The sequence below is a fragment of the Ranitomeya variabilis genome, chromosome 1 (genome assembly GCF_051348905.1).
Source record: "Ranitomeya variabilis isolate aRanVar5 chromosome 1, aRanVar5.hap1, whole genome shotgun sequence".
NCBI classification, from domain to species: domain Eukaryota; kingdom Metazoa; phylum Chordata; class Amphibia; order Anura; family Dendrobatidae; genus Ranitomeya; species Ranitomeya variabilis.
In genome coordinates, this window is record NC_135232.1 from 956545159 (window position 1) to 956689337 (window position 144179).

The 144179-nt window shown below is 43.7% G+C and overlaps 1 protein-coding gene across 2 annotated transcripts; it reads left to right on the plus strand.

Annotated features, from left to right (window-relative positions):
• Positions 1 to 60288: 60288 nt before the first annotated feature.
• On the plus strand, positions 60289 to 111227 carry LSM6 (LSM6 homolog, U6 small nuclear RNA and mRNA degradation associated). Of its 2 annotated transcripts, none has more exons than XM_077279287.1 (4): positions 60289 to 60662; positions 72684 to 72790; positions 95891 to 96004; positions 110983 to 111227. In XM_077279287.1, exons 2-4 carry the CDS (start codon positions 72697 to 72699, stop codon positions 111015 to 111017), a joined length of 243 nt encoding a protein of 80 aa, XP_077135402.1. In that variant the 5' UTR covers positions 60289 to 60662; positions 72684 to 72696; the 3' UTR covers positions 111018 to 111227. The 2 variants fall into 2 exon arrangements, with proteins under 2 accessions (XP_077135402.1, XP_077135401.1); XM_077279286.1 differs by having other exon boundaries at positions 60570 to 60700.
• Positions 111228 to 144179: the final 32952 nt, after the last annotated feature.

Genomic DNA, 144179 nt, shown 5'->3' on the forward strand with positions numbered 1-144179 from the left:
GGTAAAGGACTATTGTGCCATTCTCCTGATGACTTCTTGAGACTCACCTCAAACAAAATATTACAGAAAGTAAAGAAAAAAACAGATATAGGGGTTAGCTGTATAGTTATTACAGTAGGGAATTTTCTAAAAATGCAAATTTTAAAATTTGTTAGGGTTTAAAAATAGATATTTATACAGGGTAAGTTATGTATCACACAACCCCTACATTATAGATAGATGTTGGTATATGTAGAGACACAGCATTGTATTTTAATTAAAATTAACTAGATGACTATTTTTAGCGAAAAGAATAGGCTGTTATCTACAGCTCTGGAAAAAATGAAGACACCACTGCAAAATTTTCAGTTTGTCTGATTTTTCTCTTTATAGATATATTTTTGAGTAAGATGTCAATTGTTCTTTTATTCTATAAACTTCTGACAACATGTCACCGAATTTCCAAGCAATAAATTTTGTATTTTTTTCTGACAAAGAAAAATCGTCAAAATTACAAAAAAAGGGGCGCATGCGCGGACTCTAATGGAGCAGGAAGTGCTCGGCTGAGCTCCGCAACCTGAGGCCCGTACATACCCTGTATAAGCACCGGAATCGGGGAAATTTTATAGCGGTCAGTCCCCCCTTATCTCAGAGAGCTCCGAGGCTTACAATGCCCAAGAAGGGAGGAGCGGGTCAGCCTGTAAGCCGCCCGATCTCCGAGCTCCTGGCGGGCAGCGGTACTGGTAAAATGGACGCCGCGTCTGTCTCCACTCCCACCCCGGCACCGCAGCTCAGTGAGGGAACAGAGGAAGAGGATTTGAATAACGGAGGGGACGCTGTTGTATCCACAGCGATGCTTACCAAAACCCTCCAGGAGACCTTCCGCACGGAGCTTACGGCCGCCATGAATGCAGTTTCCACCCAGCTGCAAGACATTATCCAGCGCACAATATGCCTGGAAGAAAAAATGGAGGCCACTGCGGAGGCCCTCAGTGAAGATCAGGAGACCCTCAAGCTTCATGCGGACCACATTATGGACCTGGAGCTACGTAGTGAGGATCTGGAAAACAGGTCCCGGAGAGGTAATATTAGAGTACGTGGACTGCCAGAATCTTGTGTAACATTAAAAGAGACAGTCACTACACTATTTATTGTGCTTCTGCCAACTACTGATCCGACCACGTTGCATATCACAAGGATCCATAGGTCACAGGGTAAACCACGTTCCCCTGATTTTCCCAGGGACGTGGTCCTCAAAATGCAATATGAGGAGTCCAGAGACTTAATTCTCAATGCTGCGAGATCTCTGTCTACACTTCCAGGCCTTCCAGAATCAGTGCGATTATTTTCGGACATAGCACCAGCCACGTTGTTCCGCAGAAGAGCTCTTAAACCGGTCACTACAGCTCTACAGACAGCGCAAGTAAAATACCGATGGGGCTTTCCATTCTCTTTATCTTTTACACATGAGAACGAGCTTCATATATGTCGTACTCTGGATGAAGGCAAAAAGGCGCTAGAGCAAGCTGGAATACCACTTCCTGATACCATGCCTCCACTTCCGCAGCGACGACCCAGACCGACTAAAGAATGGCAATCAACCCCTACGACTAGGAGCCAACGTTCACGAATCACCTGACTGGTTCCTAAATTCTTTATGATAGTTCTGCCGGACGTGGCTGTTAATCTGAATCCGCCGGTCGGCTATATTGAGTTACTCTAAGTTGACTGTTCATTCCTATCAGATTAAGCTGTATTTTCCCGATTTCGAATTCATTTGAATATGCCTGCACCTGTTTATATCTTTGTATTAAGATGCCTCCCTTTTCCCCTCTCTCCCCCCCTTTTTTTTTTTCTCCTCTTTTTCCTATCCTTGGCAGGGCTTCTAATTGCAACGGGTAGGACCTCAGGTTTACCACATGTTGCCTTACTTTGGGGATTCCTGGACTACCTTCTAATATGGTACCCCGGATCACCATTTACTGTGGGCCCGGAGCTCACATTCTTGTTCTCTCAATGTTTTACGTGTTTGTCTTTCCCCGTTTTGTTCCTCCCCCTTTGTTTTCTTACAGATTAGCCCAATGCTGTCTACTTTGCAGCCCTCAACGGGAGCGGTCTGGTGGGTCTGGTTGGAGGAGCGCACGGGTTTTCGGGTCTGTAAGCAGTACTTATATATTTAACAATGTGTAGAGTGATCTCTCACAATGTAAAGGGACTAAACTCACCTATTAAACGGAAGAAAGCATTCATAGACTATCATAAATACAAACCTGATGACCTGATGTCTTGTGTTTACAAGAAACCCATTTTTCCACTACATCCTCCCCTAAATTTTTTGACTCTAGCTATACCCGCCACTTTCTTGCCTCTTGGAACCGTAAAACCAGGGGGGTTGCTATATTTCTTAAAAATTCTTTCCCTTTCCACTTAACCGATTCCTATTCGGATCCAGAGGGAAGGTTCATAATCTTACAGGGAACTTTGCAAGGTAAAAATCTCTGTATTATAAATAGTTATCTCCCTGCTACCACCCAGCTCCGGGTTTTCAAAATAATTTTAACAAAACTCTCCCAAATCTCATATCATCACCTAATCTGGTGTGGAGATTTTAACATGGTACTAGACCCGTGCCTGGATAGTAGCTCAGCCCGGAGATCCGACGTTACCAAGACTGAAATCCTACGCTTAATGAATGAGAATAGACTGGTAGATATATGGCGGGAGGTCAATGGACACGCGAAGGGCTACACATTTTTCTCGCCAGTACATAAATCGTACTCTCGCATTGACCTACAGTTAACGACGGCAAACTTACTACCATCGGTTCTATATTCACGCCACGTCCCATCGACATGGTCAGACCATGATTCCGTTCTGTCTGTCTTTAAATTTGATATTACCATGTCTGGCCTCTTCAAATGGCGTCTAAATGAATCCTTGCTCATAGATCCCTCAATTTCATCCCAACTCAAAGAAGATCTAAAACTCTTCTTCCAAACTAATGTGACCAATGATTCCTCCCCCGGGAATATCTGGATGGCCCATAAAAAATATATTACTGGCTCTATAATCAAGATAGCTTCCACCCGTAAAAAAAAACAGATCAGCCCTCCAAAATAGGCTAGAAACCAAATTATTCAAACTAGAACAGGCTAACCAACTGTCTACATCCCGCTACTTAATAAAACAAATTTCAGACGTAAAAAAACAGCTGAATGCAGTACTCACTGTTAAAACAGAAAAAGCTCTAGCCTGGACTAGGGCCACCTTCTATAAGCAGGCAAATAAACCTTCCAGAATGCTAGCACGCCAACTACGTACGAGAGAATTTCTAAATACCATTCCCTCCATCAAGGATAACACAGGACGTATTTCAGCTCACCCAGAGGTCATTTATAGAGTCTTTCATGATTATTATCAGAAACTGTACTCCTCCCCTCAGACCACCCCCATGAATCTTTTAAATTCCTTCCTACAGGACATTACCCTTCCTAAAATTGCCGAATCTGCAGTACAACAACTCCAGTCAGAAATTCTTCCTGAGGAAATCAATACAATAATTAAAAAATTAAAAACGGGGAAAGCCCCTGGACCAGATGGCCTCTTGGCCCTTTACTATAAAAAAATTTGGAAATCTCCTTGTACCTCACATAAAAAATTTTTGCAACGCCCTTCTTTCAGGCTCCCAAATGCCCCCTGAGTTCTATGTTGCTCATGTGACTGTCATTCCCAAGCCAAAACGAGATCACTTATCAGTCAAAAACTACCGTCCCATTTCTTTACTAAACGTTGACTTAAAAATTTTCACGTCACTCATCACCGATAGACTTAACAAACTACTTCCCTCGCTTATACATCGAGATCAAGTGGGTTTTATTCCGATGAGACAAGGACCTGATAACATATGTAGAAATCTCAACATTATCCACTCAGCTAACCGATCACAGAAACCATTAATGGTACTAGCTTTAGATATTGAAAAAGCTTTTGATACAGTTCTCTGGCCATACCTCTTTTCAATGCTATCCAAATTTGGCCTCCCTCAAAAGCTGATCTCCTGCCTTCAACTAATATATGATAAACCGTCAGCATATCTCAAACTCCCATCAACTAAACCGTTGCATATAGATATTCAACGAGGTACCCGTCAGGGCTGCCCGTTGTCACCAGCATTATTTGCATTAGCCATGGAACCGTTAGCCGCAGCCGTAAGAGACAATCCTAATATATTAGGACCAACAGATCTTGGCGAAAAATATAAACTGAGCCTTTTCGCAGATGATCTTCTGCTCACATTGACTAATCCCTATTCCACTCTACCTAATCTATTCTCACTTCTCCGCACATTTGAAAAAATATCGGGTCTCAAAATTAATGTGGATAAATCCGAGGTTTTATTTATCAATACTCCCAAGGCAGATCAGGACAATTTAGTTTCGCAGTTTGGCTTCACTAGGAAAGAGCATTTCCTAACGTACCTGGGAATTAATCTCACGACCCATAAATCATCTCTTTTCAAATGGAACTATTCCCCCTTAATTAAAAATTTTCAGACAGATATAGCGAAATGGTCCCGTTTGAAGATTTCGTGGCTGGGCCATTTACATACTATAAAGATGGTCTCTCTACCGAGATTCCTTTACTTATTTAGATCACTCCCTATCACGGTCCCTTTAAAATGTCTTCGAGATATCCAGTCAACTATTTCCAAATACATATGGAATGGAAAGAGACCCCGCATTAAACAAAGCATAATGTTTCTACATAGAAAGCTTGGAGGATTGTCACTACCTAACTTCCTGTTATATTTCAAATCTGCACAAATAACCCAAATGGCCAAACTTACTTCCAGCAGCAATACTCCTGGATGGGTTCAATTAGAATCCTACTTCTTACGGCCATACTCTCTTTGTGGCCTTTTGTGGTCTACAACGACACTCCCGCCAGATATCCAGGTCACAGCTCCTTTCTCGGCCCTCTCTTTGATCATATGGAGAAAGGAGAGATTTAAGTATGGGCTTCAATCTAAGTCTTCTCTCCTTACACCCTTGTTCCATAATCCTATGTTCCTGCCAGGGTTAGAACCAGCATTATTTTCTTGGTGGCATCAAAGGGGATCACCATGTTAAAGCACCTCTGTACACCATTCAATTTATTGTCCACTAAACAGGAATTTGCACAATATCATGAACCACCGATTAGAGAAGCTATGCGCATAAACCAGGTTTTCCACTTTGCCAGACAGATCTTGTCACATGGGTCTCCTTTCCGCCTCACCAGTTTTGAGCAAAGGTGCTCTGGAGACCCTATGGGTAATGGGATAATCTCATTGATATACTCTATGATGAACGTCCCGCACACATCAGGGAAACTAAAATACATGCTACAATGGGAGGATGATCTGGGGCTTGTCCTGCCTGTGGAGACTTGGCATAAATGTAGTGATGCCCTGTCTAAGGGCAGCCATCAGACGTCCTTGACTGAAACATCACTTAAAGTGCTACATAGAGCATACTACGTCCCAACAAAACTACACGCCATATATCCGAATATTTCTGAAAATTGCTTTAGGGGCTGTAGCAACCCTGGTGACATGCTCCACACTTGGTGGAAATGTCCAATTGTCGAGAATCTGTGGCAGGAGGTTAAACTAATTATTGACCAGTTATTTGGCAAACCAATACCCATGGACCCCACAGTATTTTTATTGGGCAAGAGACACCATGGGTTCTCGAAGAGTTTTCAGAGGTTGGTGAATACTTTTTGTATGGCAGGTAAAATTAACATAGCAGCTAAATGGAGATCTCTGTCGCTGTCCATTTCGATGGTTAAGGACAGAATGAACGAGATCCTACTATGTGAACGAATCCAGGCAACCAGGGGTGATGACTGGAATGCTTTTTTTCAGATTTGGAACCCATGGCTCGACCTCGACCCCGGCGCTCCTCTGGGCCAGGTCCTCATGCTGTCTCCTTAGGTTTTAAATGTATAATGGACTTTGGGTAGTCTAACTCGTTCTTGTGGAAAGGAGACTTTCCGGGATTCCTATATGTATTCATATGTCTGATAATTACTCGAATACTTCTGTATTGTGTATTGAAGTGGGCCCGTGCGTACCTAGCTATCGATTTTTAATATCGCATGACGGACTGGACTGCCCCCGTATTTATGGGGACTGTATTGGCGCTATTTCCCCTGTTGTCTTTACCCCTAGTCTGTGTTTGTCCTGACCCCCTCGTTTGGTTTGTGTGTCTGACCCTCCTCGCGGTTATCTGTTGCCTTTATATTTCTATAATGGTACTCTTCAATCATTTATGTACTTCCTTGCATGGAGGGTTGTTTATGTTATTGTTTATGTTATATTTTGTTATGAAAAATTTCAAATAAACATATTGAAACTAAAATTACAAAAAAAAACAATGCTTTCATACCTCAAATAATGCAAAGGAAACAAGTTCATAATCATTTAGAAACAACAATACTAATGTTTTAACTCAGGAAGAGTTCAGAAATCAATATTTTGTGGAATAACCATGATTTTTAATCACCGCTTTAATGCGTCTTGGCATCCTTTCCATCAGTCTTTCACACTGGTTCTGGCGCAAAAATGTAAGCAGTTCTTCTTTGTTTGATGGCTTGTGACTATCCATCATCTTCTTGATTACATTTCAGAGGTTTTCAATGGGGTTCAGGTCTGTAGATTGGGCTGCCCATGACAGGGTTTTGATGTGGTGGTCTCTTAATTTTTGACATAGATGTATATGTTGACTTTTGAATTTAGGCATTTCTTTCTGCATGGTCAAGAAAACAGACTTTTGTTTGTGTAAGCCTGTAATAATGACTTGTAAGCTGATATTTGATATAACATAGTGTGCTCTTTTCTTTGATGACTAAAGATGCATACTGATATGCTAATTATGCATTGTGTAGGCCAGATAGTTGTTGACTTCATAAACAGAGGAGGAAAAATTATGTAAATAGATTAAATAATCAATTAATGAAACTTGATCTCATCTACATTCTTACCCTAAATGAAGAACACTTATTAAGCAGAAAAATAGGTTATATACCTCTGTATAGAGACAGAGAGAGGCAGAGATTCAACCAAGACATCCAAACATCCAGGTACTCTGCAGGACTGCAGACAATAAATCATGGCTCCATCACGAGGTACACGTATCTATCATTCTACAGGAAACAACCTAGGGGACCTTGGCCCCGGTTGCAAGAATATAGATCTGCTCCATTGACTATCGCTGAACCATAGATACATTTGGAGTAAGCCATGATTGGGACCAGCTGGTCGCCTGGCTCCATAGAGATGTTCGTAGCAGACAGGTTGTGACCCTCTGGTCAACTGGCATTGTACCTCAAAGAACTGTCATCATCCTAAGCTTGTCGTTATCTCCTTTCTGTGAATGTGCCACAAGTGGGGTAGTCGACCCTGGGAGCTCCAAAGTAACAGCTGCCATTATCCCGGTAAGTCAGTGAAAGGGTGAGACTCTGTAATCTTGGGGTATGTTGCTGGGACTGTTCTATGTGTTATCTGCATGTTTTGTGGTTCAATAAATCATTGCCACACTGTTTTACCCTCACCCTGTGTTGTCTGAGTAGCGTTATGCCCACGTTAAAAGGAGAGTGGGCGTTCGGTGGGACAGCCCTGGTCCACACGGTTTTGTCAAGCGGATCAGGGCGCCCGCCGACATCCCCGTGTCTCTAAAGTATTTATATTAGAGATTTTGAAAAAACAAAAATAATACAAAGAAATCTTAATTGGTGTACTGAACAGTTGGTCAATATTCTGCTTATGGTTCGATAATGGCTAGTCACCAGATTTGGCAGATTAACTGCCTATAATCATTTGTTTTTTTACCAAACAACATGACCAATTGTTACAAAATAATAATTTGAAATTGACAAAAATGTAATGTGTTGCCAATTTGTATTTAATGATTATTGTGACCTTATGTCAAATAATTCAAATTTTCAGGTTCCAAACAAGTCATTTAATAGCACAGACACATTTGAATCTTTACTTATACATCATGCATGTTTGGGGAGAAATAGGCATTTTAAATAATTTTGCAATTATTTAAACTTGGATATAAAAATGACCTGCACATACATTTGTAAGCAAGGGTTGAACAATGAAAATAAAGAGGCAACGGTGATCTGTAAGGACCAGTTTATTCAATCACATATAAGAGGTGACAGTCAGTGAGTTAGAGAGGTCACTACTAAATTGGTAGATAAGGTCATAAGCACAATATGATGAAAATGTGCACTAGAAACCATACAGCTTAAAGGAACACTAAACATAAAAATGAATGTCACCAGGAAATAATCTTACCCCTACTGATTTTCTGCATGTCTCAACAGTGTTGTAAAAATGAGCAGAGCCGGCAGGCATCCATTTACTACTTGATTGTTGGCTTTTGGAGGGACATCGACTTAGTTATAGGTCGCGCCTTGTTAATATCTGTGTTCTACTACAGTAAGGGTGCAGGGGGTTCCTGCTGTAATCAGTTGTCTTGCAGCAAGAGATATAACAATGAAGAGGAGATGTAGCATGGCTGAGTTCTTGGTACACATATTGAGGATTTATTTATATATTTATTTATATATTATATCGTTAAATTAAAATATGAAACAAATCAGGAGTGAAATTAATGTGTCTATAACAGCTATTCATTTATATGAGAGTTACGAAAACCGCTCCACCTCCAGTGGGGCCTGGACATACAGTAGTTATTTCTCTTACAGCCAGAAATGGCTTACATGGCAATACCCCTTTAAGGCAAGAATTGTTAGGGTTTTTTGTGCATTTTCAATGTTTAGTGTTGCTTTAAATCAAGAAATATATAAGACATATATTTCCCTCCTATATCTATTATCTCATCTGAAGAATCTGCCACTTATATCAAGCACAATATTGACAACATTGGAAAAAGCTTCAACCTACAGTTTCCAGAAACTCCTCTATACAAATGCTCTTTTTCCTTCCATAACTTGTTTCTTCGTTATTATTGGTGAAAAACTTCTCAAGAAAGAGTCAAAGGATCATGGTCAGACCAAGAATAAGACGCAAGTCGAAACGTGTTGCTCTTTCCCTACAAGTGTGTTATAGAGCTGGACACAACATTTTAGCATAATTTTTACTTATTTGGAATAAAAGTTATTTTTTAGCAACCTTCGCCCCTCTTGGACTCTCCTTAAAACCTGGTTCAAAATGGACTGGAAAAAAAATAGACAAGAAAATTGACCTATGTTCAAGTTTCAAAACAGTATATACGTGGGATTCCAAAGAGACAAAATTTGGGGAGTTTCCTCCAAAAGTTGCCAGGGCAGTAGCTAAACTTATGAAAAATTCTGTATTTCTGTCTAAAGAATCCTCTCTCTTGAAGTGCCCCATGGATAAAAAGGCAGACTCTCTTGCAAAGAAAGCATACTCCACTTACGTTGCAAAGCTTTTTTGGCTGTCTTACTGGTAGCTAGAGCATCAAGGATTTGGCTAAGCCAGATTTTTAGGGAATTAGAGGAAGATTTTAATTAAAAAAACCCTTGATGAAGTCAGCTTCTGAATTGCTTTGTGATGCTCTATTGGATTCATTGAGGAAGCATTCTAGAAGCTTGGCCTTGAATAATTACACAAGAAGAACATTTGTAAAACTCTGGTTAGGGGATATTCCTTCCAAGCATAATTTCGGTTCACTTCCTTTTCAGCCAATCAGCCTATTCAGTTCTCAATGAATATCTATGTTGAAGGATTTGAATGCGGATAAAGGCAGTGCTTTTGCCTCTCTGGGAAAAAGGCCTAGCATCAGGTCCTTTTGCACCAGATCACAATTTTCCCCAAGGTTTAAAATAAATTCCAAAATTTTAGACAAAGTCTTTCAACAAACACAATCTTCCATGTTTTTGCCCTTCAATAAAAAATAAATTTTCATCTTTGGCTAAGAAATCAACAGAAAGGTGAAGCCAGGCCCTCAATCCATCAGGTCGGTGGCAGACTGGCAATTTAGGTTCAGTCTTTAAAAAACTTTTGGGTTTCTTTCACAATTCGGGGAGGTTATGCTTTGGAACTCCGAACTCCTCCCAGAAAGAAGTTGTATCTGAATCATACCGACAACCCTCATTTTCTTGGATTAATAGGAGTTTCTTCTCAAGGAAGATGTGGAAAGAGGCCCCTCTTCCTTAAAACATTCAACAAGAGGAGACTGGTGATCAACCTAACATATCTGAACCAACACATGACAAAGAAAAAAATTAAAAATGGACAATATCAGTTATATCTATTCTCCAACATGGAGATTTTCTTTCCTCCATAGATCTAACAGATGCTTACCTACACATCCCTGTATTGACTGCCCACAGGAAATTTGTCAGATTTTCAGTGAAAGTCCAAGGCTGCACCTGGCACCATCAGATGTACTATGAATAAGGACAAGTATATGCCCAAAACATGCTGGTTAATGCAGTGATTTTTTTGCATTCCACCTTATCCCAAAACTTACCATTTTGCTTATCCCAGCCCTAACCCATCTCATTAATTTATCACTGGCACTTCCTTTTTTTTCAGCATGCAACCATCACATGTATACTCAGGAATCGATCCCTCAACTCATCCTCTTTGAACAGCAAAACACCCTATCTTTCTGATCCTGTTTGCCTCGAAACTATATGGCCAACATATCCAACTTGAACAGTCCACTAAAAATCGGCTTTGAGTCAAATTTGCTGAGATTCGCAGGTCCCAACGAATTCAAACAATTGGCGATTCAATTCACGAGGATCGCAATAAAAAATGCTCCACACTATTTCACACACATTTACATTTGGCGTACATATCTGGCGGTTGCGCACACTGTGTATTAATTGCGCTTAATTAATTGGGTCAATGTTCTCCAGCGAGCACTTCATTAAAACTGGCGTGTGCTACACCAGTCTTAATAAATTGACCCTCCAGTGTAAAAAGAGCCGAGGTTGTTTTCATTTGGTTTACTGTTTTAAACATGCCGTATTATATATTGTCACAAGATCACACAATGCGTTATACCAACTACAAATACTTCCATGTGAACATCTTTATGTTTGATTTTTAAAATTATATTTCAGTCATTGTTTATTTTATGCCATGAACTCCTCAGCCAAACAAAGTCTTAAAATATTTGACGGAAATATAGTGAGCAATATCGCTTCACTTTCCAGATGATATTCACAGTGGGAGGAAGAGTATTGGAAAATGATGGTCAACATGCAATCTGGCTTTTAGCTTCTCTCTCCCAGGAGAAATTTCATTATCTTTTCTGTTTCAAGTCTTGCCTTTTAAGCTTCCAAGGTCAGCTCGGTCTAGACTCTTCAGCAGCTTCAACTTCCTGCAGCTAACACACATTCACACAATAGGTGCATGACCTCAAAATGCACCAGGCCCCCTGACTAAGCGGGGAGTCCTTTCTTTCATTATTTCTAGCAATTCACTGGGTTAAAAAATGAACTGATGTAGTGGCAAGGCACACCGTGCTGTGATGATTATACTTCTATAATCTACGCTGCTACCTTGTTAACGATGACATCATACTGTATTAACTATCTAGCTGCTGGAGACATTTCAACATTTTTTTTTATTCCATCGGGAACTGTTTCAGAAATAAAAAGAAAAAAAGATATCCTTCTGCTGTTATGAAGAAGAGTATAAAGGAAGCATTTCTTTGTCCGTGTATCTGAACTGGTTACATAAAAAATAAAGCTCACTCTACGAAAACGACAGAAAAGCACAATTCCATTTGCAGTATGGATGTTTTTTTGGTCTGTATAATTAGCTTTGACAGGCAGTACTCGGAATTAACTACACTGAAAGGTATTGTCAGTTTTCTAACACTTTGCCGGCATTGTATGGGGTGTGCAGAAGAAATACACAACACATACAAGATGAGATAGAATACTTTGAACAGCATATATCCACCCAAACAGAGATGTCGCTTATAGTGATGTTCTCAAGTTATTAACTAGTTCAGGAGCAGACCATTTTAACCCGTTCCTGAGCAATCACATTTTCAGGTTTAATCATACATGCACTTTTAACTTCTGCAATATATTTTCTTGCTTCAATAGGAACCTGTTTATGACCATAGATGTATAGGTACGTCCAAGGTTGTCTACCCCACCTTGATGCGAGCTACAGCGCTAAGCCAGCATCCTTCCCGGCACATGACAGCTGATTTGATCAGCTTTCATGTGCCTCTAACAGAAGCTGATGGAACCGTGATCCCCCTGCAACTGGTAACATGTTGAATGCCGCTGTCAATCACTGACAGCGCCATTTAACTAGAGAGCACCAGAAGCGCATCATGTTCCCACCCATCAGCACTCCTGTCACATGATCATGGGGCGCCGATGGGTTGACATGACAGCTGAAGGTCTACAGAAGACCCCCGTGCTTGTCATTGCAGATCTCCTATGAAATCATTATTTCTGCTACAGGTGGGCCAAAGCAATCGGATGATCTCAGCTTCAGATCTCCAAAGGAGACTATTGAAACAAGTAAAAAGTAAATAAAAATGTTTTACAAAAATGTAAAAAATTAAAAATTTAAAAGCTCAAATCACCCCTCTATTGCCCCATTCAAAATAAAAGAATTGGTATCGCTGCGTTCAGATATGTCCGCTGTATCATAAATTAAATTAACCTGATCAGTAAATGGCGTAAAGAGAAAAAAATTGAAATGCCAGAATTACTTTTTTGGTCGTCAACATTGCAATAAAATGCAATAACAGGCAAACTAAACATTGTATCTGTCCCAAAATGGTATCAGTAAAAATGTCAGCTCAGTGAGAAAAAAATAAGCCCTCACCCAGCTCCAAATCCCGAAAATGGAGATGCTATGGGTCTCGAAAAACGGTCCTATTTTTTTCACAAACTTTGGATTTATTTTTTCACCACTTAAATAAAAAAGAACCTATACATTCCTGGTATCTGTATACTCATAATGACCTGGAGAATCCTAATGGCAAGTCAGTTTTAGAATGTAGTGAACATGGTAAAAAACAAAAAAAACAAAACTATTTTTAATTTTTTTCACATTTATTTTTTTACGACCACAAAAAAGCGCTAAAACATTTTAAATTGCGTTCCCATTTCCATATCAATTATTTTCATATATTGGACATATTTTATATTTTTTTCTACTGCGGCAAGGCTAAAAAGCACCCCTGACACAAGCCCTTTGCAACCCTAAACTCCCCAGCATCCCTAGATGGGTTATTTCACCCCGTGCGGCAATCATGGACCTATCCCTGTCTTACACTGAGAATGACCCTCACTAGTGCATAGGGCAGAAGGAACACTAACATAAAGACACAACGGGAAACAGAAAGGGACAAAAGAAACAGCAATCACTCAACACATTTCCAGACTACAGAAAGAGGAAGGATTAGGTGATGCAAACCAAATAAGTGATAAGGTAAGAAAAAGTCACGATCCCCCTTCACCAAGCTCATACATCCAGCTCCAAACCAGGTTATAGCAAGCTATCACTGCTATCTGCGCATAAGTAAGATGTGAGCATTTATACCAGAGGGAGTGGCAAACTCAGAACAGCTGAGATAACTCAGGACGGAGAGCTCCAGGAGTCAAACAGAACTGTTTAACACTTGCAACAACAGAGCAAGGGAAATGTTCAAGGTTTAAGCCTTGCAACACCAAAACAAAGGAAATCTGCACATCTAACTGGAAAGCAAAACAGATCAATCAAGTGCAGGTGCATCTTCTCACCGCTCTCTGTTGGGGTATTTTTTTCATTTTTGTTTTATTTGTTTATGCTTTTTCTGTATTTTCTCTTTTGCTTTTTTTCAAATTTATTTTATACACTATGCCCCCTATGAGGTCGTAAAAATCTTTGGAGGGCATTTCAACATATGAATATATTATTTTTAGTACTAATTTCCCCTGTTACTAAGGCTGGTATGTTAGCCCTAGTTGTAAGGGAAATTTAGTCTCCTGGCTGCGTAGCAGAGCTGACTGTGTCCCCCGGGACACAGCAGCTCCTGCTCCCTCCTTAAACCCAATGATCACATGACTGCCGCGTCCAAAGGAGGAAGCACTCTCAGGTCATCCTAATGTGAATAAACAAGCACTGGCTCAGTGCGGTGTATACAGATATTGAAACAGCAAACATGATAATAAATTATTTTTATCTTTTTAGTGGGGAGTCTGGCTGTTTCTGACAGCCAGCTCCCCACCAACCACAAACTTGTGCAAGTTGCTTAAGGATGTTTAAGAACTTTAGTGCAAGCAAATTGTGGACTGTCCAGATGTTTATACTCTATAGGCAGTCCAGACGTAGTTAAATTGCTTTAGTTAATGAGACAGCATGAAAATAAGCAAACAATTTGGGACAAGCAGCAAATATAAACTGTATACGAAAAATAGAAAACAGTGGCATACTAGTATGTAAAATATAAATGACTAAAGTTTATTAATAAATATATACAAATATATAAACATTGGTATGGGAGAGGTCAGACTAAAAGATACACATCAAAATAATCTTGATGGCATAATTACCCAATTAGACAAAAGATAACTGTTATAAAAGGCAAAGATTAGGAAACATATATAATAAACCAATATTGACTCAAACTTTCATAAAATAAGTCTAAAAGTCAGACTAGATAACCAATAAAATGTTTAGGCTAGACACATGAGGACCTTAGATATCAACTAAAAATAAATATATTAAGGACAAGTCACATAGTAATACCTGAGTGACGCCCTATATAATAAGGGCCCAATTGTGTCTAAAACCAGACTACATGGTAACAGATTCTCAATATTTTAATTCTATGGGAATAATTTTTGCCATCCAAATAAACCATAATTTGCGGAAATACCTGATTATGACATATCCTCAACAATATGGAATTTGTTGTAAATGGTCTATTTGTTTTTTTTAAAGTGAATACTAAAACGGTAGCCCACAGTATGAACACATAAACAGCAAAAAATGGCAGAGATCAACCTCTGCCTTGCTGAATTCTTCATGTAAATCACCATAAAACACAAAAAAAAGCTATGCATTTCACCCTGGAAAGCAACTGGAAGTGATGCCGATGTGACCGTATATGAAGTCACTTCTGGTACTTACACTCTAAATCATGGAAAGGGGAAGAGGAGGGCCGGGGAGCTCCGGGAGGCCTTCAGCTCGAAGCCACTCTGCTTTATCCAGAGGCTTAGGAATAATGGCAATGTCCTGCGACCCGGAGAAGACAGAAGCAGCCTCAGAGAGGGGAAGGCATAGGCGATCGTCCTCAGCTGTCCGGACTTAAAGGGAATCTGTCAGTAGCTTTTTTCCATGTAATCTGAAGACAGAATGAGGTAGATGCTAAAACGCAGATTTCAGTGATGCCTCTCTTATCAAGATCCTTAGCACCAGTAGCTTATCATTACTGTGACTAGCTGGGCATCTGAATCCTGGTCTGACACGGCCCCTTCTGTGATAGGTAGCTCACTGTCTGTGGACTTTGTACATAAAAAGTCTGGTGTGGGCGGGATTAGCTTTTCATCTCTGCTTCATGCTAAATCTAAAAGCTCTGATTATGTCAGAACGGCGGCACCCAGTAACCTAAGTGATACATTGCTGGATTCAGCTTCTCTTTGCCTACATCAGGCAGTTCTCAGATGAGGTAGCAAAAAACCTTCTGACAGATTCCCTTTAAGGTATTGAAACAGCCTCGGTTACCAGCTACAGAGCACCGCAGGATGACCTCCTCATGCCCCATGGGGACAGAAAAAACAGTGGAGAGGAAGTGAGGTTAGGCTATTTGACCTCTTAGTGTTTCCTGTCCCTAATAGGGTTGGGAGTCAACCACCTATAGGGCTGTTGTTGAGGGTGACTTGGGAAAAAGAGTTTATTCTGCTCTGCAGCACTTATTACATTGTATGTCTAATTCAAAATGAAAAATTTGATGAAAAGGTCCTCTTTGAGCTTTGTGATCAATTAAAACGCTGCAACTGAACTATTCTTTACTGCTTGTAGTGTTTCCTGATTCTGTGGGAAAGTAGTAACCATTTCCATCTTCAAATTATATGTTAGTCATTTACCATTTCACATTAGTGTTTCTGTGGACTGTTTTAGTATGAAGCCAACAGAAAATGCAGTAAAGTGAATCAAAATGAATCCAATGCATTCGTCATGGATCCTGTAAAAATAGAAATCATTTTGTCAGTGTGAACAGAGTCTAAGAAAGCATGTTATACTGTAAAATATATTGGAATTATTGCTTCAGGCACACTATATCTGACACCACACGATCTTACTTTTTTCTAAATTCTAGGTCATTTTAAGCTATCTACAAAATGTAAAATAAGTTTGGGTAAATCCCTCTTAACTATAGTAATACTACTGTAGATTCTTAATAATCAGCTGGATCTGAGACTGCAATGCAAAGCAGAACGGTTTAATAGGGTGATTGTCAAAAAAGGAAACATAAATTATGTAAAACATAACACCGTTATACAACTTTAAAATGGTCCATCAAAAGGAAAGTATCTTGCAAATTAACTTATCTAAAATAAATCTGCAGAGTTGTAACACTAGGCCATTAACGTCTCTGGAAGTGTCTTCACTTCTATGTGATTCACGCTTGGGCTCTTAACAAAGGCTATAAATATTACCTTGGATTTTAAACTTAATCATAAAGTTTTATTTACCCATTCATTGAGGGTTTTGAATGACATTAATGTTACCGCCTGAAAAAGAAAGCAATTGCCCCTTACTTGTGCAATATTTATAAGAGATTTGACAAAGGCCATGTGTATGATCTTTAATGTTGGAGGAAAAGATATTAGCGTGGAGATTGTGTGAGTTAGAAAGAGATATGAACTCTATCATTCCACTTTATGACCTTTCATTTAAAGGCAACCGCGATTGTCTGGCATCTCAAGGCCGGGCACACAGCAGATGTGGGGAATCTGAAGGGCTCCAGACATAAACTTTTATTACTAAATTATAAATAATTTCTATTACTTAAAATGTTCACCTTGCAAGTTCATCTTGATTATAACACAAGGGCAGCTTCCTACTCATATCATTGCTGATCTATAAAGATGAAAAAGGATTATTGCACCCTGCTGTGTAAGAAGTACTTAAAGGATGCAGAGGACATTAAGGTAACAGAGTGTCTAGCACATCAACCTCTCATATGTGTCTCATACATATTTGTGCCATCTTTGTCATGTTGCAAATGAAATTGACTCCAAGTGTCATTAAAGTTAGTATGGTATGTTCCATAATATCTTAAAAATAAATATGCTGTATATATTTTACAAAGAAGAAAGTGAGAGGGATAGACAGAACTGATTAAAGACGCACTCCCATAATTTTTTTTAGCATCTTTATATATTGCAATCATCATATTATATAGCACTGTGTACTTACAATTGCTAATTTTGCCTTTCTACCCAGCTAATTCTTCTCTATTCCATTAGTTCTATGACATCACATGATTAAAAACTGACTAGCTAAATCCTTCTAAGCTCTATGTAGAAACAGGGAGTCTATTTTACCTGCATGAGTCATAGGTCACTGCAAAAGTCACGGACAGATGAGGGGGGAGGGAAGAGGGAGCAGCTGGGACAGGAGTTGAGGGGAATAATAAATGGAGGAACAAGAGATTTCCTGTTTCTACATAGAGCAGAGAAAAGAGAAGAGCTATATGGGTAGAAAAGCAAGATGAGTAATTGTAAGTACACAGTGCTTTGTTTATAATATGATGACTGCAATATATTAAGAGGACAAAAACTTTCATGGGAGGAGTAATTCTTTAAGAGAGACATATATTACATAGTTATATAGTTACATAGTTATTAAGGTTGAAGGAAGACTTTAAGTCCATCTAGTTCAACCCATAGCCTAACCTAACATGCCCTAACATGTTGATCCAGGGGAAGGCAAAAAAAACCCATGTGGCAAACAGTAAGCTCCACCATGGGGAAAAAAATTCCTTCCCGACCCCACATACGGCAATCAGACTAGTTCCCTGGATCAATGCCCTATCAAGGAATCTAGTATATATAACCTGTAACATTATACTTTTCAAGAAAGGCATCCAGTCCCCTCTTAAATTTTAGTAGGGAATTACTCATTACAACATCATACGGCAGACTTCCATAGTCTCACTGCTCTTACAGTAAAGAATCCGCGTCTGTTATTATGCTTAAACATTTTTTCCTCCAGACGTACAGGATGCCCCCTTGTCCCTGTCACCGGTCTATGATTAAAAAGATCATCAGAAAGGTCTTTGTACTGTCCCCTCATATATTTATACATTAACATAAGATCACCCCTTAGCCTTCGTTTTTCCAAACTAAATAGCCCCAAGTGTAATAACCTATCGTGGTATTGCAGACCCCCCAGTCCTCTAATAACCTTGGTCGCTCTTCTCTGCACCCGCTCCAGTTCAGCTATGTCTTTCTTATACACCGGAGACCAGAACTGTGCACAGTATTCTAAGTGTGGTCGAACTAGTGACTTGTATAGAGGTAAAATTATGTTCTCCTCATGAGCATCTATGCTTCTTTTAATGCATCCCATTATTTTATTTGCCTTAGAAGCAGCTGCCTGACACTGGCCACTGAATATGAGTTTGTCATCCACCCATACACCCAGGTCTTTTTCATTGACGGTTTTGCCCAGAGTTTTAGAATTAAGCACAGTAGAAATAGTAATGAGTGAAAGGGTTGGTGTGTAGTCGTATTGGATACTACATTAGCATGTGAATTAACGTCCGGAGAAGGTGCCCACATGTTGGGTGAGGCTTAGTAGCTGAATTCCTTCCCTCTACAAGTGGCTGATGCTATTTATTTTGCTTAGTCGGTATCTGTCTTTAACAGCTCCGAATGCAGCTATCAACCAATCTCTATAATAATAATAAGCAGTCAAAACATATATAGTTGTGCTCAAAAATGTACATACCCCGGCAGAATTGTTGCTTTCTTGGCCTTTTTTCACAGAATATGAATGATAACAACAAAATGTTTTCTCCACTCATGGATAGTGGATGGGTGAAGCCATTTATTGTCAAACTACTGTTTTACCTTTTTTAAAATCATAATGACAACCCAAAACATGCAAATGACCCTGATTCAAAGTTCACATACCCCATTTCTTAATACCGTGTATTGCCACCTCTAACATCAATGACAGCTTGAATTCTTTTGTGGTAGTTGTGCATGAGGTTCTTTATTTTCTCAGATGGTAAATCTGCCCGCTCTTCTTGGCAAAAAGAATTCCTGGGCTGTATAGCATGAACTGCGCGCTTGAGATCTCCCCAGAGTGGCTAAATGATATTGAAGTCAGGAGACTGATGGCCACTCCAGAACCTTCACTTTGTTCTGCTATAGCCAATGACATGTCGACTTGGCCTTGTGTTTTGGATTGTTGCCATGTTGGAACATCCAAGTACGTCCCATGCGCAGCTTCCAGGCTGATGAGTGCAAATTGGCCTCCACTATTTGATAACGTGCTGCATTCATCTTTGCTTCAACTATAACCAAGTTTCCTGTGCCTTTGCAGATCACACATCCCCAAAACACCAGCGATCCACCTCTGTGCCTTACAGCAGGAATGGTGTTCCTTTCATCATAAGCCTTGTTGACCTCTCTCAAAATGTAACATTTATGGTTGTGGCCAAGAAGTTCAATTTTGGTCTCATCACTTCAAATTACCTTGTTCCAGAAGTATTGAGGCTTGTCTCTGCTGTTTTGCGTATTGTAGGCAATACACTTGTGGTATTTGCACAGTAATGGCTTTCTTCTGGCGACTCGATCATGCAGCCCATTTTTCTTCAAGTGCCTCCTTATTGTGCATCTTGAAACAGCCACACCGCTAGTATTCTGAGAGTCCAGTATTTCAGCTGATGTTATTTGTGGGTTTTTCTTTGCATCCTGAACAATTTTCCTGGCAGTTGTGGACGACATTTTGTTGTTCTACCTGACCGTGGTTTTGTTTTTACAGAGCCCCTGATTTTCCATTTGTTAATCACAGTTTGAACGCTACTGACTGGCATTATCAATTCCTTGGATATCTTTTTGTATCAGTTTCCTGTTTTATACAGTTCAACTACCTTTTCCCTTAGGTCCATTGACAAATCTTTTGCTTTCCCCATGACTCACAATCCAGAAATGTCAGTGGCTGGATGAAAGATGCAAGAATCTGTCTGGATCCCAGAAACTCACTCAGCTTTTATGCACACACACTGATTACAAGCAAACAGGTCACAGGTGAGGATGTTACCTTTAGTAGCCACTCAAACTCATTTGTGTCAACTGCTGTGCATGTTATCAGGCCAAAATCACCAGGGTATGTGAACTTTTGATCAGGGTCATTTGGATGTTTTGGGTTGTCATTATGATTTAAAATGGCAGGTTACCATTAAAAAAAACAGCCCTGAATTAACATCAACAACATTCTGAATTTTAATGATCATTTAAATAGTGTAAGCTTGTTATCACTATAATCTAGGTAATTTTTACCACAATGAACTCTGGAAAAACTAAATAAATAAAAAATAATGGTGGAATTGTATTATTTTCACCATTTTTTTCATGTTTTTTAATGCATTTTATGGCAAATTGAATGGTGTAATTCAAAACTACAGCTTGCCCCACAAAAAAAAAGCCCTCATACATGTATGGCGACTAGTGTTGAGTGAATGTGCTCACCATTACTCGTTACTCGCCCGAGTATCACTTTACTCGGTGTACTCGGCGATCACCGAGCATTTCTGGGATTACTCGGCAGGAACTTGGGTCTCTACCCTGCCATTTTGGTGGTCTTTAGAGACCCAATCAACGTGCAGGGATTTTCTGCCAGGCACTGTAACACCGCAGCCATCTTTGTTGTGGTCTTGCAGTGATTGGCTGGCTGCACAGCATCATCAGGGGTATAAGAGACTGGACGCCGCCCTGCTTGGCGCATTCAGCTCCGGAATCAGACAGTGTAGGGAGAGCTGCTGCTGAGATAGGGTCAGATTTGGGGATTTCTTAGTCAGTGTGGGGTCTACCATCCTAAACTACTCAAACCCAGCGAAACCAACAGTCCTTATAAGGACTAATTCCGGCGTATATAGGTTGCAGTGTTAGGTAGGCAGGAGAGTGTATGTCGCTCTATACATATCAGTGCAAGACCTGCAGGCACTGTATGTATGTATATAGATATCATTGCACACATCAAGACCTATACCTATAACATATATTGACCGTATATACCTAGCCCCAGGTATAATTGGCTAGGAATTTTTTTTTGCCAGGTTAATAGAGATTATTTTATTGCAAATTAATCCAGAGCCCTTTTTTTTCGCCATTTGCTTTTTGACACTGCACAATACAGCCAGATCCTTTTCCTAGCACAGAGTGAAAATCCAGCAATTTCAAAGGGGTCACAAAAATCACTTATGAGTGCACAGAAAAATCTTTCATTTTCTTGTTGTACGGTAGAGTAGAATTTTTTTTGTGTCTTACACAATTTCTTGACACCATTTTGAATAAAAACTTGATTCCAGCTCACCCAGTTGCTCTATGCTCATCCACCTGAGTCTCAGACTCCGGCCTCGTCCTGGCCTCACATCAAGGAAAATAGAAAAATATTGGAGTCCGGCTCAACAGGTTATGAGTAAGACTGCCTAGTGCAGTCGAAGCGTGTCGACTGGGTCATGTCGACCATGTACATTTTTCTTTTGTATGCACTATAATTTCTTTTGGAAAATAAAAAGAAAAGGAAAATCCAGTCCTGTTGAGCCGGATTCCAATTTTTTTCACCATTTTGCTGAACAAAATGCAAAAAATACAGGCCACATATTTGGCAGTGTGGTATTTCCGTGACAGGCCTCATATATCTGCGTGCTCCAAGTTTGGGGATTTTAGGCCGTTAGTCCAGTTTTTTTCCTGTCTGTTAAGGCCCCGTCTCACATAGCGAGATCGCTAGCGAGATCGCTGCTGAGTCACAAGTTTTGTGACGCAACAGCGACCTCCATAGCGATCTCGCTATGTGTGACACGTACCAGCGATCAGGCCCCTGCTGCGAGATCGCTGGTCGTGTCGGAATGGCCTGGACCTTTTTTTGGTCGTTGAGGCCCCGCTGACATCGCTGAATCGGTGTGTGTGACACCGATCCAGCGATGTCTTCACTGGTAACCAGGGTAAACATCGGGTTACTAAGCGCAGGGCCGCGCTTAGTAACCCGATGTTTACCCTGGTTACCAGCGTAAATGTAAAAAAAACAAACAGTACATACTCGCCTTCTGATGTCCGTCAGGTCCCTTGCCGTCTGCTTCCTGCTCTCACTGACTGCCGGCCGTACAGTGAGAAGTGAGAGCACAGCAGTGACGTCACCGCTGCGCTCTGCTCTCAGTGTACGGCCGGATCTCAGTCAGAGCAGGAAGCAGACGGCAAGGGACCTGGACACCGAAAGGCGAGTATGTACTGTTTGTTTTTTTTGGTAACCAGGGTAAACATCGGGTTACTAAGCGCGGCCCTGCGCTTAGTAACCCGATGTTTACCCTGGTTACCCGGGTGCTGCAGGGGGACTTCGGCATCGTTGAAGACAGTTTCAACGATGCCGAACTCGTTCCCCTGATCGTTGGTCGCTGGGGAGAGCGGTCTGTGTGACAGCTCCCCAGCGACCACACAGCGACTTACCAACGATCACGGCCAGGTCATATCGCTGGTCGTGATCGTTGGTAAATCGCTAAGTGAGACGGGGCCTTTACTCTACTTATATACAGCACTATTTTGCATTTAAAAAAATACAGGCCACATATTTGGTAGTGTGGTATTTCCCTGACAGGCCTTGCGTGCTCCAACTTTGGGAATTTTAGGCCGTTAGTCCAGTTTTTTTTCCTGTCTGTTACTCTACTTATATACAGCACTATTTTGCATTTAAAAAAATACAGGTCACATATTTGGCAGTGTGATATTTCCCTGACAGGCCTCATATATCTGCGTGCTCCAAGTTTGGGCATTTTAGGCTGTTGGTCCATTTTTTCCTGTCTGTTACTCTACTTATATACAGCACTATTCTGCATTTAAAAAAATAAAAAAATACAGGCCACATATTTGGCAGTGTGATATCTCCGTGACAGACCTCATCTATCTGTGCTAAAAATTTGGCCATTTTAGGCCTACAAATTCTAGTGCTTTTGCTGTCTGTTACTCTACTTATTGACACCAATTTGATAACCAAAAAAACATTTTTAACTACAGTACAGATAGTTTAAAGTAAACAACCAGAGCACAAAACGCGATCAAAGAAGGGCAAGAGGGATTGTAAAAAAATTGAAAAAAACTTTATTACATATAATTTAGGCAGGAAAATAGCAGTGGGTCAAACCACAAAACAGTTGTGTTAACAAAACATGAGAAAAAACACGGGACATGGACTAATAGCGGCACATAGTTAATATTGGATATTTAACAATTGTAACCCTCCTGGCAATACGCATTGTAATAAGTCAGTGGAAGCACCAAGGACATCGCACAGGAGGCAAGTAGAAAATATAATGATGTCACCAATGCAAGATAGAGATAATGTAGACACAAATAATAAAGAGATATGGCATACCTGTGTGACTAATCAAGGACCACCGGGATATAACAAGAGGGGGCCGACAAAGGAGTCCACGTCACCCCGACGCGCGTTTCGGCGGAGCCTTCGTCTACATTCTAATGTGTCTACATTATCTCTATCTTGCATTGGTGACATCATTATATTTTCTACTTGCCTCCTGCGCGATGTCCTTGGTGCTTCCACTGACTTATTACAATGCGTATTGCCAGGAGGGTTACAATTGTTAAATATCCAATATTAACTATGTGCCGCTATTAGTCCATGTCCCGCGTTTTTTCTCATGTTTTGTTAACACAACTGTTTTGTGGTTTGACCCACTGCTATTTTCCTGCCTAAATTATATGTAATAAAGTTTTTTTCAATTTTTTTACAATCCCTCTTGCCCTTCTTTGATCGCGTTTTGTGCTCTGGTTGTTTATTTATATAAGTTGCGATTGGGCTCATAATATGTCCATCCCTTCTGCGGCTATTTAAGTGAAAATATGGATTTTTACTCTCTATGATAATATCTTTTTTGATATAATGCTGCTTAATGGTTCATTAAGATTTTCTCAGATAGTTTAAAGTGTGGTTTTCCCGCACACGTATCACATACAAGTTCGCTCCCAATTCAGCCATTTGTAGTGAACGTGTAAAATATTCTAGTCCATTTACTATGGTCAAAGCACGTGGCAAGGGATGGGAAAGTGGACGTGATGGTGCATGCCAAGGCCGAAGCCGTGGGCAAGCTGAAATTGGCCCAGAAAAAACACCCACAACCTCTAGCTGGACTTTAGTGTCTGAAGTCCTAGGGGACCGAAGCAAGACAGCACTATTGAAGCTAGAGCAGTGTGAAAAGGTTGTTGGTTGGATAGTGGATATTTCCAGTTACTTGGCCACCACCACCAGCACCCTATCTTCCACAGGTTCAAGTCTGAGTAGCCGTGAGTCTGAACCGCATATTCCTCACCCTGATCCTCCTTCCTCCCACCATGCCAAGTGTCCGGAAACAACTGATCCCACACTTGGACACTCCGAAAAGCTGTTCACTTTTCCATTTATAGATTCGGTCCATTAGCCCGGTCCACTTGAAGCGGGGCAAGATGAGATTCCATGTAGTGATGACCAAATATTTGAGCAGCAACAGTCACAAGAGGTGGACAATGATGAGACACAATTGCCAAAAAGTCAGGAGGAGGACCAAGGTGCGAAAGTGTAAGATGAGGTGGTGGATGTTATAGTAACTGACCCAACCTGGCAGGAGGACATGCAGAGCGAGGACAACAGCACACGGGGGAGGGAGGTGTAGCACCCCTTCAGGCAGGAAGAATCAGTGTGGTGGCTGCAGACAGAAGGCAGGCAACCTTTCACCTTAACACCAACATGACGGAAGTTGCCAGTCCAACTGTTAGGTCTTCCTGAGTCTGGTTATTTTTTAAAGACTCTGCCGATAACCCCAAACAGGCCATTTGCAACACCTGCACATGGCAGCAAAGCACCTGACTTCGTGGGCCCAACTTCAGGCTCCAGGAACAGTGTCTGCAGGTGACACCACTGCTTCTTCCACTGTTGTGTGTGCAAGCCAATCCCCTGTCCACGGTGCATGCAAAGATGCCTCCTACCCTGCACCTGCCGTTGCCCACACTCAAATAGCAGCATCATCAAGAACGTCCACATCCTTGCCCCAGTGCAGCCTTCAGTTGTCCATACACAGCCAACGCCCCACAGGTCACAGTACTAAATTCACACATTTCTCGTCTACTTGCACTGGAAATGTTGCCTTTTACGCTCATTGAGACAGATTCTTTGCACAACCTGATGGCGGCGGTAGTCCCAAGGTACTCGGTCCCCAGCCGCCACTATTTCTCCCGCTGTGCCGTCCCGACATTACACAAGCACGTGTCCCAAAAAATTACCCGAGCCCTCAACAATGCAGTTACTGGGAAAGTACACCTAACCACAGACACGTGGACAAGTGCTTGTGGCCAGGACGGTACATCTCGCTGACGGCACACTGGGTTAAGATATTGGAAGCCGGGACCCAGTCAGACCTTGGGATGGAACACGTCCTCCTGACGCCAAGGATTGCGGGCCCTATGTCAATCAGGGTTTCCCCCACAGTCTACAGCTCCTGCACCTCTTCCTCCTCTTCAGCCTCCATATCTGAAATGAGCACATCAGCCCAAGCTGGAAGTACTGCAGTACTGCCAAATCCAAGCGGCAACAGACTGTGCTGAAGTTAATCTGCTTAGATGACAAACCGCACAATGCTGAAGAGTTGTGGACAGCTCTGAAAGAGCAGACAGATCTGTGGCTGACACCACTGAACCTACAGCCAGACATGGTTGTGTGTGACAATGGCAGGAACCTGGTGGTGGCTCTGAGGCGAGGCGAACTGACACACGTACCATGTCTGCCCCATGTGCTTAACCTCATTGTTAAAAAAAATCTATCTGGAGCTTCCGGATCTGCTTGTGGAAGTATGCCACTTACTCAATGGGTCATAAAGCACGAGGTTACACCGTGGCCAAGAGTAAAATGATATCACCCTCCATCAAAACAGTCAAGAAAAATTTTTTTTGAGTGAGAGTACTCCCAGATAAATCACAAGCAAACACATGGAATAAACACAAAATCTCACGAATCATTCTAAGATATTTCATTTATTTAGTAAATGTTACAAGCAGGTGTATCAACAAACATAATACAATAAATACAGAAAAAATCCAAGGAACAAACTAGTGGTATACCAGGAAGTAAGTGGGAAAAGAGGTAAAATTCCTCATAGTAATAGCCTAACTTACGTGCCACTGCACAAAATAATCGAGACACAGCCCATCAAAAAGTCTATTGCACAGTTGCATGAATAAAGATACCGCCTGTGTCAGAGTGCAGTGAGATGATTAAAGAGGCTTACCCATGATCTAGAGTGAATCCCACAAACTCCCTGACGCCCCTGACGCGCGTTTCGCGGTCCAGCTTTCTCAAAGGGGAGGTACACATTAACTAGTCTCTCAGCCTTAAATAGAAGGAAATCAGAAGTGTCTGATGATATCGGCGCACCCGTCCTGGACTACATTACCCATCACCCCCATGGCCGTCACAGAGGAAGTGTGCATGTGGGCGGAACTCCAGCCTCTGACGTCATTAAGACATGTGCATTCCGCCAAGATTGATAGCCACCAAGGTGAAAGGAACTGAGAAGTCAGGGCACGCGTGTGCACCATCAGCCACCATTTTGTTGGAGACCACATACGCGGCCATTACACTGAGGATAAAAAGGATTCCATATTGTCTCTCTCATAGATGGTGAGTAAAGTGTAGTGTAGCAACATATTGTGTTGCAAGACATTAAGCATAACAATTAGTGTTATGCGCTAGTGCCCTATCTATAAGGATCATAATGAAAGTGCTGCCGTGCAGGCTATTATTCAACCCCAATAAATAAACATTTATAAATAAAGTGCAATAGTACAAAAATACCAAAGTAGCCAATCTCAGCTACAATTATAAGTGTTATTGTGCAATATATGCTTTGCGGATTTCCCATGCCTAGATTGTATGTAGGGAACAAATTTTAATGACAGTGCAAATAATCATACATCTATATATATAAGAGGCATCGTGATTACTCACTAATCCCGCCCCCTGCACAGTAGCTCCGCCCCCACCGCATTACATTACCACACATAATCCCACCCCCAACATTACCACACCCTAATCCTGCCCCCCACCACATATAATCCCGCCCCCACCACATCACCACACACAATCCCGCCCCCCAACCACATTACCACACACAATCCCGCCCCCCCACCACATTACCACACACAATCCCACCCCCCACCACATTACCACACACAATCCTGCCCCCACATTACCACACATACTCCTGCCCCCACCACAACACCACAGATAATCCTGCCCTTTGCACAGTAGCTTCGCCCCCCACCTCATCACCACACATAATCCCACCCCCCACCACATTACCACACGTTAGGAGTCGAGTTTCCTCTGCTGCACAGGGGGAATCTCGATCCGTGTCTGCTGCGGTCTCCCATTCTGCATCTGCCGCAGTGGAGCCTGCTCAGCGGAGACGTCGGTCCCAGCGTCTCACTGAGACCGATACTGTGCAAAGGGTTACTTCTGCCTCTCCAGGCTCTGCTATTGTACCCTGCACTGATCTGCGGTGAGCAGGCTTTTCTGGGACTAAGTCCTGCTTTGCACACACTGAGCATGCCCAGGGTAAGATCTCTCAGTGGAGATCAAGGGTCACATGCTCAGGTACTGCAGCCAAATCTATTGGTCCTTCTAGGAAGGTCCTGTAGGTGAGCAGGCTCTGTGGCAGCCTCTCATTGGTCCTTCTAGGAAGGTCCTGTACGTGCTGCAGCTATTTAAGGCTCGCATGGCCGCACAGCCATGCGCTAGTATCTTCCTAAGTTATGTGCTTTGCGCCAGTGTGGTCATGTGTTTGTATGTGTTCAGGGACCCGGCTGAAATAAGCCCCTAGAATGCTGGCTCCTCCGGCGAGGAGATTGTGTTTGTGTGTATTCAGGGACCTGGCTGAAATAAGCCCCTAGAATGCTGGCACCTCCGGCGAGGAGTTTTGTGTGCATGCATGACCACTGACTGCTCTCATTTGGGTAGTTAGCCTGTGCCTCTGTGAAAGTCTAACAGGGCACAGAGCTTTGCTTTCTTGGCCGCTCTGTGAAGCTAACAGAGCTGGTTCATACCGCCATATAGTGCCGCCATTTACTTAGCAGCAGGTTCTTTCCTGCACGGTGGATCCCGGGTTGCGAACGCACCAATCTCATCTAATAAATATATTCGGTGCGTTCCGCCAACCCTAACAACACATAATCCCGCCCCCCACCACATTACCACACATAATCCCACCCCCCACCACATTACCACACATAATCCCGCCCCCCACCACATTACCACAAATAATCCCACCCCCCACCACATCACCACAAATAATGCCGCCCCACCACACATAATCCCGCCCCCCCACCACATGACCACACATAATCCCGCCCCCCACCACATTACCACACATAAGAATTACCACACATACCACATTACCACACATAATCCCACCCCGCCACCACATTACCACACATAATCCCACCCCCCCACCACATTACCACACATAATCCCACCCCCCCACCACATTACCACACATAATCCCGCCCCCCCACATTACCACAAATAATCTCGCCCCCCACCACATTACCACACACAATCCCGCCCCTGCACAGTAGCTCTGCCCCACACCCCATCACCACACATAATCCCGCCCCCACCACATTACCACACACAATCCCGCCCCCCCACCACATTACCACACATAATCCCACCCCCCACCACATTACCACACATAATCCGGCCCCCTCACCACATTACCACACATAATCCCGCCTCCCACCACATTACCACACATAATCCTGCCCCCATCACGTTACAACACATAATTCCGCCCCCCACATTACCACACATAATCCCGCCCCCCACCACATTACCACACATAATCCCACTCCCCACCACATTACCACAGATAATCCTGCCCTTGCACAGTAGCTCCGCCCCCCACCCCATCACCACACATAATCCCACCCCCCCACGACATTACCACACATAATCCCGCCCCACCACATTACCACATAATCCCACTCCCCCACATTACCGCACATGTTCCTGCCCCCCACCACATTACCACACATAATCCTGCCCCTCCACCACATTACCGCACATAATCCCGCCCCCCCACCACATTACCACACTACCACACATAATCCCGCCTCCCCACCACATTGCCACACATAATCCCGCCCTCCACCACATTACCACACATAATCCCGCACTCCCACCATATTACCACACATAATCCTGCCCCCCACATTACCACACGAGGCTCTGTCCCCACACATTACCACACGAGGCTCCGTCCCCACACATTACCACATGAGGCTCCGTACCCACACATTACCACACGAGGCTCCGTCCTTACACATTACCACACGAGGCTCTGTCCCCACACATTACCATACGAGGCTCCGTCCTCACACATTACCACACGAGGCTCCGTCCCCACACATTACCACGCGAGGCTGCGTCCCCACACATCACCACACGAGGCTCTCTCCCCACACATTACCACACGAGACTCTGTCCCCACACATTACCATACGAGGCTCCATCCCTCCACATTACCACACGAGGCTCCGTCCCCACACATTACCACACGAGGTTCCGTCCTCACACATTACCACATGAATCCAGTTTGCTTTTGATTTTACACTGTGAATAAAATGTATTAGTATTATTCTGATTTTTAATTATTATTATTGTTATTAGCTTCACTTTAAGTTAAATTACCACCTGCGTAAGCGCTATTGAATGTTGTCATTATTTACTTTAGTTTAATCACTAGCAGCGTTAATTAGATAGCAATGAGCATGCCGAGCGTTAGCTGGTTGGAAACAGCTAGTAAAATGATATTAACCCCTTCACCCCCAAGGGTGGTTTGCACGTTAATGACCAGGCCAATTTTTACAATTCTGACCACTGTCCCTTTATGAGGTTATAACTCTGGAACGCTTCAACGGATCTTGGCGATTCTGACAGGTTTTCTCGTGACATATTGTACTTCATGATAGTGGTAAAATTTCTTCAATATAACTTGCATTTATTTGTGAAAAAAACGGATATTTGGCAAAAATTTTGAAAATTTCGCAATTTTCCAACTTTGAATTTTTATGCCCTTAAATCACAGACATATGTCACGCAAAATACTTAATAAGTAACATTTCCCACATGTCTACTTTACATCAGCACAATTTTGGAACCAAATTTTTTTTTGTTAGGGAGTTATAAGGGTTAAAAGTTGACCAGAAATTTCTCATTTTTACAACACCATTTTTTTTTAGGGACCACATCTCATTTGAAGTCATTTTGAGGGGTCTATATGACAGAAAATACCCAAGTGTGACACCATTCTAAAAACTGCACCCCTCAAGGTGCTCAAAACCACATTCAAGAAATTTATTAACCCTTCAGGTGTTTCACAGGAATTTTTGGAATGTTTAAATAAAAATGAACATTTAACTTTTTTTCACACAAAATTTATTTCAGCTCCAATTTGTTTTATTTTACAAAGGGTAACAGGAGAAAATGGACCCCAAAAGTTGTTGTACAATTTGTCCTGAGTACGCTGATACCCCATATGTGGGGGTAAACCACTGTTTGGGCGCATGGCAGAGCTCGGAAGGAAAGGAGCGCCATTTGACTTTTCAATGCAAAATTGACTGGAATTGACATGGGACGCCATGTTGCGTTTGGAGAGCCCCTGATGTGCCTAAACATTGAAACCCCCCCACAAGTGACACCATTTTGGAAAGTAGACCCCCTAAGGAACTTATCTAGATGTGTGGTGAGCACTTTGACCCAACAAGTGCTTCACAGAAGTTTATAATGCAGAGCCGTAAAAATAAAAAATCATATTTTTTCACAAAAATGATCTTTTCGCCCCCATTTTTTTATTTTCCCAAGGGTAAGAAAAGAAATTAGACACAAAAGTTGTTGTGCAATTTGTCCTGAGTACAAAGATACCCCATATGTGGGGGTAAACCACTGTTTGGGCGCATAGCAGAGCTCGGAAGGGAAGGAGCGCTATTTTACTTTTCAATGCAAAATTGACTGGAATTAAGATGGGACGCCATGTTTGCGTTTGGAGAGCCCCTGATGTGCCTAAACATTAAAACCCCCCACAAGTGACACCATTTTGGAAAGTAGACCCCCTAAGGAACTTATCTAGATGTGTTTTGAGAGCTTTGAACCCCCAAGTGTTTCACTACAGTTTATAACGCAGAGCTGTGAAAATAAAAATTCCTCTTTTTTTTCACAGAAATGATTTTTTAGCCCCCAGCTTTGTATTTTTACAAGGGTAACATAATAAATTGGACCCCAAAAGTTGTTGTCCAATTTGTCCTGAGTACGCTGATACCCCATATGTGGGGGGGAACCACTGTTTGGGCGCATGACAGAGCTCGGAAGGGAAGGAGCGCCATTTCGAATGCAGACTTAAATGGATTGGTCTGCAGGCGTCACGTTGCATTTGCAGAGCCCCTGATGTACCCAAACAGTAGAAACCCCCCACAAGTGACCCCATATTGGAAATTAGACCCCCCAAGGAACTTATCTAGATGCGTTGTGAAAACTTTGAACCCTAAAGTGTTTCACTACAGTTTACAACGCAGAGCCGTGAAAATAAAAAATATTTTTTTTCCCACAAAACTTATTTTTTAGCCCCCAGTTTTGTATTTTCCCAAGGGTAACAGGAGAATTTGGACCCCAAAAGATGTTGTCCAATTTGTCCTGAGTACGCCGATACCCCATATATTGGGGTAAACCCCTGTTTGGGTACACGGGAGAGCTCTGAAGGAAAGGAGCACTGTTTTACTTTTTCAACGCAGAATTGTCTGGAATTGAGATCGGATGCCATGTCCCGTTTGGAGAGCCCCTGATGTGCCTAAACAGTGGAAACCCCCCAATTATAACTGAAACCCTAATCCAAACACACCCCTTACCCTAATCCCAACGGTAACCCTAACCACACCCCTAACCCTGACACACCCCTAACCCTAATCCCAACCCTATTCCCAACCGTAAATGTAATCCAAACCCTAACCCTAACTTTAGCCCCAACCCTAACTGTAGCCTTAACCCTAGCCCCAACCCTAGCCCTAACCCTAACCCTAGCCCTAACCCTAGCCCTAACCCTAGCAATAACCATAACCCTAACCCTAGCCCCAACCCTAACCCTAGCCCTAACCCTAGCAATAACCCTAGCCCTAACCCTAGCCCTAACCCTAGCAATAACCCTAGCCCTAACCCTAACCCTAGCAATAACCCTAGCAATAACCCTAGCCCTAACCCTAGCCCTAAACCTAGCCCTAACCCTAGCAATAACCCTAGCCCTAACCCTAGCCGTAACCCTAACCCTAGCCCTAACCCTAGTCCTAACCCTAGCCCTAGCCCTAACCCTAATGGGAAAATGGAAATAAATACATTTTTTTTATTTTTTTATTTTTCCCTAACTAAGGGGGTGCTGAAGGGGGGTTTGATTTACTTTTATAGCGGGTTATTTAGCGGATTTTTATGATTGGCAGCCGTCACACACTGAAAGACGCTTTTTATTGCCAAAAATATTTTTTGCGTTACCACATTTTGAGAGCTATAATTTTTCCATATTTGAGTCCACAGAGTCATGTGAGGTCTTGTTTTTTGCGGGACGAGTTGACGTTTTTATTGGTAACATTTTCGGGCACATCACATTTTTTGATCGCTTTTTATTCCGATTTTTGTGAGGCAGAATGATCAAAAACCAGCTATTCATGAATTTCTTTTGGGGGAGGCGTTTATACCGTTCCGCGTTTGGTAAAATTGATAAAGCAGTTTTATTCTTCAGGTCAGTACGATTACAGCGATACCTCATTTATATCATTTTTTTATGTTTTGGCGCTTTTATACGATAAAAGCTATTTTATAGAAAAAATAATTATTTTGGTATCGCTTTATTCTCAGGACTATAACTTTTTTATTTTTTTGCTGATGATGCTGTATGGCGGCTCGTTTTTTGCGGGACAAGATGTCGTTTTCAGTGGTACCATGGTTATTTATATTCGTCTTTTTGATCGCATGTTATTCCACTTTTTGTTCGGCGGTATGGTAATAAAGCGTTGTTTTTTGCCTCGTTTTTTTTTTTTTCTCACGGTGTTTACTGAAGGGGTTAACAAGTGGGGCAGTTTTATAGGTTGGGTCGTTACGGACGCGGCGATACTAAATATGTGTACTTTTATTGTTTTTTTTTTTCATTTAGATAAAGAAATGTATTTATGGGAATAATATATATATTTTTTTCTCTATTTAGGAATTTATTTTTTATTTATTTTTTTACACATGTGGAAACATTTTTTTTTAACTTTTTTACTTTGTCCCAGGGGGGGACATTACAGATCAGTGATCTGACAGTGTGCACATCACTCTGTCAGATCTGCGATCTGCTGTGCAGGGCTGCAGGCTTACCAGCGCCTGCTCTGAGTAGGCACTCGGTAAGCCACCTCCCTCCCTGCAGGAACCTGATGCCCTGGCCATCTTGGATCCGGGACCTGCGGCGAGGAGGGAGGTAGGAGACCCTCGGAGCAACGTGATCACATTGCGTTGCTCCGGGGGTCTCAGGGAAGCCAGCAGGGAGCCCCCTCCCTGCGCGATGCTTTCCTATACCGCCGGCACACCGCGATCATGTTTGATCGCGGTGTGCCGGGGGTTAATGTGCCGGGGGCGGTCCGTGACCGCTCCTGGCACATAGTTACATAGTTACATAGTTACATAGTTATTGAGGTTGAAGGAAGACTTTAAGTCCATCTAGTTCAACCCATAGCCTAACCTAACATGCCCTAACATGTTGATCCAGAGGAAGGCAAAAAAAACCCATGTGGCAAAGAGTAACTCCACCATGGGGAAAAAAATTCCTTCCCGACTCCACATACGGCAATCAGACTAGTTCCCTGGATCAACGCCTTATCAAGGAATCTAGTGTATATACCCTGTAATATTATACTTTTCCAGAAAGGTATCCAGTCCCCTCTTAAATTTAATTAATGAATCACTCATTACAACATCATACGGCAGAGAGTTCCATAGTCTCACTGCTCTTACAGTAAAGAATCCGCGTCTGTTATTATGCTTAAACCTTCTTTCCTCCAGACGTAGAGGATGCCCCCTTGTCCCTGTCTCATGTCTATGATTAAAAAGATCATCAGAAAGGTCTTTGTACTGTCCCCTCATATATTTATACATTAAAATAAGATCACCCCTTAGTCTTCGTTTTTCCAAACTAAATAGCCCCAAGTGTAATAACCTATCTTGGTATTGCAGACCCCCAAGTCCTCTAATAACCTTGGTCGCTCTTCTCTGCACCCGCTCTAGTTCAGCTATGTCTTTCTTATACACCGGAGACCAGAACTGTGCACAGTATTCTAAGTGTGGTCGAACTAGTGACTTGTATAGAGGTAAAATTATGTTCTCCTCATGAGCATCAATGCCTCTTTTAATACATCCCATTATTTTATTTGCCTTTGTAGCAGCTGCCTGACACTGGCCACTGAATATGAGTCTGTCATCCACCCATACACCCAGGTCTTTTTCATTGATGGTTTTGCCCAGAGTTTTAGAATTAAGCACATAGTTATACATCTTATTACTTCTACCCAAGTGCATGACCTTACATTTATCCCCATTAAAGCTCATTTGCCATTTATCAGCCCAAGCTTCTAGTTTACATAAATCATCCTGTAATATAAAATTGTCCTCCCCTGTATTGATTACCCTACAGAGTTTAGTGTCATCTGCAAATATTGAAATTCTACTCTGAATGCCCCCTACAAGGTCATTAATAAATATGTTAAAAAGAAGAGGGCCCAATACTGACCCCTGTGGTAGCCCACTGCTAACCGCGACCCAGTCCGAATGTGCTCCATTAATAACCACCCTTTGTTTCCTATCCCTGAGCCAGCTCTCAACCCACTTACACATATTTTCCCCTATCCCCATTACTCTCATTTTATGTATCAACCTTTTGTGTGGCACCGTATCAAAAGCTTTGGAAAAGTCCATATACACTACGTCCACTGGGTTCCCTTGGTCCAGTCCGGAACTTACCTCTTCATAGAAGCTGATCAAATTAGTCTGACATGAGCGGTCCCTAGTAAACCCGTGCTGATACTGGGTCATGAGGTTATTCCTCTTCAGATACTCCAGTATAGCATCCCATAGAATGCCCTCCAGGATTTTACCCACAGTAGAGGTTAAACTTACTGGCCTATAATTACCGAGTTCAGTTTTTGCCCCTTTTTTGAATATTGGCACCACATTTGCTATACGCCAGTCCTGTGGTACAGACCCTGTTATTATGGACTCTTTAAAGATTAAAAATAATGGTCTATCAATGACTGTACTTAGTTCCTGCAGTACTCGGGGGTGTATCCCATCCGGGCCCGGAGATTTGTCAATTTTAGTGATTTTTAGACGCCGCTGTACTTCCTGCTGGGTTAAGCAGGTGACATTTAATGGGGAATTTTTATCACTAGTCATATTGGCTGCCATGGGATTTTCTTTTGTAAATACTGATGAAAAAAAGTCATTTAGCAGATTGGCTTTTTCCTCATCCTCATCCACCATTTCACCCAGACTATTTTTAAGGGGGCCAACACTGTCATTTTTTAGTTTCTTACTATTTATGTAGTTAAAGAATATTTTGGGGTTATTTTTGCTCTCTCTAGCAATGAGTCTCTCTGTCTCAATCTTTGCTGCCTTGATTTGCTTTTTACAGAATTTATTTAATTTTCTGTATTTATTTAATGCCTCATCACTACCTACTTCCTTTAATTCTCTAAATGCTTTCTTTTTGTTCCTTATTGCGCCCCTAACAGCTCTATTTAGCCATATTGGTTTCCTCCTATTTCTAGTATGTTTATTCCCATACGGTATATACTGTGCACAGGTCCTATCCAGGATGCTAATAAACGTCTCCCATTTTCTTTGTGTATTTTTGTGTCTCAGGATATCGTCCCAGTTAATTGCACCAAGATCCTCTCTCATCCGTTGGAAATTTGCCCTCCTGAAGTTTAGTGTCCTTGTCACCCCCCTACTACCCATCTTATTAAAGGTTACATGAAAACTTATTATTTTATGATCACTATTCCCCAAGTGACCCCCAACCCTTATATTTGATATGCGGTCTGGCCTGTTGGTTAATATTAGATCTAGCAGTGCCCCCCTCCTTGTTGGGTCCTGAACCATATGCGATATGCAGCTGACACCCGGCCACGATCGGCCGCGCTCCCCCCGTGAGCGCGGCCGATCGCGTATGACGTACTATCCCGTCGGTGGTCATACGGGCCCACCCCACCTCGACGGGATAGTACGTCAGATGTCAGAAAGGGGTTAATAACCATAAAAAACAAAAATAAAGAAAAAAGATAGAATAAATTATTATTATTATTATTATTATTTATTGTTATAGCGCCATTTATTCCATGGCGCTTTACATGTGAGGAGGGGTATGCATAATAAAAACAAGTACAATATTCTTAAACAATACAAGTCATAACTGGTACAGGAGGAGAGAGGACCCTGCCCGCGAAGGCTCACAATCTACAAGGGATGGGTGAGAATACAGTAAGTGAGGATAGAGCTGGTCATGCAGCGGTTTGGTTGATCGGTGGTTACTGCAGGTTGTAGGCTTGTCGGAAGAGGTGGGTCTTCAGGCTCTTTTTGAAGGTTTCGATGGTAGGCGAGAGTCTGATGTGTTGTGGTAGAGGGTTCCAGAGTAGGGGTGATACGCAAGAGAAATCTTGTATACGATTGTGGGAAGAGGAGATAAGAGGGGAGTAGAGAAGGAGATCTTGTGAGGATCGGAGGTTGCATGTAGGTAAGTACCGGGAGACGAGGTCACAGATGTATGGAGGAGACAGGTTGTGGATGGCTTTGTATGTCATGGTTAGGGTTTTGTACTGGAGTCTCTGGGCAATGGGGAGCCAGTGAAGGGATTGACAGAGGGGTGAGGTCGGGGAATAGCGGGGGGACAGGTGGATTAGTCGGGCAGCAGAGATTAGAATAGATTGGAGGGGTGCGAGAGTGTTAGAGGGGAGGCCACAGAGCAGGAGGTTGCAGTAGTCAAGGCGAGAGATGATGAATAATGAAAATAATAATAATAATAATAAAATAATAGTAATAATTGTCAATAAAAACAAAAATAAAACAAATACACAAAAAAGAGAGAAAATTTCAATAAAAGAAAAATAACAAAAATAAACAGAATAGACAGTATGCTTCCTTTTCTGCATCCATCTTCAGGAGCAGCAGTAAAAATCCCAAGGCGGCTAGACGGAACAATCCTGAGACAAATCCGATTCCCTCAATAAACAGATAACTATAAACTAAAAGAAACAATAGAAAGTAAGAATTAAAAATAATAAAAACAAACAGTGGATAAAACTCCAAGGAGGGACGAGAGACTCCTCACTTACAAATTTTCAAACCCTGGAACTCATGGGTTGTAAATAGACAACCAAACGTGACGGAACAGGGTTGCCACAGTCCACATCATAAATGTATACAAGAAGGGAAGGATCATAAGAAAGATGTGAAACTCAACTTCTCGTTCAATCCTCTTGGTGTCAAAGTGTGAAGGGTGACAATCCATCTGCACTCCCGTTGTGCTGGGAGTTGGTTCAGGTTGCCAACCCTGACACCCTCATGTATTTTCTCAATTCCTCTCACCATCAAATGACCAGGGTCGGAACCATGGTACTCCTTGAAATGTCTCGGCAATGTCTTCAACATGGAGCTATCCATTACATCTTTGGCGGCCTTGATGTCCCTCACGTGTTCGCGTGTCCTAACTTTTAATTCTCTTGACGTAAGTCCCACGTATATACGTGAGCAAGGACAGGTGGCATAGTTACCCACATGTGTGGTATTACATGAGATAAAGTCTTGAATTTTATACCCTCTATTGCCATCAGATGAAGTGAATGTTTTACATCTGAGAATGTTAGGACACGCGACACATGAACCACAAGGGAAACAACCATGTTTAGGACTACCAACATTGAAGAGTTTTTTGTTTTACCACATATTGGCTCCTAACCAGATTGTCTCTGAGATTTCTACTCCTGCGTTGTGTCATGTTGTGTCATCCTTGGTGATGGAAGTAGTAATGCTGCCAAAGTAGAATCCGTGCGTAGCACGGACCAATGTTTAGATAAGATCCCATGGATCCGATCCCAGTAACAGTTCGATGTGGAGACGAACCAAATCATGGGTTCATCCATCAGTTTACTTTTTTTGGACTGAACGAGTAGATCCTCCCTTCTTGTAACTTTAGCTCTTCTATACCCCGCTTTTATGCATCGATGGCTATATCCCCTGGCACGAAACTGATCAGACAAGGCAACAGACTGCTTCTCAAAACATTCCTCAGTGGAACAGACCCGCCTATTTCTAAGAAATTGTCCAACTGGGATGGCCTTAATTGTTGAGTAGCTGTGTGCTGAGGAGGCATGTGGAAGTACGCCGCCTGTGTGCCCATTTTAGAAAGTCAGCTACAGCTTCAGCCGCCCTTGCCGTGCTTCAGCAGTGATTACAGCTTCCGGTTCACCGACTGGTGTGTGATGTTGTTGAGGGAGGATCTAAAGTGATCCAAATTTCCAATTTAATCTACAGGGCATTGCCGGCAACTGAAAAAGACCAGACGGAGACGTGTGTCTCTGTTTGGGGGGATCAAGCAGATCTCTGGGCCCCCGTTTATTGTGTATGACTTTTCATAGTCATAGAAATTATACTTCAACCAATCAGCATAAGAACACGCTCACAGTTCTTAACCTATAAGAATGCAGGAACAGTCTGTACGTCAAAGTCTCGTAGAACAATACACCCTCAGTCTCATGTCCTGTCTAGATTGCAACAATCAAGGTCTCATAACAGCTGTAAACTTTAGCCTAGTAACAAAATTTATCTTAAAACAGCAAAATGGAGTCGAAAAGCACAAAATGGAGAATCTTTCTTAATTTGTCCCTTCACATTCCCCCCTAGATAAATTTTGTTAATTAATGTCCGGCATCAGAGGTACTATCCCAAGCTATAAGCTCGAGGGGTACTGGTCTTCACATGGCTGGTGCCTTGTTACCAGCCATGGCTGTTGCGGCGTACCCGTCCCCCCTGTATACTAGAATTTACAAATAACAATTATTGATAACAGTGGTGGGGATCTTTTGAAGATAGCCATGTGCTTGGCTTCAACATTTTCATCAGGTAACTTTGTGAAATCGGTGTAGAGAAGAGCAGGGGTAGCAACGCTTTTGGTTTCATCATTAGTTGTCTTAGTGCAGAATTTCCTAATACATACAGAAATACACCAAAGAACAAGTTTTAGTATTACATACATGACAAGGATAAAGGCAGCAATGTGTAACAAACTTTGCAAGATTCCAGCTATCCAGCCCCCAAGTCCCTCAAACCAATTGGCTGCATTAAAAAAGGAGGTGTCTGCCCACCAACTGTCCTTATTACGGTCATTGTCTTTATTATATTAATCTCTGAGTCTTTGAATATCCTCTAACTTTAACTTTAACTTCATAGTACTATTGGGATCTATATAATGACAGCAAGCGGGTCCAGTAACCTGACACATACTACCCTGTGCCCCTGTTAAGTAATTCAGTACTACAGTATATTAATTAGTGACTATGATAAGCTGGTTTTGGACAGCAACAGTAGTATTAAGTATATCCAATATATCCCAAATTTGATCATCTAGAAAATCTATGGCCCTAAGCAATTTATCCCACATTTGTGTAATCACAGGGTAAATGAAAATAGAACTGACAATTTTATTGGCTATACCCATTTGTACTACTAATCTTTCATGATATTGTACAAACTTATAATTTAAAGATATTGGGGAATTTAGGCTGTCCCATGCGGTTACCAATAATAATATGGAAAATGCGAAAAACCAAAACATTATATCCCCTTATTTGCTACTAGTCTGTTTGACCAGCTTGCAGTGCGATACCTGGATCCACGTCGGCCTTCCTTCCAGCTTTACTGACATAGGAGTGATACTGAGGACTTGGTAGAGACCGTCATACAAGGGTTCTAGTCCATATTTTCTGACATGCCTTTTCACGACCACAAAACCACCAGACTTTAAATTGTGACAAGTGTCGGTTTCTTCTGAATCTGGAAGGGAAGAAGAAACTAAAACATGGGTGTTAGCAAGATTTTTACTAAGCTGAATAAAATATTGAACAGCACGGTCAGTTTCTTCTGACAACTACTGAGACTGGAAATTTGCAACTGAGGGACTAGCACCGAACAGTATCTCATATGGGGACAGGCCATGTTTTGCCTTAGGGGTAGTGCAAATGTGGTACAGTACAATGGGTAGGAGCTCTGGCCATGGAGCCATAGTCTCCTGCATCATTTTGGTCAATTGTCCCTTCAGTGTGCCGTTCAGCCTCTCAACTTTCCCACTAGATTGTGGATGGTACGGAGTATGGAGGGCTACAGTGGATCCAAGCATTGTCAGAACCTCCTGATACACATGAGAAGAAAAGGCCGGGCCTTGGTCACTTGACGACTTCTGGAACACCATATCTGCATATGACTTCCATCACCAGATTCTTTGCTGTAGTCTTTGCAGTAATGTTGGTAACCGGGAATGCTTCAGGCCAACTGGAGAACATGATAATGTGTGCAAACTGTAAAGCGCTGCGTAATATGTTAGCGCTATATAAAAATAAAGATTATTATGTCAACAACCACCAGACAATATTCATACCTTCCAGACTTAGGCAACGTGAAATGGTCCACCTGGAGCCTTTGGAACAGATAGTCGGGCTTAGCAAGATGCTTCGGGGGTACACGTTGAAGTTGACCGGGATTGCAGGTCTGATAGATGTTACATGCACGGTTGAGTGCTGTCAGGACTGTAGAAATACCTGGAGCCCAGTAGGATTTTTGTACCAGGGCTAGGGCCTGTTTTTTTCTTGATGTGTGGGCCCATGTGCCCACATGGCAATAGCAGGGTACATCTGCTTAGGGAGACACACAAGTTGGTCCTTTTTCCAGAGACCATGTCCATACATGCTCCAGCAGCCTTCCACCGCTTCACTTCTTCCTTTGGGGACATTCTCTGCATCGTCATTAAGCGGTCTCGCGGGGTCCGGCAGAAAAGCTCAGTCTGGCGTGGATCATCAGGTTCAGTAGAGTCAGTGTTTCTTGTAACTGTTTACGCTGAGAGCGTGTTGTCACCATAGCTGGTATGGTCAGTTCAACGGGTAGGAGAACAGCAGCTTTTGCTTACATATCCACAAAGGCGTTACCAACAGTCTGTGGACTGTTCCTAGGACCGTGCGCCTTAACTTTGATAATGGCCACCTGGGTAGGTAATTTGATTGAGTCCATGAGGGTTTTAACAGCTTCAGCATTCTCCACTGGAGTCCCGGCGGTGGTAATAATCCCTCGATTGGCCCACAGGGCTCTGAAATCATGAGCAATACCAAATGCATACTGTGAGTCCGTGTATATATTAGCCCGCCTGTCTTTGGCCAGAACACGTGCAGTACACAGAGCCTGAAGTTCTGCTTCTTGTGCTGACAGTGAGGGCGGGAGCGCAGCTGCGTGCACTACAGTGTCTTCCGTAGTAACAGCGTATCCAGTGTGGAATCTGCCAAACTCATCAGCATATCTTGAACCGTCTTTCACGGCATTGTAGAGAGGTTGCATTATGCAGGATGCGTCTGGAATCCACTGACAACAATAAGTACATAGTCCAAGAAAATGCTGGAGTTCAGTCTCATCTTTTGGGAAAGGAAGGGAGCTGACGGCTATTATTCTTTCTTTTGTGAGGTGTTTGACACCCTGAAGGAGACAGTGACCCAAAAATATCACTTGACCAAGGTAGAACTGAAGTTTCGAGGCCGAAACCCGACAGTTCAGATCTGCCAGATACTTGAGGAGGCTAACAGTGGCAGTAATGGCTTCCTGCTCTGTTCACGCACACAACAAAAGATCATCCACATACTGAAGCAGCGTGACATAGGGGTGTTCTAACTTCCAGGGTAAAAGACACTGGCCCATATTTTTTGCAAACTGATTGGGACTATTTTGGGCCCCTTGTGGCATAACTGTCCACGTCAATTGTCGTCCCTGATAAGTGAATGCAAACAGAAACTTGCAATTTGGGTGTAATGGAATGCTGAAGAAGGCATTGGCAAGGTCGATGACTGTGAACCAAGCAGCATCCTGAGGTATCTGGGACAAAAGAGTATGTGGATTAGGCACCACCGGAGTTTCCAGAACAGTAGCTGAATTAACTGCCCGTAGATCTTGTACCAGCCGGTACACAGGGGGTTGGCCGGGTGGGGTCTTTTTCTTAACGGGAAACAAGGGCGTGTTACATGGGGAAACACAGGGTACGAGGCACGATTATCGAGTAACATTTATATTTGCTCCTTGAGGCCCCGCTCCTGATCATGTTTCAAAGGGTATTGATGGACTTTGGGAAAAGGGGGCTCCAGGTTTGAGAAATACTTTTACTGGTTCTACAGGCATTATTGGGGGTGGATCTGGGCCTATCAGGGCCATCATAACCGTGGGAAGGGCATGTAAGATACACATCTCATTATGTTCATCTGCATAGGAGTTATATAACGTAAGGACCATCTGACCATCATCTTGGAATTGTACTCTGGAGCGGAACTGTGGTAATAAATCTACCCCAAGTAAATTTACCGGACATATAGGAGAGTTTACGACTGAGCAGTAACTTCAGGGGGAAAGGTCCCACAGGGATGGGTTTTGTGAGAGTATATTTATTGGGTCTGCCATCTACTCTAATTAAAACAAACTCTTGGTCTGAGAATTGACATGGCAGGGCTGGGGAGTGAGATTCCCAGACATAGGGTTAAAAGGGATATTGGAGAACTGAATTTGTGTAGGGTGGGAGGGCTGGAGCTGGAATCTGTTGCATAGACCACTGATAAGGAACCAGCTGCGGTGGGGGCTAAGGTTGGAGCAGGAATCGCTGCGGCTACTGGTTTAACCTTTTGATTTCCCTGCTGATGCAGAGCGGGTTAAATTCTGAAAACCCTTTTTTTTTTCCTACTACTTTTAATGCATCATCCGGAGTGGAAGTCTCAATATCGGGTCTAACTGACATTATTGCCTTTTTCAATTCAGATTTAAGGCCGGACATTAAAGCTGCCACAAAAAGGTGTGAATGGGCTTTATGTTACAATGAGAATCCCAGATCTTTAAATACCACCACAAGACGCCCATAGAACTTCTCGGCAGTCCAGGATATATTGGTGCCTTGGGGTTAAGGGGCATAGGGCTTACAGTCGGGAGTAGAGGCTTAATTTCCTGGGGAGGGACCATATTATCTAGCAGGGAGACCCCCTGTCCCAAATTTTTGATTGTTTGCTTTCCCAACACATTAATCTCAGTCACTTTCTCAGTTCCTTCTAGTACCACAAAACATCCAGTTTTTTGTCATAATAATAGACAACTTTCCCTTTTCAACGTGACAAAACAATCAGAATTCACGTCCTCTGTTGATCCTCAATTTGCTATATATCAACCACTCAACTTGAAGCAGGTGCTTTAAACAAAACACAAATCTCCCAGCGCGTACTACACCAAGGATAGAAAATACAGAGAAACTTAGAACGCAGCTACGTGCCCCCTCCATACCAGAGACACAGCAGAGATAAGAAAATCGCAGCATTCCTCAGCACAGAAAGAAGAAAGCAATAGCACAGCTGTTTGACCCCTCCCATCAGGTATCTTAGAGATTTCACACAGAAACAGAATACAGCAGTTCTCAGACTTAATTAATTTTTACAAAACCTTCATCACACAATTCATGTGCCAGACCACCTTAGAAAAACGCATAATTGAGAATATTTTCCCCATCTTTGGGCTAACAATATCAGATTCATCACACAAATTCAAAGTCTTCTTCTTCTTCCACGGAAAATGATTCTCCTTTAGAGCTAAATATCCTTACTTTGTCGTGCACAATACCAGAGCGGCCGTATTAGTTTTGTTCTACTGGGTTTACCTGTCCCCCTCTGGGACAACCCAAAATCGCGGTACTCAGTGAAAGGAGGAGGGCGTCTCAGACTTTCCTTCCGGATACCCCTGGACATATACATATATATCTATATATTCCTGAGTTACGCATCCTACCCATCTTCGATCACCTCACCGCGCCTGATTCTAACAGTGATCAGGAATTCAGGATATTTTGACTATAAAGAGAATTACATCACTGGTCAATCCGGGGTGTCCGTCCCTTATGAGGTACGGTTCGAGCACTGGGCTCCCAACGGAACTACACCTCTATATGATTCCACCCAAAAATCATCCCAACATCGGGGACAAACCTCAGATCCTCTTTGCAGCAACAAACACAGGAAAACCACACCAAACGGTCAGTCTGGACAGTATAACTGCCAACTTACCGTGGTTGTTGTGGGGGATGATCAGTCCCAATTTTCCAGTGCCTGTGTCCGGTCCGAGGGTCCTTTGTCTTGTTGTCCTCCGGGGGGCAGAGGCGTTCCTGTTTGGGGCCCCACGTTTCGGGTGCCAACTGTTAAGGGAGGATCTAAAGTGATCCTTCACGGTTAACTCAGTGATTTCCAAATTAATCTACAGGGCGTTGCCGGCAACTGAAAATGACCAGACGGAGACGTGTGTCTCTGTTTGGGGGGATCAAGCAGATCTCTGGGCCCCCGTTTATTGTGTATGACTTTTCATAGTCATAGAAATTATACTTCAACCAATCAGCATAAGAACATGCTCACAGTTCTTAACCTATAAGAATGCAGGAACAGTCTGTACATCAAAGTCTCGTAGAACAATACACCCTCAGTCTCATGTCCTGTCTAGATTGCAACAATCAAGGTCTCATAACAGCTGTAAACTTTAGCCTAGTAACAAAATTTATCTTAAAACAGCAAAATGGAGTCGAAAAGCACAAAATGGAGAATCTTTCTTAATTTGTCCCTTCACAATGTCCCCATGCATTGGAACTCTACACGGCAGATGTTGAAAAGGATTTGTGAGCAGAAGTGGGCAGCTGTTGAATACCAGCATCAACAAGGCCGTCATTATTCAGGTCAGACTCCACACAAGACCTCAGGAGTGAACTTGGATGTCAGACATATGTAACATCCTCCAAAACTTTGAGGAGTCCACCAAGATGGTGAGCGGCGATGACGCCATAAGTAGGGTCACCATCCCACTTCTCTGCATTCTGAAAAGCTCTCTGCTCACAATGAAAGAGGCATTGCAGGCGGAGCAGGAGGACATGAAGCAAGGAACCATACATGGTGATTACACACAGCCCAGCCTCATGTCATCCCAATGTGGATAGTTTGACAATGAGGAAGAGGAGGAAGAACAGGAGCTACTTTCATGCGCTGTAGATGGTACTACAATCACAACTGTCATACTGCCTGTTCAGTGTGAATGGCCTGAGGACAGGGAGGAAGAGGAGGAGGACACCTTGGTCAGTCATCCTGTTGGTGAGGAAACTGAAGGCTTGCCTGTTACCAGTCTGATACGCATAGCTGACTTTATGTTGCGCTGCCTTTCCAGGGGCCCTCATATTACTGGGTAGTGACATTTTTAGACCCATGCTACAAGGAGAACTTTCAATCTCTTCATCCAGAGGCAGACAAGTGTACTAAAATGCTGCATTACCAGAGGGCCTTTGTTGCAGAATTAGTAAAAAAAATTCCCATCTCAAAACGCTGGTGGCACACATAACAGTTCATTGGACAACCAAGGAGTACAGGCGAGAGAGACACAACTCCAATTCAGCAGAGGCAGGGGAACACTGGCAAAGTTCTGGGAGAGTTTTCTCAGACCCAACCATCGCCCTGAGGCGTGGGGTAATGTCACAAGGAATGGAATGTTTTCTGTGTTTCTAAGATGCAGAAGGGGTACCTTGCTAACTGTACCAACATTCTCTGTGATTCCTCTGTGCCTTTTAATTATTGGGTATCCAAGCTGGACACGTGGCATGAACTGGCTCTCTACACCTTGGAGGTCCTGGCCTGCTCTGCCACTAGTGTTTTGTCAGAGCGGGTTTTTAGTGTCGCTGGTGGAATTATCACAGATAAGCGCGTTCGCCTGTCAACTGAAAAAGCAGACAGGGTGACTCTTATAAAAATGAACAAGGGCTGAATTCGGCCAGACTTCTCTACACCACCAAATGACGGCAAAACATAACCTCCAATACAGTGTCTTTTTGAGAGGTGTATTCCCATGCACCTCTTCACACCCACAGATGGATATGCGCTTCATGATTTTGGTGCACTCCTCGTCCTCATCATCCACCACCACAAGAACACCAGGCTGAATATGTTCTATGCTGCTACAGCCAGTCAATTTTTTGGCAAGGGTGTCTATGATCCCCATAAAAAAATTAAAAATAATGTACCCCCCATGGGGAAATGTTGGTCAGCCCATGCACTTAGTGTATAGGCATTCCAAGTCTAGGAGACCCGCTCCTTTAAATTGGGCCTGTTTTTTAATGAGGCCTTCCTCTATATCTCCTCATCCATTACCACTAGATCACCAGGGTTAACGTGTTCCGTGCTGCTACAGCCATTCTAGTTTTTTGCAAGGGTGTTTATGATGCCGTAATAAAAATATTTACACAGTAAGTTGATGTGCACCCCCCAGGAGAAAATGTTTGAGTATAGGCATTACGAGTCTAGGAGACACGCTCCTTTAAATTGGGCCTATTTTTTAATGAGGCCTTCCTCTACGTCTCATCATGCACCACCACTAGATCACCAGAGTTAACGTATTCCGTGCTGATACAGCCACTCTAGTTTTTTGCAATGGTGTTTATGATGCCCATAATAAAAATATTTACACAGTATGTTGATGTGTACCCACCAGGAGAAAATGTTTAAATGTTTATCAGCCCATACACTTAGTGTATGGGCATTAGGAGTCTAGGAGACACGCTCCTTTGTAATGGCACAGTTTTTTATGAGGCCCTCCTCCATGTTTCTTCCAAAGGGGAATTTGGGTGCATGCAAATTTGGGTCAAGGCGGCCCTTGAATTCAATGCGTAAGGAAACAGCATGGCAGGACCAACTGAAGAATGTGAAGTGGGTTTTCCTGTGGCCATCCAGTACTTGGGTTCAAAGGCTTCTTGGGGTGCATATGGCTTGGTAGCAGGGCAGGCCTTGCAGTCAATGCACAAGAAAACTGTTTGGGAGTACAAAATGAATAATGCTGCATTGTGGATGGATTTGAGAGTGGAAAGTCAAGTGAGGGGCAGGCCAATTAATAGAGAATTACAGTAGTCAAGGCGGATGTCACAGGTTTACCACGACAGAGAGGAGCCAGAAGACTGCAGCATCTGATTTCTTCTACTCCTGCACTGATTAGAAGCACTTCACCTTCATATTAAATGGTGCAAGTTTCTTTTAGCAGTGTAGGGGTTAATCTGCTGAATTCAGAGCTCTTGGAAGCTTTCCTGCATTAAGTCTCTCGGCTGTTAACTTTTGGCCACTCCCCTCTCCTACATAATCTGGGCCCTGGCAAGCACTTATTGCCAGAGCTAGCTCATGCTGCGTGGTTTGATGGCGGTTTGTGGTTGTTGTTTGAGAAGGTGTTTGGTGGATTTATCTGAGACTGTTGCTAGGTTTTGGGTGTGTGCTAAATCCCCTCTTTCTCCTACTTTGGTTTTAACCCATCCTCCACTCCCTGGTGTACAGCAATGCTGGCAGGACTCATATGTCATACTGTCACACGTGTGTCAGAGGCTGCCGACAGTTGCACTGCATCTAGCTGCAGATGGTCTCTGCATCTGGCTTTGCAGACACCTTCTTAACCCTTCTGATTCTTTGACCCAGTGGCAACCTTTTTCCGGCTCTAATTTCCACACCTGGACCTGGGTGAAATAGACTCCCAGCCTGCTGCTGGGAGTTGCCAATGATATTTCCATTCCCCCCCTGTTTAGGCTTAGAGCTATAGCAGTCGGCTATCTTCCTCTTTGGCGTTGTTGAATAAGGATGTTTCAGGGTTCTTCCTTCATAGGATTCTTAACCCAATTTGGAATAAGAGGGTTATATAGCCAAAGAACCAACATCTCTGATATTGAATCAGATGATATTTTATTGGCTATGTATAGTGAATACAAAATTTTATAACATACAATAAATCGTATTAAAAAAAACACGAGTTTTGGCCATGTAGGCCTTCATCAGGTGTTCATCATTGGTGTTGCTGGAAGACATCTGTGTTACATCTCTGAGTCTTCTCAAGACAAGTGTCCCCCTTGTTGGTCTACCCCAGTTGTCTTTAGTGGTAATGGGGATTGACTAGTGCTCATCCGATGCTTCCCTATGCAGAGCTTATATCTAGGGTAAGGCAGGGATTAGGTTCCTGCTCGGCAATAGGTGCAGAACCTATATAGTGATGTTTAGGGCAGACAGGGGGACGTTTGATCTGCCTAGGGGTCTCCACTCTCCACCGTCCCTACTGTTCGGTTCCCTTCCCCTTATCGCTTCGTGTTGCCACATGAGGCTCCGTCCCCACACATTACCACACAAGGCTCCGTCCCCCCACATTACCACATGAGGCTCCGTCCCCACACATTACCAAGAATACCATTGGACACTAGCGAAAATTGCGATATTCCATTTAAGTTAACAAGAAAACAATTCCCACTTCGTCTGACTTATTCCATGACAATTACAAAATCGCAAGGACAAATATTCGATAAGATTGGCGTTCTCCTACCTGATCCTGTATTCACACATGGTCAATTATACACTGCATTCTCTAGTCTAGCGTAACAAGTTGTAAAGGTCTTTCAGTTCAAATTGTACCTGGTAGAAGTCAAGGAAAGATCTTTGAAAATGACAAAAATGACTATACATTTAATTGTGTTTACAGAGAAATTTTATGTTTCGTTATGAAATTTGTTTAGATGCTGGAATGCATAAAAAACGCACATCTTACTGAATCCAGTTTGTTTTTGATTTTACACTGTGAATAAAATGTATTATTAGTATTATTCAGAATTTTAATGATTATTATTGTTATTAACTTCATTTTAAGTTAACCCCTTAGTGACAGAGCCAATTTGGTACTTAATTACCGAGCCAATTTTTACAATTCTGACCACTGTCACTTGAAGAGGTTATAACTCTGGAACGCTTTATCGGATCCCGCTGATTCTGAGATTGTTTTTTCGTGACATATTGTACTTCATGTTAGTGGTAACATTTCTTTGATATTACTTGCGATTATTTATGAAAAAAATGGAAATATGGCGAAAATTTTTAAAATTTTGCAATTTTCAAACTTTGTATTTTTATGCCCTTAAATCAGAGAGATATGTCATGAAAAATAGTTAATAAATATCATTTCCCACATGTCTACTTTACATCAGCACAATTTTGGAAACAAAATTTTTTTTTGTTAGGGAGTTATAAGGGTTAAAAGTTGACCAGCAATTTCTCATTTTTACAACACCATCTTTTTTTTAGGGACCACATCACCTTTGAAGTCATTTTGAGGGGTCTATATGATAGAAAATAACCAAGTGTGACACCATTCTAAAAACTGCACCCCTCAAGCTGCTCAAAACCACATTCAAGAAGTTTATTAAACCTTTACGTGCTTCACAGGAACTGAAACAATGTGGAAGAAAAAAATGAACATTTAACTTTTTTTTGCAAACATTTTACTTCAGAACCATTTTTTTTAATTTTCACAAGTGTAAAAACAGAAATTTAACCACAAATTTTGTTGTGCAATTTCTCCTGAGTACGCCGATACCCCATATGTGGAGGTAAACCACTGTTTGGGCGCACCGCAGAGCTTGGAAGTGAAGGAGCACCGTTTGACTTTTTCAATGCAGAATTGGCTGGAATTGAGATGGGACGCCATGTCGCGTTTGGAGAGCCCCTGATGTGCCTAAACAGTGGAAACCCCCCACAAGTGATACCATTTTGGAAACTAGACCCCTTAAGGAACTTATCTAGATGTGTGGTGAGCACTTTGAACCCCAAGTGCTTCGCAGAAGTTTATAACGTAGAGCCGTGAAAATAAAAAATCGCATTTGTTTACACAAAAATGATCTTTTCGCCCACAAATTCTTATTTTCACAAGGGTAACAGGAGAAATTAGACCACAAAAGTTGTTGTGCAATTTCTCCTGAGTCCGTCGATACCCCATATGTGGGGGTAAACCACTGTTTGGGCGCAGCAAAGAGGTTGGAAGAGAAGGAGTGCCGTTTTACTTTTTCAATGTAGAATTGGATGGAATTGAGATCGGACGTCATGTCGCGTTTGGAGAGCCCCTGATGTGCCTAAACAGTGGAAACCCCCCACAAGTGATACCATTTTGGAAACTAGACCCCTTAAGGAACTTATCTAGATGTGTGGTGAGCACTTTGAACCCCCAAGTGCTTCACAGAAGTTTATAACGTAGAGCCGTGAAAATAAAAAATCGCATTTTTTCGACAAAAATTATCTTTTTGCCCCCAAATTTTTATTTTCACAAGGGTAACAGGAGAAATTAGACCACAAAAGTTGTTGTGCAATTTCTCCTGAGTATGTCGATACCCCATATGTGGGGGTAAACCACTGTTTGGGCGCACCGCAGAGCTTGGAAGAGAAGGAGTGTCGTTTTACTTCTTCAATGTAGAATTGGCTGGAATTGAGATCGGACGCCATGTCACGTTTGGAGAGCCCCTGATGTGCCTAAACAGTGGAAACCCCCCACAAATGACACCATTTTGGAAACTAGACCCCTTAAGGAACTTATCTAGATGTGTGGTGAGCACTTTAAATCCCCAGGTGCTTCACAAAAGTTTATAACGTAGAGCCGTGAAAATAAAAAAATCACATTTTTTCTACAAAAATGATCTTTTTGCCTCCAAATTTTTATTTTACCAAGGTAACAGGAGAAAATAGACCCCAGAAGTTGTTGTACAATTTGTCCTGAGTACGCCAACACCCCATATGTGGGGGTAAACTACTGTTTGGGCGCATGGCTGAGCTCGGAAGCAAAGGAGCGCCATTTGACTTTTCAATGCAAAATTAACTGGAATTGAGATCGGACGCCATGTCGCGTTTGGAGAGCCCCTGATGTGCCTAAACAGTAGAAACCCCCCACAAGTGACCCCATTTTGGAAACTAGACCCCTTAAGGAACTTATCTAGATGTGTGGTGAGAACTTTGAATGCCCAAGTGCTTCACAGAAGTTTATAATGCAGAGTCGTGAAAATAAAAAATATTTTTTTTTCCACAAAAAAGATTTTTTAGCCCCCAAGTTTTTATTTTCACAAGGGTAACAAGGGAAATTGGACCCCAAAAGTTGTTGTCCAATTTGTTCTGAGTATGCTGGTACCCCATATGTGGGGGTAAACCACTGTTTGGGCGCATGGCTGAGCTCGGAAGGGAAGGAGCGCCGTTTTGGAATGCAGACTTTGATAGAATTGTCTGCGGGCGTTATGTTGCGTTTGCAGACCCCTAATGTACCTAAACAGTAGAAACCCCCCACAAGTGACCCCATTTTGGAAAATAGACCCCCCAAGGAACTTATCTAGATATGTGGTGAGAACTTTGAATGCCCATGTGCTTCACAGAAGTTTATAATGCAGAGTAGTGAAAATAAAAAATATATTTTTTCCCACAAAAAAGATATTTTAGCCCCCAAATTTTTATTTTCACAAGGGTAACAAGAGAAATTGGACCCCAAACGTTGTTGTCCAATTTGTCCTGAGTATGCTGGTACCCCATATGTGGGGGTAAACCACTGTTTGGGCGCACGGCAGAGCTCGGAAGGGAAAGAGCGCCATTTTGGAATGCAGGCTTTGATAGAATGGTCTGCGGGCGTTATGTTGCGTTTGCAGAGCCACTGATGTACCTAAACAGTAGAAATCCCCCACAAGTGACCTCATTTTGGAAACTAGACCCCCCAAGGAACTTATCTAGATATGTGGTGAGAACTTTGAATGCCCAAGTGCTTCACAGAAGTTTATAATGCAGAGTAGTGAAAATAGAAAATATTTTTTTTTTCCACAAAAAAGATTTTTTAGCCCCCAAGTTTTTATTTTCACAAGGGTAACAAGAGAAATTGGATGCCAATATTTGTTCTCCAATTTGTCCTGAGTATGCTGGTACCCCATATGTGGGGGTAAACCACTGTTTGGGCACACGGCAGAGCTCGGAAGAGAAGGAGCACCATATTGGAATGCAGACTTTGATAGAATTGTCTGTGGGTGTTATGTTGCGTTTGCAGAGCCCCTGATGTACATAAACAGTAGAAACCCCCCACAAGTGACCCCATTTTGGAAACTAGACCCCCTAAGGAACTTATCTAGATATGTGGTGAGAACTTTGAATGCTCAAGTGCTTCACAGAAGTTTATAATGCAGAGTAGTGAAAATAAAAAATATTTTTTTTTCCACAAAAAAGAATTTTAGCCCCCAAGTTTTTATTTTCACAAGGGTAACAGGAGAAATTGGACCACATAAGTTGTTGTCCAATTTATCCCGAGTACGTTGATGCCCCATATGTGGGGGTAAACCACTGTTTGGGTGCACGGCAGAGCTCAGAAGGGAGGGAGCACCATTTGACTTTTTTAGCGCAAAATTGGCTGTCGTGTTTGGAGACCCCCTGATGTACCTAAACAGTGGAAACCCCCCAATTCTAACTCCAACCCTAACCCCAACACACCCCTAACCCTAATCCCATCCCGATCCATAATCCTAATCACAACCCTAACCCCAAAACAGCCCTAATCTCAACCCTAACCATAACCCTAATCAAAACCCTAAATCCAACACACCCCTAATACTAATCTCAACCCTAACCTCAAACCTAACCCTAATCCCAATACACCCCTAACCCTAATCCCAACCCTAACCTTAACCCTAATCCCAACCCTAACCCTAATCCCAACCCTAATCCCAAACGTAACCCTAATCCCAACCCTAATCCCAAACGTAACCCTAATACCAACCCTAATCCAAACCCTAACCCTAATCCCAACTCTAACCCTAACTTTAGCCCCAACCCTAACTTTAGCCCCAACCCTAACCCTAACTTTAGCCCCAACCCTAACCCTAATTTTAGCCCCAACCCTAGCCCTAACCCTAACTTTAGCCCTAACCCTAACCCTAAATTTAGCCCCAACTCTAACCCTAAATTTAACCTTAACCCTAGCCCTAACTTTAGCCCCAACCCTAACCCTAAGGCTACTTTCACACTTGCGTCGTGTGGCATCCGTCGCAATCCGTTGTTTTGGACAAAAAACGGATCCAGCAAATGTGCCCACAGGGTGCCTTTTTTGCCCATAGACTTCTATTGCCGACGGATGGCCACACGTCGTGTCCATCGTTCACTGGATCCGTTGTGTTTTGGCGGACCGTCGTCACAAAAAAAGTTCAATGTAACCTTTTTTGTGTACGTCGCGTCCGCCATTTCCACGCATGCGTGGCCGTAACTCTGCCCCCTCCTTCCCAGGACATAGACTGGGCAGCGGATGCGTTGAAAAACTGCATCCGCTGCCCACGTTGTGCACAATTTTCACAACGTGCGTTGGTACGTCGGGCCGACGCATTGCGACCGCCCCGTACCGACGCAAGTGTGAAAGAAGCCTAAGGCTACTTTCACACTAGCGTCGTACTCGGCCCGTCGCAGTGTGTCGGGCTGACGTACCGACGCTAGCGTTGTTTGTAAGCGCCGCACAACGGGTGCAGCGGATGCTGTTTTTCAACACATCCGCTGCCCCATTGTGAGGTGCGGGGACGCGGGGGCGGCGTTCCGGCCGCGTATGCGTGGTCGGAAATGGCGGACACGTCGCACAAAAAAACGTTACATGTAGCGTTTTTTTGTGCCGACAGTCCGCCAAAGCACGACGCATCTGTCACACGACGGATGCGACGTGTGGCAATCCGTCGCAATGTGTCGCTAATGCAAGTCAATGGAGAAAAAACGCATCCTGCAAGCACTTTTGCAGGATGCGTTTTTTCTCCAAAACGGCGCATTGCGACAGAAGCAAAAAAACGCTAGTGTGAAAATAGACTAACCCTAGCCCTAACCCTAAATTTTGCCCCAACCCTAATCCTAAATTTAGCCCCAACCCCAACCCTAACCCTAATTTTAGCCCCAACTCGTCTCTCCTGCCGGCCGGCAGATGGCAGCAGATGGCGGGCGCACTGCGCATGCGCCCGCCATTTTCTTTCCCGAGGAAGAAGCCAGCCGGCAGGAGGGGACGCAGGAGGACCCAAGGACACCGGTAAGTATGATAGGGTCCCCGAATCCCCCTATTTCTCTGTCCTCTGATGTGCGATCACATCAGAGGACAGAGAATTACAGATCGCTTTTTTTTTTGCGGTCGCCGGTAAACAGTTAATTACCGGCGATCGCAAAACAGGGGTCGGTAAAAACCGACCCCGATCATGTTCTTTGGGGTCTCGGCTACCCCCGGCAGCCGAGACCCCAAAGATCTTCCGGAGGCCGGGCGGCGGGCGCACTGCGCCCGCCATTTTTTCCCCGGAAAAAGATGGCGGCGCCCATCGGGAGCCACGAGGAGCACCGGGGGAGATAGGTGAGTATTGGGGGGCTATCGGGGGCCATCGGGGACCCTATTTCTCTGTCCTCCGATGTGCGATCACATCGGAGGACAGAGAAATTAAATGGCAAATCACGTTTTGTTTTTTTTTTGTTGCGACCGCCGGTAAACGGTTAATTACCGGCGATCGCAACTCGGGGGTCGGTAAAAACCCCCCGAATCATGTTCTCTGGGGTCTCGGCTACCCTCGGCAACCGAGACCCCAGAGAAAATCCGACTCTGGGGGGCGCTATTCACTTTTTCCACACCGCCGTTAATTAACGGCGCTGTGGTTTAAGTACCCTTAGCGGCCGCCGTTAAAAGGCGTATCGGCGGTCGTTAAGGGGTTAATTTACCACCTGCGTAAGCGCTATTGAATGTTGTCATTATTTACTTTAGTTTAATCACCAGCAGCGTTAATTAGATAGCAATGAGCGTGCCGAGCGTTAGCTGGCTGGAAACAGCTAGTATATATATATATATATATATATATATATATATATATATATATATATATATATATATGTATACACACACAAATATGATTATGTATATACACTGCACAAAAAAGTAAAGGGAACACTAAAATCCCACATCCTAGACATCACTGAATTAAATATTCCAGCTGTAAGTCTTTATTAATTACATAGTGGAATGTGTTGAGAACAATAAAACCTAAAAATGATCAACGTAAATCACAACTAACATCCCACAGAGGTCTGGAGTTGGAATGATGCTCAAAATCACAGTGGAAAATGAAGTTACAGGCTGATCCAACTTCAGTGGAAATGCCTCAAGACAAGGAAATGATGCTCAGTAGTGTGTGTGGCCTCCACGTGCCTGTATGACCTTCTTACTATGCCTGGGCATGCGGATGGTCTCCTGAGGGATCTCCTCCCAGACCTGGACTAAAGCATCCAACTCCTGGGCAGTCTGTGGTGCAACGTGACGTTGGTGGATGGTGAGAGACATGATGTCCCAGATGTGTTGATGTGTATGATTCAGGTCTGGGGAACGGGCGGGCCAGTCCATAGCTTCAATGCCTTCATCTTGCAGGAACTGCTGACACACTCCAGCCACATGAGGTCTGGCATTGTCCTGCATTAGGAGGAACCCAGGGCCAACCGCACCAGCATATGGTCTCACAAGGAGTCTGAGGATTTCATCTCGGTACCTAATGGCAGTCAGTCTGGCGAGCATATGGAGGGCTGTGCGGCTCTCCAAAGAAATGCCACCCCACACCTTTACTGACCCACTGCCAAACCGGTCATGCTGAAGGATGTTGCAGGCAGCTGATCGCTTTCCACAGCATCTCCAGACTCTGTCATGTCTGTCACATGAGCCCAGTGTGAACCTGCTTTCATCTGTGAAGAGCACAGGGCGCCAGTGGTGAATTTGCAAATCCTGGGAATCTGCTTTCATCTGTGAAGAGCACAGGGCGCCAGTGGTGAATTTGCAAATCCTGGTGCTCTGTGGCAAATGCCAAGCATCCTGCACAGCGTTGGGCTGTGAGCACAACCCCATCTGTGGACATCGGGCACTCAGACCTTCCTCATGGAGTCGGTTTCTAACAGTTTGTGCAGACACATGCACATTTGTAAGAAAAAAGGACCGTATGCACTATCCAGTGAGGGTGCTCGGGTAGGATCCCACACCATATAACAATATAAATAAACCCGGCACTCAACTTAAGGTGAATCTCAAAGGATTTAATAAAGCAAGAAACGTTTCGGCCTATATGGCCTTCTTCAGTCAACTATGTACAAAATTGAGAAAATATAATGAGTTAACATCACTCAGAAAAAGGACAAAATAAAGTATATACACAAACATAACAAAATATAGCGGTCATATAAAGGAACTCATGGTGTAATATAACAGAGAGACACCAAATTATTACACAATGAAATGCAATCTCTGGCTCAGGGTGTACCACAAACAGTCTCAAAATTATGCTGATGTATCTGCTTCAAAAGAGCACCGAACATTAGAGACAAACTTGTCAAAGCGGACATGCCTCCCCCAAAAATAACCCCACAACAACGGTTTTTACAAAATCCTAAATTCGGCACATTCCCTTGTCTCCACTGCAACCAGTGCAGTAATGTTATCAGAGGAGATTCTTTTCACCATCCTCACTCAGGCAAACCCTTTAAGATTAAGGGCTATTACACTTGTGACACATCGTTCGTCATTTACCTCCTCAAATGTCCCTGCGGTCTGTTATATATTGGGGAGACAACACAGCCCGTCAGAGACCGAATAAGTAAACACAAGTCTACAGTTCGGTGCAAAAACCTCCTTCTCCCCGTACCCGAACATTACCTTGCACATAACCATAATGTTTCACAACTGAAATTTCAGATTATTGAGCATGTACCAGAATCATGGAGAGGTGGCAACCGAATCCAAAGATTGAAACAACGTGAGGCATACTGGATTCACACGTTGGGGACCCTCTATCCTAGGGGCCTCAACAGAGAATACGACCTGTTGTCGTTTCTATGAAACATGGGTACATACTTGCTTTCATAGTCATGTTTACGTTATTTTGCCTTATATGCCTATTTGAGTGTATTCCTGTTTCAGTTAAGCTATATTCATGTCAGTAGTTTTCTCCCAATCATTGTCACAGTTTATTAACTTACTCTAGCATGTGCAATTTTGTCTATGTCATATACCATGTATTAACTCTGTCTCTCCTTTTACAGAGTCACCAGTATTGATCCACACCATCTAGGATCCACTCTAATAACTCACGACCCTTTCCTGCACCATCGGGACCTTTTTGACTAATCTGAGCCACCGTACTCTGTGGAGCGCATAATGAGGTCACCCTGAGCCAGAGATTGCATTTCATTGTGTAATAATTTGGTGTCTCTCTGTTATATTACACCATGAGTTCCTTTATATGACCGCTATATTTTGTTATGTTTGTGTATATACTTTATTTTGTCCTTTTTCTGAGTGATGTTAACTCATTATATTTTCTCAATTTTGTACATAGTTGACTGAAGAAGGCCATATAGGCCGAAACGTTTCTTGCTTTATTAAATCCTTTGAGATTCACCTTAAGTTGAGTGCCGGGTTTATTTATATTGTTACATGCACATTTGTGGCCTGATGGAGGTCATTTTGCAGGGCTCTGGCAGTGCTCCTCCTTGCACAAAGGCTGAGGTAGCGGTCCTGCTGCTGGGTTGTTGCCCTACTACGGCCCCCTCTACGTCTCCTGGTGTACTGGTCTGTCTCCTGGTAGCACCTCCAGCCTCTGGACACTACGCTGACAGACACAGCAAACCTTCATGCCACAACTCGCATTGATGTGCCATCCTAGATGAGCTGCACTACCTGAGCCACTTGTGTGGGTTGTAGAGTCTGTCTCATGCTATCCCGAGTGTGAAAGCACAACCAACATTCAAAAGTGACTAAGGCTACGTTCACACGAACCTTTTTTTGCTGCGGATCCGCAGCGGATTTTGCACTGCGGATCCGCAGCCGTTTTCCATGCAGGGTACAGTACAATGTAACCCTATGGAAAACTCCAACTGCTGTGCCCACTATCCTTTTTTCCGCTGGAAAATCCGCGTGGATTTTCTGCGGAAAAAAAGAAGTACCATGTCAATTCTTGCTGCGGATTCCGCTCCTGTTTTCAACATGCACCAATAGGAAAGTGCTGTTGAAAACCCGCAGAGGAATCCGCAGAAGAAACAGTCGGAAAATCAGCAGTGCAGTTTTGCACTGCGGATTTTCCAAAACAGGACCTGAAAAAAAAAAGGACCAAAAAAAGGATCGTGTGAACGTAGCCTCAAGTATCAGTCAGAAAGCATTGGTACTGAGAAGTGGTCTGTGGTCCCCACCTGCAGAACCACTCCTTTACTGAGTGTGTCTTGATAATTGCCAATAATTTCCTTCTGTTGTCTATTCCGTTTCCACAACAGCATGTGTAATTGATTGTCAAACAGTGTTGCTTCCTAAGTGGACAGTTTGATTTCACAGTAGTTTGATCTACTTGGAGTTATATTCTGTTGTTTAAGTGTTCCCTTTATTTTTTTGAGCAGTGTATATATCTATCTATATCTATCTATAGCTATCTATATCCGTAGCTTTGTCACCATAAAAGGAGGGGGGCCCAGACACATTTTTTGCACAGGGGTCCCAAGCTGTGTCCGCCCCCGGTTGTGATTACAGTAAGGGCTTGGAGTAGGGTTAGGGGCGTGTTGGGATTAGGGCTGTGTTAGGGATGGCGTTAGGATTGGGGGGTTCCACTGTTTAAGTACATCAGGGGGTCTCTAAACGCGACATGGGGCCCACCATTGATTCCAGCCAATTTTGCGTTCAAAAAGTCAAACCGTGCTCCCTCCCTTCCGAGCCCTGCCATGCGCCCAAACAGTGCCTTTCCCCCACATACGGGGTATCGGTGTACTTAGGGAGAAATTGCACAACAAATTTTGTGGTTCATTTCTCCTGATACCCTTGTGAAAATAAAAAAGTTTGGGTCTAAAATACATTTTTTGTGAAAAAGTAAAATGTAATTTTTTTCCTTCCTGAACTTCTTGAATGTGGTTTTACGCACCTTGGGGGATGCAGTTTTTAGATGGTGTCACTTTTGGGTATTTTCTGCCATATAGACCCCCCAAGCTCACTTCAAATGTGAGGTGGTCTCTAAAAAAATGGTTTTGTACATTTTGGTGGAAAAATGAGAAATCTCTGGTCAACTTTTAACCCTTATAACGACCTAACTAAAAAAAATCATGTTTCCAAAAATTGTGCTGATGTAAAGTAGACATGTGGGAAATGTTTGTCTGACAGGACTCTTATTTATGTGACATGACTCTTAAGCCATATTGAAGAAATTTTACCACTTACATAAAGTACAATATGTCACGAAAAAACAGCCTCAGAATCAGTAGGATACGTTCAAGCGTTCTAGAGTTATTACCTCATAAAGTGACAGTGAAAAACATATTCCAATATGGTGAGTGCCATAAAAGAAGTGATAGAGGGTATAATTATAAAGCTGCATATTTATTTGTAATAACTGTCTCCTGCCCTTATATATATTGTCACTGGGCACTTTACTCAAATGTCGTTGTAATCATTATTTATTTCTAATTATACCAAGATTACAATATCTAGAGTTACACCATCTGCTGGATTTGTGCTGGGCAATCTCCCCCTGTATTTGGAGGTTTCTCTTTTTTTTCCCCCTTTTTTGTCTTATGTAATATTTACTATTTTAATCACTTACAAATAAATATACAGGTTTTTAATTATACCCTTTATCACGTCTCTTCTTTTATGGCACTCATCATATTGGAATGTGATTTTGATGTATTTTCGAAGTGACTTTAGCCGCTGCTAAAACAGGACTATGGGAATAATAAAGTGACAGTGGTCAGAATTGTAAAATTTGGCCCGGTCATTAAGGTCAAAATTGGCTTGGTCACTAAGGGGTTAAGGCACACCCCGCCCCCTTTTCTGAGCTGGCAATGATTTGCATGGACTGTATGACAGACTGTAACTGACGGCTGCTCAGCTGTACATCTGCCCTGTGATGGAGGCTGGCAGGAACCAGCGACAGACGCGCCAAGACGTAGATGAAGTGTATAAATATATGCCGCCCTCCACTTCCGTCCTCTGACACCGCGCACGTCACCATCTCCACAACCCACTGCTGCTTCCTGCAGGCCGAGGAGAGGTGGGAAATACCCGGCGATCACGTGACCACAGAACAGGAGAAGTAGTAGGAACAGCTCCATTGTACATCCGCCCTCTGCTAAACACCTTCGCTTCTTCTTGAAGATTGTCCTTGGCCTCGCCCCGTCGCGTGGGAGGAGACTGCGGCGCGCGCGAGGTACGTCCGAGCTTACTGGTCGGAGCGGAGGATTCCGGGTACAGTACCACTTCCTCCGTGTGTGGAGGCTCCTGTGACTAGGATTGCTGGGAATAGTTGTCCTGTGTACAGCAGTGAGCAGGCGCCTGCAGTGTGTGGCCGCTGCCTGTCACCGCTGCGGGCTCATCCGTGCTGTTTCCTCTGTTTTCACTTTTATGTGTCCGGATGTGTAAATGCAGTAATAGGCCTCATTTTATAAAACTGCTGGTGTGCCCGACAGCAACCAATCAGCGCTCCTCTCTTATCTGTCCAGAGCAGTCTTAGAAATGAAAGCTGAGCTGCGATTTGTTACCTGAGGGTCAATGTCTTACACAGTGAGACTTCCATGATTAATGGTGTATAATGTGCTCTACAGGGCATCTGGCAGCCCACAAGTCTGACAGCACCTATGGAGCAGCTCTTCCCATTCTATTTTTATTGCTGCACCATTGGCATGGCCAGGAGCTCGGCGCCCCTTTCTACCCTCAGTCAGCATGATGTGCACCTCCCCTTAGCTTCACTGACCACACTTGTTTGCCCAAAGTGAATGCTGCCAGAGATGAATCCCCCTGCACGTATGCCAGCTCTGCCGCCTACCATGAAGCTCCCAGGATGAGCAGTAATGTGACCGTATGTATAGCCAGCGGCGCACTCCATGCGTCATCCGAGAGCGCCAGCCCTGACGTGTGCGTGCAGTCACTGGCTCGGTGTGTGGCATGGTGCAGTGAGCAGATCCCATTTACATATAATAATTTTTCTAAAAAAAACTGAAGAAACTAAACCTACACTGCAGGCATGACTTTTATAGGGGCTAAGTCCCCCCCTAGGACCGTACAAGTGGTTGAAAGTTTTCAGGGGTGACACTACTTTTAAAGGGAACCTGACATCTGCTCCCTGCATGAATCAGACACTAGTGGCATTTTGGCTTACTAGCCTGTGGCAGGTTTTGATTGGCTTCCAGCCCCCCTGCTTCCCTAGACTGACAGGTTTCTCCCTATGTGTATATGTCATGGGGAAAAGTCACCGTGGCCTCATTCAAGTATAGATAAGCAGATTGTATGGATTTTCCCAGGTAATTCAATTTGCAGCAAAGTTATTTTCTGCAAATTGAACATAATTTTTTTCACTAAATGTTCTGCCCTGATAACATGATAAAGCCTATACTCACCTTCCGTGTCGTCTCCATTCCTGCAGTGTTTCCACTCTGTCTCAGTGCTGTGATACGTTGGATTTACACGTGATGCCCGGGGCCCAATCAGCACTGGCGTCACTGCCTCCACCTTCGGACAAACTCAAAATGAAGAGGAAGTCCAGGATCAGATGCAGCCTTAGCTTCCTCTTCATATTCAGTTTGTCTGAAGGCAGAGACAGTGACGCCAGCGCTGATTGGGTGCCGACGTTGTGTGTCACAGCACCGCATCACAGCCCCAGGGAGAGCAGGAATGGCGCCGACACGAAGGGCGAGTATTGGCTTTATTTTAGTTTCAATAGATTTTTTATTTATTTATTTTTTTCTCACTCAAATTTAACAGCAAATTTCCCACGCAGGGGATCATTGTTCAATTATAAATCAAGTAACATAAAAACATGAGTCGTATAAAAAAACGACTAAACTTATATAAAGTAAACATTTAAAACAGTAAGACATAGACAGAGGGAGAGAACACATAGGGAAAGAGGGGGGGGGGGTTAAATAGCCAATGAGCAATATGTAATAGGAATGATTGTAAATAGTATTAGAACCATCACAAAGATAACAACAGGGTCTGCTCCAGGTTATTATTAACATCCAAGTCCATCCAGGGACGCCAAGTCTGGTAGAAAATATCCCATGTATCATTTCTTGTGGCTTGAATACGTTCATAAAGAAGTATGGTGTTCATTTTGTCCATAACCGACATCATCGAGAGCGACGAAGTCTTCCATCTTGAAGCAATGTGTAGCCTTGCTGCCATGCTGAGTTGAGCAACCAATTTGTGAAATTTATTAGAAGAACCTGGTACCTTAGTCCCCAGAAGAAACACCGTAGGGTTTAATAGAACTCTCCTACCAAACATTCTCTCCACCACAGACCGCACCTCCCTCCACAGTGCCGAAACCACCGGGCACCCCCACCAGATATGTTCTAGGTCGCCCCACATCCCCGAAAACAACGGTCTGATACGCTAGGGTATATGGCATGTAATTTACTTGGAACTAGGTAGGTTCTGTGTAAAAGCTTAATAGATGTCTCAATTAACGAAGTTTGGCAACTTCCCTTGGTAAGTGTAAAACAGCTTCTACGCCAATCCTCTAGAGACATTGACACATTCAGGTCTGTTTCCCACTGCTCCATGAATTTTAATTTTTCGTCACCCTGAGTGTCATTTAAGGATGAGTAAATAAGTGAAATGGTTCCTCCTCCCAAGGGATCCGCCATACATTTTTGCTCATACCCAGTGGGACGCGGAGGGACCCTATGCTGCATGATCTGGTTAGCGAAATGGAATATTTGACACATACGTAATGCCTCTTTCGCTGGTGGGGTAAATTTTTGAGTGAATTCTTGTCGGGTGAATAACGTGTGGAAAGGGGTGCAAAGCTGTCGCAAGGTTAAAAAGCCATTAGAAATCCACCACGAGAAAGGGCGGGGGTGAAGTCCCGGCAGAAAGTCAGGGTTATGGAAGAGGTGTGTCAACAGGGAAGATTTAGATTGGAGATTATGCTTAAACCTCTCTTTTCGCCAAATGATTAAAGAATGGAAGGTGAATGGTGCTATTATATGTAAACCCCTTGGGAGTTTCTGTTTAGTCCAAAAAAGGCCCGGGAGGGAGAAGGGCGCCAATAAGGAGGATTCTAAACTAATCCACCTAGGTTGAGTGTCTTTATCAGCACATGATGAAGTTAACTGGGCTAGTTGGGCTGATTTGTAGTACAACATAAAATTGGGTAAAGACAATCCACCCAACCCCCCTGTGTCTAAATAGGTTCTTTTGTCTAATCCGGGGTCTTTTTCCCAGCCAAAGGAATTTTGAGATCATAGTATGGATCTCATGTAATGTCTTAGACGGTATCGGGATAGGTAGGGATCGGAAAAGGTATAAAAACTTTGGGAGGGAGACCATTTTGATGGCGTGCAATCTACCAAGCCAAGAGAGTGTCATGGAGGACCATCTGGTAAGATCTGATTGTAGACTCTTTATTAATGGGATATAGTTCCATTTATATAAGGATGACTTGTGCGGTGTCAGGTTTACTCCCAGATAGGTTAGGTAATGATCTTTTTTAGTGAATTTAAATTGGGTGACTATGTTATTCTGCATTTCTCCTGGGGTGTTGATGAACAGGGCCTCTGACTTGTCTATGTTAATTTTAAGACCTGAAATCATCTCAAAATCATGTAGGATTGCAAATAGATTTGGAAGCGTGACAGTTGGGTTGGTGAGCGTCAGAAGTAGATCATCCGCAAAAAGGCTTGTTTTATACTGCTCGCCCAGGTCTCGTGGCCCATGTATATTGGGGTTGACTCGGATTGCCTCCGCCAGGGGCTCCATAGCTAGAGCAAACAGAGCAGGAGACAGCGGGCAACCCTGCCTCGTGCCTCGCTGTATATTGATGGGAGTAGGCTTGTTAGAGGGCAATTTTAAATAGGCCGTAGGGTTATCGTATAATAACTTAAGGCTTGATATAATATTTGATGGAATGCCAAATTTTGCCAAGACTGCGAATAAGTAAGGCCAGGAGATTGAGTCGAAGGCCTTCTCTATATCAAGAGCCAGCACTAGAAGGGACTGTTTGAGATGGTTAGCAGAGTGTATGAGGTTGAGGTTTCGTCTAATATTATCTGGGCCTTGCCTTTTGGGTATAAATCCCACCTGGTCACGATGAACCAGCGCAGGTAAAATGGCGTTAAGTCTGGTAGTGATGATGGACGTGAAAATTTTAAGGTCTACATTCAATAGGGAGATGGGTCTGTAATTTTTGGGGTTCAAGTGGTCTTTTTTTGGTTTGGGAATAATTGTCACATGAGCTGTATAGAATTCAGCCGGCATTTGTTTCCCATTTAGTAGGGCATTACAGTATTGTTGGATGTGTGGCATAAGTATGTCCCCGAATTTTTTATAATAGATCGCAGTAAGTCCATCAGGCCCGGGAGCTTTATTTTTTTTGAGGTTTTTAATTGCTTGTGCAATCTCTTCTGCAGTTATAGGTGTCTGAAGGGAGGCAGTGGCCAAGGTAGATACTTTAGGGAGAGTCAATTTTTCTAGGAAAGAATGAAGACATCGCGGAGGGGGGGGGTGGGGGTTGGGGGGCAGTATATAGCGTTTGGTAATATTTGTGAAATGTATTGTAAATTACCTCTGGGTGGGCTGTAATATGGCCAGACGAATCCCTGATGGAGGGAATACTATTCAGAAGCTCCCTTTTCCTGAGCATACGGGCCAGCATGCTGCTGGGCTTGTTGGCATGCCTGTAGAAAGATGACTTAATCCATGTCAATGTTTTTTCAGTCCTATTTGTTAATAGTGCATTTAATTGTAATTTAACATCATGGATCTGTTTTATTAAGTAAAGTGACGTGTTAGTTTGGTTTGCCTGTACCAACCTAGAAAGTTTGTTTTCTAATTGTGACTGTTGTTCTGATCTTTGTTTCTTTTTAGCAGAGGCAATTTTAATTAAAGATCCGGTTATGAATTTTTTGTGTGCCATCCACACCAAGCCAGGTGAAGCCTCTCCAGTGTCATTGGTTTCAAAATAGATATTCAGGTCCTTTTTAACGTTTGTTAGGACGGTGGGGTCCGTAAGCAGTGATTCATTCAACCTCCATTTAAAAAGTCGAGAGGTTACGGTGTCAAATTTGAACATTGACAGGACAATGTCATGGTCTGACCACGATGAAGGGATATGTCGGGAAAAGAGGATAGAGGGGAGGGTTGCAGCAGAGGTTAGGTGAAGATCTATTCTTGAGTAGGACTTTTGCGCTGGTGAGTAGTAGGTGTATCCCCGTATGGGCCCATTCAATTCCCTCCAGACATCCGCAATATGGCCCTCCCTCATCAGTTGGAGAACTTTTTTCCTATCGGCTTTTGTGATGTCCACACGCTTTAAGGAACTGCTATCTAGTGATGGGTTTATAGTAAGGTTGAAATCACCACACCAAATAAGGTGTTGGTATGTGAGCGAGGAGAGTTTTGATAAGATTAGTTGAAAGGTGCGGGTCTGAGCTTCTGCAGGAGAGTAACTATTGACAATGCATATGTTGATGCCCTGGGAAGTTCCGAGGAGAATGATAAATCTGCCCTCTGGGTCGGAGTAGGTGTTAGTGCAGTGTAAAGGAAAGTTATTTCTGATAAAGATGGCCACACCTCTCCTCTTACGGTCCCAGGACGACAAATAATGTTGTGAATAGTGTGAGTCAAAGTATTTTGGGAATGAGGAGTTGGTGAAGTGAGTCTCCTGTAGACATATGACATCAGGCCTCTGTTTCTGATAATCAAGAAAGGCCTTCTTGCGCTTTATGGGTGAATTAAACCCCCGGACATTGTGAGAAAGGACTCTACACATAATTGGGCGTGTGTCTATTGCTGATGAACGTGTGACAGTAAACTAAGGTCAGAATAACCTCTATCCCAACACTGTGTTTAGTTATTTTGAAGTTAGAATGACTATTTCCAAAGGGAGACATGGGGAAGGAGACGGACAGGGGGAAGACGACGACAATCAGAACAGATAATACATTCAGGAGGACATAAAGTCAGAGAATTATGGCGATCTGGGTTCCCATAATAAGTAGTAAGCCAGGAATCACCAAATATAGGCAGCATGTGGTGACTCCGAGAGTCCCAACCCCTATGAGAGATTAGTACAACAAAACAAAATAAAAATGAACTAATTAGAGAGAGGGGAAAAAAAAAGGGGGGGGGGGAGAAGAGGGAAAGGAATGGGAGAGTGTAGGGAAAGTGGAAGTAAAAGTGAGCAAAAAAAAAAAAAAAAGAGAAGATAACTAAGGAAAGGTAAGGAAGAGTGGAAGGTAGGGGAGGGTAGATAGAATTTAGGTAAAAATAATAAACTTATGGTAAGTATATCAGGCACAGATTGGTAGTATACTCATCTGGATCTGTTATATAATAGATAGCTCAAGTTCAGGTATTGCAGAGACCACAACCGTCAAACGAGACGCAATTTCCTTTCATGTTGTTGTCTCATTAAGTCAGGTAACCCGTGCATTTTGGCTCCTTGTTCTGGGGGAGTCCTTCCATTCCCTTAACGGTCTGGGTCTTCTTTGAGGTAGAGGGGGGATGTCAGAGGCAATCGGTATTCCCGCCTTGGTTAGTGCTTGCTTTCCCTCCTCTAATGACCGGCAGACATAAAACTGAGAGTTAGCCATAAAATTTAGGGCGAAAGGAAACCCCCACCGGTATTTAATCTGGGCGCCCTGAAGGGAGGCTGTGATGGGCCTAAGTGATCTCCTTCTGGCCAGTGTGGCCGCCGCGATATCAGCATATATATGGACAGTACCTGGTAAGCCGGGCAACGCAGGCTGGTTTCTGGCTGCCATTAGGATGAGGTCCCGCGTTTCCTCGTAGTGTAATTTTAATATTACGTCTCTAGGCACGTCCCCAGCACGAGGCCTACCCAGGGCCCTGTGGATTCTGGTGATATGGAGGAGGGTTGTATCTAATTCAGGTAGGAGTGCCTTAAATAAAGCAGTCGCTGTATCCTCAAGGGCTACTATATGTTCAGGGAGGCCTCTTATTCTCAGGTTGCCCCTGCGTGACCTGTTTTCATAATCTTCACACCGGAGCTCTAATTCAGAGATGCGGTCGGTTTGTTGCTTAAGCGTGTCATGGTCCTCCTCCAATGCATCAGTTATGGCTTCCACCTTCTCCTCCAGGCAGGTCGTGCGCTGCAGAACGTCCTGCAGCTGTGACGCTATACCTTGCATGGCGGAGGACAGCTCTGTCCGGAAGGTCTCCTGTAATGATTTTATGAGCGCTGCTGTGGAGACCGTGGTTTCAGTGTCTGCAGCTGCTTCCCCCTGCCCGCCATTACCCTCGGTCACCAGGGCTGCAGTCTGAGATGGGACGGCTGCGGCGGCCATTTTGGAAGCACTGCCGCTTAGGAGAAGCTCCGGTATAGTGCGGCCTGCTGGCTGGGTTGCGCTACCTTTTTTAGGCATTACCGTCGGCCGCACTCCCGGGGATGTAGGCGATCCGAATGCGGTGTTTCCACTGTGACCTGGTTGCTGAGAGGGGCTTTTTAGGGACTGTCGGATGGCGGAGCTTAGCGCGACATGTCCGTCGCTACCAGAGTCCGCGCATGCGCCTATTGGCTTTATTTTATCTGGGTCGAGTTTAAGGGGTTGTCCTAGTAGTGGGCAACCTCCTTAATAAAGCACTCCCATCAAAATTTGTATCCTCTTAATATATTGCAACCATCATATTATACAGCACTGTGTACTAACAATTGCTCATTTTGGCTTTCTACCCAGCTAATTCTTCTCTTTTCCATTAGGTCTAAGCCATCCCATGATTAAAACTGACTAGCTGAATCCTTCTAAGCTCTATGTAGCAGCAGAAGTCAGTTTTCCCTGTATGAGTCATAAGTCACTGCTAAAGTTGGTAGTATGGGGAGGAGAGAGCAGCTGGGTCATGAGTTGAAGGAGGGGAATGATAAATGCAGGAACAAGAGACTCCCTGTTTCTGCATAGACAAAAGAGAAAAATTAGCTGGATAGAAAGACAAAATGAGCTATTGTAAGTACATAGTGCCATATAATATGATTGCAATAAACTAAGAGGATAAAAACTTTGATGGGAGTGCTTCATTAACGTTGAGCAACAGAGACATCGCATCTCATGGCAAAGAAAAATAAGTGACTAGCTGATCCTCAGTCGTGATTGCATTTAAAGTGAATCTGTCAGCAGGATTTTGCTAAGTAAACTACAGGCAATGTCATGTTAAAGGGAACCTGTCACCCCCAAAATCGAAGATGAGCGAAGCCCATCAGCATCAGGGGCTTATCTACAGCATTCTGGAATGCTGTAGATAAGCCCCTGATGTATCCTGAAATATGAGAAAAAGAGGTTAGATTACTCACCCAGGGGTGGTCCCACTGTGGTGGGTGTCGCAGTCCAGTCTGGGGCCTCCCATCTTCTTACGATGACGTCCTCTTGTCTTCACGCTCCGGCGCAGGCGTACTTTGTCTGCCCTGTTGAGGGCAGACAAAGTACTGCAGTGCGCAGGCGCTGGGCCTCTGACCTTTCCCGGCGCCTGCGCACTGCAGTACTTTGCTCTGCCCTCAACAGGGCAGACAAAGTACGCTTGTGCCGGAGCCGCAGCGTGAAGACAAGAAGAGGACGTCATCTTAAGAAGGTGGGAGGCCCCAGACCGCTACGCCCATTGGACCGGACCGCAGCGGGACCGCCCCTGGGTGAGTATAATCTAACCTCTTTTTCTCATCTTTCAAGATACATTGGGGGCTTATCTACAGCATTCCAGAATGCTGTAGATAAGCCCCTGATGCCGGTGGGCTTAGCTCATCTTCGATTTTGGGGGTGACAGGTTCCCTTTAATGTTGTTACACTAAAATACGTGGAGTGAAAAAATCCGTCTTGTGTAGTCAGTGTTAGAAGCTTTTAGTTAATGATATGCCCGTGCTCCGGGGAGGGACTGTAGACAGGGTCTTATCTTAGCGCTCTAAGGCCGGCGTCACACTGGCGAGTTTTACGGACGTAAGAGCGCAGAAACTACGTCCGTAAAACTCGCATAACATACGGCACAATTATTCTCAATGGGGCTGCTCCTATTAGCCGTATATTACGGTTCAGTATTATACGGCTTTCTACGGCCGTACAAAATCGCAGCATGCTGCGTTTGTCAGCGTACTGCGCAAAAAAATCGCCAATGAAAGTCTATGGGGGCGAGAAAAATACGGATTCCACACGGACCTGCAGTGTGACTTGCGAGAAATACGCAGCGCTGTTAGTGAAAAGTCGGTAATTCAATTGCCGGCTTTTCATTTCTCCTGCACAAACCCGACAGGATATGAGACATGGTTTACATACAGTAAACCATCTCATATCCCCCTTTTTTTTGCATATTCCACACTACTAATGTTAGTAGTGTGTATGTGCAAAATTTCAGCGCTGTAGCTGCTAAAATAAAGGGTTAAATGGCGGAAAAAATTGGCGTGGGCTCCCGCGCAATTTTCTCCGCCAGAGCGGTAAAGCCAGTGACTGAGGGCAGATATTAATAGCCAGGAGAGGGTCCATGGTTATTGGCCCCCCCGTGGCTAAAAACATCTGCCCCCAGCCACCCCAGAAAAGGCACATCTGGAAGATGCGCCTATTCTGGCACTTGGCCACTCTCTTCCCACTCCCTGTAGCGGTGGGATATGGGGTAATGAAGGGTTAATGCCACCTTGCTATTGGAAGGTGACATTAAGCCAGATTAATGATGGAGAGGCGTCAATTATGACACCTATCCATTATTAATCCAATTGTAGGAAAGGGTTAAAAAAACACACACACACACATGATTGAAAAGTATTTTAATGAAATAAACACAGCGGTTGTTGTAATAATTTATTGTTCTCTCAAATCCATTTGCAGTCCCTCGCTTGGCAACATAATAAACGCACAAGATACATACCTTCTGCTGTCAGATCAGGTCCCACGATGTAATCCATCTGAAGGGGTTAACTAATATTACAAGCAGGAGCCCTGCAAATGCAGCTGTGCTCCGTGCTTGTAATTCCCCTGCGAATGAATGAAATGTAGGTCATTGACCTACATTTCATTCATTCGCGGTGATGCGCCCCCTGGTGGATGTCCTCATATGACCTGGAGCGTGGGAAAAAGTTCCCAGGCTGCAGTTCATGAGAACATCCACCAGAGGGCGCCTCACCGCGAATGAATGAAATGTAGGTCAATGACCTACATTTCATTCATTCGCAGGGGAATTACAAGCACGGAGCACAGCTGCATTTGCAGGGCTCCTGCTTGTAATATTAGTTAACCCCTTCAGATGGATTACATCGTGGGACCTGATCTGACAGCAGAAGGTATGTATCTTGTGCGTTTATTATGTTGCCAAGCGAGGGACTGCAAATGGATTTGAGAGAACAATAAATTATTACAACAACCGCTGTGTTTATTTCATTAAAATACTTTTCAATCATGTGTGTGTGTTTTTTAACCCTTTCCTACAATTGGATTAATAATGGATAGGTGTCATAATTGACGCCTCTCCATCATTAATCTGGCTTAATGTCACCTTCCAATAGCAAGGTGGCATTAACCCTTCATTACCCCATATCCCACCGCTACAGGGAGTGGGAAGAGAGTGGCCAAGTGCCAGAATAGGCGCATCTTCCAGATGTGCCTTTTCTGGGGTGGCTGGGGGCAGATGTTTTTAGCCACGGGGGGGCCAATAACCATGGACCCTCTCCTGGCTATTAATATCTGCCCTCGGTCACTGGCTTTACCGCTCTGGCGGAGAAAATTGCGCGGGAGCCCACGCCAATTTTTTCCGCCATTTAACCCTTTATTTTAGCAGCTACAGCGCTGAAATTTTGCACATACACACTACTAACATTAGTAGTGTGGAATATGCAAAAAAAAAGGGGATATGAGATGGTTTACTATATGTAAACCATGTCTCATATCATGTCGGGTTTGTGCAGGAGAAATGAAAAGCCGGCAATTGAATTACCGGCTGTTCACAGATATCGCGCTGAATGAAATCTAAATACAGAATATATATATATATGTGTCTCAATGACATATATATATATATATATATATATATATATATATATATATATATATATATATATATATATATATATATATATATATATATATATATATATATATATATATATATATATATATATATATATATATATATATATACTGTATATATGTTTTAATGAACATTTGAGCACATAAATCCATTAGATGTCGGTTTTGCAAGCCTGCGCGAAAATCTCGCAGTACGGATGCCATACGGATTACATACGGAGGATGCCATGCGCAAAATACGCTGACACACCCTGACTACGGATCACTATTTTGGGAACATTTCACCGTATTTCGGCCGTATTACGGCCGTAAAATACGTGGCGTATTGTCTTACGCCGAGTGTGACGCCGGCCTAAGCCAGAGAAACCAAGGAAAGACCTGCCCTCAGGCCATCCCGAAGCACAAATAGTCTGTCTCTCTCTATGATGTGGAACATGTTTGTGCTTCGGGGCTGCCTGTGAGCAGGTCTCACCTTGATTTCTCTGGCTTAGAGCAGGATGATAAAACTCTGCCTACAGTCCCGCCCCAGAGCATGAGCATATCATTAACTGTAGATAAAAGGAGACGTGGATATAATCCGTGCTGCTGCAGAAATCACAATCCCAATATATGGATGAAAGATGGCATTTTATTCACTCAACGTGTTTCGAAGTTAACATAACTTCTTCAGGGATGCATCTCCTGAAGAAGTTGTTAACTTCGAAACGCGTTGAGTGAATAGTGAATAAAACACCAACTTTCATCCATTTATTGGGATTGTGATTTCCGCAGCAGTGCAGATTATATCCACGTCTCCTTTATCTACTATTGTGAATTGACCATGTGGTCTGACGCGTGGATATGCAGCAGCTGTTGGCTCTGAGTCCTATGTGCCTTTTGACTATGGAAAACTAGGTGAGTGCAAACTAGTAACTGTCTTGAAACTATCATCAGGTAAGACCCTATTTGCCCTTTTCTCTACTAGAGTGGATTTGTGTTTCATATCATTAACTGAAAACTTGTAACACAGATTAAACAAGAATCACACAAGTGATTTCTTCACCCCAGGTATCATTTAAATCAGGATAACAATGTCAACATGACAATGTCTGTAGTTTACTTAGCAAAATCGCGCAGACAAGTTCGCTCTAAAGAAAGATTGTTGGAAAATGTTTCTTTTTGGTACAATTGTCTGTGATGGAAAAATTAAACCATGTTTGCATCTTTTGTCTTTTTAGAAAAAAAATCAGAATGAGTTTGAGAAAACAAACCCCTAGTGACTTTTTGAAGCAAATCATTGGGCGACCAGTTGTAGTGAAGCTGAACTCCGGAGTTGACTATCGAGGTAACAATATGATGGTCATGATGTTGATCCCATAAACTGTATGAACCACTATGGTATGCCAATAAAAAGGCACCACACTTGCTATGGTGGTCTCAGTATGTCCATGTGCAGCGCCCCAGAGTCCTAGTCGTTGCAGTAATGTCGCTCTTCCACAAGGGGGAGTGATGTTACGTCTGATGGCACTAAAGGAGTTCACCTGACCAGGTATCACAGTCACTACACTTCACACTCCAACCACCAGGGGGAGCAAAGGGTTCTATGTATTAGGCCACTCCTCACACTTGGGTAAAACTGGGAGTTGGATAGGAAGTTAGGAGCAGAACGCTACCGGGTGAGACCCAGTAAAGACCTGTCAGGCAGACGGGGAGAAGGCGGAACATCTGAGCTGCAGACAGAGGTCCCTGTCAGGGGTGGGATCCTGGCAGAGACTTAGCAAGAGATAGAACGTTACGGAGCTGCGCCTGCACCCCATTGCGGCAGCATCCTAAGAAAGGACAAGAAGCGGAGTATATTGTGGAGAAGTGAGAAACGAGATCACAGCACAAGGAGATAATACCGGGAGGAGTTCTGCCTTAAGATCGGCAACATCCTTCTGAGGCGCTTAGCCGGTGGCCGGAACACCGAGGGAGTAATAGGCTCTACACATTACTTCAAACTACGGCAGGACAGTTAATTCAAAGTTGGCTGCCCAACCTTAATACCTAATGAAGACAACGGAGGCAAATTGTGGGAGAGGGGCGTCTCTAGGGTGCCTATAAAATAGCTCCAGGCCTACCCCGTCATACGGGTCGTCCTATCTATACCATCTGGGGGACGGAGAGAGAGAGAGAATACCAGTAACATACACGACAGTTGTGAGGACTATCCCGTGGTTCTCAGCAGGGAGGTACTACAACACACAGGCGCAAGTAGGAAGGCTACTGATTTCCACCTGCAAAGGGAACTCTGGATGTGCCTTCGGACCGGCCGGATTCAGCCAGCCCTGTTAGCAGTGCTCTGGATTATGGATGCTGAAGTCTTCAGTAAAAGGTAAAGAGACTGCAATCCTGTGTCCTCGTTATTTACTGCGACCTACACCATCATCATCTACCTTACTGGGAAGCCCTGGGGACATACTTCACCTGTGGGAAGGTACACCATATAGCTGCCATTCCATCACCACAGCGGACCCCCAAGCAGCGTCGGTCATCCTGACCGAATACCACAGGTGGCATCACGAACACCGTACAAACAACTATTACACCTTTAATTGGGCGCCCCTTAGCAGGGCCACGGACCGGGTCGGGCCATCGTGACATCCCCAGAACCTAGACAGAGGGACCCGGTACCGAGTACCCCACTGCCCTGCGCCTGGGGGCGATCCACATGTACTACATGGACTGGGATATCATTAAAAGCCTTGTCCTTTTTTTTTTTTTTTTTTTTTCTTCTTTTCACCCATGACAGCACATCTGAGAGAGGGATCTGCCCAGCCAGGACAGGAAACCTACTGAAATTAAAGGGGCAGTACCTCTCCCCGCTTCAGTTGGGTTTCTTGCCCTGACGGGAACCATCGTACCGAGACCCAAGCGGGTTAAAGAGTTTTTTATTTCTCCTTACTCACGCCTGTCTCGGTACTGGAAGAGCAGGCACATGCCTGTATGCTGGCCTTCTGGTGCTGGAAGCGCCGTCCATGGGTCCAGAGGGCCCTAGCGTACATGCGGGCGACACAAACGTAAGCCAGGCTGGCTGGCTGAATCTACAGCGCCACTCTCCCTCCTCCATCTTCCGGCCGCAGTCTTCAAAGTGAGTTAGGCTTTCAGGGCGCACTCCGCTGCCGCCACGGGCAAGGCACACTGGGATTGGGTGTGCCCGAGTGGCGGCGGAGGGGGTGCGCCAGAGGCAAGATTGCGGCACCCTGGGCGAGAACGCCGGCTGGGACTTTTGGGGACTGGCACCTCCTGGCGGGGGCTCTGTGGAGGGGGAAAAGGGCATTTTTGAGCATCGGAAGAGGCGGAACTGAGGAGAAACACAGTGGATCCCTTAGAAAGTGAGGTGATGACCACAGAAAGGCGCTTATATCCAAAGCTCTTTTCATCATGGAGGATCTAAGAGGACAGCTGCAGCAGCAGCTTTCACCACTACCAGCACGGGCGCACTAAAGGGAACAGCCGCTCAAGTGGCAGGACTGGCAGCCGTCCCAGTCAGAGGAGTGGAATGTTGCAGGATTCCTCGGTATCCAGAAGGGATGTCGTATGTTCCCCTGATCAGCCTTGATATGACAGGAGGTGGTGAGAGATCTTTGTGAATATCACCTTTTGTTAATTAGTGCCATTTTTTTGCTTAAATCACTAGGGGCCTAGGAAGGCTAGGGTCAAGAAGAAAAATACAGAATGCGCCTTATGTAATACCACACTGTCTCTGCTTGGACTGTATCCAAAAAAGAACCTGGATGAGTCCCCTGACTTTGCCGCAAGCCTTAAGTCTGTGATCAGGGCTGAGGTTGAAGGTTCCCTATAGACCCTGTAAAAAAAAAAAAAAAAAGGGGGAATAAAAGAGCTCAGGAGGTTGTTACAGAATATGAGGCCTCTCCCACGGTCTGGCGAAGAATACCATGGTGAATTTCCGTCCTCCTTGGACAGTGATATAGGTGGCCCACCATTCTTTCCTGCTGAGGATACGGATAGGTTGGTCAGGGCAGTTAGGACAAGGAGAAGGAGAAAGCATTTAATTCGCCAGAGGATATAATATTCGGAGGCTTGGAGGAACAGAAAAAACGCACCTTTCCGGTTAATTCCAGGATGCAAGCACTCATAGATATGGAGTGGAAAAATCTGGTAGCTTGCTCTCATCTTCAAAGAGGAGGTACCCGTTTGAGGAGAGACTCGGAGAGTTGGGATAAAGTCCCTAAGATTCACGGGGCAGTGGCAAATCTTCAGAGGTCGGTCCTGCCCTTTGATGGCACTTAGGGACCCGTTGGATAAAAAATTTGATGGGTTTCTGAAGCACACCTGGGAGGCAATTGCGTGGGATCTGAAGGCGGCAATATCTGTAACTTGTACTGCCCGCTCCCTTATGATCTGGCTGCAGCAAATGGAGGAGCAGCTTAGCACAAGATCTCGTGGGATAAAATCATAGCCAATATCCCTCTATTGCACGAAGCAGCGTTTTGTCTTGCTGACACCTCTGCAGACTCTGTGAGATTAGCGGCTAGGTCGGCAGGCCTATCCAATGCGGCCAGACGGTCCTTATGGCTTAAAGGATGTTCGGGGGATCTGCATTAAAAAAATAGATTCTGCTCCATCCCATGTGGCCAGTTTTTCTTTTGTCAGAAATTGGAAGATATTTTCAGCACTGTGGCTCGGTGGTTAGCACTGCAGCTTTGCAGCGCTGGAGTCCTGGGTTCAAATCCCACCAAGGACAACATCTGCAAGGAGTTTGTATGTTCTCCCCATGTTTGCGTGGGTTTCCCCCTGGTTCTCACGTTTCCTCCAACATTCAGAAGACATACTGACAGGGAATATAGATTGTGAGCCCCATTGGGGACAGCGATGGTAATGTGTGCAAACTGTAAACGCTGTGGAATGTTAGCGCTATATAAAAATAGATGATTATTGTTATTATTATTATTATTGGCAGGCGACAAAGGATTTCCCTGCTGAGGCTAGAAAGCCTTCCTTTTGGAGGAGGAAGTTTTAATAGGGATTTTCTCATGGGGAAAGGTAGAAAGGAGTTCGGGTTTATTTTCTTTGTTCGGCGGGCCCTCTATATCTTCCAAAAAGCCCTCCCAATTATGTCAGGTCAGCGGTAGGGGGGAAGGCTCTCCTTCTTTCTCCATGCCTGGGTGAACATCTCCCCCAGTCGTTGGGTTTTAAGTGTTATCAAGGAGAGACTGAAAATAAACTGTCCGCTGTTATGATCCTGGTGGTAGGATCTCAAACTGACCTGACACATATACCCTGAATATATAGGACAAGTTCTGGGGATGTGGAAGCTATACTGACCGCAATCCTGATCCTATCCAAACACACTAAAGGCAGCTGTGGAGCGTTACCTGAAAACCTAGACGCCTCGTCACAGCCTGAGAAACTGACTACCCCTAGAGAGAAAGCAAAGACCTCACTTGCCTCAGAGAAATATCCCCAAAGTTTTAGATAGCCCCCCACAAATAATAACGGTGAGTTAAGGGGAAAACACAAACGTAGAGATGAAACAGGTTTAGCAAATGAGGCCCGCTAATACTAGATAGGCAGATAAAGATAGGTGTCTGTGCGGTCAGTATAAAAACTATCAAAAGTAAACCACGCAGAGAATACAAGAACCCCCACACCGACTCACGATGTGAGGGGCGCACTCTGCACCCCAGAACTAACCAGCAAGCAAAAAATCACATGAAAGCAAGCTGGGCTGAACTCCTAATATAATGAGAAAAGTTTTCAAGGAAATAATGAGAAACTGAACAAGCAAACTTAGCTTCTCATAGCAGGAGACTGGTCACAAGGAATATTCAGAAGAGCACAGGATCAGGACTGAATACACCGACAGCAGGCGACAAGTGAAAGTCCAGGTGAGTTAAATAGGCCCAGCCTAGCAGGAGATGAAACAGCTGAGCCCAGCCATATCGCTAAAGGCCACCAGAGGGAGCCCAAGAACAAACTCGCACAGTACCACTCATGACCACAGGAGGGAGCCCGAGAACGGAATTCACAACAGTACCCCCCCCCTTGAGGAGGGGTCACTGAACCCTCACTAGAGCTCCCAGGCCGATCAGGACGAGCCAAATGAAAGGCACGAACCAAATTGGCCGCATGGACATCGGAGGCGACAACCCAGGAATTATCCTCCTGACCATAACCCTTCCATTTCACTAAGTACTGAAGTCTCCGTCTCGAAATACGAGAATCCAAGATCTTCTCCACCACATATTCCAACTCCCCCTCGACCAAGACCGGAGCAGGAGGATCAACAGAAGGGACCACAGGCACCACATATCTCCGCAACAATGACCTATGGAACACATGAATGGCAAACGATGTTGGGAGGTCCAAACGAAAAGACACAGGGTTGAGGATTTCCAAAATCTTATAAGGACCGATGAAACGAGGCTTGAACTTAGGAGAGGAAACCTTCATCGGGACATAACGAGAAGACAACCATACCAAATCCTCCACACGAAGTCGGGGACCCACACAGCGACGGCGGTTAGCAAAGCGCTGAGCCTTCTCTTGGGACAAAGTCAAATTGTCCACCACATGGTTCCAAATCTGCTGCAACCTATCCACCACAGAATCCACCCCAGGACAGTCAGAAGACTCAACCTGACCCGAGGAGAAACGAGGATGAAAACCAGAATTGCAAAAGAAAGGTGAAACCAAAGTAGCAGAACTAGCCCGATTATTGAGGGCGAACTCAGCCAATGGCAAAAAGGTCACCCAATCATCCTGGTCAGCAGAAACAAAACATCTCAAATAAGTTTCCAAGGTCTGATTAGTTCGTTCGGTTTGACCATTCGTCTGAGGATGGAAGGCTGACGAAAAAGACAATTCAATGCCCATCTTAGCACAAAAGGATCGCCAAAATCTGGACACAAACTGGGATCCTCTGTCGGACACAATGTTCTCCGGAATACCATGTAAACGAACCACATTCTGAAAAAACAGTGGCACCAAATCGGAGGAGGAAGGCAACTTGGGCAAGGGTACCAAATGGACCATTTTGGAAAAATGATCACAAACCACCCAGATGACAGACATCTTCTGAGACAGGAAGATCCGAAATAAAATCCATGGAAATATGCGTCCAAGGCCTCTTCGGGACAGGCAAAGGCAAAAGCAATCCACTGGCACGAGAACACGAAGGCTTGGCCCGAGCACAAATCCCACAGGACTGCACAAAGGAACGCACATCCCGCGACAAGGAAGGCCACCAAAAGGATCTCGCCACCAAATCCCTGGTACCAAAAATCCCAGGATGACCTGCCAACACCGAAGAGTGAACCTCGGAAATAACTACTGGTCCATCTGTCTGGGACAAACAGTCTCTCCGGTGGACAACGGTCAGGTCTATTGGCCTGAAACTCCTGCAACACCCGTCGCAGATCAGGAGAGATGGCAGACAAAATCACCCCCTCTTTGAGAACACCAGTCGGTTCAGAAACTTCCGGGGAGTCAGGTACAAAACTCCTAGAAAGGGCATCAGCCTTCATGTTTTTCGAACCCGGAAGATATGAAACCACGAAATTGAAACGAGAGAAAAATAGCGACCATCGAGCCTGTCTCGGATTCAACCGTTTGGCAGACTCGAGAAGTCAAATTCTTGTGATCCGTCAAGACCACCACACGATGCTTGGCTCCCTCAAGCCAATGTCGCCACTCCTCAAATGCCCACTTCATTGCCAACAACTCACGATTACCAACATCATAATTCCGCTCGGCAGGCGAAAACTTTCTTGAAAAGAAAGCACATGGTCTCATCACAGAGCCATCAGAGCTTCTCTGCGACAAGACAGCCCCTGCTCCAATCTCAGAAGCATCAACCTCAACCTGAAAGGGAAGAGAGACATCTGGGCTGGCGCAAGACAGGAGCCGAAGAAAACCGACGCTTAAGCTCCTGAAAGGCCTCCACGGCCGCAGGAGACCAATTCGTCACATCAGAACCCTTCTTGGTCAAATCCGTCAAAGGCTTAACCACGCTAGAAAAATTAGTGATGAAGCGACGGTAAAAATTAGCAAAACCCAAGAACTTCTGAAGACTCTTCACAGATGTAGGTTGAGTCCAGTCATGAATAGCCTGGACCTTGACTGGATCCATCTCAATAGTAGACGGAGAAAAAATAAAGCCCAAAAAAGAAATCTTCTGGACTCCGAAGAGACATTTAGAGCCCTTCACAAACAAGGCATTGGCGCGCAGGACCTGAAATACCATCCTGACCTGTTTCACATGAGACTCCCAGTCATCAGAAAAGACCAAAATATCATCCAGGTACACAATCATAAATCTATCCAGATACTCTCGGAAGATGTCGTGCATGAAGGACTGAAACACAGAGGGAGCATTAGAAAGCCCAAAAGGCATCACCAAGTACTCAAAATGGCCTTCGGGCGTATTAAATGCTGTTTTCCATTCATCGCCCTGTTTTATGCGCACAAGATTATACGCTCCTCGAAGATCTATCTTGGTGAACCAACTGGCCCCCCTAATCCGAGCAAACAGATCAGACAACAGTGGCAAGGGGTACTGAAATTTGACCGTGATGTTATTTAGAAGGCGATAATCTATACAGGGTCTCAGAGAACCATCCTTCTTGGCCACAAAAAAGAACCCCGCACCCAAAGGGGACGAGGACGGGCGAATATGCCCCTTCTCCAAGGACTCCTTTATATAACTCCGCATAGCGGCATGTTCTGGTACAGATAAATTAAAAAGTCGTCCCTTAGGGAACTTACTACCAGGAATCAAATTTATAGCACAATCACAATCCCTATGAGGAGGTAGGGCACTGGATTTGGGCTCATCAAATACATCCTGGTAGTCTGACAAAAATTCAGGGACTTCAGAATGAGTAGAAGAAGCAATTGACACCAAAGGGGCATCGCCATGAATTCCCTGGCAACCCCAACTTGACACAGACATTGCTTTCCAATCCAGGACTGGATTATGAGCCTGCAGCCATGGCAGACCCAACACGACAACGTCATGCAAATTATGTAGCACAAGAAAGCGAATCACCTCCTGATGTGCAGGAGCCATGCACATGGTCACTTGAGTCCAGTACTGAGGTTTATTCTTGGCCAATGGCGTAGCATCAATTCCCTTTAGTGGAATGGGGAATTGTAAAGGCTCCAAGATAAAACCACTGCGCCTGGCAAATGACAAATCCATCAGATTCAGGGCGGCACCTGAATCCACAAAAGCCATAACTGAGTAGGATGAGAGAGAGCAAATCAAAGTAACAGAATGAATTTAGGTTGTACAGTACCAATGGTGACAGATTTGGTAAACCTTTTTGTGCGCTTAGAGCATGCTGAGATAACATGAGCAGAATCACCACAGTAAAAGCACAACCCATTCTGACGTCTAGTCTTGCCGTTCAACTCTGGTCAGAATCCTGTCGCATTGCATAGGCTCAGGTTTCTGCTCAGAAAATACCGCCAGATGGTGCACAGGTTTGCGCTCCCGCAAACGCCGATCAATCTGAATGGCCAACGACATTGACTCATTCAGACCCGCAGGCGTGGGGAACCCCACCATGACATCTTTAAGGGCTTCAGAAAGACCCTTTCTGAAAATCGCCGCCAGGGCGCACTCAATCCATTGAGTGAGCACAGACCACTTCCTAAACTTCTGACAGTAAATCTCTGCTTCATCTTGACCCTGAGAGAGAGCCAACAAAACCTTCTCTGCTTGATCTACCAGATTTGGTTCCTCATAAAGCACTCCAAGCGCCAGAAAAAATGCAACCACATTTAGCAATGCAGGATCTCCTGGCGCCAGAGAGAATGCCCAATCTTGGGGGTCGCCACGTAACAAAGAAATGACAATTTTAACTTGCTGAACAGAGTCACCAGAGGAGCAAGGTCTCAGAGAAAGGAACAACTTACAATTATTCTTAAAGTTCAAAAACCTAGATCTATCTCCGGAGAACAGTTCAGGAATTGGTATTTTAGACTCTGACATAGGACTGCGGACTACATAATCCTGAATGCCCTGCACCCTTGCAGTGAGATGATCCACACTAGAAGACAGACTCTGAATGTCCATATCTGCAACTGAATTCAGAACCACCCAGAGATTAAGGGGAGGAGAGAAGCCAAACACAGTGCAGAGGAAAAAAAAAAAAAAAATGACTTCAGGATTTCTCTTCTCCCTCTTCTGCTGCATTAACACTTTGTGGCCTGCTGTACTGTTATGATCCTGGTGGTAGGATCTCAAACTGACCTGACACATATACCCTGAATATATAGGACAAGTTCTGGGGATGTGGAAGCTATACTGACCGCAATCCTGATCCTATCCAAACACACTAAAGGCAGCTGTGGAGCGTTACCTGAAAACCTAGACGCCTCGTCACAGCCTGAGAAACTGACTACCCCTAGAGAGAAAGCAAAGACCTCACTTGCCTCAGAGAAATATCCCCAAAGTTTTAGATAGCCCCCCCACAAATAATAACGGTGAGTTAAGGGGAAAACACCACAAACGTAGAGATGAAACAGGTTTAGCAAATGAGGGCCGCTAATACTAGATGGGCAGATAAAGATAGGTGTCTGTGCGGTCAGTATAAAAACTATCAAAAGTAAACCACGCAGAGAATACAAGAACCCCCACACCGACTCACGATGTGAGGGGCGCACTCTGCACCCCAGAACTATCCAGCAAGCAAAAAATCACATGAAAGCAAGCTGGGCTGAACTCATAATATAATGAGAAACGTTTTCAAGGAAATAATGAGAAACTGAACAAGCAAACTTAGCTTTTCCTAGCAGGAGACTGGTCACAAGGAATATTCAGAAGAGCACAGGATCAGGACTGAATACACCGACAGCAGGCGACAAGTGAAAGTCCAGGTGAGTTAAATAGGCCCAGCCTAGCAGGAGATGAAACAGCTGAGCCCAGCCATATCGCTAAAGGCCACCAGAGGGAGCCCAAGAACAAACTCGCACAGTACCACTCATGACCACAGGAGGGAGCCCGAGAACGGAATTCACAACAGTCCGCCTCGCCAAACCTCAGAAAATTACAAGGAGAACAGCTGGCCCTGGAAACTGAGATCATGGGACTCTTACAAAAGCGTGTTCTGTACAAAGTTCCGGTGGAAGAGATTGGAGGGGGATTTATTCCCCCCCCCCCCCCCTTTTTCTGATTGAAAAAAAATCGCCTCTTACCGGGACGACTTTCTTAGTCGGAAGATTACTGTGCAGAGCAGTTGAGGGGGACGTAAGTGGTCCTTGACCTGGGCTGGATGATAAAATACCCTAAAGTTGAGTCTAAAACCAGAAATGAGATACACTCCTTCCTGGGCCTGGTTTTAGACTCCCAGCACCAGATCTGTCTCCTATCAGAGGACAAAATAACCAAATAACAGCCCTGGCTCTGTTTGCAATAGATCAGCCAAGGGTGATTTGCATTACTCCATTCTGACTGAAGAGATCATTGTTTTCCCTTCTAAGGTTGATGTCCATGGAATCTGCCGGAAATGCTGTACCTTCTTACCCAAGGGCCAGTATGCCACCCTCAAGTGAAGGGCTTCCATCTAACATGGAATTTGAGAGGGCATTACTAAGTCGGCAGGGTTTGTCACCAGACAGTCTCTACCCTGTTGAAGAGAAGGAAACCGATTTACATCAAGGATCTATGGCAGGACATGGAAGAATCTTCTGGAATTTTCAGGGCAGCCCCTAGGGGATGAGGCCTTGGTGGGGTCCATTCAAGAATTTCTGCAGTCGGGGTGGGAACTAAGGTTAGCAACTAACTCTCAAAGTACAGATATCGGCCGTGGGTGCCTTTGTATAATTGTACCCTAACAGCAAATAGATGGGTGTTTCGGTTTATTAAATCCTGTGGTAGGACCAGACTGGTTATATTACCAAAAATTCCACCGTGGGACCTGAAATTAGTTGTAGAGGCACTAACTAAAGACCCGTTTGAGCCCTTGCAGAATTTATTTTCAAAATTCCTCACACTTAAGACTGTTTTACTAGTGGCTCTGTCCGCCCGCAGTGTGAGCAACGAACAGGTCCTATCCATATGTGCCCCCCTCCTTAAACACAGGTTGTATGATGATAGGTCCTGGTCTGAACTCACAACTATTCGATTTTCCTAAAGTGGTTCTTGAGTTCCATAGGAGCCAAGATATTACTTTGCCCTCCTTTTGTAACAACCCTAAAAATCCAGGCAAGAAAAAATTCCATAGCTTGGATGTAAGGAGGTCCATGTTAGACCATATGTCCATGATCAGTCCCTATTTGTAGCCTTTCAGGGTAGCAGAAAGCGGTATGGAGTGTCCAAGGGTAGCATTGCCAGATGGATCAGGGAGGCCATTAGTTTATCTTATGTGGTGAGTAGTGCTCTGGTTCCTGAAGGTATCAAGGCTCACTCCACCAGAGCTGTGGCAACCTCTTGGGCAGAAAGGGCGGCGTTATCAATTAATCAGATCTGTAAGGCTACTTTCACATTAGCGTTGTGTGACGCACGTCTCAATGCGTCGTTTTGGAGAAAAAACGCATCCTGCAAAGTTGCCCGCAGGATGCGTTTTTTCTCCATAGACTTTCATTAGCGACGGTTTGCCACACGTCGCATGCGTCGTGTTTTGGCGGACCGTCAGTACAAAAAAACATTCCATGTAACGTTTTTTTGTGCGTCGAGTCCGCCATTTTCGACCATGCATGCGCGTCCGAAACTCCGCCCCCTCCTCCTCGGAACTCACAATGGGCAGCGGATGCGTTGTAAAACTGCATCTTCTGCCCATGTTGTGCTACGTTAACACACTGTCCGTCGGGCCGACTGTTTGCGACGGCCCGTACCAACAGACTAGTGTGAAAGTAGCCTAAGGCCGCTACCTGGTCCTCACCATCTACTTTCTTTAACCCCTTCATGACCCAGCCTATTTTGACCTTAATGACCTGGCCGTTTTTTGCAATTCTGACCAGTGTCCCTTTATGAGGTAATAACTCAGGAACGCATCAACGAATCCTAGCGGTTCTGAGATTGTTTTTTCGTGACATATTGGGCTTCATGTTAGTGGTAAATTTAGGTCGATATTTTTTGCGTTCATTTGTGAAAAAAATGGAAATTTGGCTAAAATTTTGAAAATTTTGCAATTTTCAAATTTTGAATTTTTATTCTGCTAAATGAGAGTTGTGACACAAAATAGTTAATAAATAACATTACCCACATGTTTACCCACATGTCTACTTTACATCAGCACAATTTTGGAACCAAATTTTTTTTTTTGCTAGGAAGTTATAAGAGTTAAAATTTGACCAGCGATTTCTCATTTTTACAGCAAAATTTACAAAACCATTTATTTTAGGGACCACCTCACATTTGAAGTCAGTTTGAGGGGTCTATATGGCTGAAAATACCCAAAAGTGACACCATTCTAAAAGCTGCACCCCTCAAGGTACTCAAAACCACATTCAAGAAGTTTATTAACCCTTCAGGTACTTCACAGCAGCAGAAGCAACATGGAAGGAAAAAATGAACATTTAACTTTTTAGTCACAAAAATGTTTTAGCAACAATTTTTTTATTTTCCCAAGGGTAAAAAGAGAAACTGGACACCAAAAGTTATTGTACAATTTGTCCTGAGTACACCGATACCCCATATGTGGGAGGGAACCACTGTTTGGGCGCACAACAGAGCTCGGAAGGGAAGGAGAGCCATTTTGACTTTTTGAATGAAAAATTGGCTCCAATCTTTAGTGGACACCATGTCGAGTTTGGAGAGCTCCTGTGTGCCTAAACATTGGAGCTCCCCCACAAGTGACCCCATTTTGGAAACTAGACCCCCCAATGAGCTTATCTAGATGCATAGTGAGCACTTTGAACCCCCCGGTGCTTCACAAATTGATCCCTCAAAATGAAAAAGTACTTTTTTTTTTTTCCCAAAAAATTTCTTTTAGCCTCAATTTTTTCATTTTCACATGGGTAACAGGATAAAATGGATCCTAAAATGTATTGGACAATTTCTCCTGAGTACACTGATACCTCACATGTGGGGGTAAACCACTGTTTGAGCACATGGCAGGGCTCGGAATGGAAGGAGCGCCATTTGACTTTTTGAATGAAAAATTAGCTCCAATCGTTAGCAGACACCATGTCGCGTTTGGAGAGCCCCTGTGTGCCTAAACATTGGAGCTTCCCCACATGTGTCCCCATTTTGGAAACTAGACCTCCCAAGGAACTAATCTAGATGTGCGGTGACCACTTTAAACCCTCAAGCGCTTCACAGAAGTTTATAACGCAGAGCCGGGAAAATAAAAAATCATTTTTCTTTCCTCAAAAATTATTTTTTAGCCCACAGTTTTTTATTTTCACAAGGGTAAAAGGATAAATTGGACCCCTATAGTTGTTGTCCAGTTTGTCCTGAGTACGCTGGTACCCCATATGTGGGGGGGAACCACTGTTTGGGCACACGTCGGGGCTCGGAAGGGAAGTAGTGACTTTTGAAATGCAGACTGATGTAATGGTCTGCGGGCGTCACGTTGCGTTTGCAGAGCCCCTGATCTACCTAAACAGTAGAAACCCCCCACAAATGACCACATTTTGGAAACTAGACCCCCAAGGAACTTATGTAGATATGTGGTGAGCACATTGAACCCCCAAGTGCTTCACAGAAGTTTACAACGCAGAGCCGTGAAAATAAAAAATCATTTTTCTCTGATCGCCCATGACGGCACCACGGAGAGAGGGGATCCGCCCACCAAGGACAGGAAACCTACGGATAAAAAGGCGGTACCACTCTCCCGCATCAGTTGGTTTCCTGTCCTTGATGGGAGACCTATGGACTTACCAGATCGACGTGGGAATTCCGGGGCCATCTAGTCCGGTTCAGGCAGCTGGGGTCCCTCTGCCTCGGCTAAGGTGGTGACCCGAAGCGCCACCGCGAAGGGCTAGTGGGCCTCTAGGGTGTGCGGGGGAGGTGACAAGGAGTTCGCGGTCACCTCCCCAGGTAAGATGCAGCAGGCAACATCCAGGGGGGTCCCTCTGTGGTTGCGGGAGGTGCGGCGGCCCTCCCCCCAAAAAAGCTGGCGTCAGTCTGCACACTGCACCGCCATCGGGCATGCAGAGCCGCACACTAAGGACTGCATAGGACCGGAGGCGCCGGTCAGCAGCGCCATATATGCACTCCCGGCGCCATCTTGCAAGTTCGGCGCATGCCCGGGATTAAGCTGGTCTCGCGAGGCGCCGGCGAAGCGCTCGTACCGCTTCTGCGCAGGCGCCGCTTGGATCCGACGGCGCAGGCGCCGGCGTTCGGCGCTCCTCGCCATCAGCCGGGCGCTACTGCGCAGGCGCCGGCGTTCGGCGTCAGCCGGGCGCTACTGCGCAGGCGCCGGCGTTCGATCAGCCGGGCGCTACTGCGCAGGCGCGGATATATAAAAAAAAAAAAAAAAAAAAAGCGGCGCGAAGGCTTTAAATGGAGAAAGCTACTTCCTCCTAGCGGCTCCGCAAATATATCAGCAGAAGCCTCAAAAAAAGTTGCTTGCAACTACATCAGAGTGTTGTCAAAGCAGTGACCGCAGACCAGCAGCAGTATGAGCGACCCGGCATCTCCCTTGCCAGAATCATCTCCACCTATAGCAGCGCCACAGCAGCAGCAGCAGCAAAAAAGGCGACAGCAGCGCCAGGACACCAGCAACGAACGCCAGAGGTCCCAACGCAGTAAGGGGTCCAGTACGGCGTCGGGGAAAAAGCCAGAGGCGGAGAATCCCCAATCGGTATTTATGGGTCCTGGAGGTGGTAAGTGGATCTTCGTGAAAGTCAGAGACAGTAAGGTTATTATTTGTCTCTTTTAGGGGAGGAAGAGCGTAGGCAAAACAAAGCATAGAATTTGTGCCATCTGCAGAGAAGATCTTCCACCTGCCTGGGAGAAGACGCTGTGTAATACTTGCATACAGCAGACAGTATCTGAAAGTCTGCCAGGGTTTGCAACCGACTTAAAAAACCTGATTAAAGAGCAAGTAGAAGACACCCTTAGATCCCTAAAAAAGGGGAAAAAACGGAGAAAGACCAAGGATAGGTCTCCATCTCCGGTCTCAAAATCTGACAGCGACAGTGCAAGCTCAGTATCCTCCGACTCCTCCTCCTCCTCATCGGCATCATCCACTTCTTCCTCGGGGGGGCACAACTGTTTCCCTCTAGAGGACACCGATGGCCTTATAAAGGCGGTGAGAAGTACTATGGGATTAGTAGACTCCCACCCCAAAAAATCGGTACAGGACATCATGTTCGGGGGCCTAGAACAAAAAAAGAGGAGAGTTTTTCCACTTAATGATGCAATTGCAGCTTTAATCAAAAAAGAATGGAAAAAGCCCATGAAAAAGTCTCTCTTAACTCCCAAAAGGAAATACCCTTTTGAGGACGAATCCTGCTCCTTTTGGGAAAAAGCCCCCAAATTAGATGTGGCTATAGCCAAAGCATCAAAAAAATTCGCACTCCCGTTTGAAGACATGGGGGTACTAAAAGACCCTATGGACAAGAAGGCGGACGCCTTCCTCAAAGGCTCTTGGGAGGCAGCAGGGGGGGGCTTAAAACCTGCAGTAGCAGCGGCGTGTACATCTCGCTCCCTAATGATTTGGCTAAACCAACTAGAGGGTCAATTAAAAGGGAAGACTTCCCGAGACTCCATACTGAATACTTTACCAGTGATGAGAGGAGCCGCGGCTTTCCTGGCTGACGCCTCGGCCGACTCAATCAGACTAGCCGCTAGGACAGCAGCACTGGCTAATGCAGCCAGGCGCGCCCTCTGGCTTAAGAACTGGCCAGGCGACCTCCAAACTAAGACAAGACTGTGTACCATCCCCTGTGAAGGAGAATTCTTGTTTGGCTCCACTTTAGATGACATTTTAGAAAAAGCTGGGGACAAGAAAAAGTCCTTTCCTCCCTTGGGCCTCCCCTCTTACCGGAAGCCCTTTCGGAGCAAGAGGTTTTTCCGAAAGAACCCGGGGAGAGGCCAGGGGAAATGGGAGGATAAGAGGAACAAAAACAAGGGGTTTATCTTTAATAAAAACCCCAATGATAACAAGAAACCTCCGCAATGAAGGTTCGCCCCAGGTGGGAGGGAGGCTGTCTCGCTTTCTCCCAGCCTGGAAAAAGATTACCTCCAGTCAATGGATACTGAACATTATAGAATCAGGACTGAGGTTAACATTCAAGAGATACCCTCGTCCCTCTTTTACGATGACATCTACAAGGTCTTCAGCAGAGGAACAGCTGGCACTAGAAAGAGAAGTCATCGGGTTAGTAGAAAAGAGAGTCCTACTGGAGGTCCCCCCTCAAGAAAGAGGACAAGGATATTATTCCCCTCTATTTCTGAGAAGAAAACCAGACGGGTCTTTCAGAACCATCATAAATCTGAAAAGTCTAAACAACTACTTAGAGGTCCAGGCATTCAAAATGGAAACGATAAAGTCATCTATCAAGATGCTGTTTCCTCAATGCTTCATGGTGGCCCTAGACCTAAAGGACGCATATTATCACGTCCCAATACACAAGGATCACCAAAGATTCCTCAGGATGGCGGTTCACATCAGAGGAGTCCTAAGCCACTTCCAGTTCTCAGCTCTGCCTTTTGGTCTAGCCATAGCACCGAGGATTTTCACAAAACTGATTGCGGAGGTAATGGCCCACCTCAGAGAAGAAAATACCTTGATCGTACCATATCTGGACGATTTTCTGGTAATAGGCTCCTCCCCGCAGCACTGCGAGCAACAACTGGCAATTGTGATTCATTCCCTAAAAGAACTAGGCTGGCTAATAAACATAGAAAAATCCAGACTAATACCTTCTCAAGTTCAGGAGTACCTAGGTCTCACCCTAGACTCCATAAAAATGGAATGTCGGCTACCGGAGAACAAAATACAAAAACTAAAAAGTTTGGTATCGAGGGTTCAGTCTCTCCCCTCCATAACACTCCGTCAGGGTATGTCCCTCCTAGGCTCCATGACCTCTTGCATCCCCGCAGTCCAGTGGGCCCAATTACATTCGAGAGACCTCCAATGGCAGATATTGTCGGAACAAACCCGTCTAGGAGAGCATTTAGACGGGCGGTTAATTCTATCTCCTCGTACCAGCCACTCTCTGACATGGTGGAAATTGCAGGAAAATCTTTCCCAGGGGGTCCCGTGGGTAATTCAGATCTCAAAAGTCCTGACTACGGACGCAAGCCCTTCAGGGTGGGGAGCTCATTTAGACGATCTGGTAGCCCAGGGCACCTGGTCTCCGTCCCTAGCAGACAAATCCTCCAATATGAAGGAACTTCTGGCAGTCAAATTTGCCCTTCAGAAATTCTTGAAAGTCCTTCACTCTCATCACGTAAGAGTGATGTCGGACAACCGGGTGGTAGTATCTTACCTCAATCACCAGGGGGGCACCCGTTCCAAAAATCTAATGGAAGTGACCAACTCAATCCTGCAAATAGCCGAGAGCAACCTCCTATCCATAACAAGTCTACACATAAAAGGGGAAGACAACTACAAAGCGGACTTCCTCAGTCGGTCCAGCCTAAAACAGGGAGAATGGGAACTAAATCAGGCAATATTTACCCAGATCACAGAGAAATGGGGTGTTCCCAAAATAGATCTCTTTGCGAGTCACCTAAACAAAAAAGTAACCTCCTTCTGCTCCCTATCTCCCCTGGGGAACCCAGTAGTTGTGGACGCTTTTCTGATGTCTTGGAGCCATCATCTGCTCTATGCCTTTCCTCCTCTCATTCTGATTCCAGCAGTGCTGAGGAAGATTCGGGAGGACGGGGCGCTGGTTATCTTAATTGCCCCGTTCTGGCCGAAGAGACCTTGGTTCTCATGAATGAGAAAGATGTCAATGTCCGACCCCTGGGTATTACCAGACCTTCAGGATCTATTGTCACAGGGCCCAGTCTGTCATCCAAGGGTCAAGAACTTGCACTTGACAGCTTGGCTCTTGAAAGGAAGCTGCTAAAAGACAGGGGGTTCTCCCCAGGGCTAATCTCAACCTTATTACAAAGTAGGAAGCCAGTTACAACGAAACAATATGGCAAGATATGGAAAAAGTTTTTGTCTTCATCAGGCGAAAAAGTAGGGAAAGAAATTCCCCTTAATTCCATATTAGAATTCCTACAAAATGGGTTGGAGATGGGGCTGGCCACTAGTACCCTGAAAGTTCACGTGGCAGCATTGGGGGCCCTATTCAATTTTGATTTAGCTTCAAATAGGTGGGTCGCTAGATTCATAAAAGCAGCAGGAAGATCAAGGCCTCTTCCGACAAAAATCGTTCCTCAATGGGACTTAAACTTAGTCCTTAAAGCCCTGACCAACCCACCATTCGAACCATTACACGAAGCTTCATTAAAAAACCTATCTCTCAAAACCGCTCTGTTAGTCGCCCTCACTTCTGCCCGTAGGGTCAGCGACTTACAGGCTCTTTCGGCTAACCCTCCTTACACACAATTTCTAGAGGATAGGGTCATTTTAAAAACAGACCCAGCATATCTCCCGAAAGTGGCTTCAAAGTTTCACAGGTCTCAAGAGATTTCTCTCCCTTCCTTCTGTCCCAACCCTGTAAATAGGAAGGAACAAACATTACATACACTAGATGTACGAAGATGTCTCTTACGTTACCTAGAAGTCACTAAGGAGAGTAGGGAGGATGCCTCTCTGTTTGTGTGTTTCCAGGGTCCCCGGAAGGGGAAAAAAGCATCGAAAGCCACCATAGCAAGATGGATTACGGATGCCATCAGTCTTTCGTATTCGGCAAGTGGGATGTCCGTTCCCGGGGAGGTTAAGGCTCACTCAACAAGGGCAGTGGCATCTTCCTGGGCGGAGAAGGCCGGAGTTCCTATAGACCAGATATGTAGAGCTGCTACCTGGTCCTCACCATCTACATTCTATAGGCACTATAGATTGGACCTAAACTCCTCTTCGGACCTTACCTTCGGTAAAAGGGTTCTGGAAGCGGTGGTCCCTCCCTGAATGTACTATCTATGCAATTCTCTCCGTGGTGCCGTCATGGGCGATCAGAGAAAAATATAGTTCTTACCGATAACGGTATTTCTCTGAGCCCATGACGGCACCCGTACATTCCCTCCCTTCACCTATGGGTGCTCACATTAAATAGTGCCACGATTTATTCATAGTTTACTAATAGTTTTTAAGTCACGCGGTATCTCGTTATGCTAAACAAGTTAAAGTTAACAAATGTTTTAGTAGTCTCCCATCATTTTCTATGTAAAACAACTGATGCGGGAGAGTGGTACCGCCTTTTTATCCGTAGGTTTCCTGTCCTTGGTGGGCGGATCTCCTCTCTCCGTGGTGCCGTCATGGGCTCAGAGAAATACCGTTATCGGTAAGAACTATATTTTTCTTTCCTCAAAAATTATGTTTTAGCAAGCAATTTTTTATTTTTACAAGGGTAACAGGAGAAATTGGACCCCAATAATTGTTGCCCAGTTTGTCCCGAGTATGCTGGTACCCCATATGTGGGGGTAAACCACTGTTTGGGTGCACGTCGGGGCTCGGAAGGGAGGGAGCACCATTTGACTTTTTGAATGCAAGATTGGCTAAAATCAATGGTGGCGCCATGTTGGGTTTGGAGACCCCTGATGTGCCTAAACCGTGGAAACCCCTCAATTCTAACTCCAACACTAACCCCAACACACCCCCAACCCTAATCCCAACTCTAGCCATAACCCTAATCACACCCCTAACCCCAACACACCCCTAATCCAAAACCTAACCCCAACACACCCCTAACCACAGCCTAATCTTAACCCTATTTCCAACCCTAGCCCTAATTCCAACCCTAACCCTAAGGCTATGTGCCCACGTTGCGGATTCGTGTGAGATTTTTCCGCACAATTTTTGAAAAATACGCAGGTAAAAGGCACTGCGGATTTACAGCGGATTTCCAGTGTTTTTTGTGCGGATTTCACCTGTGGATTCCTATTGAGGAACAGGTGGAAAACGCTGTGGAATCCGCACAAAGAATTGACATTTCCGCGCGGTATTTTCCGCGCCATGGGTACAGCGAATTTAGTTTTCCATAGGTTTACATGGTACCGTAAACCTGATGGAAAACTGCTACGAATTCGCAGCGGCCAATCCGCTGCGGATCCGCAGCCAAATCCGCTGCAGATCCGCAGCCAAATCCGCACCGTGTGCACATTCTAACCCTAACCCTAGTTCTAACCCTAATTCTAGCCGTAACCCTAACGCCAGGTTCACACTGTGCTAGCAGCAGCCCGTTCAGCACATACGCTAACGAGCTGCTGCTAGCGCAAGTGCCGACGTTTGCATCGCGCTAGCGCAGATAGAGCATCTGCTAGCTCTATCTGCGCTAGCAGTGACGGACCCGGAAACGCTGCAGTCCGCGTCTCTGGGTCCGTCACTCAATGACGGCACATCCCTAGCGCACAGCCATTGTGGGCGTGATGCGTCCGACATTGCTGTCAATGGCGGCCGTAACGGACTACGTTATACCGCGTTTATGCCGCGGTGTAACGTAGTCCGACAAACGGACTGCTTAGACGCAGTGTGAACCAACCCTAACCCTAAAACCCTAACCCTGCAAAGAAGAAAAAAAAAATTATTTATTTTATTTATTATTGTCCCTACCTATGGGGGTGATAAAGGGGGGGTTTATTTATTATTTTTTTTATTTCGATCGCTGTGATAGGTTCTATCACAGCGATCAAAATGTACCTGTAACGAATCTGCCGGCCGGCATTTTGGAAGATGGCGGCGCCCATCGAACAGACGGACGGACACCGGGAGGGACTCAGGTCTGTAAGTATTAAGCGGGGGGGTGATCGGACAGCGGGGGGGAGCGGACAGGAGGACGGAGGGGAGCAGGGGACACTATATGACAGGGCGGAGGACCGGAGGGGAGGAGATCGGTGGGGGGGGGGGCTGATCGCGATCTCCAGCCATGGCTGATGCTATTGCAGCATCGGCCATGGCTGGATTGTAATATTTCACCAATTTTCATTGGTGAAATATTACTATCGCTCTGATTGAAAGTGAAACGTCACTTTCAACAGGCAATCAGAGCGATCGTAGCCACGGGGGGGCGAAGCCACCCCCCCTGGGCTCAAGTACCACTCCCCCTGTCCCTGCAGGCCGGGTGAAATTACAGTTAACCCTTTCACCCGGCCTGCAGGAGCGCGATCCGACTATGACACATATGCTGCGTCACAGGTCGGATTGGCACAGGTTTTCATGACGCATACGCTGCGTCAAAGGTCGGGAAGGGGTTAAGCAAAACATACTGAATCTGTCCCCTGTTGACTTGACCTTTGGTGGAAGGGTGCTGCAAGCTGTGGTCCCTCTCTGAGGTGTTTCAATTCTCCAGAAATCTGAGGTGTGCGGTCATGGGTGAAGGGAAAACACCAAGGTTACTTACTGGTAGCCGTTTTTTTCCAGAACCCATGATGGCACCCTTAGGCTATGTGCACACGTAGAATGGACCTCTGCGGCGGATTTTAGAAATCCGCAGGTAAGACACTGCATTTTACCTGCAGATTTACCACGGTTTTTGTGCGGGTTCCACTGCGGTTTTACCCCTGCGGTTTTCTATTATGGAGCAGGTGTAAAACCACTGCGGAATCCGCACAAAGAAATGACATGCTGCGGAATGTAAACCGCTGCGTTTCCGCTCGTTTTTTTCCGCAGCATGAGCACAGCGTTTTCTGTTTCCCATAGGTTTACATTGTACTGTAAATTCATGGGAAACTGCTGCAGACCTGCAGCTGCAGATCCGCAGCAAAATCCGCAACGTGTGCACATAGCCTAATATTCCCCCCATCCTTCTCCTTATGGGTGTGCACTATAGTTTGGGTGTTTTTTTTGTAACCCAACTGAAGCAGGGGAGAGTTACCACCCTTTTATTTCAGTAGGTTTCCTTCCTGGCTGGGCGGATCCCTTACTCAGGTGTGCTGTCATGAGTTTTGGAAAAAAAACTGCTACCGGTAAGTAGCCTTGGTGTGTTTTTTTTTTTGCTATGATTTTGTTCAGCAAAGCAGACCATTTAAATTAAAGCCTTATCATGTGTAGTGTTTTTCTTATTTTGAGAATACTGGATGGGATTGGTCACATAGTCCTCTATCTGCAGCCATCTTATTCCAGGACTTTGGTCTCCTATCTGGCTTAGGTTATATACTTGTGAGAATCTGTTTATTTCCCTGTTGGATCCTATTAGTGGTCTTTACCCTGTTATAGGCCGCATGGGATATTATCATATGAGCCAGTTAGGTTAGAAATTGGGGGTTACCTTATTCTGTACATGATTCAACCTGCTGTGTTTTGTGTTTAAATTTTAAGTATGTTTTATTTATTGTTTGGTGTGTTCTAAGTGCACAAATAAAATATTTATATGTATTTATACTCTTTTTTTTGTATCATTATTATCTGGATGGTGTGCATACTATGCAGTGATGCTTTTTCTACATTTATTTTCTTTGGTTCTGTTTATCACTGCCTTTCGCACCCTCCGTATTTATGCTATATGTATATAGCTGTGCGCCTTGCTTCTAGTCTAGTACTGGATGGGATTGGTCACATAGTCCTCTATCTGCAGCCATCTTGCTGGGGTGTCAGTCAAGCCTCTGTTGGGGTATGTGCTCGCGTTGCGGATTAGGCTTAGAAATTTCTGGTGCGGATTCTGCATCTCTTGGCAGAAAACGCAGGTGCGGATTTGTCGTGTTTTTTGTGTGGATTTTTTTGCGGATTTACTGCGTTTTTTTTACCCCTGTGGATTTCTATAATGACATGGGTACAAAAACACTGCAGATCCGCAAAAAAGTGACTTGCAACTTCTTTTAATCCGCAGCATTTCAACACTGAATTCTTTTTTTTTTTTTTCACATTGATTTACATTGTACTGTAAATCTCTTGCTGATCTGCAGCGTTTCTGCACTGCAAAAAACGCTGCGGATCCGCAGGAAATCCGCAACGTGTGCACATAGCCTTACAGGGGATGATTCGCCTTTATTGTTTCTGGGAAATTGTTGCCTCTTTGATTACTCAATTTAAATATGGCTGTTGCAAAATTAACTTTTTTTTTTACAAATTGTTGGGGCATGATGGGAATCTTTATTAGGAATCTGATACTATGCTCATGGATTATTATACTATAGATTCTGGTGATTAGTTTCCTATATGTGCGTTTATTGCATGCAATGTTTGTGGAATCTTTATCCTGTTTTTCCGTGCAGATTTTTTTTTTCTTTTTTTCTTCCAAAAAAAAAGCAGATGCCTCAGATTTGTTGTATATGGGGGATAAGGAAAAAGTCTTCTGAACTTTGGTCCTTTTTGACTTTCAGTTTTGTAGAGTGATATGTTACTTGTGCAGCACTGATTTTGTATTAGCTTGTAATAACAGTAGTCAGGCACTCTGCACATTTACCTGTACAAATTATCTGTCCGGTTTACAGGCGTCTTGGCATGCTTAGATGGATACATGAATATTGCTTTAGAACAGACAGAAGAGTATGTTAATGGCCAGCTCAAGAACAAATACGGAGATGCCTTTATCCGAGGAAATAATGGTAAGTATCACCTTAATTTGTTTTTTCAAACCTTAAATTAAAAACTGATTCAAATGGAGTATGACCTTCACAGCCCTATTCCTCTGTAAATTATCACAATTAATTAGAGCTCCCATCTTCTGCCGTTTGTGGTTTCTCTTATTTCTGCTGGTGATTGTAACCATTTCCCTTGTCAATAGTGTTTGTCCTTACACTCTGGTCTAAATGCTGTGATATGGCAGAAGTATTTACAGACATATCATGAGAGCTAAAGGTGCTCATTAAGGCTACTTTCACACTAGCGTCGTACAACGCACGTCACAATGCGACGTGCCGACGTACCGACGCATACTGTGAAAAAAAAACAAACAACGGGGGCAGCGGATGCAGTTTTACAACGCATCCGCTTCCCCATTGTGAGGTGCGGGGAGGAGGGGGCGGAGTTCCAGCCGTGCATGCGTGGTCGGAAATGGCAGACACGACGCACAAAAAAAAGTTACATGTAACTTTTTTTGTGCCGACGGTCCGCCACAGCACGACGCATCCGTTGCACAACGGATGCATCGTGTGGCAATGCGTCGCTAATGCAAGTGTATGGAGAAACGCATTCTGCAGGCAATTTTGCAGGATGCGTTTTTTCTCCAAAACGACGCATTGCGACGTGCGTCGTACGACCCTAGTGTGAAAGCACCCTAAAAGGGTCACCCAACAACCTGTATTTATTGCCTACTTTGATCAGGTAGTAAATGTATGATCGCTGGGACCCCTTTCAATCATACGTTTAGCACCTTGACTGTATAACCCTTTAAAGGGAAGTTGTCACCCCCTGGGATACTATTAAGCTATTACTATGGGCATACAGGTGATAGAAATGGTAAAATCGTCCTACCTGTATGCCTCACAGCTGCTGTTTTGTTGCTGACAAATAAAATATTAAAAGTCTGTTAATTAGTTCTGCAAGAAAACTCTGCCTCCGGCATTAATTTGCATACCACCCCCCTCCCATGCACGACACAGTACCATGTGACATGTAGTTGTGGCATCTGAATTCCCCCCCCTGCACTCGTGCCAAAATGCGTTCATTTTCTGCTTTTTCATGGGCAGTGTCCTCTGCGCAGACGAGTCGCTGTTACTTCAGTGAAACCAATGCCCATAGCAGAGCGGAAAAGGTACGCATGTTTGTGCAGGTACAGGTCACAGGCTTGGGATTCCAGCGCCACAACTATAATGTTTCATGGCATTGTGACGTGCACGGGAGGGGGTGGTATGCAAATTTAACACCAGAGGCAGAGTGTTTTTTTTGGTTTTTTTTCCAGTCACTGCACGCCCCGGAACCTGGAAGAACTAATTTGCATAAAATATGAAGTCTATTTCTCAGTAACAAGACAGCAGCTATGAGGAATACAGGTAGAAGTGTTAAAATAGTCCTATCACCTGTATGCCCATAGTAATAGCCTAAGTGTCCCAGGGGTGACAGATTCCCTTCGACTGTTAAGGGTAATCTGTCAGTAGCATCAACCCTCCTAAGCCATCTATATTGATATGTAGGTCATAGGAAACTGAATAAATTGATACCTAGATCATATCTATGGACACAGAGAATCTGCCTCCAGAGCTAAATGTTAAATGAGACATGTAGTGACTGACCGGCTGATCTCCTGGAATGCACATATCACTGATAATTCCTCCTTTCATTTAACCCCTTAATCCCATATGACGTACTATCCCGTCGAGGTGACCTGGGACTTAATTCCCAGTGACGGGATAGTATGTCATATGCGATCGGCCGCACTCATGGGGGGAGCGCGGCCGGGTGTCAGCTGACTATCGCAGCTGACATCCGGCACTATGTGCCAGGAGCGGTCACGGACCGCCCCCGGCACATTAACGCCCGGCACACTGCGATCAAACATGATCGCAGTGTTCTGGCGGTATAGGGAAGCATCGCCCAGGGAGGGGGCTCCCTGCGGGCTTCCCTGAGACCCCCGGAGCAACGCGATGTGATCGCTTTGCTCTGATCGTCTCTTACCTACTATCCCTGCAGGCCCCAGATCCTAAATGGCCGCGGGGCTGCTTCCGGGTCCTGCAGGGATTACTTCTGGGTCCAGTGCAGGCGCTGGTAAGCCTGCAGCGCTGTCAGTCAGATCGCTGATCTGACAGAGTGCTGTGCAAACTGTCAGATCAGCGATCTGTGATGTCCCCCCCTGGGACAAAGTAAAAAAGTAATAAAAAAAAATTCCACATGTGTAAATAAAATAAATAAATAAAATTCCTAAAGAAAAAAATATATATATTATTCCCATAAATACATTTCCTTATCTAAAAAAACAAAACAATAAAAGTACAAATATTTAGTATCGCCGCGTCTGTAACGACCCAACCTATAAAACTGTCCCACTAGTTAACCCCTTCAGTGAACACCGTAAAAAAAAAGAGCCAAAAAACGCTTTATTATCATACCGCTCAACAAAAAGTGGAATAACACGCGATCAAAAAGATGGATATAAATAACCATGGTACCGCTGAAAACGGCATCTTGTCCTGCAAAAAACAAGCCGCCATACAGCATCATAAGCAAAAAAATAAGTTATAGTCCTCAGAATAAAGCGATGCCAAAATAATAATTTTTTTCTATAAAATAGCTTTTATCGTATAAAAGCGCCAAAACATAAAAAAAGATATATAAATGAGATATCGCTAAATCGTACTGACCCGAAGAATAAAACTGCTTTATCAATTTTACCAAACGTGGAACGGTATAAACTCCTCCCCCAAAAGAAATTCATGAATAGCTGGTTTTTGGTCATTCTGCCTCACAAAAATCAGAATAAAAAGCGATCAAAAACTGTCATGTGCCCGAAAATGTTACCAATAAAAACGTCAACTCGTCCCACAAAAAACAAGACCTCACATGACTGGACCACAATATGGAAAAATTCTAGGTCTCAAAATGTGGAGACGCAAAAACTTTTTTGCTATAAAAAGCGTCTTTTAGTGTGTGACAGCTGCCAATCATTTTTGTGGGAAAAAAATATTTTTTATTTTCACGGCTCTGCGTTGTAAACTGTAGTGAAACACTTGGGGGGTTCAAAGTTCTCACAACACATCTAGATAAGTTCCTTGGGAGGTCTAGTTTCAAATATGGGGTCACTTGTGGGGGTTTCTACTGTTTGGGTACATCAGGGGCTCTACAAATGCAACGTGACGCCTGCAGACCAATCCATCTAAGTCTGCATTCCAAATGGCGCTCCTTCCCTTCCGAGCTCTGCCATGCGCCCAAACAGTGGTTCCCCCACCCACATATGGGGTATCGGCGTACTCAGGACAAATTGGACAACAACTTTTGGGGTCCATTTTCTCCTGTTACCCTTGGTAAAATAAAACAAATTGGAGCTGATATAAATTTTGTGTGAAAAAAAGTTAAATGTTCATTTTTATTTAAACATTCCAAAAATTCCTGTGAAACACCTGAAGGGTTAACCCCTTCATGACCCAGCCTATTTTGCCCTTAATGACCTGGCCGTTTTTTGCAATTCTGACCAGTGTCCCTTTATGAGGTAATAACTCCGGAACGCTTCAACGGATCCTAGCGATTCTGAGATTGTTTTTTCGTGACATATTGGGCTTCATGTTAGTGGTAAATTTAGGTCGATAATTTCTGCGTTTATTTGTGAAAAAAACTGAAATTTGGCGAAAAATTTGAAAATTTTGAATTTTTATTCTGTTAAACCAGAGAGTTATGTAACACAAAATAGTTAATAAATAACATTTCCCACATGCCTACTTTACATCAGCACAATTTTGGAAACAAAATTTTTTTTTGCTAGGAAGTTATAAGGGTTAAAATTTGACCAGTGATTTCTCATTTTTACAACAAAATTTACAAAACCATTTTTTTTAGGGACCACCTCACATTTGAAGTCAGTTTGAGGGTTCTATATGGCTGAAAATACCCAAAAGTGACACCATTCTAAAAACTGCACCCCTCAAGGTGCTCAAAACCACATTCAAGAAGTTTATTAACCCTTCAGGTGTTTCACAGCAGCAGAAGCAACATGGAAGGAAAAGTGAACATTTAACTTTTTAGTCACAAAAATGATCTTTTAGCAACAATTTTTTTATTTTCCCAAGGGTAAAAGGAGAAACTGGACCACAAAAGTTGTTGTCCAATTTGTCCTGAGTACGCTGATACCTCATATGTGGGGGTAAACCACTGTTTGGGGGCACGGCAGGGCTCGGAAGCGAAGGAGCGCCATTTGACTTTTTGAATGAAAAATTGGCTCCAATCTTTAGCGGACACCATGTCGCGTTTGGAGAGCCCCTGTGTGCCTAAACATTGGAGCTCCCCCACAAGTGACCCCATTTTGGAAACTAGACGCCCCAACAACTTTCAACAGCCAATCAGAGCGATCGTAGCCACGGGGGGGGCGAAGCCACCCCCCCTGGGCTGAAGTACCACTCCCCCTGTCCCTGCATGTCGGGTGAAATTGGAGTTAACCCTTTCACCCGGCCTGCAGGGACGCGATCATTCTGTGACACAGCATATGCGTCACAGGTCGGATTGGCACCGACTTTCATGACGCATACGCTGTGTCACAGGTCGGGAAGGGGTTAATAAACTTCTTGAATGTGGTTTTGAGCACCTTGAGGGGTGCAGTTTTTAGAATGGTGTCACACTTGGGTATTTTCTATCATATAGACCCCTCAAAATGACTTCAAATGAGATGTGGTCCCTAAAAAAAAAAAAAAAAAAAAATGGTGTTGTAAAAATGAGAAATTGCTGGTGAACTTTTAACCCTTATAACTCCCTAACAAAAAAAATTTTGGTTCCAAAATTGTGCTGATGTAAAGTAGACGTGTGAGAAATGTTACTTATTAAGTATTTTGCGTGACATATCTCTGTGATTTAAGGGCATAAAAACTCAAAGTTGGAAAATTGCGAAATTTTCGCCAAATTTCCATTTTTTTTTTCACAAATAAACGCAAGTTATATCGAATAAATTTTACCACAATCATTGAGTACAATATGTCACGAGAAAACAATGTCAGAATCGCCAAGATCCGTTGAAGCGTTCCAGAGTTATAACCTCATAAAGAGACAGTGGTCAGAATTGTAAAAATTGGCCCGGTCATTAACGTGCAAACCACCCTCGGGACTTAAGGGTTTAAAATAAGTTCTGGAGGCAGATTCTCATGCAGATCAGTGTCTGCCCATAGATCCGAAGAGCTCCTTTATAAAGAAGTACATCGGATTCAGAACCCAGTTATCAAAGTATTATTGTATTCAGCTTCCCATGACCTATAGCCATATAGATGGTTTAGGAGGGTTGATCCTTGTGACAGATTCTCTTTAACCTTGGGATATTGCACAGGATTTACCTACTCCATTAGAATACGCTGAAAAAATGCTGAAAGTGACAAGCTGCAGTTTGCAAAAAACGCAGCAGTTTTCCAAATCAGTCGGGGAAAAAGCGGTGTGTGCATGAGATTTCTGAAATCTCATACTTTGCTCGTACTGTAAAACGCAGTTTATAAATTGCCGAAAAAAGCTTCAAAAATGCAGCGTGTGAACATAGCCTTAGAAACAACTGTGAAAAGTCAAGATGTGTAGGTAGAGAAGATGAAAACCTGTAAAAACGCACTACTTCTCAGTTAAGTCTGTACTGGACTAGAAAATAATCACATCTGTTATCTTGAACTGTGAAAGCAATAGTCCATTAAAAGCAATGCCCAAATTGTTCATAATTTTTTTTATTTTTTTTTATCTGGGAGGTTCATAAAAACTGCAAAGTCAAAATAGTACCAATTATTACTTAGTCATACGACGGAAAACAAGCGGTTTTACAGCTTTAACATAAAAATGATAATTCTATGGGTCTTTTTAGTATGGCAATGCAAAAATATATACAACCACAATTGTAAAAAAGTTGGGACATTATGTAAAGGAAACAAGAATACAATGATTTGGAAAACTTATAGCCATATTTTGTTCACAACAGGACATACATCCTATCAGAAGGTGAAAGTTTAGACCTTTTTCCTTTCATTTGAAAAAATTTACTCATTTAGCAACTAATGGCAGCAACACATCTCAAAGCAAAACATGTTGGGACAGGGTGAACAAGAGTGCAAAAGTGATCGGTTCTAATGAGAACTGGAGGGTGAATTTTAAACTACCGTATATACTCGAGTATAAGCCGACCCCCCCTAATTTTGCCACAAAAAACTGGGAAAACTTATTGACTCGAGTATAAGCCTAGGGTGGAAAATGCAGCAGGTACCGGTGAATTTCAAAATTAAAAATAGATGCTCCATACCGTTCATTATGGCCCCATAGATGCTCCACATAAAGCTGTGCCATATATACAATGCTCTGCACCGTTGCCCCATAGCTGTGCCATATATATAGTGCTCTGCACCGTTGCCCCATAGCTGTGCCATATATATAATGCTATGCACCGTTGCCCCATAGATAGCCGTGCCATATAGTGCTCTGCACCGTTGCCCCATAGCTGTGCCATATAATGCTCTGCACCGTTGCCCCATAGATAGCTGTGCCATATAATGCTCTGCACCGTTGCCCCATAGCTGTGCCATATAGTGCTCTGCACCGTTGCCCCATAGATAGCTGTGCCATATAGTGCTCTGCACCGTTGCCCCATAGCTGTGCCATATAGTGCTCTGCACCATTATTGCCCCATAGCTGTGCCGTATAGTGCTCTGCACCGTTGCCCCATAGCTGTGCCATATAGTGCTCTGCACCATTATTGCCCCATAGCTGTGCCATATAGTGCTCTGCACCGTTGCCCCATAGCTGTGCCATATAGTGCTCTGCACCATTATTGCCCCATACCTGTGCCATATAGTGCTCTGCACCATTATTGCCCCATAGCTGTGCCATATAGTGCTCTGCACCGTTGCCCCATAGCTGTGCCATATAGTGCTCTGCACCATTATTGCCCCATAGCTGTGCCATATAGTGCTCTGCACCGTTATTGCCCCATAGCTGTGCCATATAGTGCTCTGCACCATTATTGCCCCATAGCTGTGCCATATAGTGCTCTGCACCGTTATTGCCCCATAGCTGTGCCATATAGTGCTCTGCACCATTATTGCCCCATACCTGTGCCATATAGTGCTCTGCACCATTATTGCCCCATACCTGTGCCATATAGTGCTCTGCACCGTTATTGCCCCATAGCTGTGCCATATAGTGCTCTGCACCATTATTGCCCCATAGCTGTGCCATATAGTGCTCTGCACCGTTATTGCCCCATAGCTGTGCCATATAGTGCTCTGCACCGTTGCCCCATAGCTGTGCCATATAGTGCTCTGCACCGTCCATTATTGCCCCATAGCTGTGCTGCTGCTGCAATAAAATAATAAAACACATACTCACCTGTCTTGCTTGCAGCTCCTCGGCGCCATCTTCCCGGCGTCTCTCCGCACTGACTGATCAGGCAGAGGGCGGCGCACACACTATATGCGTCATCGCGCCCTCTGACCTGCACAGTCAGTGCAGAGAGACGCCGGGAAGATGGCGCGGCGCCCGGCGTGTGGAACGCGGACAGGTGAATATGTAATACCTGCTCCCGGCGTCCCGCTCCTTCCCCCGGACAGCTGGTCTTCGGTGCCACAGCCTCTTCCTCTGTCAGCGGTCACCGGCACCGCTGATTAGAGAAATGAATTATGCGGCTCCGCCCCTATGGGAGGTGGAGCAGCCTATTCAATTCTCTAATGAGCGGTCCCACGTGACCGCTCAGGGGAAGAGGCTGCGGCACCCGGAGACAGTGGGACGGGCAGGGGGAGCGACAGGATCGCCGGGACTAGGTGAGTATGCCTCAGCACCCTCACCCGCCAACCCCACCACCGATCATGACTCGAGTATAAGCCGAGAGGGGCACTTTCAGCCCAAAAATTTGGGCTGAAAATCTCGGCTTATACTCGAGTATATACGGTAAGTCACATGGCTGTGAATAAAAAAGGCATGTTGGGGAGGCAGAGTCTCTGAGAAGCAAAGATGGCCAGAGGGTCCCTGAGAATGAGAATGATGGTCTAAAAATTGTAGAACAATTTCAGAAAAATATTCCTCAATGTATAATTGCAAAGTCTTTGAATATCCCACCATCTATAGTACATAATATCATCGAAGAGTCAGATTCCGGAGAAATCCAGATGCACAAGGCTGATTGTCAGTATTGAAATCTTGTGATCTACGGTAACTCAGGCCACACTGCTTTAACTCCTTCATGACCTAGCTATTTTCAACGGGTTTTTTTATTATTTTGCTCCCCTTCTTCCAAGGGCCTATATTTTTTTTTTTTTTTTACACCCATATTGCTATACTAGAGCTTGTATTTTGAGGGACGAATTGTATTTTTGAATGACACCATTCATTTTGTCATGTGATGCACTGGAATGTTGAGAAAAAAATTCCCAGTGCGTTGAAATAGCAAAAGTGCATTTCCACAATTTGTTTTTTGGGGTTCTTTGTTTTCCACATTCAATGTTTGCTAAAACTGGCTTGGCAATATGATTCTCTAGGTCAGTACGATTATGCAGATGCCAAACGTATAGGTTTTTTAAGTGGTAAAACAAAATTCAGAAAATTGTAGCAAAAAAAACACACACACTTTTTTTTTTTTTTTTTGGTCATTTTTCGAGACCCGTAACTACTTAATTTATACCCCCCCCCCCCCCCCCCCCCCCCCCCCCCGGCTGATGTTTTTACTGGTAACATTTTGGAGTAGGTACAAGATTTTCCAAAAAAGAAATGGGACCCACACACCATTTAATAAATTAATGTATAGGTGCACAAAAAACACGTTGTGGCCAAGATACAAATATATACAGTTATATGAAAAAGTTTGGGCACCCCTATTAATCTTAAGCTTAATGTTTTATAAAAATTGGTTTTTTTTGCAACAGCTATTTCAGTTTCATATATCTAATAACTGTCGGACACAGTAATGTGAGGTTTATTGTACTAACAGAAAATGTGCAATCTGCATTCAAACAAAATTTGACAGGTGCATAAGTATGGGCACCTCACCAGAAAAGTGACATTAATATTTAGTAGATCCTCCGTTTGCAAAAATAACAGCCTCTAGTCGCTTCCTGTAGCTTTTAATGAGTTCCTGGATCCTGGATGAAGGTATTTTTGACCATTCCTCTTTACAAAACAATTCCAGTTCAGTTAGGTTTGATGGTCGCCGAGCATGGACAGCCCTCTTCAAATGATCCCACAGATGTTCAATGATATTCAGGTCTGGGGACTGGGATGGCCATTCCAGAACAGTGTAATTGTTCCTCTGCATGAATGCCTGAGTAGATTTGGAGCGGTGTTTTGGATCACTGTCTTGCTGAAAGATCCATCTCCTGCGTAACTTCAACTTTGTCACTGATTCATGAACATTATTGTCAAGAATCTGCTGATACTGAGAGGAATCCATGTGTCCCTCAACTTTAACAAGATTCCCGGTGCCGGCATTGGCCACACAGCCCCAAAGCATGATGGAACCTCCACCAAATTTTACTGTGGGTAGCAAGTGTTTTTCTTGGAATGCTGTGCTTCTTTGCCACCATGCATAACGCCTTTTTGAATGACCAAACAGCTTAATCTTGGTTTCATCAGTCCACAGGACCTTCTTCCAAAAAGAAATTGGCTTCTCCAAATGTGCTTTTGCATACCTCAGCCAACTCTGTTTGTGGCGTGCTTGCAGAAACGTCTTCTTTCACATCACTCTCCCATACAGCTTCTCCTTGTGCGAAGTGCGTTGTATAGTTGACCGATGCACAGTGACACCATCTGCAGCAAGTTGATGCTGCAGCTCTCTGGAGATGGTCTGAGGATTGTTCTTTACTGATCTCACCATTCTTCTTCTCTGCCTTTCTGATGTTTTTCTTGGCCTGCCACTTCTGGCCTTAACAAGAACTGTACCTGTGTTCTTCCATTTCCTTACTATGTTCCTCACAGTGGAAATTGACAGGTTAAATCTCTTATACAGCTTTTTGTATCCTTCCCCTGAACAACTATGTTGAATAATCTTTGTTTTCAGATCATTTGACAGTTGTTTTGAGGAGCCCATGATGCCACTCTTCAGAGGAGATTCAAACAGGAGAACAACTTGCAAGTGGCCACTTTAAGTAGCTTTTCTCATGATTGCATACACCTGGCTATGAAGTTCAAAGCTCAATGAGGTTACAAAACCAAAAAAAGTGCTTTAGTAAGTCAGTAAAAAGTGGGTAGGAGTATTTAAAACAAGAAAATGATAAGGGTGCCCATACTTATGCACCTGTCAAATTTTGTTTGAATGCAGATTGCACATTTTCTGTTAGTACAATAAACCTCATTTCAAGGCAGAAACATTACTGTGTCCAACAGTTATTAGATATATGAAACTGAAATAGCTGTTGAAAAAAAAACAATTTTTATAAAACATTAAGCTTAAGATTAATAGGGGTGCCCAAACTTTTTCATATAACTGTACAAACACGATGTGCCGGCACATTGTGACTAATGAATTAATGAACTCCAATATTGCTGGAAACATAGAAACATAAGGTGCTTGGTGTCTTTTGATCATCTGAAAGGGTGCTTAAAAGGAAACCTAGTTTGGCACATGGAGAGCTGGGACATATAGTAGTTGGGGACCATGCAGTCAGCTATAGTGTGAGATAATCTACAATATTCCAATACCCTCAGGATTGACAACAGAGTATAGCTTGGAGGATATCCCAATAATAAAACGTAACTTTTAATGTATTGATTAAAACCTGGACAACCAACAAACACAAACGACCACAAAACAAAGTGCTCGTGCAAATCAGTGCTCAAGAATAAAAATTGGTTCGGTCTCACCAATAAGGACGGACTTAAAGCCGCAGCGGTTTCCTCTGTTTCCTTTGCTGAGAGTCGGTGGTCCAAATGTAAGGGTGGGGTAGGGGGTATAAGGTTTATCCCTTCCTTCCCTGTCACGAAAAAGTCCAGCGTATTAACTGTCTGTGTTTATTGCCTATGATGAATCCTACAGGAGGATTCATCATAGGCGATGAATACAGTTAATCAGACTTATGGGTACCTAGCCACTGTGGGACCTGTAATATGTACGGACATACGCTGGACTTTCTTCGTGTCATACTGGCACTTATCCTCATCTCCCCTGATGAGTCCACGTTATTGGAGATGAAATGCGTAGGGAGAGGGAGAACACTGAATTTTATATATTTAATGGTGGTTGTCCATAGCAGGGTCCACTTGGGGCCTGTCCTTGTGAGTACTACAGGGGCACAACAGGGAAGGAAGGGATAAACCTTATACCCCCAACCCCACCCTTACATTTGGACCACCGACTCTCAGCAAAGGAAACTGAGAGGAAACCGCTGCGGCTATAAGTCCGTCCTTATTGGTGAGACCGAACCAATTTTTATTCTTGAGCACTAGTTTGCACGAGCACTTTTTGTTTTGTGGTTGTTTGTGTTTCTGTTGTTTGTCCAGGTTTTAATCAATACATTAAAAGTTACGTTTTATTATTTGGATATCCTCCAAGCTATACTCTCTAGTTGGGGCCATCCATATGAAAAGGTACACCATGACGTGGTTGGATGCCTTTTGCGCTCTTTGATCAAAAAACATTAACTAAGTACCTTACATTTTTTAACGTTTACAACAATATTGGAGTTCATGTGTTCATTAATCACAGTGACGATGCATTGTGTTGGTATATGTAGATGTGATGTTTTGAGCACCTCACTATTGCATTTAATTGCAGTATTGTGGCAGCCAAAAAAACAATTATTCTGAAGTTTGTGTTTTGTGGGTTTTTTCTTCTCGTTATTCTGTTTACCGATTTGGATTAGTTTATTTTATATTTTGATCAAACATAACTGATCATGGTGATATCAAATGTGTGATTTGAACATTTTTTTTTTTTTTTTTTTTCATATTTTTAAGCAGCCGTCTGATTGCTTGTTAGATAACGTAGCAATGCATGAGCATGAATACTGGCTTTCCCAGGAGTTTCATAAGACCCCCAGCTGTCATGTAAATCCATCTGCAGTCATGTCATGGGCGTGCTGATGGGTGCAATTAATGACCCTTCCTGCAGCCACATGGTAAATGCTGCGGTGAGATTGACAGCGGTATTTAAGGTAAGATAACAGCCGTGGGAGTTAGCAGGAGAGGGACCATCCAGCTTTGTCTCAGTACACAGTTCGTGGAGGAGAAATTGGTGTGCACTAAGGTTAAAATAAGACGAGGTGCAGGTGTAGAGGACTGGAACGTCCTGATATACTAGAATTAAATTAAATACACCGCACTCTCTAAGTGTATCATTTGTGAAAAATTAGAAATTTATTGAAGTGCTATAGACATATCATTCAACAATGCAGAATGCGACCAGAAGTCAAACTGACAACGTTTCGACTCCTCCCGAGTCTTTATCAAAATGGTCGCTGGAAAGAATAGAACAAATGTAAGTGACTGTACATCAAGTATATACATAATTTACATATAGGGTGGTAGCACATTGCAACCCGAGAAAGAGAAAAACATAATATATACAAACATAAATATAGGACATAGCATAGTACAGGTATTTGATCCTGTCTAACAAAGGAAAAAATTAGAGAAAATATCCCCATCCTATGGGTGAAGGTGTCAATCCGCGTGGTGATTTCTGATAGTTGAGAGGACGGAGAGTTCGAGAAGAGACCGAGGTGAGGTTTACCTTAGCAAGGTGAATAGTAGTATAGCATAAATAGTATCCTCGTGGTATAAAGAATATCTTTATAGATATATCAACTATCAGAAATCACCACGCGGATTGACACCTTCACCCATAGGATGGGGATATTTTCTCTAATTTTTTCCTTTGTTAGACAGGATCAAATACCTGTACTATGCTATGTCCTATATTTATGTTTGTATATATTATGTTTTTCTCTTTCTCGGGTTGCAATGTGCTACCACCCTATATGTAAATTATGTATATACTTGATGTACAGTCACTTACATTTGTTCTATTCTTTCCAGCGACCATTTTGATAAAGACTCGGGAGGAGTCGAAACGTTGTCAGTTTGACTTCTGGTCGCATTCTGCATTGTTGAATGATATGTCTATAGCACTTCAATAAATTTCTAATTTTTCACAAATGATACACTTAGAGAGTGCGGTGTATTTAATTTAATTTCAGTACACAGTTCAGCAGCCTGAACTCTACAAAAAACCCTCAAAAATTAGAACTTTTTTTAATGTAACATAAAAACATCTAACTTTCACCTTTTGATCTGTGTTCTATGTTCTGTTGTGAATAAAATATGGCTATAAAAGATTTCCAAATCATTGCATTCTTGTTTCCTTTACATGTTACCCAGCATTTCAACTTTTTTTGGGGATTTGGGATGTACATTATAAAATATTCATATGTGGTAAGGGAACGGAAAAATATAGTACTCTTTGGACAAATATATTGTAACTAGATGGTGGCCCGGTTCTAAAGCATCGGGTATTCTAGAATATGCATGTCCACGTAGTATATTGCCCAGTCACGTAGTATATTGCCCAGTCACGTAGTATATTGCCCAGTCACGTAGTATATTGCCCAGTCACGTAGTATATTGCACAGAGCCACGTAGTATATTAGTCAGTCACGTAGTATATTGCCCTGCCACGTTTGTCACAGGTTAAAAAATAAACATATACTCACCTTTCCGAGGGCCCCTTGTAGTCCACGGCAGCTTCCGGTCCCAGGGTTGGTCTGAGCGTAGGTCCTGTGATGACGTCACGGTCACATGACCGTCACGTCAGGTCCTTGCCGCGCAGGCGCGCAGGACTTGTGATGACGTCGCGGTCACATGACCGTGACGTCATGGCAGGTCCTGCTGCCATACCATCTTTGCCACCGAAAGCTGCAACGGAAGATGGCGGGCGGTGCGAGCGGCTCAGCGGACTACAGAGGGTGAGTATAGCAGGTTTTTTTTTTAATTTATTATTTTTAACATTACATTTTGTACTATTGATGCCGCATAGGCAGCATAAATAGTACAAAGTTGGGGACACACAGGGTTAATAGCGGCGGTAACGGAGTGCTTTACCCGCGGCATAACGCGGTCCGTTACCGCCGGCATTAACCCTGTGTGAGCGGTGTTTGCGGGCGCCGGGCAGTGAGTGCGGGGAGTAAGGAGCGGCCATTTTTTTCTGGACTGTGCGCGTCGCTGATTGGTCGCGGCAGCCATGACAGGCAGCTGCCGAGACCAATCAGCCAACGAATAACCGTGACAGAAGGACAGAAAGACGGAAGTACCCTTAGGCAATTATATAGTAGATATAGATAAGAATTTATTATAACTGTAATTATTCTGAACCATAATAAATGTAATGTTATGCTCCTCTTTGAATACTGTTAAAAACAAAACCACAAAAAGCAATAGCACAATTGTAAAATTGGCACAAAAATTGTGAAATGTGCATTCCAAAGGTGACATTAAAAAAATAAATAAATAAAATGAATCCTGCAGCTAAATGGATGAGGTAGCTCCATTATTATAGTAAATAATGGAAGTGATGATTTCCGATCTATACAGTAACCCGACCATTGAGGTCACTGATTGGCAACAGGTCCCTGTGACTGATAAACAAGATGTCGCCACTTCTGGTGGGATGATGTCATTCGTCAGTCACCTTACCTTGCAATCAGTGGCTATGCTGTGGATTTAATGCTGACATTTGGCGAAGATTTCATAACAATAGTACAGTAACTGAAAGTGAATGGGGTTTATCGATCCAATTGATCTGTTATGGAAAAATCACCTTCATATGTTTTGGGCTTGCCCTATTTTCAGATTTCTACCACACATTTTGCTGAAGAAAGTATACCCAAAGTGCTAGAAAACCAAAAATCTCCTAGCAAATGCAATTATTATTTTGGCTGATTTGTACCATTTTATGTTATGTATGCTTCTACTACTAATGCGATTTTTATTTTTCTCTTCTTTATAGTGTTGTATATAAGTACCCAGAAGAGAAGAATGTGAATTTGGCCTTAGATATATTATTTTTTTCTTTAGTTTTATATGGCGAACTCACTTCGTATTTTGAAAGAGAAATGTTCAGATAGCTTGTCTTTGAAATGACTTAAATGTGGAAGAAACAATTTTTCTTTTTATTTTAGAAAAATCCTCCTTTGTGGAATTTTTTTTTAATGCTGTTCATTGCACAGTGAAATAAACCAATTATGAGACTTATGTGAATTTTTTGTTGCATCTTGTTTGCTGGTATGAAATATTCATGCCATGTTAGTCGTGCATTTATACAGAAATCAGAACTATTTTGGAATCGGAGGATTACGTTACTTTTGTAGGGAATGAAGAAAATCTAGTTTCTGGGTTTTTTTACATTTTACTATGTGTTCTTGTTTTCAGAAAACTCTTTAGTGAAAGCTGTAACTTTTCTAGTAGGATATAAAGACAACTCCGAAGAAGGTAACGCTGCCTTACGGCTCATTCTCACATGCGAGAAACTCGGATGAGTCTCGCACGTCAATACCCAGCACTCTGATCGGAGCGTGCGGCCTCGTAGCAATACATGCAGCCGCACGCTCCGCTCCTGAGTGTCGGAGCAGTGCCGGGTATTGACGTGCGAGACTAATCTGAGTTTCTCGCATGTGAGAATGAGCCCTTAGTAGAAGAATTGTGCTTTTTCTTCAGCACAAGATAGACATGCATTTCAACAGTAGAAGCTGTGAGGAAGTACACTAGTACAAGCTTTTGCTTGCATGAGGAGGCCGATATTAAGGGACAGCGCAGGAGCAGCTGATGAATACTCCCATCCACCGCTCCTGCTCTCGCTGTTAGCGGCAGTAAGTGTCAGAGTAGTAGTCCCATCTGCTGACACCAGTGACAGGAGGTATAACTTTATACCTCCGATCACAGCTGAGCGCTCGCGCTGTCTTCTGTCAGTGTGGGAAGCGCGGATTTCTGACTGGTGGGGATGATTTCACCGCCAATCAGGCACATAACAGCACAGCAAACACTGGATTCTCGGGCCCCCTATTCAAGTGAATGAGGTTCGGGTCCGGGTACTGTTCTGGTACCCAAACTTTTTGAAACTGTTCAGCCAGACCCGAACATCCAGGTGTCCGCCCATCTCTAGTTATAGAGCGCAAATTTACCTGTAGGACCTTTAGTAGTTAGTTTCCCCATGTCCCTTGTAGTTCCCAGTTCTTTCCCTTCCTAATCATCTCCTTCCTTACCCCACCTTCTTCCCTCTCCCTCCCTTCTATTAGTATTAATTATATTGTTTTGTATTGGATTATAAAAACTTCAGTAAAAATTCAGTTGAGAAAAAAAACTCACTGCCTAATTGATTAACAGTGTACGTACATTTCTCTCTCCCTATCCATCTATCTTATTACAGTAGTACATGATTAGTCAGTGTGGATGAGCAAAAGATAAACTTTATTGCTAGGGCTGGTGTTCTGATGCTTTGTAACTTTTATTTATTGTATCAGTGGATTTCCTGCAGAAGGACATTATGCTGAGGTTGCGTGAGCGTAGGGGCGGGCTTTAGTTGGCATTACAAGTTGTGTTCACTGCTGGCTTGCACACCAGCACAAGGGATGATGGGAAATGTAGTTAGAAGGGAGTGGAGGATCCTGAAAAGAAAGTGATGGATGTAACAGAGGGCAGAGGAAATAAAGCAGGAGGGTACAAAACATCATGGTAATTGGCAGAAAAACCATTTGGGGCTCTTGATAGGGTGTTGATCCAGGGAACTAGTCTGATTGCCGTATGTGGAGTCAGGAAGAAATTTTCTCTTTCCCCCATGATGACACCATGGAGAGAGAGGGATCTGCTCTCAGGGACAAGAAGCCTACAGGTGAAAGTTGGTACCTCTCCCACATTAGTTCAGTTTCCTGTCCCTGATGGGGAACCTACAGCATACCTGATCATCGTGGGTTCCATCTGGCCGTTCTAGGCAGCGGGGAGCCCTGCCTCGGACCTGGTGGCTTCTTCTCTCCCCGAAGGCCACGATTCCAAGTTCGGCGGGCCCCGTGCATGTGCGTAGGGAGAGGCAGAGAAGCAGATCCAGTCTGCCTCTCCCTAGACTACAATGGCTGGTAATAGGTGGCGGCGGACACCTGGTGCTATGCCGCCGATCCACCTGTGGCCGAGGAGAGGATGGTGGCGGCGGCTACCTACAGGGAAGCAAAGCGACTAACGGCATCAGCGGCTGCTTACGATTCTCCCTCCTGGAGGACGGACGCCGGGAAAGTGAGCCACGCGTGCGCTGGCCGCAAGGCATCTCTGGGAAATCCAGAGGGGGGTGTTTCCGGGATGGCGTGCTGCATTACTGGGTAATTGGTTCTGCGGCATGCCGCCCACATGGAGGGGATTAAAAGACGGGCAATTGCAGGATCTGGTGCTCGATTTCACCATGAGTGATCAAGAGCAACCGGCTGAGCAGGCCCTGCAGTCCCCCTCCAAAGAAGCACCGCCAACAGCAGCAGCACCATCACCCGCAGCAGCGACATCAGCAAGGAGATGCCTCTTCCCAGCGTCGCAGTTCAGGATCCCAGCGCAGCAGAGGCTCCAGTGGATCTGAAAGACCAGCAGCGGTTCAAGTTGTGGAAACAACTCCTACGCCAGAACCGGTTTTCCGGTAAGTGACCTCTGTGAAAGTTCATCTTCTAAATGGGGTTTATTGTGTCTTAGGAAAAGAAGTGTACAGCAAAATCCAGGCAAAGAGTATGTGCGATCTGCTCTGTGGAGCTACCCACTACATGGGTGAAAAAGCTCTGTACTACATGCATAGAAAATATATTCACAAACAACTGCTCAAAATAAATAAACCCATCTATCTAGAGGGCGCTGCACCACTAACATGACGGGTGACCAGACATTAAATAATCTCCACAGTGGTACTTGAATAAAATCAATTTTTTATTAAACCAGATTAAAACGCAAATGGTACATTATAAGAAGGGTACATAGTCCAGAAAGGAGGGACTTCACTTCCATAGGATATTTCTAAAACCGTGGCTGCATACATGAGAACCTAATATTAAACTCCTCCTAATGGAATACCTGAATGAATGGCAGGTATAGGTCTTCCAACTACAGATTTGAAAGCAGTCCCTAAATGCCAGGCATATAAGCGTAAACACAGGTAACTCTTTTGACTCATGTTCGGGTAAATCTAAATTTATCCCTAATATGCCCTGCTATATAACAATCTGTGAGGATGACACACAAAGTATAGATTAATAATGGTAAATTATGTACCTCATAAGCAGTCACATGAAATTCCTCGGCGTCCCTCTGCCCCGACGCACATTTCGCAATGCTTCGGAGATCATTTAATGTCTGGTCACCCGTTAATGAGATGCATAGAAAATACCATATGTGAAGAGTCCCCAAGATTTGCATCTGACTTAAGCTGAACAAAACCCAGGTGGAAGATGCGCTTAAAGGGGTCAAAAGTTCAAAAAGAAAGTGTAAATCCAGACATAGATCCCCCGAATTAAGCTCCAATGAGGAAGATAGTGACTGTTCCAGTTCAAACAGATCACTCTCTTCACCCTCATCCTCTTCATCCTCGGAGGGGGGTCGCAATTGCTTCCCTATTGAGGAAACTTATGCCTTAGTAAAAGCAGTTAGGGCAACAATGGGGCTGGTAGAGTCTCGGCCCAAAAAAACGGCACAAGACTTAATGTTTAGCGGCCTAGAGCAAAGGAAAAGGAGAACGTTTCCATTAAATGATAAAATACAATCCTTAATAAAAAAGGAATGGAAAAGGCCAGACAAAGTCCTCTTAACCCCAAAGAGAAAATACCCCTTCGATGATCCAGTCTGTTCTTTCTGGGGAAAAACGCCAAAATTAGATGTTGCTATTGCAAAAGCGTCCAAAAAATTTGTCTTGCCTTTTGAAGACATAAGGACCCCCATAGACAAAAAGGCTGAGATATTTTTAAAAGGCTCTTGGGAGGCTGCCGGGGGAGGATTGAAACCAGCCATAGCCGCCACGTGTACTGCCAGAGCCTTAATGGTGTGGCTAGACCACCTAGAGTCACAATTAAAACCTAAATCCAACAGAGAATCAATTTTGGACTCGGTCTCAATAATGAAAGGAGAAGCTGCGTTCTTAGCGGATGCCTCTATAGACTCAGGCTAGCGGCAAGGTCTGCTTCCTTTTCAAACGCGGCAAGAAGGGCTTTATGGCTCAAGTGCTGGCCGGGAGACCTACAAACAAAAGCCAAACTTTGCTCCATTCTCTACAAAGGAGAATTCTTATTTGGGCCAACCCTAGACGACATTCTTGATAAAGCAGGGGATAAGAATAAGGCCTTCCCGGGGTTTCCCATGCAGTCCTATAGACGGCCCTTTCGGAGCAGGAGATTTATACACAGGAAGCCCCCTAAAAATCAAAAGGAAGGTTAACCTACTTTCTTCCAGCCTGAGAAAAAATATAGGAGAGTGTACGGATATTAAACCTAATAAGAACAGGGCTAAAACTGAAATTCCATACTGTCCCATCCCATCACTTTGTCATAACCCTGCAAAGGAAAGTAGAGGCCAAACAGCTAGCCCTCCAAAAAGAAAGTCTTTTAAAGGGAGTCTGTCACCTGAATTTGGAGGGAACAATTTTCAGTCATATGGGCGGGGTTTTCGGGTGTTTGATTCACCCTTTCCTTACCCGCTGGCTGCATGCTGGCTGCAATATTGGATTGAATTTCATTCTCTGTCCTCCGTAGTACATGCCTGCACAAGGTAATCTTGCCTTACGCAGTCTCGGGTGCCAGTTTATCCGGAGAGATTCCAATCAAATAAGTGCTAGAGTTCCTTCAGAAGGGGTTGGAAAAGGGGTTAGCAACAAACACACTTAAAGTTTAAGTGGCAGCACTAGGAGCCCTTTACAACTGCCACTTAGCGGGAAATCGCTGAGTAATGAGATTTATTAAAGCCTCAAGTAGATCTAGACCCATTTTCCACCGCACTACGCCTCCCTGGGATCTAAACTTGGTACTCTCTGCATTGACCAGAGCACCCTTCGAGCCTTTGTCACAAGCCTCTCTAAAAATCTTATCCCTCAAAACCTCTCTTCTCTGTTATGTTCGGCTGGTGGTTAGGAGCACTAGAAATGACCAGATGAGCAAACTGGCAATACAGGACGAGCTCTGGGAAGTGGGAGCTCTGCTGACCGCAACCCCTAATCCTATCACAACAACTAGAAATAGCCGTGGAGCGTTCCTGACTTTACCTAGATTCCTCTTCACAGCCTAAGAGCTAACTACCCCTAAAGATAGAAAATACAGCCTACCTTGCCTCAGAGAAATTCCCCAAAGAAATAGGCAGCCCCCACATATATTGACTGTGAGTTAAGATGGAAGTCACAAACACAGGAATGAAATAGGTTTCAGCATAGGAGGCCAGACTGAACTAAACAGACTGAGGATAGAAAAGGTATCTTTGCGGTCAGCATAAAAAACTAACAAAAACCACGCAGAGTGTGCAAAAGAAACCACCGCACCGACTCACGGCGCGGTGGTGCCACTCTGCATTCCAGAGCTTCCAGCTAACTAGATAAAATCATAATAGCAAGCTGGACAAAAACACAGTGGTAACAAATAAGCTAGCAGGGACTTAGCTTTTGCTGAAGTAGACAGGTCATCTGAAAGATCCAAGAGAACTGAACCAGTACTAGGACATTGACAGCTGGCATCAAGTAACGATCTGAGTGGAGTTAAATAGAGCAGCCAGCCAAGACCTGAACGAGATCAGCTGGAGAAGGAATCTCAGAACCAGCAGCTCCACTCACAGCCACCAGAGGGAGTCCATGATCAGAACTCGCCGAAGTACCATTCACAACCACAAGAGGGAGCTCGAGAACAATTCACAACAGTACCCCCCCTTGAGGAGGGGTCACCGAACCCTCACCAGAGCCTCCAGGCCACTCCAGACGAGCCAAATGAAAGGCACGAACAAGATCGGCAGCATGAACATCAGAGGCAACCACCCAGGAATTATCCTCCTGACCATAACCTTTCCACTTGACTAGGTACTGAAGTTTCCGTCTCGAAATACGAGAATCCAAAATCTTCTCCACCACATACTTCAACTCCCCCCTCAACCAACACCGGGGCAGGAGGATCAACGGAGGGAACCATAGGAGCCACATATCTCCGCAACAACGACCTATGGAACACATTATGGATGGCGAAAGAAGCTGGAAGGTCCAAACGAAATGACACAGGATTAATAATTTCAGAAATCTTATAAGGACCAATGAAACGAGGCTTAAACTTAGGAGACGAAACCTTCATAGGAACAAAATGAGACGACAACCAAACCAAATCCCCAACACGAAGTCGGGGACCAACACAGCGATGGCGGTTAGCAAAACATTGAGCCTTCTCCTGGGACAATGTCAAATTGTCCACTACGTGAGTCCAAATTTGCTGCAACCTGTCCACTACAGAATCCACACCAGGACAGTCTGAAGGCTCAACCTGCCCTGAAGAAAAACGAGGGTGGAAACCAGAATTACAGAAAAAAGGCTAAACCAAAGTGGCCGAGCTGGCCCGATTATTAAGGGCGAACTCAGCTAAAGGCAAGAAGGACACCCAATCATCCTGATCAGCAGAAACAAAGCATCTCAGATATGTTTCAAAGTCTGATTGGTTCGTTTGGTTTGGCCATTTGTCTGAGGATGGAAAGCTGAAGAAAAAGACAAATCAATGCCCATCTTGGCACAAAAGGACCGCCAAAATCTTGAAACAAACTGAGAACCTCTGTCCGACACGATGTTCTCCGGAATGCCATGTAAACGAACCACATGCTGGAAAAACAATGGAACCAAATCAGAGGAGGAAGGCAACTTAGGCAAAGGTACCAAATGGACCATCTTAGAGAAGCGATCACAAACCACCCAGATAACAGACATCCTCTGAGAGGCAGGGAGATCTGAAATAAAATCCATGGAAATATGCGTCCAGGGCCTTTTCGGGACCGGCAAGGGCAAAAGCAACCCACTGGCACGAGAACAGCAGGGCTTAGCCCGAGCACAAGTCCCACAGGACTGCACAAAAGAACGCACATCTCGTGACAAGGAAGGCCACCAAAAGGATCTAGCCACCAAATCTCTGGTACCAAAGATTCCAGGATGACCAGCCAACACCGAACAATGAACCTCAGAGATAACTCTAGTAGTCCATCTATCAGGGACAAACAGCTTCTCCGCTGGGCAACGGTCAGGTGTATCAGCCTGAAACTCCTGCAGCACCCGCCGCAAATCAGGGGAGATGGCAGACAAAATTACCCCCTCTTTGAGAATGCCAGCCGGCTCAGGAACTCCCGGAGAATCAGGCACAAAACTCCTTGAAAGGGCATCAGCCTTCATATTCTTAGAACCCGGAAGGTACGAAACCACAAAATTGAAGCGGGAGAAAAACAGCGACCATCGAGCCTGTCTAGGATTCAACCGCTTGGCAGACTCGAGATAAGTCAGATTCTTGTGATCCGTCAAGACCACCACGCGATGTTTGGCTCCTTCAAGCCAATGTCGCCACTCCTCAAACGCCCACTTCATAGCCAACAACTCTCGATTACCCACATCATAATTGCGCTCAGAAGGCGAAAACTTTCTAGAAAAGAAAGCACATGGTTTCATCACAGAGCCATCACACCCTCCTTGAGACAAAACAGCCCCTGCTCCAATCTCAGAAGCATCCACCTCGACCTGAAACGGGAGCGAAACATCTGGCTGACACAACACAGGGGCAGAAGAAAAACGACGCTTCAGCTCCTGAAAAGCCTCAACGGCCGCAGAGGACCAATTGACCACATCAGCACCTTTCTTGGTCAAATCAGTCAATGGTTTAACAACACTAGAACAATTAGCGATGAAGCGACGGTAAAAATTAGCAAAGCCCAGAAATTTCTGAAGGCTCTTCACAGAAGTAGGCTGAGTCCAATCATAAATGGCCTGAACTTTAACAGGGTCCATCTCGATAGTAGAAGGGGAAAAAATGAAGCCCAAAAATGAAACCTTCTGAACTCCAAAGAGACATTTAGACCCCTTCACAAACAAGGAATGAGCACGAAGGACCTGGAACACCATTCTGACCTGCTTCACATGAGACTCCCAATCGTCCGAAAAGACCAAAATATCATCCAAATATACAATCATGAATCTATCCAGGTACTTTCGGAAGATGTCATGCATAAAGGACTGAAACACAGATGGAGCATTAGAAAGCCCGAATGGCATCACCAAGTACTCAAAATGGCCCTCGGGCGTATTAAATGCTGTTTTCCATACGTCGCCCCGTTTAATACGCACAAGATTATACGCCCCTCTAAGATCTATCTTGGTGAACCAGCTAGCTCCCTTAATCTGAGCAAACAAATCAGACAGTAGCGGCAAAGGGTACTGAAATTTGACGGTGATTTTATTAAGAAGGCGGTAATCTATACAAGGTCTCAGAGAACCATCCTTCTTGGCCACAAAAAAGAACCCTGCTCCCAACGGTGACGACGACGGGCGAATATGCCCTTTCTCCAAGGACTCCTTTATATAACTCCGCATTGCAGCGTGTTCTGGTACAGATAAATTGAACAGTCGGCCCTTCGGAAACTTACTACCAGGAATCAAATTAATAGCACAATCACAATCCCTATGAGGAGGTAGGGCACTGGATTTGGGCTCATCAGATACATCCCGGTAATCTGACAAGAACTCAGGGACTTCAGAAGGATGGGAGGACGAAATAGACAACAATGGGACATCCCCATGTACCACTTGACAACCCCAACTGGATACAGACATTGATTTCCAATCCAATACAGGATTATGGACCTGTAGCCATGGCAAACCCAAAACGACCACATCATGCAGATTATGCAACACCAAAAAGCGAATATCCTCCTGATGTGCAGGAGCCATGCACATGGTCAATTGAGTCCAGTACTGAGGCTTATTCTTGGCCAAAGGTGTAGCATCAATTCCTCTCAATGGAATAGGATACTGCAAGGGCTCCAAGAAAAAACCACAGCGCCTGGCAAACTCCAAGTCCATCAAATTCAGGGCAGCGCCTGAATCCACAAATGCCATAACAGAATAGGACGACAAAGAGCAAATCAGAGTAACGGACAAAAGAAATTTTGGCTGTACGGTACCAATGGTGGCAGACCTAGTGAACCGTTTAGTGCGCTTAGGACAATCAGAGATAGCATGAGTGGAGTCGCCACAGTAAAAACACAGCCCATTCTGCCGTCTGTATTCTTGCCGTTCAGCTCTGGTCAAGGTCCTATCACATTGCATAGACTCAAGCTTCTGCTCAGGAAACACCGCCAAATGGTGCACATTTTTGCGCTCACGTAAGCGTCGATCGATCTGAATGGCCAAGGACATAGACTCATTCAGACCAGCAGGTGTGGGAAATCCCACCATAACATCCTTAAGGGCTTCAGAAAGACCCTTTCTGAAAATTGCGGCCAGGGCACACTCATTCCACTGAGTAAGCACAGACCACTTTCTGAACTTCTGACAATATACCTCCGCTTCATCCTGACCCTGACACAAAGCCAGCAAAATTTTCTCTGCCTGATCCACTGAATCTGGTTCATCATAAAGCAATCCAAGCGCCAGAAAAAACGCATCTACATTACGCAATGCAGGATCTCCTGGCACAAGGGAAAATGCCCAGTCTTGAGGGTCGCCACGTAGCAAAGAAATAATGATTTTTACTTGCTGAATGGGGTCACCAGAGGAGCGGGGTTTCAAAGCAAAAAACAGTCTACAATTTTTTTTGAAATTCAGGAACTTAGATCTATCCCCAGAAAACAAATCAGGAATTGGAATTCTGGGTTCTAACATCGGGTTCTGAACTACATAATCTTGAATGCTTTGTACCTTTGCAGTGAGTTGATCCACACAAGAGGACAGACCTTGAATGTCCATATCTACACCTGTGTCCTGAACCACCCAGAGGTTAAGGGGAAAAGAAATACAAAACACACTGCAGAGAAAAAAAAATGGTCTCAGAACTTCTCTTATCCCTCTATTGAAATGCATTAACACTTTGTGGGCCAGCTGTACTGTTATGTTCGGCTGGTGGTTAGGAGCACTAGAAATGACCAGATGAGCAAACTAGCAATACAGGACGAGCTCTGGGAAGTGGGAGCTCTGCTGACCGCAAACCCTAATCCTATCACAACAACTAGAAATAGCCGTGGAGCGTTCCTGACTCTGCCTAGACGCCTCTTCACAGCCTAAGAGCTAACTACCCCTAAAGATAGAAAATACAGCCTACCTTGCCTCAGAGAAATTCCCCAAAGAAATAGGCAGCCCCCACATATATTGACTGTGAGTTAAGATGGAAGTCACAAACACAGGAATGAAATAGGTTTCAGCATAGGAGGCCAGACTGAACTAAACAGACTGAGGATAGAAAAGGTATCTTTGCGGTCAGCATAAAAAACTAACAAAAACCACGCAGAGTGTGCAAAAGAAACCACCGCACCGACTCATGGCGCGGTGGTGCCACTCTGCATTCCAGAGCTTCCAGCTAACTAGATAAAATCATAATAGCAAGCTGGACAAAAACACAGTGGTAACAAATAAGCTAGCAGGGACTTAGCTTTTGCTGAAGTAGACAGGTCATCTGAAAGATCCAAGAGAACTGAACCAGTACTAGGACATTGACAGCTGGCATCAAGTAACGATCTGAGTGGAGTTAAATAGAGCAGCCAGCCAAGACCTGAACGAGATCAGCTGGAGAAGGAATCTCAGAACCAGCAGCTCCACTCACAGCCACCAGAGGGAGTCCATGAACAGAACTCGCCGAAGTACCATTCACAACCACAGGAGGTAGCTCGAGAACAGAATTCACAACACTTCTCATAGCATTAACGTCAGCTCGCAGAATTAGTGATATACAGGCTTGATCAGCATACCCGCCTCTAACCCAGATACTAGGAGAGTGGTCCTTAAGACTGACCCATTCTATCTTCCTAAAGTGGCGTCACTCTTCCATAGATCACAGGAAATCTCTGCCCTCTTTCTGTCCCAACCCCAGAAATAAAAAGGAAGAACTCCTACACACACTAGATGTTAAAAGATGCTTAATCCAATACCTGTCAGCCATGAGGGATTGTAGGAGGGATAGTTCTGTTTGTGTGCTTTCAGGGTCCAAAGAAAGGACACAAAGCATCGAAAGCCACACTGGCGAGATGGATAAGAGACGCCTTCCTCCTTTCGTATTACTCGTGTAACAAAGCCATTCCATAGGGGGTCAGAGCTCATTCAACCAGATTGGTGGCGACCTCCTGGGCAGAGAGCCAGAACCTCAATTGAGCAGATATGTAGAGCAGCTACTTTGTCTTCTCCCTCTACATTCTTTAATCATTACCGGCTAGACTTGGCCTCTTCTTCAGACCTCATCTTTGGCAGAAGGGTTCTGGAGGCAGTGGTCCCCCCCCTAATGTACATTCTATGAAATTCTCTCCGTGGTGCCGTCATGGGGGAAAGAGAAAATCGTAGTTACTTACCGATAACGGTATTTCTCTGATCCCATGATGGCACCTGTACATTCTCTCCCTTCACGTATAGGTGTGCACACTAGGATTAGTTATTAACCCCTTCACCCCCAAGGGTGGTTTGCACGTTAATGACCAGGCCAATTTTTACAATTCTGACCACTGTCCCTTTATGAGGTTATAACTCTAGAACGCTTCAACGGATCTTGGCGATTCTGACATTGTTTTCTCGTGACATATTGTACTTCATGATAGTGGTAAAATTTCTTCGATATAACTTGCGTTTATTTGTTAAAAAAACGGATATTTGGCGAAAATTTTGAAAATTTCGCAAATTTCAAACTTTGAATTTTTATGCCCTTAAATCACAGACATATGTCACGCAAAATACTTAAGTAACATTTCCCACATGTCTACTTTACATCAGCACAATTTTGGAACCAAATTTTTTTTTTGTTATTGAGTTATAAGGGTTAAAAATTGACCAGCAATTTCTCATTTTTACAACACCATTTTTTTTCAGGGACCACATCTCATTTGAAGTCATTTTGAGGGGTCTATATGACAGAAAATACCCAAGTGTGACACCATTCTAAAAACTGCACCCCTCAAGGTGCTCAAAACCATTCAAGAAATTTATTAACCCTTCAGGTGTTTCACAGGAATTTTTGGAATGTTTGAAAAAAAGTTAAATGTTCATTTTTATTTACACAAAATTTATTTCAGCTCCAATTTGTTTTATTTTACCAAGGGTAACAGTAGAAAATGGACCCCAAAAGTTGTACAATTTGTCCTGAGTACACTAATACCCCATATGTGGGGGTAAACCACTGTTTGGGCACATGGCAGAGCTCGGAAGGAAAGGAGCGCCATTTGACTTTTCAATGCAAAATTGACTGGAATTGACATGGGACGCCATGTTGCGTTTGGAGAGCCCCTGATGTGCCTAAACATTGAAACCCCCCACAACTGACACCATTTTAGAAAGTAGACCCCTTAAGGAACTTATCTAGATGTGTGGTGAGCACTTTGACCCAACAAGTGCTTTGCAGAAGTTTATAATGCAGAGCCGTAAAAATAAAAAATCATATTTGTTCACAAAAATGATCTTTTCGCCCCCATTTTTTTATTTTCCCAAGAGTAAGAAAAGAAATTAGACCATAAACGTTGTTGTGCAATTTGCCCTGAGTACGACGATACCCCATATGTGGGGGTAAACCACTGTTTGGGCGCATAGCAGAGCTCGGAAGGGAAGGAGCGCTATTTTACTTTTCAATGCAAAATTGACTGGAATTAAGATGGGACGCCATGTTGCGTTTGAAGAGCCCCTGATGTGCCTAAACATTAAAACCCCCCACAAGTGACACCATTTTGGAAAGTAGACCCCCTAAGGAACTTATCTAGATGTGTTTTGAGAGCTTTGAACCCCCAAGTGTTTCACTACAGTTTATAACGCAGAGCCGTGAAAATAAAAATTCCTCTCTTTTTTCACAGAAATGATTTTTTAGCCCTCAGCTTTGTATTTTTACAAGGGTAACATAATAAATTGGACCCCAAAAGTTGTTGTCCAATTTGTCCTGAGTACGCTGATACCCCATATGTGGGGGGAAGCACTGTTTGGGCGCATGACAGAGCTTGGAAGGGAAGGAGCGCCATTTGGAATGCAGACTTAAATGGATTGGTCTGCAGGCGTCACGTTGCATTTGCAGAGCCCCTGATGTACCCAAACAGTAGAAACCCCCCACAAGTGACCCCAAATTGGAAATTAGACCTCCCAAGGAACTTATCTAGATGTGTTGTGAGAACTTTGAACCCCCAAGTGTTTCACTACAGTTTATAACGCAGAGCTGTGAAAATAAAAATTATTTTTTTTTTCTTCACAAAAATGATTTTTTAGCCCCCAGTTTTGTATTTTCACAAGGGTAACAGGATAAATTGGACCCCAAAAGTTGTTGTCCAATTTGTCCTGAGTACGCCGATACCCCATATGTTGGGGTAAACCCCTGTTTGGGTACACAGGAGAGCTCTGAAGGAAAGGAGCACTGTTTTACTTTTTCAACGCAGAATTGTCTGGAATTGAGATCGGATGCCATGTCCCGTTTGGAGAGCCCCTGATGTGCCTAAACAGTGGAAACCCCCCAATTATAACTGAAACCCTAATCCAAACGGTAACCCTAACCACACCCCTAACCCTGACACACCCCTAATCCCAACCCTATTCCCAACCGTAAATGTAATCCAAACCCCAACCCTAGCCCTAGCCCTAACCCTAGCCCTAACCCTAGCAATAACCCTAGCCCTAACCCTAACCCTAGCCCTAACGCTAGCCCTAACGGGAAAATGAAAATAAATACATTTTTTTTTATTTTTTTATTTTTCCCTAACTAAGGGGGTGATGAAGGGGGGTTTGATTTACTTTTATAGCGGGTTATTTAGCGGATCTTTATGATTGGCAGCCGTCACACACTGAAAGACGCTTTTTATTGCAAAAAATATTTTTTGCGTTACCACATTTTGAGAGCTGTAATTTTTCCATATTTGAGTCCACAGAGTCATGTGAGGTCTTGTTTTTTGCGGGACGAGTTGACGTTTTTATTGGTAACATTTTCGGGCACATGACATTTTTTGATCGCTTTTTATTCCGATTTTTGTGAGGCAGAATGATCAAAAACCAGCTATTCATTAATTTCTTTTGGGGGAGGCGTTTATACCGTTCTGCGTTTGGTAAAATTGATAAAGCAGTTTTATTCTTCGGGTCAGTACGATTACAGCGATACCTCATTTATATCATTTTTTTATGTTTTGGCGCTTTTATACGATAAAAGCTATTTTATAGAAAAAATAATTATTTTGGTATCGCTTTATTCTCAGGACTATAACTTTTTTATTTTTTTGCTGATGATGCTGTATGGCAGCTCGTTTTTTGCGGGACAAGATGACGTTTTCAGCGGTATGGTTATTTATATCTGTCTTTTTGATCGCGTGTTATTCCACTTTTTGTTCGGCGGTATGGTAATAAAGCGTTGTTTTTTGCCTCGTGTTTTTTTTTTTTTTTTTCTCACGGTGTTTACTGAAGGGGTTAACTAGTGGGACAGTTTTATAGGTTGGGTCGTTACGGACGCGGCGATACTAAATATGTGTACTTTTATTGTTTTTTTTGTTTAGATAAAGAAATGCATTTATGGGAATAATATATATATTTTTTTTCTTTATTTAGGAATTTATTTTTTATTTTTTTTACACATGTGGAAAAATTTTTTTTTAACTTTTTTACTTTGTCCCAGGGGGGGACATTACAGAACGGTGATCTGACAGTGTGCACAGCACTCTGTCAGATCGGCGATCTGCTGTGCAGGGCTGCAGGCTTACCAGCGCCTGCTCTGAGCAGGCACTCGGTAAGCCACCTACGTCCCTGCAGGACCCGGATGCCGCGGCCATCTTGGATCCGGGACCTGCGGCGAGGAGGGAGGTAGGAGACCCTCGGAGCAACGCGATCACATCGCCTTGCTGCGGGGGTCTCAGGGAAGCCCGCAGGGAGCCCCCTCCCTGCGCGATGCTTCCCTGTACCGCCGGTACACCGCGATCATGTTTGATGCAGCTGACACTCGGCCGCGCTCCCCCCGTGAGCGCGGCCGATCGCGTATGACGTACTATCCCGTCGGTGGTTATACGGGCCCACCCCACCTCGACGGGATAGTACGTCAGATGTCAGAAAGGGGTTAATGTTTAGTCACGCGGTGCCTCTACTAAGCTTAATCTTAAAATATTTTGTTTAGTTTAACCGTTTAAGTTACAGCTGAAGTTCTGTTAAGTCTCTGTAAACCAACTGATGTGGGAGAGAGGTACTGCCTTTTTCACCTGTAGGTTTCCTGTCCCTGAGGGCGGATCCCTCTCCGTGGTGCCGTCATGGGATCAGAGAAATACAGTTATCGGTAAGTAACTACGATTTTTTTTCCCCAATGTGGAGCTTACTCTTTGACACATGGTCTTTTTTTTTTTTTTTTTCCTTCCTCTGGATCAACATGTTAGGGCATGTTAGGTTAGGCTATGGGTTGAATTAGATGGACTTGAAGTCTTCCTTCAACCTTAATAACTGTTACTCTTAAGGGTATTATCCTTAGATATTTATGGCAAACGCATTAACTGAGTTGGGGTAGTGTACCACATCTTTAAAGAGAAAATGTCACCAGGTTTATGCAACCTAATTTGAGAGCAGTGTAATGTAAGGGCATAGACCTGATGCCAGCAATGTGTCATTTACTGATAGTCTTTGTGTAGTCATTGTAAAGAAGGAGCTTATTACTAGAGGTCTACTTGGTTAGCTGCCAGACAGTACAAATCTGTACCCACCAGTGACTGGAAGCTTTTTGATTATGCACAGTGTACAGAGAAAGCTGTCAATTTGTGGTGTGGGCGGGGTTATACAGAGCTATCGGTATTCATAGAACTGGGAGATCTGCAGCAGATAATACCGGTTTTAATCAAAACTGCAGCAAGAGTAATATGTCTCTCAGATTGGGGTAGAAAAAATCCGGTGACCAATTCCCTTTATTGAATTTGATGAATCTTGTGTGGTCACCTTGCCAGAAATATTACTCCAGTTGAGAACTAGAGTGACTTTGTTCTATCCAAAACTTTCTTGAAAATGCCAAAGATGCAAAGTTGTACCATTTTGCGTTGCGAAAAAAGACTTTTTAAATGTATTATGCCTGTGTTTTTGGTGTAAACACTTTGAGTTGGAGCCCAAATGTATGTTGGTTTTTTTATTCAATCAAAACCACAGGATCCACATCCAAAAAAAGGCGTCTACTTGAACTTTTCAAGCCATCTTGATTCTTAATCATGGCTGACTGACATCCTTAGTTTGTTCAAAACACCTTCTACTTGATATAACATTAATAATTACTGAATTTTTATTTGAATCCAGTCAATAAATAATTTTATACTTTACATTTTTTTTACAAGATTTATGGTGCAGGATTAAAGTTCCCGCAGTCTAGCAGGAGCAGGTCCTGTTCCTGTCTGTCAGACAAAACCAGGGACGCTGGGAAGAATACTGGCTACATGGCACTCAGTGAGCAATATGCAGTGAATAGAAGAATCAGTGGTGCAGATGCTTCTGTAGAACATGGCGATCACCTGATAGAAGGGGTCAGATCCGCTCTCCCAATGACTTGTTACTCGAGGAAGCTGTTTTTTCTCTGGAAATGGGGCTCCTATTAATACCTTAGAGTTGAAAATATAAGGAATAACAAAAAGTATGTTCTGAAGAGATCGTTTATCTTGTATGTAAACAAAAATGTAAAAATAAAAAGTCCCTACTTCATATAAAACATTTGTTGTGAAATGTGAACAGTAAAATATAATATATATATATATATATATATATATATATATATATATATATATATATATATATATATATATATTATACTGTATATAAACTATTGACCACACACTATTCTGTGGAAGCTAGAGAGTTTATAATTCAGCTTTTGGAATTAGTTTTGACTAAAAATTATTTTTTGTTCGGAGATACTTTTTATTTGCAATTACGCGGGACCGCCATGGGTGCGAACATGGCGCCCGAGTATGCAAATATTGTCATGAGTGTCCTTGAGGAGGACGTCGTCTGTGTCCCACCACTTTTGCTATGTGGCTGTGTGGTGGAGATACATAGACGATGTCTTCCTCATTTGGACTGGGACTGAAGATTATTTGAATATGATTGATGAAACAATTAAATTTTACCCTTGTATATTCAGATACAAGTATACAGTTTTTAGATGTTAATGTTCGAATTGAGAATGACAAATTGGTCACTCAACTGTATACAAAAACCACTGACAAATGATTTACTGTTGTTTAATAGTCAAACCCCGATGAAAACAAGAGTCTATTTCATATAGTCAATTAATGCGAATAAAAAGAATTGAGTGATGAAGACTCTCTAGAAAAATTTACTGCAGTGACTTTAAAGAAATTTTCTGACACAGGCTATCCAGAAAATCTTTTGCAAAAACAAAAAAATAAGGTTGATACAATATCAAGAAAGGACTTACTTAAAAAAAAAAAAAAAAAGTCAAAATCAAAGGAACTTGACCGTATTCCTTTTGTAACCTCCTTTTGTGAGGAAAATAATAAGATTGCTGATATTTTGTATGCAAACACTGGGGAATGTTACATAAATGTCTACCCCAAGTGAAAGAATTCTCTAAACCTCCAATTTTTTATATAAACGAAATCGCACTATTGCCTCCACTCTAATTAAATCAGATATAGGTTCCTTTAAGAAACAGGGCCAAAGTACACTCACTGGCCTTAATAGAAGGGGTTGTTATCAATGTTTGTCATGTGTTAATTGTAGCCTGATACTTAGGATGCAAGAAATTTGAAATTTTATCACTAATGAGGAATTTAAAATTCAACATTTTTTGACATGTGACTCAGTTTGTTGTCTATTTACTACAATGTCCTTGTTCCTTATGGTATGTCGGTGAGACCACGTGTGATTTTAAGACAAGAATCAATCAACACCGACATACCATAAGGAAAAGACGTATGGACTTGCCTGTTTCCAAACATTTTGTGGAAAAATCTCACACCGAAAGGGAGTTGCGTTTTCGTATTATAGACATGATACCTATTCAAAGGAGAGGGGGTGATCGGGTGCGGCTACTGAAGAGAAGAGAATTGGAGTGGATAAAGAGATTAAATACTCTGAAACCATATGGCCTTAATGTAGACTTTAAGCTTAGTCCAGTCATGTAATATACAGTTTTGATACTATTCCTTCCCTAAATATATGATCTTATTAATTAAATATTTGTTGTATTCTGGATAAAAATAGGGAATTTTTTCCTTTTTCTTTTTTATTGAAATGAATGTTGTTGCCAAAGATTTTTTTGCCCATGAAGCGATTGACCTTTTATTTTTATATATATATTGTTTCATGGATTTAATATATTTCAACGGTCCCTGCATCTCTGGATTCTTTTGCTTTATGTTTGATATAAGTGTGGAGAGTTAATAAATATGATTAAAATTATATACCGTATATATATTTTACCAGTATTTATAATATTACACATAATGAATTTTGTAATTGGATATGTATGAGTTTTATATAAATGGTTGTTTCACTCGTGTTCACTGCTTGAAAAAGGATTTTGTATCCGAAACGTTGCCACGCCGTTCAGGCAATAAAGTACACTTTTTTCTATTTTGTGCTGCTTTTCTTCTTTTGATACTGAGGCTATTGGACTGCTGGTTGGGAAAGCTCTGCACGTTATTGAGGTAGTACTGGATGCTGTTCCAATTTTTTCTCTTTCTCTATATAATGAACCCCCCCTTTTTTTTTTTTTTTTTTTTTAATTGCCTTGTAAAAAATATATACATCATACAATGTATACATATCCGAAAATGGCACTAAAAATAATACAGCCATGTCAGTGAAAAAATGGCTGTTGCGAAATGGAAAACTAGAGATTAAATAAAAATTGGCAAAAATTAAATTAATTGTCCCATAATTGAGCTTGATTTAGGCTTTTCAACTAAGGAGTTAATCTTTGAACTGGCACCAGTGTTTACTGGTGCTACTGCCAAAAAGCTACATCCTCCATGATTCTGCATTTCTCAGTCCCTCTGTCTTCAAAATGTCAATCAATTGCTCCCTTTTCTCCCTCCTCTGTTACAATTTCACTAAAAACACAACCAATCAGGCCTAATTTAGGCTGTGATCACTGCAAATTACAGTCCTACTTTAAAAATTTAGTAGACTTTACTAAATATGCAATGAAACCCAAGATATGAAACAGGTTGAAATAAAATTGGGTTTCGACTATCAGTGATAGTCCTCAAATTAGTTGGCCTTAATGAGGATCTATCACTAGCTTAAAAAATTGAGTTGCATTAAATAAAAATCCTTGTGCTCCCCTGATTCTACTGCTCTTTCGTTTTGCGCTGCATCGCTCCATTGCAAAGGTAATCACTTTTTTTTTTTTTTTCCCTCTGGAGCGCAGTATGTGAATTCTCTGCTTTGCAGTTCAACTAGGCATTTCTTTTGTCTTCTCTGTGGGTATGCCCTTCCAACTCTGCCTCCTTGATGCTGCCAATCGCAGCTCAGCAAATGATCTACAGGGGTTGGACAAAATAATGGAAACGCCTAACGTTTTAGCATCATAATCTTCAAACATGTGGTGAACATGCAAACTGTGACATATTGTAATGTTTTGTAGTTGATTATTTGTGTTATGTGATGTATATGTAAATTAACTGTTTGTTTTGCATAATTGTAAGAACATTGAAAATCCAAGAGGTCTGCCATTGGTATCAGGTTCTCATCAAAGAGGCCAAATTGCTGGTGCTCATATGGCAGGCGCTAGTATAACAGAAAGTGCCCGAATGCTTGGCGTGTCAAGAGGTACTGTCTCCAAAGTAATGACTGCATTTGAAAGAGAAGGAAAAACCTCTGCAGCAAAGCACCGGTCCGGCCGAAAGTCAAAGTTGACTGAGAGGCCGTCGGACTCTAAAGCGAATTGTGAGAGAGGATCGCAAGACCACGGCTCCGAAAATCACTGCTGAGCTCAATGAACACCTACAGAACCCAGTTTCCATGAAACCTGTTCGTCGGGAGCTGCACAAATCTGGATTCCACGGAAGAGCTGCAATTAGAAAACCGCTGCTATCAATGACAAATGTTTCCAAGCGTTTAGAGTGGTGTAGAAACCTCCAGAATTGGTCCCTCGAGCAGAGGAAACGTGATATTCTCAGACGAATCATTGTTTACCCTATTTCCGACCTCCGGCCGAGTGTACATTTGGAGACAGCCGAAAGTAGCATTCCATCCAGACTGCCTTCTCCCAACCGTAAAACATGGCGGAGGTTCTGTGATGATCTGGGGTGCTAGTTCGTGGAGATCCGCTGGGCCAATGATATCCCTTCATTGGAGAATTAACAGCCAAGACTATTTAGGCATTTTGGGCGACCAAGTGCATCCAATGGTTCAAGCACTGTTCCCAGAGGGGAACGCCATCTTTCAGGATGATAATGCACCAATTCATACAGCTAGAATCGTTAAAGCATGGCACGAGGAACATTCTAATGAAGTTGAGCATCTCATCTGGCCCCCACAATCCCCAGACCTCAACATTGAGCATTTATGGTCAATTTTAGAGATTCAAGTTAGTCATAGATTTCCGCCGCCATCGTCGCTCAAAGAACTGGAGGGTGTTTTAACTGCAGAATGGGCTAAAATTCCTTTGGAAACAATTCACACCTTGTATGAATGTATACCTCGGAGCATTGAGGCTGTAATCGCCGCAAAAGTGGACCTACACCATATTAAACTAACTTTTTGATGTTTCCAGGTGTTTCCATTATTTTGTTCAACCCCTGTAGCTGTCTATCAGTCTCCAATGCTGCTGAGCTGTGATTGACAGTGAGTGGGAGGAAGGGTTGAAACAGCAGAATCAGTGTAGCTCAGACATTACAAGGAATTTCACTCAGTTTCTTTGAGCAAGTGACAGGCCCCCTTTTAAACAGCAGAAAAGAAAACCAATAAAAAAAAATTGACTCATTATGATATCTGAAAAATCTGGCAAAGACGACCCAAGACTGTTGAGCAGCTGGAATCCTACATCAGACTAGAATGAGACAACATTCTTCTCAAAAGTGCCAGCCATTGGTTTCTAGATGAAGAGGGGTTGCTATATAATGGTAGACATGACTCTGTCCGTACTTTGTTGAGATGTGTTGCTGCCACCAATTTCTAATATATTTTTTTTTTTTTAAATGAAATGAAAAAATGCCTAACTTTCACCTTCTTACATATTCTCTGTTTTGTGAATACATATGGATATAAAAGATTTCCAAATAATTGGATTTTTTTTCCTTTACATCTTACACAGCATCCCAATTTTTGGGGGGAATTGTGATTGTATTATACTTAGGTCATTGCATTCAAGAATAGATGAGGTGGAAAAAAAATTAATCTCATACAACTTTTATTTCATTTCAGAATTTATGAATCTTTATGCACTCGCACATCCGCAAGTGCATTCATCTGAGTTATATCATCCATTGATGCCTCTTTGCCCTTTGTTTGGATTTAGATATTTAAAATAGTCTCAACTGTGTTTAGGTAATGCTTTCATGCTTCCATGTTTGTGGATTTCATGCTTCCATGTTTGTGGATTTCATGCTTCCATGTTTGTGGATTTCATGCTTCCATGTTTGTGGATTTCATGCTTCCATGTTTGTGGAAGGGATTAAAGTGTTATTTAAACATCATCAGGTTAAAGGTTCTGGTATGTCGTAAGGCCCCGTCTCACTAAGCGATTTACCAACGATCACGACCAGCGATACGACCTGGCCGTGATCGTTGGTAAGTCGCTGTGTGGTCGCTGGGGAGCTGTCACACAGACAGCTCTCTCCAGCGACCAACGATCAGGGGAACAACTTCGGCATCGTTGAAACTGTCTTCAACGATGCCGAAGTCCCCCTGCAGCACCCGGGTAACCAGGGTAAACATCGGGTTACTAAGTGCAGGGCCGCGCTTAGTAACCCGATGTTTACCCTGGTTACCAAAAAAAACAAACAGTACATACTCACCATCTGATGTCCGTCAGGTCCCTTGCCGTCTGCTTCCTGCTCTGACTGAGTGCCGCCGTACAGTGAGAGCAGAGCGCAGCGGTGACGTCACTGCTGTGCTCTCACTTCTCACTGTACGGCGGCAGTCAGTGAGAGCAGGAAGCAGACGGCAAGGGACCTGGACACCGAAAGGCGAGTATGTACTGTTTTTTTTTTTTTTTACATTTACACTGGTAACCAGGGTAAACATCGGGTTACTAAGCGCGGCCCTGCGCTTAGTAACCCAATGTTTACCCTGGTTACCAGTGAAGACATCGCTGGATCGGTGTCACACACACCGATTCAGCGATGTCAGCGGGACCTCAACGACCGAAAAAAGGTCCAGGCCATTCCGACACGACCAGCGATCTCGCAGCAGGGGCCTGATCGCTGGTACGTGTCACACATAGCGAGATCGCTATGGAGGTCGCTGTTGCGTCACAAAACTTGTGACTCAGCAGCGATCTCGCTAGCGATCTCGCTATGTGAGACGGGGCCTTTATATTGACAGTTATTCAAAGGAAAAAAGGAAAGGACAAAACTGCTACAAAGCTGACCCTACATTAAGAAGAGATATCTGTAACCCAAACCACTTAAGATTTTATTGAAGCTTCAAGCAATCAACTTTATAGAAATGTAAAAAAAATGTATGGCTGTATGCATGCTCCCTTAGTGACAGTCAGTAGGATCAACCCTGCTAAGCCATCTATATGGACATGTAGGTCATAGGAAGCTGAATAAAATGATACCTTGATATATGCGATCTGATGTTTTATTCCAGAGAAATCCATGTTTTTTTATATGCAAATGAGCTGTTAAGATCTATTGGCTGGACACTGATCTGCATGAGGATCTTCCTCCAGAGCTTATTTTAAAGGGAACCTGTCAGCCCCCTCAGGCGTTTGTAACTAAAAGAGCCACTTTGTGCAGCACTAATGCTGCATTCTGAGAAGGTGGCTCCTTTAGTTATGATGCCTGCACATGCTGAAATAAACGCTTATAAAATGTGTCCCCTCATACCCTGAAATTGTCCCGGGGGCTGGACTTTCCTTCCTAATCAGACACAGCACAGCCGTCACTCCGGGCCTGTGGGTTCCGCCTCCTCTTGCTGCATTATTGTCTCCGACGCCTGCTCTGTAAGTACGAAGGGCAGCGCAACTGCGCATGCCCGAAAAAAAAACTTAATGCGCCGGGGTTGATAATGCTGCAAGAGGAGGTGGCACATTTTATAAACGTTTATTTCCGCGTGTGCAGGCATCATAACTAAAAGAGCCACCTTCTCAGAATACAGCATTTGTGCTGCACAAGGTGGCTCTTTTAGTTACAAACGCCTGAGGGGGGGTGACGGGTTCCCTTTAAATGAAAGTGGACATCACCAGTGTGCGACATGTAACAAACACAGAACAGTAGATTTGAACTTTGTCTCCTTATAAACACATTTGCTACAGCTTTGTTGTGTTACAGTAACATTACAGCCCTGTCTGCCTGTGAAATGAAAGCTGAAGCTGGGAGAAACCTGTAGGTGTGTCAGTTATAATCACACAGATCTGCAGTGATATCAGGAGAGCAGACAGTCAGTTATTACATGTCTCACACTGGTGATGCTGTGTTTCATTTAAAGGGAATCTGTCACCTACTTTTTCGTATATAAGCTTCGGCCACCGCCATCAGGGGCTTATCTACAGCATTCTGTAATGCTGTAGATAAGCCCCCAATATAACCTTAAAGATTTGAAAAACAAGTTAGATTATATTCACCTGGGGGGGCGGTCCGGTCCGGTGGGCGTCGTGATCCGTGTCCGGCGCCTACCATCTTCATGTGATGACGTCCTCTTCCTTGCTGCCTGTACTCTGTGCTGCCCTCAACAGATAAAGTACGCCTGCGCAGAAGCCGCGACAGGAAGCAAGGAAGAGGATGTCATCGCATGAAGATGGGAGGCGCCGGACCGTGACGCCCATTGGACGGGACCGCCAGATCCCCCCCAGGTGAGTATAGTGTAACTTGTCTTAATTATCTTTCAGGTTACACCGGGGGCTTATCTACAGCATTACAGAATGCTGTAGATAAGCCCCTGATGGCGGTGGCTGAAGCTTATATGCAAAAAAGTAGGCGGCAGATTCCCTTTAAAATTAGCTCTAGAGGCAGATTTTCAGGGAGATCTATGTCCGGCCAATAATTCTTAACAGCTAATTTACATATTAGGAAAAACATGGACTTTTCTGTGTTTTGTAACCAACCACGAGTAAATTGCAGTTATATCATTCTTGTATAGTTTTGTATCTTGAATAAAAGCAGGGATTTAAAAATGGTGCCATGTAATTACTCAGATTTAATTTACCTTAAATTTTAAAGGTAACCCATCAGAACAATTACTACCGAAACAGGTACAATTAAAATGATACTGGTTACGGAATAATCTTACATTCCATCACAGAAATGTATCTTTAACCGCTTACAAACAAACAAAAAAAGGTGTGGGATTACACTTTTTTGCAATTTCACCGCACTTGGATTTTTTTTCCCATTTTCTAGTACACGACATGGTAAAACCAATGGTGTCATTCAAAATTACAACTTGTCCCGCAAAAAACAAGCCATCACATGGCCATAATAGACGGAAAAATAAAAAAGTTATGGCTCTCAGAAGAAGGGAAGCAAAAAATGAAAATGCAAGACCGAAAAACAGCTCCAGGAGTTAAGCAAGTTGAAGATCTCTGAAATGCCTAAAGGTAAAGATTACACAGTTCTTTTTTAGAAAAAAAATATACATAGTTATTTTTTACATTTTAAACATTATAAAAAGAAACATGGGCTGATGCAAAAGTGTGGACACCGTTGAAAGTTTGTGTGCTCAGGTAACTTTGACCAAGGTTTCAGATCTTAATTAGCCTGTTAGGGTTATGGCTTGTTTACTATCATGATTATGAAAAAACTTGTGCTGTAAAACAGCAGCCATGAGTTCTTCTAAGCAGCTGCCTAGCACTATGAAAATGGTGGAGGCCAAAAAGCAGGAGAAGGCTACAAGTAGATAACAAGGCTTTTCAAGTTGATCTTTCCTTATTTTGAAATGTAATTAAGAAATGATAGTTAACAGAAACAATGGAGGTCAAGTTAAGGTCTGGAAGACCAAGCAAAATTGTGGTACATTGTTCTACTGTTCAGGGACGCTTGCACAAAGTTGGCCTTCATGGAAGAGTCATCAGAAGAAAACTGTTATCCCCATAAAAATCAGCGTCAGAAGTAGGCAAAAGGATTTTTATATTGGGATATAGTGAACATTTTGAATCCACAGTTAATACACAGAATTTAATAACATTAGGTCGTGATATTGAAAAATTTCATGTTTTTCACAAAAATGTGTTCGCCCCAAATTTTGTAATTTTCACAATGGATAATACTATAAAATGGACCCCCATAACTTGTTGTGCAATTTGTCCCGAACTTGAATATACCCCTTATGTGGTTAAAAACTTGTGTTTGGGTACATGGCAGAGCTAGGAAAGGAAAGAGCACTTTTTGCCTGGGATAGATTGTGAATGCCATGTCGCATTTTGAGAGCCCCTGACGTGAAAAAAGCAGAAACCCCCACAAGTGACCCCATTTGGAAAGTAGACCTTTCAAGGAATTCATCTAGGGTAACTCACAGAATTGTATAACATTGAGGCATTGGAAATATGACATTTTAGTGGTATAAATGTAATTTTTGTATTTGCTGCAAATGTTTGTTTGGTTTGTTAGGTACGCAAGGGTTAATAGGTGAAATAAGACCCCATAATTTATTGTGCAATTTCTCCCGAACGCGGTGCTGCCCCAAATGTTGTAGATTTTTTTTCTTTGGAGAATTGCAAATCTGGCAGTCTAGTACCCATACATTGTGCCTCCATACAGTGTAGAGTACCCATATATAGAGCCCAGTTTGTGCTCCACCTGTAAATTAAGTGCCTTCTCTCCATTACAATAATGCCAAACGTGACCAGTTGTTGTGGTTTAGGCACGGTGGGGCTCAGAAGGAGGGGGGCATTTGGATTTGGGAGCACAGGGGAGCACGCTATTACCCTATATCCTTCTATTTATTTGCACACCGGCTGATTCACTGCTATTAGGTAATACTTTTGATATTAGTTTATGTTATAATTGCCCATGATATAGGCTCTATTTGGGCACTGCTAGGAGCTCGGATGTACATGCGGGGCGTAAATAGTAGGACTTGTTGATAGCATGTATGCAGTAGGAGTTCTTAGATAGCACATATTTAACCTCATAAGTCCTTAATGGCTATGTTCTGTGTTATATATCTAAGTGAGCAGGTAACAATTTCTCGTGCCAGGTGTTATATATGAGGTTAATTCAATCGGTATGCCCGGTGCTGGGCACTAAATAAATATTGGCATAATTTCATCTCAATATGTATTTACCATATATGGCAATGTTACCATAGCATTAGCTCAACTGATATCATATCCTGCTATACATTGTAATTTATACATTTCATCGCACCTGCTACGCTCTGCATGTAGTTTTCTATATATTTCTCACTACAGGGCAAGTGGGATGAGCAAGGCTAAGTGCTAGAATTGGCACATCTTAGAGATGTTCCTTTTCTGGGGTGACTGGCACCTGATATTTTTAGCTGGGGGGGCAATAACCATGGTCCTTTCCTAGGCTATTAATATCAGCCCCAGGCTATGTCTTTCCCTTTGCTGGTTCTGAAAATTGCGCAGGCGCCCACGGCATTTTTCCCCAAAAAAATATAGTTTTATTAATTACATATATGTAACCTAATTTGCACACACACTACCAATTGGATTGCTAACTGACATCTATGTACCTATTCTGCATCTATTTACTGTATGTAAACCATGTCTTCAATCCTGTCGGCTCCTGCAGTGATTTTACAGAAGCCGACAAATTACCAGCTATTCTTCTTTCTATCTCTCTATGAAATATAAAGACATGTATACAATATACAGTATGTATGAAAGAATTTTGGGTTACGGGGGCCCAGAAGAAACGACCACTACGTCCGTTTTTTTAGAAAGATGTGTCAATATATAATCTTTATTCACATGAAAACATTACAAATCCTATAACAAACATTATAACAGGAACAGATGGGGTGCGGTCCCACATGGTGTGCAAAGACACCGCATGAACATAAAAACACTATAAGGGCGCCCGGAGCCTGAAACACATATACCCATACATGTCATAGCCAATAAGGGGTGGATGTATAATAGAATCTAATCCACAAGAGGATATCTCAATCACAAGTACACACCCGTATATTGGCATAAATATAACCCCCATACTAGGACCATTAAGAATACCGATCTTATATCAATGGTGGTTACCTCTCAGTAAAGGAGCGGGCGAAGTGGTCACAGGCTCCGTCCGTCCTCCCCAACGCACGTTTCGGCTAAAAACGCCTTCCTCAGGGGGCATGTGAGAAAAGGGAAAGAGCGCTATTTTATCCTCCACCTAACCGGAAGTGACCGGGAATGACCGGGAAATAACTTGTCTAAATTGTTGCTATGGCAACCACCATGCAAACACTCTGTGCACTAAATACATTACCCGAAAAATTACACGGCAGGCACATTGCACAACGCCGACCGCTGGGCAAACACAGGGCCCTGTGAGGTCCAGCGTCGGACATGTAACAGCGCCGGCCGAAGTAACAGAACGGGCTGTGCGCATGCGCAGTATATATAAAGGCTCAGATGCGGCCATCTTAACAGAGGGAGACAGGAAGCGCACAGATGCATAGAAAAAATACCAATGATAACGCTAAACATACTAAAAAACATAAAGGCACACCCTAGCAGATGAATGTAATAAGACATATAAGTGAGTACTGCTCCAACCAACATAAACTATACATGGGGACACTCATCACTACTGTTGCTCCCATAAATCAATACGGAAACGAGGTAGGAAGAGGATGCGTATATAATTATTTCAAGTTGCCCTGCAGAACATATAAATTAATGTTACTATGTTCAAAATATATTCTTGCTAAAAGTTCCACGGATCCCACAATTTTAAGCGTCCCACTCGGTGTGTCTTCCAAACAAGCTTCAATGATGTTAGTAGATCGCGTACAATGCTTCTTCATGGCCACAGCAAGTAGCGAGCAGATATTTAATGATAACATAGAGGCCAAAGAACATCCACCAGTCCACTCATGTGCCAAAAATAGGACAAACAGCTGAACTTAACCTAAAACGTAATACAAAAATTAATATCATACATAAAATAATAAAAACATAGCGGTGTCCGACCATAGTATATGAAAACAGGCGGGGATCACAGGAAGGGTGAGAAGCTAAGATGTTCGTTGAGGCCCCGTGGATGGACTGTGTCCAAAGTCCATATCCAACGGGACTCAAGTTGTGCCAACCATTGGGAAATATTCCCCCCCTGAATTCCCAAATCGATGATGTCAATACCCCTAACTCGTAATTCCTTACTGTTGGACATATGGTGTGTCTTAAAATGCCTGGGTATTGTCTTCAGGAGGGTTGCATCCTTCTGCCCGCTAGCTGCCTGTATGCCACGGACGTGCTCCCTGACCCGCACTTTAAGCTGGCGCGTGGTTAGGCCTACATAGATCAGGGAGCACGGACACGTGGCATAATAAATAACATTTTTAGACATGCATGTAATAGACTTTGAAATTTTGAAGTTCTTCCGACCAGAGGAATCAGTGAATGAGTCGCTATGGTCAATATTACTACAGGCTATGCAGCGACCACAAGGTCTACAACCACTCCTGACTGGAATGTCACTCAGAAACGTTCTGGGGGAGGTGTCATTGTAGTGGCTGCGTATCAGATGATCCCGCAAATTCCTTGCACGGCGGAACGTGATAGCAGGCTGACTTGGGAGGATCTTGGCAATAGTGGCGTCGGTCATGAGAATAGGCCATGCTCTAATAAGGGCAGCACGCACAGGTTCGGATTGGGTATTAAAGTTTGTAATAAATCTCACTACCCTGGGATCTTTAATATTAGTATTAGTATGATAGAGCTTTCCGACCATTTGGCCCTGTGGTACGCCCTTTTTATTGCCCTACAACTGTACCCTCTTTCAGCAAAACGCACCTTAAGTTTCTCAGCCTCCTCCTCAAACAGTGATTGTGTCGAACAGATACGTCGAAGACGTAAAAATTGTCCCACAGGTACTGCACGGATCATGTGTCTCGGATGTGAGGAGGAGGCGTGCAGCAGCATATCAGTAGACGTAGGTTTACGATATATATTAGTGCTGATGCCCCCCCTACAATCCCTACGAAGAATCACATCCAGGAATTCAATTTCATCTGGATGGTGTTTAACGGTAAGACGTATGTTTTGATCGTTGTTATTCAACACATTAAAAAAGGCATCCAAAGCTGGAGGGGTACCCTGCCAGATGAGAAAGACGTCGTCGATGTACCACGTCCAGGAGAGGACGCAGTCCACCGACGACGGCCGCCCATCCGACAGGAAGAGGTCCCTCTCCCACAGCCCCAGGATCAGGTTGGCATACGAGGGGGCAAAGGCCGCCCCCATAGAGAATATTGGAAGAGTTGTCGGATGAACATAAAGCCGCGGAGGTAGGTAGGATACCCCCATCTATTAGACCTCGCTCCAGAAAGTTCCCCCCCCTTTCCAATTGTAGTGCAATTGATCTTTTTGTGCAGGTGGTCACGAATGACTTTTTGAAAATTCCTCAGCACATCCAGGGGGATAATTTGACTGGGGAGGAGAGACAGAGGAGAGACTTATTAGAGCATGGCCTATTCTCATGACCGACGCCACTATTGCCAAGATCCTCCCAAGTCAGCCTGCTATCACGTTCCGCCGTGCAAGGAATTTGCGGGATCATCTGATACGCAGCCACTACAATGACGCCTCCCCCAGAACGTTTCTGAGTGACATTCCAGTCAGGAGTGGTTGTAGACCTTGTGGTCACTGCATAGCCTGTAGTAATATTGACCATAGCGACTCATTCACTGATTCCTCTGGTCGGAAGAACTTCAAAATTTCAAAGTCTATTACATGCATGTCTAAAAATGTTATTTATTATGTCACGTGTCCGTGCTCCCTGATCTATGTAGGCCTAACCACGCGCCAGCTTAAAGTTGCGGGTCAGGGAGCACGTCCGTGGCATACAGGCAGCTAGCGGGCAGAAGGATGCAACCCTCCTGAAGACAATACCCAGGCATTTTAAGACACACCATATGTGCAACAGTAAGGAATTACGAGTTAGGGGTATTGACATCATCGATTTGGGAATTCGGGGGGGGGAATATTTCCCAACGGTTGGCACAACTTGAGTCCCGTTGGATATGGACTTTGGACACAGTCCATCCACGGGGCCTCAACGAACATCTTAGCTTCTCACCCTTCCTGTGATCCCCGCCTGTTTTCATATACTATGGTCGGACACCGCTATGTTTTTATTATTTTATGTATGATATTAATTTTTGTATTACGTTTTAGGTTAAGTTCAGCTGTTTGTCCTATTTTTGGCACATGAGTGGACTGGTGGATGTTCTTTGGCCTCTATGTTATCATTAAATATCTGCTCGCTACTTGCTGTGGCCATGAAGAAGCATTGTACGCGATCTACTAACATCATTGAAGCTTGTTTGGAAGACACACCGAGTGGGACGCTTAAAATTGTGGGATCCGTGGAACTTTTAGCAAGAATATATTTTGAACATAGTAACATTAATTTATATGTTCTGCAGGGCAACTTGAAATAATTATATACGCATCCTCTTCCTACCTCGTTTCCGTATTGATTTATGGGAGCAACGGTAGTGATGAGTGTCCCCATGTATAGTTTATGTTGGTTGGAGCAGTACTCACTTATATGTCTTATTACATTCATCTGCTAGGGTGTGCCTTTATGTTTTTTAGTATGTTTAGCGTTATCATTGGTATTTTTTCTATGCATCTGTGCGCTTCCTGTCTCCCTCTGTTAAGATGGCCGCATCTGAGCCTTTATATATACTGCGCATGCGCGCAGCCCGTTCTGTTACTTCGGCCGGCGCTGTTACATGTCCGACGCTGGACCTCACAGGGCCCTGTGTTTGCCCAGCGGTCGGCGTTGTGCAATGTGCCTGCCGTGTAATTTTTCGGGTAATGTATTTAGTGCACAGAGTGTTTGCATGGTGGTTGCCATGGCAACAATTTAGACAAGTTATTTCCGGGTCATTCCCGGTCACTTCCGGTTAGGTGGAGGATAAAATAGCGCTCTTTCCCTTTTCTCACATGCCCCCTGAGGAAGGCGTTTTTAGCCGAAACGTGCGTTGGGGAGGACGCACGGAGCCTGTGACCACTTCGCCCGCTCCTTTACTGAGAGGTAACCACCATTGATATAAGATCGGTATTCTTAATGGTCCTAGTATGGGGGTTATATTTATGCCAATATACGGGTGTGTACTTGTGATTGAGATATCCTCTTGTGGATTAGATTCTATTATACATCCACCCCTTATTGGCTATGACATGTATGGGTATATGTGTTTCAGGCTCCGGGCGCCATTATAGTGTTTTTATGTTCATGCGGTGTCTTTGCACACCATGTGGGACCGCACCCCATCTGTTCCTGTTATAATGTTTGTTATAGGATTTGTAATGTTTTCATGTGAATAAAGATTATATATTGACACATCTTTCTAAAAAAACGGACGTAGTGGTCGTTTCTTCTGGGCCCCCGTGACCCACAATTCTTTCATGTTTCTTAGCGACCTGTCCGCATATTAATCTTGTGGTCCTTTATAGTATGTTGTTGCTTGTTGTGGTTTTTGTTATTTATCAATATACAGTATGTATGTATAAAATATATATATATATATATATATATATATATATATATATATATATATATATATATATATATATATATATGTTGCTGACACATCTATATTTATATATATATATATATATATATATATATATATATATATATATATATATATATAATATATATATACACTCACTGGCCACTTTATTAGGTACACCTGTCCAACTTCTTGTTAACACTTAATTTCTAATCAGCCAATCACATGGCGGCAACTCAGTGCATTTAGGCATGTAGACATGGTCAAGACAATCACCTGCAGTTCAAACCGAGCATCAGTATGGGGAAGAAAGGTGATTTGAGTGCCTTTGAACGTGGCATGGTTGTTGGTGCCAGAAGGGCTGGTCTGAGTATTTCAGAAACTGCTGATCTACTGGGATTTTCACGCACAACCATCTCTAGGGTTTACAGAGAATGGTCCGAAAAAGAAAAAAAATCCAGTGAGCGGCAGTTCTGTGGGCGGAAATGCCTTGTTGATGCCAGAGGTCAGAGGAGAATGGGCAGACTGGTTCGAGCTGATAGAAAGGCAACAGTGACTCAAATCGCCACCCGTTACAACCAAGGTAGGCCTAAGAGCATCTCTGAACGCACAGTGCGTCGAACTTTGAGGCAGATGGGCTACAGCAGCAGACCACACCGGGTACCACTCCTTTCAGCTAAGAACAGGAAACTGAGGCTACAATTTGTACAAGCTCATCGAAATTGGACAGTAGAAGATTGGAAAAACGTTGCTTGGTCTGATGAGTCTCGATTTCTGCTGCGACATTCGGATGGTAGGGTCAGAATTTGGCGTAAACAACATGAAAGCATGGATCCATCCTGCCTTGTATGGAGCATCTTTGGGATGTGCAGCCGACAAATCTGCGGCAACTGTGTGATGCCATCATGTCAATATGGACCAAAATCTCTGAGGAATGCTTCCAGCACCTTGTTGAATCTATGCCACGAAGAATTGAGGCAGTTCTGAAGGCAAAAGGGGTCCAACCCGTTACTAGCATGGTGTACCTAATAAAGTGGCCGGTGAGTGTATGTATATGTGTGTATATATATATATATATATATATATATATATATATATATATATATATATATATATATATATATATATATATATATACATACATACATATATATACATACATACATATATATATATATATATATATATATATATAT

What these genes read in the sequence shown, in the direction of transcription:
- LSM6 (XM_077279287.1), top strand. Translation starts at nt 72,697, where the DNA reads ATGAGTTTGAGAAAACAAACCCCTAGTGACTTTTTGAAGCAAATCATT. An exon ending in CTCCGGAGTTGACTATCGAG is followed by an intron (nt 72,791 to 95,890) that starts GTAACAATATGA and finishes TCCGGTTTACAG; the next exon opens with GCGTCTTGGCATGCTTAGAT. An exon ending in CTTTATCCGAGGAAATAATG is followed by an intron (nt 96,005 to 110,982) that starts GTAAGTATCACC and finishes TCTTCTTTATAG; the next exon opens with TGTTGTATATAAGTACCCAG.